General features: G+C 47.7%; 2 protein-coding genes across 16 annotated transcripts; one reads left to right on the top strand and one right to left on the bottom strand.

Moving 5' to 3' along the window:
- Positions 1-41,015: 41,015 nt before the first annotated feature.
- Positions 41,016-93,595, top strand: RIC3 (RIC3 acetylcholine receptor chaperone). Of its 11 annotated transcripts, XR_012333446.1 has the most exons (8): positions 41,029-41,329; positions 70,087-70,313; positions 71,540-71,615; positions 73,475-73,568; positions 82,660-82,808; positions 88,662-90,321; positions 92,474-92,532; positions 93,442-93,595. XR_012333446.1 is itself a non-coding variant. In XM_033862490.2 (7 exons), coding segments are annotated over exons 1-7 (1,122 nt in total). In that variant the 5' UTR covers positions 41,029-41,205; the 3' UTR covers positions 89,390-91,422. The 11 variants fall into 11 exon arrangements, 9 of the variants coding, with proteins under 9 accessions (XP_073664671.1, XP_033718384.1, XP_073664672.1 ...); XR_012333447.1 differs by lacking the exons at positions 92,474-92,532; positions 93,442-93,595 and having other exon boundaries at positions 41,017-41,329; positions 89,389-89,543; positions 90,089-91,422; XM_033862490.2 differs by lacking the exons at positions 92,474-92,532; positions 93,442-93,595 and having other exon boundaries at positions 88,662-89,112; positions 89,389-91,422.
- An 84-nt stretch (positions 93,596-93,679) lies between these two features.
- Positions 93,680-118,415, bottom strand: TUB (TUB bipartite transcription factor). Of its 5 annotated transcripts, none has more exons than XM_073808569.1 (11): positions 118,127-118,415; positions 109,151-109,202; positions 108,518-108,680; positions 105,112-105,255; positions 102,726-102,847; positions 102,087-102,284; positions 101,701-101,813; positions 100,729-100,843; positions 99,096-99,194; positions 98,700-98,808; positions 93,680-94,154 (listed from the first exon to the last, which is right to left on the bottom strand). In XM_073808569.1, exons 1-11 carry the CDS (start codon positions 118,162-118,164, stop codon positions 94,090-94,092), a joined length of 1,218 nt encoding a protein of 405 aa, XP_073664670.1. In that variant the 5' UTR covers positions 118,165-118,415; the 3' UTR covers positions 93,680-94,089. The 5 variants fall into 5 exon arrangements, with proteins under 5 accessions (XP_073664670.1, XP_073664669.1, XP_073664668.1 ...); XM_073808568.1 differs by having other exon boundaries at positions 98,700-98,871; positions 118,127-118,412; XM_073808567.1 differs by having other exon boundaries at positions 93,680-98,220; positions 118,127-118,412.
- Between the last annotated feature and the right edge of the window lie 24,474 nt (positions 118,416-142,889).

Raw genomic sequence — 142,889 nt, 5'->3', positions numbered from 1 at the left:
TCACACTGTAGGTTGCACAACAATTAATTCACTCACAATGAGATCGACTCAAAGTCAGGCAGCCGGGCTTTGAAAGCCCCCAGGAGCAGAGCTGGCCTTCTAAGATGACCTCAGCCCCACTCTGCTTGCCCCATACCTGGACAGGGTGCTTCCTCAGCCTAACATGGAACGTTCCAAGTTCAGCATCAGGGCTCCACTTACTGCTGCCTCACCATCCTTATCCAGGAAATGGGGATGATCTGTGTCCTGGGACAGCCGCAAGGCTGAGATCTACACTGTGAAGTGCTGTGCTTACGTGAGCTGGGGACAGCCGCAAGGCTGAGATCTACACTGTGAAGTGCTGTGCTTACGTGAGCTGGGGTCACCATCCTGGATATCGTGAGGTCCTGAGTAGGAAACCCTTTGCACAGGAAGACCCATAGCAGTCCACAGCTGCCCCCAGGAAGAGGCCACACAGGCGTTGCCTCGGCAGGTGTAGAACCAATGGTAGCGGGGAGGGGAGAGGCCAGAGAGGAGACCAATCTCTCTCTGTAGCAGGGCAACCAAGCTGGGGCTGGAATGGCTACTGGGGGCCGGGGATTATGCACCTGGAGAGGATTTGCAACCCCCAGAGGAAACCCAGGAAAAGCCTGACCTCCCCAGCCACTGTGTATGAGAAACTTGTTTAAGTGTAGGGCATGAATGGTCCTGACCTGGCTCTCCTTGAGGCCGTAGCTCACCACAGAGGATTGATGTTGAGGACGCCAGGGAGCATTGAACGTGAACCATTAGAGGCTATAGCAGCTCGAGCCTCAGCCTGGGGCTTGTGGGTAGTGGGGATGTGGAAAGCCTTGCACTAGCTATGCACAAATCCCCTCCATCCCCAGCCGGCCCCGGACCCCATCTCCCCACCTGCTTTCCTTAGTGCCCTGGTGTCAGAGATACTCTAACAAGGGGCCTGGGACCCATGGAACATGACACCTGCTTATGCCCCCGCTCCTTGGTCTGAAGCTGGACCACATCGTCTGTGTTTGGAAAGGAGTGGGATTCTAACCTTGACACTGCTGCAGGGCCCATCATGGAATCTCGTATGGGTCCTCTTCTCCTGGGCCTGGTCCCAGAAACCATGCCCCATATCATGAGACACGTAGGAGCCACAGGTGGAATCCACGTGAAATTCCTGCCTGGGAAATCTCACCTCTACATGGAGGTAACTGCTCTCACCCTTAAAGCTGTCAGAGATAGTCAAGGCCAGACTAAACCTGGCACTGAATGATCTCCAGCACCACCCATCTGCGGGTGCTGCCACCAGGTGAGGGTAGGTGAAGGGAAGATGCTTTGTAGCTGTGACTGTGCATCACTCTTGATGAAAGTTCCAGCGAGAGAATTCTGTCAGTCTGCAAGTCAATATTTAGCTCTATGTTACCTCCCAAACTATAATTAGCTAAAAATGAATGAATAAAGATGAGCTGATACGAAGGTAAGTTGGTCCAGAAAAATACTTGATCAAGATTGGTTTATCATGAAAAAATGATCCGATGACCCAAACACACACACACACACACACACACACATACGTGCACACGCCCCCACACACACATACACACGTGTGCGCGCGTGTGCACGCATGCACACACACAGCTAAAATCCAGAAAAGAGTGCGGGTTCATCAGCACCTCATGAGCAAACCTCATCTCTGCTCCTGGCCCCTGGGGAAGACTCTCATACTGCTTTAACCCAGCAAAGGTAGCAACCTCCTACCCCCAGACACGAGGTTGAAGGGTGTCCAGATCTCTTCAGACTCTTGGTACCTCCAGAGTAGATTGTTCCTGAGCTCCCTCCTGTTGGGGCCATTTTCCGTCACCCAGCAATAGCCCCTTCAACCAGTGGGTCTGCCCACAACCTAGCGACACCTCCCTGTTTCTGCTGCCATGTTGAGCCCTGAGGCTCCAGTGAGGCCACACTCACCCACTCTCCCCTCGGGGCTGGGTCCAATGCTCACATGATAAGTTTCACATCAAACTTCTTTCCACCATGTGGTTTTTCCCTTTCACCACCTTCACCCCCTTCTTGGATCAGGGGACATCCCTTGCTGGGGCTCCTTCCACCTGGGTTAGACCCTCATGACCCTCGCTAGGGGCTCAGGGCCGCACCTAGGAAGGGGAACGCCATTGCTGCTCAAGGCATTCATCAGGGGTGCAGGGCAGAGGTGAGAGGCACTTTACTATGAAACTGCGGTAGCAGGAAGAGGGAGAAGCTGGGCCAGGCCTCAGAAAGGAGGGAGAGAAATTAGCTTTTAAAACCTATTTCCAGTGGGGGGAAAAAGACCTGGATTCAAATATTCTGGACTCTACAAAATGGTTTTTATTCTGGGTCAGCATCCGTCTTTCTGAGAATTGATGGAAACCCTCTGTGCTGCTGGGTTCCCCAAAACACTGGTTTCTCCCTCTCTCCAGACCCCAGGCTGCACACCTACCCAAGGCTTCCAGTAGGTGCTGCCTAGACCCCGATTCTCTGAACTCACATGCTCGGAGCCCAAGACAAGCAGCCCAGTCCCAAGTCTATCCCACTGGCACTGGGTTTGGCAGAGATTATGGCCTTTGAAGGGAAAGCGTGAGTCCCTCGGGGGCTCAGGTGCCCTTTGGCTGCCTGTGGCACCCAGGTTGGAGGTCTGCATCCCCCCATTCCCCTGCCTTCTTTGCAGGCACAACCAGATTCCAGAGGAGAGCTGGGCCAGGGGCTCTTCCCTCAGCTTGACTTACAGACTCACACCTCCTGGGTCTGCTCTGTGAGCAGTGGGAAGCCCTGTGGTGGCCAGAGTTCCCTATAGTTCTGGACGGCAGGTACACTGTTGTCTTCCAGAGTCTGAGGTACTAAAGGGACTGAGGCAGTTCCCAGGCCACACCTCTCGTTCTGCCTGGTCTCCTGCTGCACTTGGGGACCACGGGGGCTCTCCCCACAGGGGGCCAAAGGCTTCCCCCAAATGACCCAGGTTCCCCTTCTCCCACCTCCCTCCCCATCTGCCAGCACAGATCAGGGACCACTTACCTGAGACAGAGGAACACAGAGACAGGGAGAGGTGAGGGAGGGAATGAGAGGCGGGGAAGGGAGGGAGGAAAGGAGAGAGTGAGGAAAGGGAGGAGAAAGGGGACGTGGGAGAGATGAGACAGAGGGCAGGAGAGAAGGGAGAGAGAGTGGGCAAAGAGTCTGGGAAGAATCTTCTAACTGCAGGGAAGGCGTGGGGTGAGGGCAACCATGGTGGCAAAGGGCAGTGTGGCATGGTGGTGGCATGTGGCTCAGGGGCCAGATTACGTGGGTTCTGATCATAGCTCCTCTGCGTGGCAGCTGTACAGACTTGGGCAGCTTACCTACTCCCATCTTACAGATGAGGAGTTTTCTTGTCCTTACAAGCGGCGTGTTGATGGTACCTACTTCTCAGGGCTGCCTTGAACATTAGCTGAGTCGTCACATGGACAGCACATACTCACAACTGCAACTGGCTCATGGTAAACAACAGAACATGTAGTTACTGCTGGAACATTCACTATATACAGCCAGGTCTAGGTCCACTTGTTCTGAGGCCTGGGACCCTCCCACAGGAGGCCTGGGCTCCCCACAGCAGCCTCTAACTGCACCCCACAGGCTGTTCCTGGGCATCGGTGTGTGCTTTCTGGAAAGGGCACTGCACCCTGGGACCAGTGTGGGACAAACTCCGTGGGCTTTCATAAGTAAAAACATGCCTAACCCACTTGAGCCACTTGTAACTCTATTAGGGAAGTGCTATTTTTATCACCCCCGTTGCTATGGGTGCTATTATTATCATCATCCCCATTTCACCGTTGAAGAAACTGAGGCTCAAAGAGCCATTCTACTTAGTAATAGAACCTCGATCTGAATTCAGACCTGTTCTAACTCCAGATTCCATACAGGTAATTCTCATGTGAAATGGACACCTAGAGGCAGCCCTGTGCAGTGGAAGGATCTAGGAGTGCACAGTAGCTTTTACCCATGACAGAGCCCCTGGACCCCCTGCCCCACCACTGTTTCTCACTACAAACCATCCCCCAACTGAGAGCTTGTTTCTTGGGTAAGGAGGGCCCTTGGGCACTTCTGTCCCTTATTGCACATCCTAACTGAGCCTGTCACTGGCCCTGGCCTAAGCTGGGTGCTGAGTGGGATGAGCAATTCCAGATGATGGAGTCAGAGGCAGTGCAAGGTTGGAGCGGTGGTGGGACTCCAGGCAGCTCATCCAGTCCCCGGGCTGGAGGTTTCTCAGTCATCCAATCGCTGGGCTGGAGGTTTCTCAGTCATCCAATCGCTGGGCTGGAGTTTTCTCAGTCATCCAATCCCTGAGCTGGAGGTTTCTCAGTCATCCAATCCCTGAGCTGGAGGTTTCTCAGTCATCCAATCCCTGAGCTGGAGATTTCTCAGTCATCCAATCCCTGAGCTGGAGGTTTCTCAGGGAGGCAGTCCCCAGTACATCATCATTCATTCAGTCAGGGAACCAGCCTGCCAGCCAGTGAGCAGACATGAATCAAGTGTCTGCTACATGCCAGGCATGGTGCTGGGTGCAGAGGAATGGAAATGCCAGTGGAGAAGGCAGACAGGGTCCTTCTCTGTGTGTAGTTTACAGCCAGCCTAGTGGGGGAGACAGATGATAAACAAATAGATCAATAACAAGCTAAATATAGTTCTGAAGAGCTAGAGGGCGGCCTACTTTAGACAGAGTGGGAAGGAATGACCTTTTCTAGCCCATTCTTATGGACCATCTTAATCAAAGGGCTCACTTTGGGGGAATTGAGGACCAGAGAGGAAGCAACGGCTAGGGCACACTGTAGGCAGCCTGGTCTGGAAGTCTGACCTCCTGGCCCTCAGCCTGGCCCAGGGCTCTGTCTCCTGCATCCTGAGACCTGCGTTCCAGCCAAGGATCCTACTTGGGCACCCAGTGCATGGAGGAGAGAAAGCATCACTCAGCCCTGACGCCTGCTCGCTGCTTCTCTTCCTTTGTTTTCCAGGTTAACAAGAAATAGTTTTCCTTAAAATACCAAGAAACTGGGCTTGGGATCTTGGCTGCCATCACAGGTCTCCCTGCCCCATAATACCACTAACTTGGGATGTGTCGACTGGACCCATGGCTTCTGGGGGATTCTAGCCTGCTTGTTCTGAACACCTGGAATTACTACCCTCCACAGAGGAGGCATCAAGAAAGTAGGTTTCTCTGCAGACTCTGCAGGACCAGTTTTCCAGGGAAAAAGAAGATTTGCTGTAAAAGCAGGAATTGGCAATGCACAGAGGGCCACGGGACAATGGGACTAGCATGACCAATCCTCCTTTTTCTCTTCTCCAGACCTCACCGCCCTCAGCCTGGCTGGTCTCTTCTGAGGGGCGGAGGTCCAGGTTGAGGCTCAGCCTCAGGGTTTCTAATGGACTGTCCTGGCCCAGAGAGGGACCAAGGCAGGTGGGTTTCTCTTAGCTGTGCATCACAGAGCTGAGGCTGGGGACTCCTGTGGCTGCCAACAGTGCACCCCATCAGGTGCCCCCCGGAGGAAGGGTTGTTTTGTCTGGCTCCTGTGGACACCCCCTCCTGCTTCATCCTGGCCTTTCATGCAGGGCCATGGATTTCCAGAACCCAGCTAACACCAGAGCCACTTGCTTCTAGGCTGGGGACGCCAGGCGACCATCCACGCCTACCCTCTCACAGTGAAGAACTGAGGGGGACTTGGCATGAAGTAGGGCTGGAGTTGACACTGGCTCCGTGAGGCTCAGGAGACCCTGGACCCCCTTCTCCAAGTTCCCACAGGCTGGCTGCCCCTCAGCCTGGGGCCCAGCTGGCCTGGCCTGGCCTTCATGCCCTCCCCTGCACCTGTCTTCTTATTTAGGGCCTGTTTGGAAGCTAATCCCTGTGTTCATTAAGTGACCCCTCCTCCCACCCCTCTGCTTTCATTAGAAACAAGAGAGCTAATTACTAACTGCTCTGAGACCTCACCACAGGCCATTTTAGAGCTGATGTGGCCGGCCCTTAAAATGGGATTTAAAAATCTCATTTCCCTGTAATGAAGCGGGCTGCCCTTCCCTCCCTGTTAAGGCTAATTACTACCACTTCCCATCTGCAGAGGGATCCTGTACCTTGTCCTCCCACCCAGCCTCAGGCTGTGGCTTTTTACAGAAGCCTCCCGGCTGTTGGGCAGTGGAAGCATCAGGAAGCATCATCAGAGGATCCTCTCCCTCCAGGCACATGCCCCGGTGAGTTCAGGAAGGCTGAGCTTGGAGGAGACTGGGCAGGATGGGCCCGAACTGGTAGGGTTGGATGAAGAGAGAGTGTTGAGGAGAAGGGGTAAAGGGAAAACCAGTGCTGAACTGTGGGCATCGTCCCCTCCGGAGCTTCAAAATTTCCCTGCTTAAAGGCGAGACTTGAACAGGCCCTGTAGAAGGGAGAATGGGATTAGGGCTGTGGAGCTCCCTGGAGCTCTCCATGGTCCTGAACTTTTTGAGGCCGAGCTCTTTGGTCCTCAATCAGCCGCAGAGCGGAAAGCGTGGTGGAAAGCACCTCCAAGTATTACGATGTGGGCTTCGCCTGGAAGACAGGAGCTCACTGCCTCCAGAAGCAGCTGGATTCTAAGGGAGGCCCCTGTTTAGGCGCCTCTACCTCCAGGAAATGATGCCAACAGCGCCCGTCATTGTGACCTGTCTTCTTCCCCTCTGCCTCCTGTCTGGGACATGCAAGGTGGAAAAACCAAACTAAAAAAGGGCAATCTTTTTTTTTTTTTTTTTTGGCCATACTACGTGGCTTGCGGGATTAGTTCCTCGACCAGGGATTAAACCCGGCCCCCCTGCAGTCAAAGCACAGAGTCCTAACCACTGGACCGCCAGAGAATTCCCAAGGGGCAGTCTTCATTTTGTCATATGTGTAAGTTTGTTTCATTTCAAAACTACAATTTTCTTTTGCACTTTAGATATTGTATTTATTTTAAGCATATAGGGTGATGCCCTAACATGTTTCCTTAATTTAGGGCCTCTAACTTGGGCTCCCAACTCCATCTGGCTCTGCTCCCCTGTGTTCACTGGGGGATTTGCTACGTAATCCTAGAGGTCCCTCCCCTCCTACATTCTGGGAGCCCTTGAGTCCCCTGTCAAAGGACATGTGGTGGTAGGCTGTTACTGCATGCTGTCTTCCCAGCCCCACCAGCAGTAGATGTCCACCAGTGTTTAGCCCATAACCTGTTAGAGTGGGAATATAAGAAGAAAAGTGGCATGGCCTGTCCTGCTGGGGACCCCCAAGCCTCCACAGTGCAAGCCCTACCTCAGGCCAAGCAGGAGTCAGACTGGCTTTTCTCTTGTGACCCTCACCACCAGCAGCACTTTGAAGAGTGAAGCATCGTATTCCTAACCCCCCATCCTCTGCTCTACCAGTCCTGTACACCTTCAAGCTTCACCTTCTGATTTTTGCAGGAAAACAGGCAAGGCTAAAAGCTCCACACAGAGGAAGGGGCGCAGATCCCAGAGTCCCGCAGTACATGTAAATTCCGGGCTCCTGACCCCGCCTGGGTGATGAGTGGATCCCCGTTACACTTCTGGTTGCCTTTATTCCCTAAAGGAATGCTCACATTTCTACCTACCCCCGCTGCTCATCAGTATCCCCTTTGTCCAGCAAAATAATGCCCTTAGGCCTGAAGAGACTTTAGAGGCAGGATATCAAGAGCCCCTTGTTCCCTGTGGACCGTCTACATTCCTGAGGTCACAGACCTGTACCCTCTGGGAACTTATCCACCCAACAGCGCAAATGACAACTCCCCATAATGGAAATGTCTCTGCTTATTAAAGCCATGTCCCCTCCATTGCTGTATTTGTCTCACAACCTCCCTGGGAGAGCACAGGTTCATATGCCCATTTTACAGGTGAGGAAATAAAAGACATTGTAATGTGGCCAAGTGGTGCAGAGGAGGGAATAGAAGTCAGCTCTTCTGTATCTTGGGGCAGGACGCCTGCTCTGTGGTTCCTCAGGCATGCGTCATCAATATAAGCCATCCACAGTGAGGATGAATGAATGAGTATCATGTTGTGAGAGCTCTGAAGAGGAGGTGTGGTAAAAAAAATACCTGAGAGGAGGTGGATCCAGAGTTGCTTCTTACAGAAAGAATAGCTAGAAATATTAGGGAAGCCCTTACAGGTACAGGGGGAAGTTGACTGGTTGAGACAGAAGACGGGACATGGGGAGGTAGAATGTGTTTGGAGTTGACATGGGAGACAAGAAATTAAGAAGAGTTTAAGCCTTTATGTACAAGGCAATAGAGAGCCATGATAGGTTCCTGAGCAGGACACATGGCGCATAGGGAAGTAGGCTAGAAGTAGAGAGCAGTTCACAGAGATACTGGATGGTCTCTGGCTTGTGGAACAAGGCACATGATCCGGGGCAGGGGGTGCCCTTGACTGGGGAGGACTCTGAGGTCTGATAGACCAGAAGTGTTCAACAGGTGGCAGAGTTCAGCACCGTGGGGTGATATTTTTAAACACTGCCTCTCCCGAGGGGTAATAATGCTAAGTGCAAGCAGAGATGATCTATCTCTTGGCTAAAAATTGGGCATGACATGGCCTAGGACAGAGTTCTGTGGCCGGTCACCAGGCACCTCCTATCAGGCTCCCATTGTTTGGTCCTCTTTGGGGGCAGTTCTTCAAAGAGCTGAGTAGTACCATGTCACACAATTTTCCATCACAGGCACGGATGAGGTTGTGAAAGAATTTATCTGAAGTACAGACATCGCAAATCATCCCCGATAGCTGTCTAGTGACATAGGCAGAAAAGAGTGAGGTTAGTTTAACTCCTCCATCCATCCCTCCCTCTTTCCATTCCTCCTTCCATCCACTTTTCTATCTATCCAAGGCATGTTGAGCATCTAATATAGGCTAAGGCAAGAGAGATACAAAAGAAATGGAGCAAAGTCCCTGCCCTCAGGAACTCTCACAGAAAGGAAGGGCGTCGCGAGCCAGCCAGTGACAAAGTCATAACTCAGAGTTGTTGGTGTCATGATAGAGCTTCAGAAAGAAGGGAGAGAAGGTGACTAACTCAGCCTGGCAAACAGGAGAGTTTCTGAGGAAAGGACACTTGAACCATCAAACAAGGGAGGATGAGCATAGCAGGCAGTGGGTAAAGGCCCAGAAGTGGGAGAGAGTGGGCTTGGGTGGAGGGTGTCCAGGAGCTCGGTGTGCCTGCAACACAGAACACAGAGGCCCCAGGGGAGAGTGGCCAGGCTGCTTGCAGGGGCCCTCGTGTCAGGCAGGGGAGATGGCCCTTTATCCTCGAAGCAACAGGGAAATGTCACAGCTTTGTAAATGGAACAAGGACATGACCAGATTTGTACTCTTTGAAAGATCACTCTGGGGTGATGTAAAGGGTGAAACAGAGGGAGCAGACACCAGGGGTGGGGACACCTGCACTTCCAATTGCCCAGGTGAGAAGTGAGTTTTGCATAACTTGCTCCTCATGGGCCCCTGCTGGGATTTTTTATTTTTATACCCATTCAAAAACCATATACTAGAACCCTCCTGGGGATGCAGAGGTGAAATGCTCTACCTGCCATAGCCTCTCAGGTCTGCTTTTTTCCCTTTTCAGAAAACCCATCCTCCCGTATCTCCTCCCAAAGACTTTTACCCATGTTCTGCTCCTAGGGCTTCTGCAAGCACAGAGAATAAAATAGCCAAAGGAACGGTGTTCATATTGGGTAAACAATTTTTTATGAGTTGAGATGGACTGTGGCCACCTCCTCAGTACAACCCCCTGTTACCAGGGAAGACATTTGGGGCTTACAGAGAAAGGAATTGAGAATGGTGCCAATATCCCAAATGACTCAGGGGGGAGCATTTTCTGTGAATGGAGGAGCCTGTGAAAGCAGGATCGGAAATGAGTCAAAGACTTCCTTAGTACAATAATTCCAGGTCATAATTATTGGAGAGAAATAAAAATCAGGTTATTAGGAGGAATATGCATTCCTCTGGTGAGAATCAGCTTTGTTGCAGTGGTGAGTTTCTCTTAGGTAAATCCAGGAAGAAGCAGTGTATGTCTGGTTGAGAGACTGAAGTAGAGTCAAAGCTTGAACATCTTTTTCTCTCCCACAGGGACTAGGGAGCAGCTCCCTGAGACACCCTATATGGTGGACATTTGGTTGACTCCCAACCTCCATCCCACAGATGATCAGTCTTAATCAAAAGAGTACACCTGGCCCCTATTATTGGCCCAGAGTGAGTAGGTATACAAGTTGTCTTGAGGAAGCTCTGTTTGCCACTGGAAGCATCTTATGACCGCAAAGGAAACCAGCCTTAGAATGAAGCTGACACGCAGGAAGGCAGAATGGAGGAATCGAAACCCCTTTGTCCCTGACGGCTTCATTAAGCTGCTGGAAGTACATACTTGGGTCCCACCCTATCTCTGGTGTCTTTATTCTTTGTGGCTCCTTTTCAAAACAATGAATCTGAACCTTGGAGGATAGGAGGTGTTGGGAGGAGTGGGACCCCTTGCTAAGAACCTATTGCCAGCTAGGCTGCATTAACACAATATAGTGTCTAAAATGTGGAAGGTGATGGGTTCACACTGCCGTCTCCTGGCCAGACCACCTCTGTGCTTTGGACATCGGAAAGGAGGTCCAGGACGGCAGGGAGAAGGGAGACCTTGCTAGATGAGGAGTTTGTTTGTTTGTTTGTTTTGTTTTTGTGGGTTTGTTTGTTTGTTTGTTTGCTGCACCAAGCGGCTTGCAGGATCTCAGTTCCACGACCAGGTATCGAACCTGAGCCCCTGCGGTGGAAGCACAGAGTCCTAACCACTGGACCGCCTGGGAATTCCCAGCAACTGAGCTTGTTAACTACAGAAGAACAGCCTCCGGGCCATGGTGTTCCTGTCTGGAGAGTAGAGTTGTCAAAAGTGGTGTCTGGCAAAGTGGGGTTTGGTGTCTGGTGCTGTTACTTTCATCAGTGACCTTGCTTAGGTTACGTCACATGTCTGTGCCTCAAAATCTCACTTATCTCACAGGGATATTAGGAAGAATAAATGAGGTGGTGCATAATAGGCCCCTAGTACTGTGTGTGGCACATAGTAGTTCCTCAATTAACGTTAGATATGATTATGATTATTGCTGTTATTAGCTGAATGGTTGTCATGCGGACAGGGAGATTTGGGGTGGGGTGTTAGAGGAGCATGCAGACTCCATACAAGGATGACTCTTTTTTTTTTTTTTTTTTGCGGTACGCAGGCCTCTCACTGCTGTGGCCTCTCCCATTGCGGAGCACAGGCTCTGGACGCGCAGGCTCAGCAGCCATGGCTCACGGGCCCAGACGCTCCACAGCATGTGGGATCTTTCCGGACCGGGGCACGAACCCGTGTCCCAGGCATCAGCAGGCGGACCCTCAACCACTGCGCCACCAGGGAAGCCCAAGGATGACTCTTATTATTAAAGCTTCCCTTCCCTGGAGGTCTTCAAACAGAGACTGAATGACCCCCCTCCCCAACTCTAAGAGCCACCTCCAGTTCTTGGACAGACTTTTGGGGTCCCTTCCACAACTTTTGCACTTGGTGGGGATGCCCATGACATCTGTCAGGCTGTCTGCTGTGACTTTATTCCAGCCCAGAGGAAAGGAAATGGGCAGATGGCATGATCCCAGCCAGTGTCTGCACAGGCGGATGCAAGACCTTCTTCCTGACTCATCTCTCTGCTCAGAAAGCCCTCAGAATCCCCCTTTCTGAACACAAGCAGCAGGATAGGGACAGGGACGAGGGCAGGAAGAGGTGGCTTAATAAAAAATCCCAATAAAACTCTGCAGCCCCTGGTGGCCAGGGGCAGATCCTGGGTATAAGCCTTCCTTAGACCCACCCACGGGGGGACCCTGACTAATATTCCTGGAGCCTCTGTCTGCCCCCGGCTTCATTAATGATTCTGAAGGGGGCTGAGATGTCCAGCGGGGCTCCGCAGTGCTGCCTGACGATATTGCTGAGCCCTCCATGTAAGCCCCACTCCAGCACACATACCCCGCCCCCCATTCCAGACCCTCTGCTGAGGAATGGGTTTGATTCAATCAACCATTGGCCTGTGGGACCGCCTGAGTCAACTTATGGGCAGATGCCGGCTCCAGGGAGTCACACAGCCCTGGTGTGGAATTTGGAGAAGGCTTATTAAAGAACAGCAGAGAGATGCTGGGATGGGGTTCTGTTCCCTCAGAGCAACCAGACCCAGGTAGGCTCCAGCTAGGGAAGGGCAGGTGGGAGCCGAGGTAGAGCCCACAAGGGATGCTGCTCTGCTCGTCAGAGCTGGCCTCCCTGCTGGGAGTTCTGGGTGGGACAAGCTTGGATCTTGTCCCCTCTACCTACCCCTAATACAAAGCGCAATGCTTTAAGGAGTCTGGGCTGCAAAAAGCAAAGTCTGGCCAGTCTGAAGACAGCTAGACAAAGGCCTGGTGCGGGACCGCACAGAGTACCTCGGCCCTCAGCTGCCTATAAAAGGGAGGAAAGGAGTGCGGACGTTGCAGTTCAGCTTAAAAAACAAACCTGTGAAACAGAACCAGCAGCCCCTCCCCTTCCCCCTCTCTGCAGCATTAGCAGGAGGGGCTGAAAACATTTGTTCAGAGAGAGAGAGAGGCGGGAGGTGGGTGGGGGGGACCCTAAGTGCTTCTGCTTCCTTTTTTTTGCCAAATCATGCAGAAGATGCTGGCAGCTGCGAAGATTCAATTATGCACAATGTGAAAAATCATTTACAAAAATAATGGCACTCGAAAAAAATGGCCTCTCCAGAAATGGCGTGGAACAATAAATCCGTTAATTAGCTAATTAATATTCAATTGGGGTCAGTGGGCTTAATAGAACCTTTCTTGGAGACCCAAGAAATTCTAAACTGCCGCGAGGCGCCTGCCCACTGCCATTATCTCGGACGAGCAGGCCCTTATCGAGCCGCCAGCTGTCCCTGAACAATGCGGGCCCTTATCAGCTGGGGCAGCAGCCCTGGCCGCTTGCTCCGGCTCCCTCCGCCCAGAGGAGCGCGCAGCCTCTTGGTAATTGATATACGGCGCAGCTTTGTCTGAGGCTGTTTGCTCTGCTGGTATTTAAGGCAGTGCGGGGGGCAAGGGGGGAGCCCTGATTGATTGCCATTGGCCAAGTTTCTGCCGTCAATGACAACCCGTCAATGAGGGACCAGCCAATGGCAGCGGCTGACACTCGATGCGCCGGCCATCTGGGCCAGGCCAGTGGCTTAACACGTGGCCCAATTGGGTCTGGCTTGAGTTTTGTTGCCCTCCTCAAATGGGAACTCGAACCCTCAGACGGGTATTTGAATGGCTGGCCAGCATCCCCTGCCCTGTTTTGCTGGCCAGAGGTTGGATGAGACCCTTGCGACTCTTAAGTGTGGTCCATGTACCTGCAGCGTCCACCATCCAGGAGCTTGTTAGAAACACAGATTCCTGGTGCCGCCTCAGATCTCCTGAATCTGAATATCAGGGGATGGGGCCCGGGAATCTAGGCTTTAATCAGCTCTCTAGATGTCTCTGATACTTGTTAAAGTTTGAGAAGCAGTTAACAAGATCAGAGTTCCCGCCGCTAGCTGTCTTAGAATCACCTGCAGTGGGGGAGAATTAAATACACAAATTCCCACTGAAGTGTGTGCCTTGAGCACTGGTAGGTACAAGGTACTCTGGGAACACTAGGGCTGGCCAGTAGAGAGGCAGGGAAACAGGCTGCCATGGTCACGGCCCTCCAGGGGGCAGGGTGGGGTTCTTGTCCAGTGTGGAACAAGGCTGCGTATGTCTAGTGTGGAACAAAGCTGCAACAGTGTAGGCAAGCTCTGGCTATACAGGATTTGGGCTCCAGGAACCCACTTGGGAGCCATTAGGTATTCAGAACGCACTCTCTACAGAAATGATGTTCCACATAGGAGAATGGGTCCCCGGGCTAGTCCCCAGACACCATGAGACCCATAGCGAAGCTGTCTCAGCACATCTCCTTAACGGGAGGGGCCGTGGGATGGGGAAAGGAAGAGAAGGAAGTAGAGAAAGAGAAGAAAAGGATGGAAAAGGAGCTTGTCAATTCTCTTCCCAGGGTTCACAACACAGAGTCGGGCCTTGGCCGCTCTCTGAGTGGGCAGTTGCCTCTGTGTCCTACATTCCCATCCTGCCCCATCTTCTCTCTTCACCCCATCCTCTGTCACTGCACCCTCTCCAGCCTGCCCTCACGTGTAGGCTGCCCTGCCTTCTCCCAGACCAGACCCACGTGTCCAGAGTTACAATACACAGGGGACAGCTTGCTCACGTCTCTACGTGTGAAGGAGTCTGAGTCACAGGGGTAGAAGGGCTTTAGGGAGACCTGGACTTGCAGCCCTCCTAGGATGAGGAGTTTGGGAGAGACCTCACCCTGATCACACCCCATCTTCTCTCTGGGGCTGAGTGAGAATTAGTCAAGCAATAGGAACCAGGAGGCCACAGGGAGAGCCAATCACCAGGCATAACCCAGCTCCAGCTCAATGCCTGATCCCACACAGAGCAGAAGTGAGCTGCAGATCGCGGAGCCTGGTGATAGGTATTCACAGCCAGGGCCAGGTGCAAGGAGGGCTGGGCATCTGCAGGCCACAGGGGCCATGGGCAGGGCTGGTGGGCAAAGCTGCTCTAAGCAATGAGCAGGTGACCCGGTGGGGCCTCGAGCCTCATAACAAGTTAGAGTGAAGGGATCAGCCCTGGGGCCTGAGGCAGGGACCAGGCGCGATGCGAAGTGAGACCAGAGTGTGGGCCCCACTGAGGCCACAGGTGGGGTCGAATGGCTGATGAGAGAGGGAGGGAAGCAGCAAGCAGCCAATCCGAGCCGTCTCTCTGCCTTAAATGAGGCTCAGCAGCGAGGGCTCAAGGGCTGCTCCTCCCAGGTCATTTCCGCCTTGAGAACCCGGGGCCTTCTGGGCCTTGACCTCTGTGTGGGAGGGTCAACAGGCATTTCTAGAGCCACCCCGGGCCTTGGGGAGGCTCGGACGTGCTCCGTCTGCGTGGGAGTCACCGGCACGCAGCAAGGGAAGGAGCGCAGCTGATACTCAAGTTTTCAACCGAATGATCCCTTCGTCGGCGACTTCTCTGCGGCTCTTGGTGGCATCGAAAGGCTGTCGAAGAATATCGAAGGCAAGTACCCGTCGTCCATCACTCTGCTAGGTTAAATGGCTGCCAGTTTGATGTGTGAACAAACCCTAATAAGAAAAATAACTTTCTGTTAAGTAAGCAAACCACTAACTTGAGAACCCATGGATTAACCCAGGCCCTAACCTACCAAGTGAGCAGTTAGCTTCTGAAGCTGCCCAAAACACCAAAAACAGTCCCTCCCTTCTCTGAACATACGTGCACACACATGACCTTTGCCCTCACGGTGCCCCTTGATCCCTCACAGAGCAAGTCTGCTCTTTTGGGCAACTCAGGTTCCACCCATGTCGTCGGATCTTGGGATTGGAGGCCAAAGGTGGTGTGGAGTCTTGGCCTCATCCCCTTTGGGGAGTGAACGTGTGATCCCAGGTCGGGGGGTGCTGCCCTGCACAAGCTGGTGCAAGAGCAAGATACCCCAGTCTTCCTTTCCCAGATCATATCTGCTCTGGTTTCAAGAGTTCCCACCGCTAGCTGTCTTAGAATCACCTGCGGTGGGGGAGAATTAAATGCACAAATTCCCACTGAAGTGTGTGCCTTGAGCACTGGTAGGTACAAGGTACTCTGGGAACACTAGACCTTTCGAGAGGTCACTGAATGCTGGCCCCCTTTGGAGAGCCCTCCATAGCGAGTTGTTGGTGGGAGAGAGACAGAGACTCAGAGACAGACTTGGGCGGGGCAGAGAGGGCTGGTTGGTTTGTGTGAGAGTTGGGGGGAGCGCTAATCATTGGTTAAATTATCCGGACTCTTCTTTGGCTGCCACACAGACTTCCTATGTCTACGATGACAGTTGCCAGGATGTGAGTTATAGCAGGCTGGGACCCTGCAGGTTTTCCTGACTCCAAATCCTTCTTCTGATCTTGAATCTCTGGCTTCCTGCAAGCCCAAAGTGAGTTCTTCCTAGAGCAGGAAAAAGGCTGAGCTTACTCGCAATCCCCTTTGCCACTTTTCCTTGAAACACTAGGCTACTGGGAACCTCAGGCCAGCGTTCACCCCAAGTTACAGATGAAGAAACTGAGGCGGCCCAAGTACACACTACACACATGAAGTCAGGTGCCGGGCTGGGATGGCACTCCAGAAGCTCCCTTTCTCTTTACCCATCTACCTGCTGCCCACCCTCTCACACCCCTCACCGGTCTCCATGGCGGGGGAGTCCAGGGCCCACCACCAGCGGAAAGAAAGTCCAGCTCACCTGAAAATGAGCCAGAGAAGCAGGAGCCCTGAGTGCCCCTACAGAGTTTGGAGCTCCCTCAACTTTGCAGACTAATTGCAGAGAGGCGTGGGCAGGCTCTTGGCAAGCGATTAGCTGTCCCACTGCATGAATAATTTGCATAGAAAATGCTTTATTTTGGCAATCTATTAAAGGGCCCACAGTGCTGTGGCTTATCTCGGTCTCACAGCAAGGGGAAGGCTTGGCTATCTCGTTAAGTTCTGTTGATGCATAACAATTTAAAATGGGCACAAGCTAGTATGACATTTAAAGATGCCTTCACTTAATTATATTACACAAACATGGGGTTGTTTATCCTTGGGAATAAAGTCTTTTTGAAGTCAAAGTTGGCATGTGCATAAAGGAAGGCATTTTAACTGATTTTTCAAGAGGGGGCCTCCTCACTTCAAACTTGGGGGGTTGCGTTTCCCTAGGGCCTCGTAACACAGAGGGCTCTATGGCCGAGATGCAGGCTTTGAGACTGGTTCTCTTCTTCTTCTTCTCTGGGGGTGGCCTACAGTTTGGCACTTAATACAGAACTGTGGAAAGAAAAGCTTATTAGAGCAAGGGAAAGAGACTCACTGTGTGACCTTGGACGAGCCCCTCCCCTTCTCTGAGCCTCCATTGCCTCACGTGCAACATGTGGGGTGGGACTTTCCAGCTCCAAGGCAATGACTGGCAAACCGCAGTGTATTTTTGCTTTCTGTTTGCCACTCAGCTGTAAATTAAAATATAGCCTCTTTGGTAAAAGCCAAAGGGAATTCAGGGTCCCAGTCATACTCTAAGGACAGGAAACATGCTGGAGGAGGGAGGTGAGGAAAAATAGGCAGGGGCCTGCAGCTGCAGCAGGTACCAGTATGTCTTTGCTGTTCCAAGCCGGAAAGCCCCAGGGGACTACAGAGCTAGCAGCCTTGCCTCGCTTCCGAGACAACTAGGAATTGGGCCCTGGTCGGAGGAAATGCAGGGAGAGCCCTAGGGCGTTGAGGAAACCCAAGAAGCCCTGAGAAGGCTGCCTTGCAGACAAGGTGTTCTGCATCAGAGCGGAGACCAGCACTGCTGTAGGAGGAGGCCCGCACGAGGTTAGGCGGGCTGGTTTCTGGCACGGTAGGGTCTTTGATGCTTCCAGTGACAGTGTTGCCTGAGTAGCTCACTCAAGAGAAAAAAATGCAGAGAAAGGAGGGCTTTGCCCATGGCCGTGGTGCCGGGCTCTGTGTTCCTCCTGGATTCAAGCTTTCTGGAAAGCTGACTCTCATTCCACCTCCCACTCCCCTTTTTGCCCCTCTAGGACTGAGACCTGCATTCTTCTCTGCCCACAGTGAACTTGCTCCTGCTACTGCCTCTTCCTGACTCTTGAAAAAAATATCCTTGTGATTAATGGACATGTTATCTGTGGTTAAGCATAGAGACAATTCCCATTCCATTATGATTTCCTAGAACGGCAACTCTGTTAAAATAATTGAGGGTATTAATTAGCATTAGTGGTTAACTTCATATTTAACTGATGTGTTCCACTTTGAATAAGACCTAAAGAAATGCCAACTTCTAGGCACAATTAGGTAGCTCCTTGGCTAGTTTTTAACTGTGGCAATCACTGCCTGCTCTATCGCGATTGTCCCTAGTCGTAATTAAAACTAATCCACCGAGTGTGTAAACCTTGAGTCAAAACCTTCCTGGTGGTGCTAGAAAGACCTTCGTCTCCAAATATCAGCTCTAGACAAATAGTCGAGGTAAGGGGACTCACCATGAGGCTTGTACATTCTGGATAAGAAGAAGCAAAGGTACTACTTACTAAGCAGCTGCTCTGCACCAGGTCTTGTGCTAAGCACTTGGGTTAAAACCATATGACATGAGTGTTTTTGTAGTTCAGAAGCAGCCAGCTGGTGGCAATTTCATATTGTTCAACCTCAGATCTCATTTAACTCTTACCACGCCCTTACCATTGTTGTTACTCTCTCCATATTACACATTAGGAAAATGAGGCACAGAGAAATTAAATAATTTACCCAAATTACGGAGCAAGTAGGTGGGGCCAGGTGCCATCTTTGGACGACCAAGAGCTCTGATTCCATAGGCATCCAATTCTGATGCTGTACCTCTTATCCAAATGTTCCCACAAGTATTTCATGTTTCAATCAACAAAAATGGTCAAAATGGGGGGCTTCCCTGGTGGCGCAGTGGTTGAGAGTCCGCCTGCCGATGCAGGGGACGCGGGTTCATGCCCCGGTCCGGGAAGATCCCGCATGCCGTGGAGCAGCTGGGTCCATGAGCCATGGCTGCTGGGCCTGCACGTCCAGAGCCTGTTGCTCCGCAACGGGAGAGGCCACAACAGTGAGAGGCCCGCGTACCGCAAAAAAAAAAGTCAAAATGAACCTGGTATATATTGTGTGCTCAGGTAATGCTTATTAAATAAATGGATGAATACATCCAGAACCGATTGCAGGGATGTCTGAGGCTCCAGTATCAGAAAGGTGTGCAGGAACAGGCTGGTTGGCTACTGCTAAGCCACCGAACACGTGGCCGAGGCTCCTCACGTTCTCTTCTCCGAATCTGACCACCCACACCAGGTTCATTTCCAGAGTCAAATATGGGCCAGACATGGCTGGAGGGGTGGGATGGGGGGCAGATAGACCCAGAAGCTACATGACTATCAAGGCAGAGCACTAGGACTAGAGGTCATTTTGGAGGCACAGAGAAAGGGAGAAGAGGGTGAAAAGAACCATGAGCCACGTGCTTCAGCTGGGAGAAGTAGAGCCTCCCTGGATCTGGGTTCCCTCTCCGGACGATCTGCAAAAGGCTGTAAAGTGTCCATGAACACTAGAGAGTCCTTGTGCTGCATCCTTCCCTCTCTGGGGACTGGGCGTCCTTCCTCTCTGAGCCCCGTGTCTGTTCTCTGGGCTTGCGTTAAATCTGCCCTCTCACAGCCACCTACACCTCAGCTGCTTCTCTTACCATTGCCCTGTGGCAGTGCCCAGGGGACTGAGGTTGAGCATCCTCAGTGGTCAGCTGTGGAGGGAGGCAAAGCCACGTGGGCATTGATACAGCAGGTCCAGAGGCTGCCCCGTAGTCCCATGCGTGGCATGAATCAGTGGGGTTGGACTGTGATTTATGTATTTATCAATTTTTGGTCAAACATAGCTAAGAAATTGCAAACTGTAAAATGACACATAATTATATGCAATTGAATAGCTTTGAATAACAAGAAATGTTGCTTTTGGTTCCGCACTAAGTAGTGTTTCAAAAGGGAGAGATTGATTAGCAGATGCTGGTGTTGCCCGTCGCCTTCCCTTTGTGTTGCCAGGCACATTTGCACACAGTGATGACAGTAGAAGTCCATGATGACAGGAGTCCAGGGGAGGCAGTTGGTGAAGAGGGAGGCTTCAGATTCTAGGCTGTTGCCTTGAGGCCCAGACGGATGAGTAGATGGGTGCCAAAGCTGGAAGAGCTAATCCCTGGAGAATAGCAGGATGGAGAGCCTTGCCTTCTTTGGGTCTAAAACCTCTAGATCTAGGTCACTACTAGGGGTCTTCTGAAGAAAGAAATTCAGTTCCGTTCAATGACCTACTCGGCATCCATGTACTGCTCTTACGGGGTCCTGGGAGATGTGAGAGGAGAATCACCCACATGCCCTGCCCTCAGAGAGCTTGTATATTTTGCCTGGCTAAGACCCTGACTTATCTTGGATGTCACACTCAGTATCATTACCATCACATTCCTGCCCCCATGCACCATGTTTTATGATCTGTAAAGCTCTTTAATTCATTAGCTTGTTTAATTTTGCAATGACCCTATAAAGGGAGAAATAATTATTCCCAGGGGAAACTGAGGCCCCAAGAGTAGGTGACCTTTTCAAGCTTATTCAACAAGTCAGTGACAATGAAAGGACCACAACACCAGTGTTTAGTTCCGAGACCAGAACTCCTCCCATCAAAGCACACGGCCTCCTGGGAAGGGGTGGTACAGAGGAGGAGAACTCTGCTATGCCTGGATTGATCCAGTGTGGTATGAACAGGGTAGAACCCATCTGGCCTCTGGGACCCACACAGAAAGCATGAGTCTTCATGAAACCACGGTGTAAACAACCTTATATGGGTGGAAGAAAGCAACAAAGGGACAAATCATCTTCCAGACGTTCTCACACATGCATGAGTGTCCTGAGTCATTTATCATCCATTCAACAAATATTAACTGAGAGCCTACTATGTGCCACATGCTGTCCTGAAAGGCGTTTGGGGTCTGGAAGACATCTGTCACAATCCCCAGACTCTGCCGTCTCCCTCCTTCCCACTTTCAGTCTGGCTGTCACACTAGCAGACATTGGTACCACGACAGCTCAGTGACAGGGATAGGCCGGGAAGGAAGGCAGAAGGCGCCACCCACCTCCTGTCTTTTCAGGAACATCCTCACTTCCTCTGGGAGAATCCAGGGAAAGCCTGACCTCACCCTGCATCTCCCGCACATTAAAGTCAACCTATACCCCATCCCTTTGGCATATGGCACCCAAAGGCCAGGAAAGATTATCATCTGGATGTTCCGAGGCTGCTCAGACAAGTCACCCAGATCTGTTCTTATTCCTTATTCCTTCCTCATCTGCTTTACTTTGTGACACTATTTTACGTGACTCTGAACTCTTGCTCCACAACCCAAACTCTGATCCTGCCACTGTCCTTTTGGACTTCAAGTGTATTCTGGGTGTTTCTAGTGCGTGAGCTTTGATTTTTCCTAAAATGGGATCTGATTTAGCTTTCCTCTGCCTTGCCTCGAATAGGAGCTCCCACATGGCACCCAGACCCACAGGTTAGCCATATTCTGTGTCCGCTCTAGACTAAACCTAAAGAGACAATCGGTGTGGGCATATCTTCAAAGTGGCTCACTAGGAGAGGAAGGAAAAGCTGGAGTTTAAAAATAGAGGGAAAGCCAATAGACAGGAGAGGTTGCAATTTGTTATTGATAGAGAAGGGCATGAAAGGAGTTTCCATATGAAGTTTTCTATTCTTTAGAGTTTTCTGATATGAGTGAGGGGAGGTTAAAGGAGAGGGAATAAATTCTGAAATAGTTTCTGCAGAAAGCCAGAGATAGACATACTGGGGACCAATAGAGGGATGGATGGGTAGTGTTGAGGGTGTGGCAGAAAAGAGCCTATAGTTTATAGGATTCTGGTCCTTGTGTTTGGTTGATTGTCCCCAGTAGCACTCAGCTCCTTGCATGCAGAGAAGGAATGATAAATGCTTGGATTGACCCACGATTAGGGCAGTGGGAAAACAGAGGTCAGTGGGGTTGAGTGTGTTGACAAGACAGTGGTTAAAGTGATGGATCGCTGGAAAGATCAAGAGGAACTAAAGCCAGGAGAAGGCTGAAAGACTTCTAGGAAAAGAAGGACTTGAAGAGCTGCCAGGCACAATAAGGACCAAAAGAGTAGAAGGAGGGGCAAGGAAGTGTGAATACCCCGAAAGTATCAGGTCGTGGTCACAGGGGAATACTAGAGAATAAGGCTTCAACAGATAAAGCAGTTTGGGTAAGGACAAGGTCAGGAGTGCGCCTATAGAGAAGGAGCATGGAGGTGAGGGATGGAGTGATGTGCAGATAGAAGAAGGAGGTGGAAACACTGAAAGGCCAGGGTATTGAGTGGGTCCCCATAGATATCAGAGCCTCTCCCCCCACCCCTGTGATGGCTAAGAGTGTGTTCTAAGGGGCATAAGTTTCAGGGAGCCATTGACAGCTATGAGAATTTCATTTATAAGAATTGTGAGAGCAAAGTTGAGGCACTTAGTGAAAAGAAACTCCATGGTTTCCTTCCCTGCCATCAACACCCAGTTAAGCCTACATCTAAAAACACTGGGTCAATATACAAGACTTAGGAGGAGTCCCATTGTTATGTCTCTTATGCTCTGCCCATAAGAACTCCCTTGAGCTATGCTTAGGTCCTCTCTGGTCACGATTTCTCAGCCTGCAAAGGAACATCGTGGTCAGAGTTGGGGACATGTGGTAGGTTGCAAAAATGGCTGCAAATTATTCTTCCTCTATTTCCTCTATTTTGAAATGTGACTTGCAGCATCTCCCATCAAAAGTCTTTTTCTTAACCCTTGAATCTCAGACAGTTTTGTGACTTGTTGGCCAAAAGGACACGGCAGAAGAGACATCGTACGAATTCTGAACCTAGAACAAAAGAGGCCTTGCATGCTTCTTTCCAACTTGAGCAGCCACGTGGGCAAGTCCAGAGTACCTTGCTAGTTGATGAGAGACATATAGCCCATTGCCACCGTTCCCCCAACTGACAGTCAGCCAACGTCCAGAAGCAGAACTATCAGCTCTATGAGTGATGCCATCCTGGGTCATCCAGCCCATAGCTAAGCCTCTAGCTGAAGGCAGACACATGAAGAAGCTTAGCCTAGATCAGTGAAACCAGGTGCAAATCAGCGGAACCACCCAGCCAGTCCAGGGACTCATGAGCAATAATAAGTGGTTGCTATTTTAAGTCACTAATTTGGAGGAGTGTCTTAGTCAGCTTGAGCTGCTATAACAAAAGACCATAGACTGGGTGGCTCAAACAACAAACTCCTATTTCTCAGAGTTCTAGAAGCTGGGAAGTCCAAAATCCAAGTGCTGGCTGATTTGGTTACTGATGAGAAATCTCTTTCTGGTTTGTACATGGCTGCCTTCTTGTTGTAACCTCACACGTGGGAGAGATAGAGAGATCATCTCTTTTGTGACTCTTCTTATTAGGGCACTAATCTCTCATGAGGGCTCCACTCTCATGACCTCATTATCTCCCAAAGGTGTTACCTCCAAATGCCATGACACTGGGCACATTGCGCTTCAATATGTGAATTTGGAGGAGACACAAACATTCAGTCCATTGCAGGGAGAGTTGGTTTGTTATGCAGCAAAGGCTAGCTGATACAGGGTGGCATGGAGAATAGATAAGAGGTGCATTGTCCTAAGTAATAAAAAGATTATGTGATGATCACAGTATCTGACTCATCACAGGGCTACTTCTCTTCAGCTAGAGGTACCCTCTTCTCCCTTCCTCCAGGTCGGTGCAGCCCCACACAAAGCTGTGTGGCTTGCTAAAGAGTGTGGATGGAACGTTAAACCCCACTTGCCCCCTCAGCCAGACACCCTTGTACAGGCCACCCCTCACCCAACTGTAAGCAGCCCCCTTGCACGCCATCCCAGTGTCTGATATCACCCCCACTAGGCAGCAAGTGCTGTGCTATGTAAATCCCCCAACACAGGCAACTGGACAAGACTTTGGTATCTGACCAGGAGCTGGCAAATCAGATTCTTGTGTTTGGAAATCTGGATTATAAAATATGGAGAAAATCACTTAGTAGCAGGAGCAAGAAAGTAAAAAAGATGCATCCAGAAATGACTTGCAGTTGAGCGTGTGGTCAGGAGTCCTGAAGGGCCATTGAGGGTTAAGGCAAGCGGAAATCGACAAAGTATGAGTTAAAAGGAGCTGGAAACTCAACAGGCCTACAGAGGGTGTGTGGGAGAGGAGGGGCAGACTCGCAGGGTTAGTGATGGAGCATGGCAGTGAGGAATATGAAGACCAGCCACAAAAGATCTGGAACCTTCCAGCCCAGGCTCATGACACCTTGCATCGTTAGGGTCCTGTCCCTGAGTTGCTGGAAAATGCAGATTCCCTGTTTTTTTGCCTCCCTTCCGTGGGATGCTCTGTTCCTTGCCCACCAAAGACCCCTGAGTAAGACAGAAAGTTATCCTCCACCACCTGAGGCCTCAGAGCCAAAGTCAAGTGGCCCCCCACCACCACCACTATTCATCTATTACCTTCTTTCTGGTCCTGGCTTGGGAGCCAGTGTGGGGTTCCAGGGGTGGGATGACAAGAGCCGGTTATCTGCTTCTCTGGGCCCCATTCTTCAGGGTACCATGGGGGATATATAGGGTTGTGCCTAGGGAAGGGGCCCCTGAGGACAGGCTCAGGGCCCACGACCCAATCGTGTTGCAGGGCTAGGAGATGGGGTGGAATGGATGGACGGGGGAAAGCTGCCTGAAGCAGCTTTAACCTGATAGCTGGGGCCGAGCTATGGCCGCAGAGCTAGCTACACAGGGGTGGCTGCCCCCATGTGGGGGTGTCCTGAGGGCCTGTGGCGAATCCTGACCCCACCCAGGCCCACAGTAGCCTAAGCGCCTGGCGGGGCAGGTAGGTCCGACCCCTGGGAAAGAGAGAAGGGACATGCCATCATCGGGTCCAGCACCCCTGGACAAGCTTCCCCTTAGCAGCTCACCAGGGGGGTTGGTGACTCTTCAGCAAGAGAGAGGACCCCTTATCTGGTCATCCAGCTCTTTGACAAGAGGGACAGTGGTCCTCTTCCTGCTTTCTAGCCTGCAAAGTTGTCAGCTGGTGATCCCAGAAACTGTTGCTTTGGTTCCCATACTCACAGTGCCATCTGCTGGGAGGATGGAGGAGTGATCCGGGGTCTGCCCTGCATTTGGGCCCAAGCCAGAAGTCCCGTCCAAGGAAAGCCCCTCTCTCCTGCTAGTCCCAGCCAGAAGGTCCCAGTCTCCTTCTCTTCCTCTGACCTCCCAAACCCTCTCTCATACCCGCTCTGGGTACCCATCCCTCTCTGTCTTGGGTTCCTCGCCTCCAACTCCCTACCTTACCCTGAGGATGGATTCAGTCCCGAGCATGGAGGTACAGGCACAGAGCAGGAGATTTGGGGCACGTGGCCCCTCCAGCAGAAGATGATGCCTGTCCCCTCTGGTATGCCAGACGAGGTCAGGCAAGGGAGAGAGGGCCACAGGGCTCAACCTGTCATAGGTCTGGCGGGGAGGCTACATGGATATGCTGCTTCCAGTCAGCCCAAGGGCTGCCAGCCCACAGGTCCAGGCCCATTCCAGAGCTAGTTGCACATGAAGCCTGGAGGGGAGGGGAGGGGCAGGGTGGGGTGTGCCCCTGCTTGTAAACTCTGCAAGGAAGTCAGGGGAGTCAGAGCCACGTAGCAGAGCAGGGAAGAGAGGGAAGAGACCTCTGAGACCTCCCACCACAACCCCACTTTATGGATGGGAAAACTGAGGCCCAGAAATAGGGTGCATCACACTGAGCTTTCAGATAAGAGGAACTACGAAAGCACATTCTTGAAGGACTCAGAGGACATCTAGTCTCATCCTTTCGCTTATGGATGGGGAAAGCAAGACCTGGAGGGTAGCAGGAGGGAGAGATGCTGACATGCTCCAGGTCGTGATGCTAGTTAGTATCTGTCCTGTGCTTTTTCTGTGCACCAGCCTGCCCCAGTTTGAAGAGGTCAGCTCCTAATGTAGGATCTGCTTGAAGGCAGGAGGGCTCTGGGAGAGGAGATGGGCAGGGAGGCCGCCTAGCCTTCTGGTGAGGAAGAATGCTGAGGCAGCAGTCACTGACTGCCCTGTCCTGCTGTGAGTTCTTACCGTTCCCCTTGCTGCCCAGAGCAAGGCCAAGGTAGGAGGCTTACTTTTTCCTGCATTTTTATTTATTCATCTTTTATTCATTCCCATCATGTCAGTGTATATTGTTTATATTGTAAATCATATGTATTCCCACACTCCCTCTTAACGAAAAGGCCCAAGAGTACAGATTGTTGAAAAGCTGTAAAAAAAAGGTGGCAGCTGCTGCACATCTCCATCCCCCTTGGGGGCTCCCAGCGGGGCTGCAGAAAGTCCTCGTTCTACCAAGCTGAGGGCTGAGACCACCTAGACCTCCCCAAGCACCCACTCAGGGCAGCATGCTCCCAATAGAGAGAGCATGAGAAGGAGGAGGAATGAGAGTGCATGGGGGTCTGCAGGGAAACCTGAGGATGGCATTTTCCCCAAGCCTCCTTCCTGAGCTGACCAGGTAGGGCTGGACTGGGGTACCAGCTGCCTGAAGCCATCTGAAGGAGTGAGCCAAATCCAACGTAGTCTGCAGGAAAGCCTCAGGTCAACATAGAGATGGATTGGAAATGCCAAAACCAAAGGAGAAGAAGCAGATTTGTGAAGAAGTGATGGAGACAAGAATTGGTAACCTACCAGGGCATGGCATTCGAGCAGAAGCAAGTCAGGAACAGAAGCAGCAAGCCCAGGAGGGGCTTGGTGGGCAATCGCAGTTTGCATTTATAAACTGACTGAAGTGGAGGGAGGGCCTAGAGCTCTGGCCAGACTGGGATTTGAAGAACTAGGCTGAGCAGATGTATCCTGCAGCTGTGAGACTGAGCAAGTGGAAACTGCTACATATATCTCTGAGTAGTAAAAAAAAGAATCATTATTTTTTTTAACATCTTTATTGGAGTATAATTGCTTTACAGTGTTGTGTTAGTCTCTGCTGTATAACAAAGTGAATCAGCTATATGCATACGTATATCCCCATCTCCCCTCCCTCTTGCATCTCCCTCCCACCCTCTTTATCCCACCCCTCTAGGTGGTCTCAAAGCACTGGGCTGATCTCCCTGTGCTATGCGGCTGCTTCCCACTAGCTATCTATTTTATATTTGGTAGTGTATATATGTCCATGCCACTCTCTCACTTCATCCCAGCTTACCCTTCCCCCTCCCCTTGTCCTCAATTCCATTCTCTATGTCTGTGTCTTTATTCTTGTCCTGCCCCTAGGTTCATCAGAACCATTCTTTTTTATTCCATATATATGTGTTAGCATACGGCATTTGTTTTTCTCTTTCTGACTGACTTCACTCTGTATGACAGACTCTAGGTCCATCCACCTCACTACAAATAACTCAGTTTTGTTTCCTTTTATGGCTAATACTCCATTGTATATATGTGCAACATCTTCTTTATCCATTCATCTGTCGATGGACACTTAGGTTGCTTCCATGTCCTGGCTCCTGTACATAGAGCTGCAATGAACACTGTGGTACATTTTTGAATTATGGTTATCTCAGGGTATATGCCCAGTAGTGGGATTGCTGGGTCATATGGTAGTTCTATTTGTAGTTTTTTTTTTTTTTTTTTTTTCCCGGTACGCGGGCCTCTCACTGTTGTGGCCTCTCCCGTTGCAGAGCACAGGCTCCGGACGCGCAGGCTCAGCGGCCATGGTTCACGGGCCCAGCCGCTCCGCGGCATGTGGGATCTTCCCGGATCAGGGCACGAACCCGTGTCCCCTGCATCGGCAGGCAGGCTCTCAACCACTGTGCCACCAGGGAAGCCCTATTTGTAGTTTTTTAAGGAACCTCCATACTGTTCCCCCTAGTGGCTGTATCAATTTATATTCCCACCAACAGTGCAAGAGGGTTCCCTTTTCTCCACACCCTCTCCAGCATTTATTGTTTGTAGATTTTTTGATGATGGCCACTCTGACTGGTGTGAGGTGATACCTCATTGTAGTTTTGATTTGCATTTCTCTAAATATTAGTGATGTTGAGCATCTTTTCATGTGTTTGTTGGCAATCTGCATATCTTCTTTGGAGAAATGTCTATTAAGGTCTTCTGCCCATTTTTGGAGTGGGTTGTTTGTTTTTTTGATATTGAGCTGCATGAGCTACTTGTATATTTTGGAGATTAATCCTCTGTCAGTTGCTTCGTTTGCAAATATTTTCTCCCATTCTAAGGGTTGTCTTTTCGTCTTGTTTATGGTTTCCTTTGCTGTGCAAAAGCTTTTAAGTTTCATTAGATCTCATTTGCTTATTTTTGTTTTTATTTCCATTTCTCTAGGAGGTGGGTCAAAAAGGATCTTGCTGTGATGTCATAGAGTATTCTGCCTATGTTTTCCTCTTAAGAGTTTTATAGTGTCTGGCCTTACATTTAGGTCTTTAATCCATTTTGAGTTTATTTTTGTGTATGGTGTTAGGGTGTGTTCTAATTTCATTCTTTTACATGTAGCTGTCCAGTTTTCCCAGCACCACTTATTGAAGAGGCTGTCTTTTCTCCATTGTATACTCTTGCCTCCTTTATCAAAGATGACCATATGTGCGTGGGTTTATCTCTGGGCTTTCTATCCTGTTCCATTGATCTATATTTTTGTTTTTGTGCCAGTGCAATACTGTCTTGATGACTGTAGCTTTGTAGTATAGTCTGAAGTCAGGGAGCCTGATTCCTCCAGCTCCGTTTTTCTTTCTCAAGATTGCTTTGGCTCTTCGGGGTCTTTTGTGTTCATGCAAATTGTGAAATTTTTTGTTCTAGTGCCGTGAAAAATGCCATTGGTAGTTGATAGGGATTGCATTGAATCTGTAGATTGCTTTGGGTAGTATAGTCATTTTCACAAGGTTGATTCTTCCAATCCAAGAACATGGTATATCTCTCCATCTGTTTGTATCATCTTTAATTTCTTTCATCAGTGTCTGATAGTTTTATGCATACAGGTCTTTTGTCTCCTTAGGTAGGTTTATTCCTAGGTATGTTATTCTTTTGTTGCAATGGTACATGGAAGTGTTTCCTTGATTTCTCTTTCAGATTTTTCATCATTAGTGTATAGGAATGCAAGAGATTTCTGTGCATTAATTTTGCATCCTGCTACTCTACCAAATTCATTGATTAGCTCTAGTAGTTTTCTGGTAGCATCTTTAGGATTCTCTATGAATAGTATCATGTCATATGCAAACATTGACAGTTCTACTTTTTCTTTTCTGATTTGGATTCCTTTTATTTCTTTATCTTCTCTGATTGCTGTGGCTAAAACTTCCAAAACTATGTTGAATAATAGCACTGAGAGGGGGCAACCTTGTCTTGTTCCTGATCTTAGAGGAAATGGTTTCTGTTTTTCACCATTGAGAACGATGTTGGCTGTGGGTTTGTCATATATGGCCTTTATTATGTTGAAGTAGGTTCCCTCTTTGCCTACTTTCTAGAGAGTTTTTATCATAAATGGGTGTTGAATTTTGTCAAAAGCTTTTTCTGCATCTATTGAGATGATCATATGATCATATGGTTTTTATCCTTCAATTCATTAATATGGTGTATTACATTGATTTACTTGCATATATTGAAGAATCCTTGCATTCCTGGGATAAACCCCACTTGATCATGGTGTATGATCCTTTTAATGTGCTGTTGGATTCTGTTTGCTAGTATTTTGTTGAGGATTTTTGCATCTATGTTCATCACAGATATTGGCCTGTAGTTTTCTTTTTTTGTGACATCTTTTTCTGGTTTTCATATCAGGGTGATGGTGGTCTCGTAGAATGAGTTTGGGATTTTTCCTCCCTCTGCTATATTTTGGAAGAGTTTGAGAAAGATGGGTGTTAGCTCTTCTCTAAATGTTTGATAGAATTCGCCTGTGAAGCCATCTGGTCCTGGGCTTTTGTTTGTTGGAAGATTTTTAATCACAGTCTCAGTTTCAGTGCTTGTGATTGGTCTGTTTATATTTTCTACTTCTTCCTGGTTCAGTCTTGGAAGGTTGTGTTTTTCTAAGAATTTGTCCATTTCTTCCAGGTTGTCCATTTTATTGGCATATAGTTGCTTGTAGTAATCTCTCATGATCCTTTGTATTTCTGCAGTGTCAGTTGTTACTTCTCCTTTTTCATTTCTAGTTCTGTTGGTTTAAGTCTTCTCCCTTTTTTTCTTGATGAGTCTGGCTAATGGTTTATCAATTTTGTTTATTTTCTCAAAGAAGCAGCTTTTAGTTTTATTGATCTTTGCTATTGTTTCCTTCATTTCTTTTTCATTTATTTCTGATCTGATCTTTATGATTTCTTTCCTTCTGCTAGCTCTGATTTTTTTGTTGTTTTTCTTTCTCTAATTGCTTTAAGTGTAAGGTTAGGTTGTTTATTTGAGATATTTCTTGTTTCTTGAGGTAGGATTGTATTGCTATAAACTTCCCTCTTAGAACGGCTTTTGCTGCATCCCATAGGTTTTGGGTCATTGTGTTTTCATTGTCATATGTTTCTAGGTATTTTTTAATTTCCTCTTTGATCTCTTCAGTGATCTCTTGGTTATTTAATAGCATATTGTTTAAAGTAAGGAAAAATAAGGCTTAAAGTAAGGAAAGCTTTCTTAAGCATACAACCCCAAAGCCTTATAGGAAAGGCTAATAAATCAGGCTATAAACAAGGCAAAATCTCCTCTTTGACAAAATCTAGTTACTTCCAGGTAGCAGAGTGGATATTAGCTTTCTTGTTTGTATCTGTATTGTTTCTTATAATAGACATGTTTGTTTTATAAAAACAAAATCACTATCTTTAAAAAAGGAAATCAAATAATTAAAACAACCAATTATTTTGAAATGTCAAGAATTAAAAGCAACCATATAAAAAATTAACTCAAAATTGGTAATACACCTAAATGAAGAAATGTAGAAATGTAGAAACAGAAGAAAATGTAGGAAAAAATCTTCTTGACCTTGGGTTAGGCAAAGTGTTCCCAGATATGACATCAAAAACACAATCCAAAAGAGGAAATATTGATAAATTGGACCTTATCAAAATTAGAAACTTTTGCTCTTTGAAGGATACTCTTAAAAGAAAAATATCAGCCACAGATTGGCAGAAAATATTTGCAAATCATATACCAGATAAATGGCTTGTACCCAGAATATGAAAAAAATTCTGAAACTCAACAAAAAGAAAACAGCCCAATTGTTTAAATGGCAAAAGTTTTAAATAGACACTTTACCAAATAAGCACATGAAAAATGCTCAACAACACTAGTCATTAGATAAATATAAGTTAAAAATATTGGGACATTCTGGTATACATAGATTGGAATGGATAAAATTAAAAAACAAAAACTGACAATATCAAGTGCTGATGAGGATGTGGAGCAACTGGAACTCTCAGACAGTCCTGGTAGAAAAGCAAAATAATACAGCCTTCTGGAAAACATAGTGTGGCAGTTTCTTTAAAAGTGAAACACACAGTTACCTACGTCCCCAGAATCCCATTTCTTTGTATTTATCTTAGAGAAGTGAAAGCCATTTCTCTACGTACAGAACATTTGTGTACAAAAACCTGTACACAAATGTTTATAGCAACATTTCTTAATTGGTAAAAACTGAAAACAACTCAAATATTCTTCAGCAGATGAATAAACTCTGCTGTATCCACACAATAGAATACCACTCAGCAACAAAAAGCAATGAACTACTGATACACACACCAACTTGGATGAATCTCAAATGCATTTTGCTAAGTGAGAGAACTCGGTCTCAAAATATCGCATACTATATTTTTCCATTTATAAGACATTCTGAAAAAGGCAAAAACATAGAAACAGAAAACAGATAAGTAGTTTCCAGGAGAAGGTGTAGGGGGAGGATCTGAAGACAAAGATGCAGCACATGGGAATTCTCTGGGATGTTGGAATTGTTCTGTATCCTGAGGTGGTGGTTATAAGAATCTACGTACCTATAAAACTCATAGGAAAAAAAGTGAATTTTACATTTGTCAGTTTTAAAATTTAAAAAAAAAATCCCCAGTGATTCAACTTTCCACATTCAAAATGCTATGTGAATGAACAGCTGTATCAACCCAGAAAGTGAGGGAGAGTGTAAAGATCTATAAGGTGCCAAAACTTTATGAAAACATGCGACTGTATCCTTGTGGTGACACTATTTATTCACATAGCTGCATCAGTTTCGTAAGAAAAACAAAATTAAAAGAAGACCACCCAAATAATTACCATTTCAAAAAATATTGAAAACAAGGGCTATTGAGGAGAGTTTCTGCTACTTACCAGTTTTGCCACCCAATTTATTTCTGCCTTTTGTTTTGATCGCATAGTAGTGAGAATATTCTGATGCCAGAGAAATGTAGTGAAGACAGCAACATACTTTACGTTTGCCTTTCAACCTCAGGATAATCTTCAATTAACCTGTTTCAGAAGCCTGAAAGTAAACAGTAGAAAACTTATTTTCCAATAGAGAATCACCAGTTATCTGTTTGCATTCCTTATTGAATAAAGTGTCACAAATGAAGAACTCCAAACTTATCACCTTTTATGAACACAATTTATAAGAAATCCAAATATATTTATATAAATGGCAGAAGAATGAAGAATCTTTATCCTTAGGCTGTAGTTTTTTTTAAATGAGTTAACCTGACAGTGCTCGTTAATACAACAGAAATTGTCAATATATTCAAATTTAATATATACTGCATTCAAGTACGTGTTCTATTCTCAAAATAGTTAAAAATATATTTGAAAATAAAATTAAGAACAAACATCAAAGGAAGCCCTGCAGCACCTGAATTTCTACAGAACACCATTTAAAAACCACCCAGCCACAGCATGGTAAACACCATCTAAGCCAAACATAAGAATGTGGATGATCAATCATTCACTGTAAACCTGTTCCCACTTTATTTACCCAACTGTGGTTTTCAGCTGTTATATAATAGGCATGTAAACTGATTTCCAATCAGTTTAGTTTTTCCAAAGCACTTTGTCTGTAGAATCTAGACATTATCATCTTCATTCATTCATCCAAATATTATTGAAATTTACCATGTACCAGGCACTGCTCTAGGCACTGGGTATGCAAAAACAAGCAAACTCCTTGCCCTCATGCAGCTTATAGTCTAGAGGAGAGGGGCAGGAGAGAAATGAAAGTAATAAGCAGCAGAAGGTGATAAGTTGCTGCTGTAGACTTAATGTTTGCATCCCCCTGAAACCTAACCCCCAATGTGATGGTACTTGGAGGTGGAGACTTTGGGAGGTGATTAAGTCATAATCTCATTAGTGAGATTAGTGCCTTTATAAAAGAGACCCCAAAGAGCTCCCTTGCCTCTTCCACCCTGTGAGAACACAGAGAAGACGGTCATCCATGAACCAGGAAGCAGGCTTTCACTAGACACGAAATCTGCCAACACCCTGATCTCAGACTTACAGTCTCCAGAGCTCTGAGAAATACAGATCTGCTGTCTCTAAGTCCGTGGAACTTTCTTACAGCAGCCCGAGCAGACTAAGACAAGTGCCATGGAAGAAAATAAAGCAGAACAGGGGGGCTAAGGGGTGTTTTACCTTAAAAACGTTGGCCAAGGAAGATCTCACTGAGAAAAGTGACATTTGAGCAAAGACTTAAAGGAGGTGAGGGGTCAAGCCATGCAGATGGTTGGGGTAAGACCATCCCAACAGAGAGCACAGTGTAAGGGCTCAGGGTGGCACTGCCCAGGCACGTGTGAGTGACAGCAAGGAGGCCAGTGTGGCTGGAGCTGGAAGAGACATCCCGGGAGATGTACTCAGAGAGGTGAGGATATTTACGAACCCTGGCTGCCTGGGACCCCCTAACTTCATAGCAGGATCCAACCCCTGTCTCTGCCCCTTTCGCTTGAAGGATCACTGTCTTCCAGTACATTTGGGAGAAACAGCCTTTGCCTCAGGTGCATTCTTGACCGGATACACTGCAGCCTACTTCTCTGCATTCACCAGGCCAACCCACAGCCCTCCATTCACCTTGGCTGTTGGGATTAGCATTCTCTACTGCTTCAATGCTGCTGCCTCCGCCCTGGCCTTACAAGATGACAGTTCCTTGCTCCGAGTGGAGAACAGTCCCCTCCCTTATTCCCTAGCACCAATGACACATGTTGTGTCAGACTTTTCTAAAGGTTTGAAGAAATCATAAGAGGAATCAGTGCAAGAGGAAAATCTGGATATCATTGCATTAAATTCATAGGCCACCAGGCATTGCCCATCCCAGGGAGCTCTTTCCTGGCTGACTCTCTATTAGCCCAAGCTCCTCCACAAATCACCAGCCTTCAAACCCTGCCTTCTCTTCCCCAGACCCAAATTCCTGTCTCTGGGCCACCAAAAGTAGCCCCAGATTTTGCAATATAACAATATCTCATTGAAGGAAAACATCACTTGAATTTATTCTGAGAAGCCCCTTTGTCTTGTCTCAACTCAGTCCAGATGACCCTCTGGACCTTGCCTTTGCCTAACCAGAAGATTTCTGGACGCATTTTCCCTCTGCCAAGATCAAGTCTTTCATCTTGCCTAGAATACAAACACGTCTGCTGGCAACTTTTCTAAAAATGACAACATTTTACTTATATGATGCTTGATACAATTAAAAACTGTTATGTGTCATGGAAAACAGAAAGCAGCAGCCACATTACTAAAATGCTTTAATTTCTCTTAAAGTCAGAAGGAAAGAAGGATTTTTAGGTAGAAAGTGTCTTAATATATAATATTAACATACATGTCTTTATAGCAGTGCATTCATAAAATATAATTTTAAATATGTTTTTTGGAGGATGGGGCTCATGACATTCCTACTGTGACCCTGCAGCCAGTCAGAGCTGCCATGACTTGAACCTGACTGGGCATTGATGCTGAGCAGTAGTGTCTATGCCACTCAGATTTGGTAACAAAATTACAGCAAAACCAATGTGGCCCTTAAACAAAATAGAATGATATTTAATTGCTCGTTGTTAGTGATCAATAAGAAGACAGTAAAGCTATAGTTACTGATTGCATAAATATCTCCCAGTGAGAGAGAAAGTGGGCATCAATCCAATCAAGTTATGAAAAAAACCCAAAGGGAGGAAATTAGCTAGAATTAAACTGACTTCTTTATGACTCTTCTCTAGGCTCTAGGTCCTTGATCCCTAGTCCTTTCTGGAAGCAGGTTAGACATTGACAAATAACTATGTGCACTTAATAATAATAGTAGTGATGGTAGCAGCATTTAATCTGAGGCAAGCTCTATTCTGAATGCTTTGTGTGCAAATTCACTTATTTGTTGCAAGAGTCATGATACTTTCAGTTGCAAGCGATAGAAGTCCAACTCAAGTAAGCTTAATGCACACCCCAAAAATGGGAGGAATGTATTGGCTCATGTAGCTGGGGTAGATTCAGGGAAGCTCAAGGAATCAAGGAAGCAACAGGAGCAAGGAGAGTCTTGGGGGTGGAACCAGGATTCAACACCACCAGGCTCGCTCTCCATCCGCCTCTTTTCTGCTTGTTTCTTCTGGCTTCGCTCTCCTCCTTCAGACAGGCCTATTCCACATGGTGGAGAAAACAGTTATCTGGAATCCCCAACTGTGTATCTGTCTTAGTTTGGGCTCCCTGAAAGCAGACTCCAAGGCAAGAGTTTGGGTGCACTGCTCTATTTGGGAGATGAGCTAAAGAAGCATGATGAGGGAGTGGGGAAGTGAGACAAGGGAGGGGAAGAAGCCCCACAATGGGCGTGTGGATGAGCAGTCACAGCTGGAGCAGGTAGAGCCCAGTTCCACTGGGATGCCTCAGAAGGAATGTGCAGAGAATCCCTCCGGTTGTCCACCTGGAGCAAGGAAGCTGAGGTATTTATCTCCCAGCTCCCCTGTCTCATTGTTTGAGAGTTGCTCTGGGGATGGGAGCTCTCCAGCAGGCCTACCTTGCTCCCCCAGCCAGAGAATGGCCTTATGCAGAGAGACACAAGACCCCAAATTCTGTGTAGGAACTGTCAGCAGGTGACCTCAAGGGTGGACCAATGGGATACACGGGAGCACCTATAACATCCACAACAACTCCTTCCAGCCCCAAGGCCCCCAAAGCAATGTGGAGCTGCTGCTTTTCCAGCTCCAGTTCCAGCAAGCCCTGTGAGGAACCCTGATCTAGCAGGCTTAGGTCACATGCCCAATCATGAGTGGACCAATCATTAGTCCAGGGGAGCAGAGGGCTGCTTCCTAGGAAGGGGAGTAGCTTCAACTGTTGGAATGGGAAAGATTCCCTCGGTCCTTTCCTCTACCCTCTTTAGTTACCCAAACCCATATTCACTACAGAAGGACTTGAGTCGTAAGGAAAAAGGCACTGACAGACACAAAACTGCCTGGTTCTCCAGTTTTCACCAACTTGCTCTCCCTGCAGAAAGAAAACAGTCATTATCAAAAGGCCAATTGTCATTCAGCCTCTTTAGAAAAATTCCCATTAAAGATAAAGCAAATTTTAATTAGATTAAGTATCCAATTACTGTAATTACATTTTTTAAAAATTCACATCATGAAGATGACCCTTTTTAAAAGGGTTACAGGAATAATTAGTGTATTCATATTAACTAAAATGTATTGGATAATATTTATACCCAGAAGACAAAGTACATTACACACATTTCACCTTTGGGGGAAGCTTGCAAATGTTTTGGCAGTGGCATGAATATTTATAGGCAGGAGTGTGCTTTAGCAAGATTATGTGAGCAAGCATTTAAATGCTCACCATTCTTTACCCAGGGGCAAAGTATACAGAAAATGTAGTGCAGAGATTATGGATATGCAAAGTGTGACTTAAGCAGGGAATTTCTATCAGTTTGCTTAATTATTTGGAGCCAAAGACTATTCTCATTGAAGGCAGAAAGGCCCAAGGTATCCAACTGTGACTTCTCTCTGTTCTGTGTCACCAGGGGCAGGGGCCAGCGAGGAATGTTGGTAGCAAAGCAGTAAGGGTATTCTCACCTCGCCACCAGGAAATCTGGGTCCTCATGCCATTCACCTTTACCCACACAGTCCCAGTTGGGTAGAGCTTTAGGGTGAGGAATATGGGCCTTCTAGAGGTTTCCTCCCTGTAGGTTTTCCTCTGAAACCATCTTCCCTTTTCGGATTCCAATTTCCTTTCATTGGACATGCTTTGAGCTGCAGCTCCGGCTGCTGTTTTGGTCTCACACACAATTGCCTTCCAGGCTCCATCACATTTGCTAGCTCACGGAGGGAGGGAGGGAGGGGAAGCGGGTGGTATAATCTCCATTTCACAGGTGAGAAAGCTGGGGCTGCGGAGCTTGGAATAGCCCCCAGAACTACCTTGGGAAAACTCCACAGAACTAGCCTAGTAAGGGAACTCTGCCACCACTGACCCCAGACCTGCGTGGCCTCTGCTCTGCCTTTAGGAAGCTACTGGTGGCCGCCACCAACCGCGGGAGCTTCCGCTTCTGCTACCACCTATGGCGGTCAAAAAAGGCAGCCCAGGCATCGATGTTTCCTCTCACAGATAACTTCCAAACCGAAATCAGGCATGGGTACATCTGACTGGGGAAACAGAGTTATGTATCTGCACCCCAGTGGCCAGGGGAAATATAGTTTGTTGGATTCTACATTGAGAAAGTGAGGTTCTCTCTCAGATGTGTCTAACATCTGACAAAGAAAGGCTATTTAAAAGATTGTGGACAACCACAACCGGCAGATGTTTATCACATCCCCCTTATCCCTGATAGAAATCCCATCCAGCTCTCAAGGCCCTGGTCCAACGTACCGTCTTGGGTGTATCCTGTCCCATCTCCTGCTCGCCTCCTTTAGCTTTTTCATTCTGGGCTTTGAAGTTACAGGCCTTGCTCAGTTTTCTGGATATTTGGGTCTCACTTCCCTGCTCACCACCCTGATTCCTGCCTTTAATAAGGGTCCGTGACTCTACAGTGGAGCTGCTATGCTTCCTTATAGGCTCTTTAAAATTGTTTTCAGAGGCCAAGGTACATCCTCTGGGATGCAGAAGCCTCAATAACAGGAGGAAATACATTTTCGGAAATAGCTAAAGTCACTGTGTTAGAGTTCCCCAGAGAAACAGAAACAACTGGATACTGCTCAGTACGTATTTTACTCTGACTCTATCTCCTCCCCTTGACGTCCCAAGCCTTCTGCTTACCGTGCTTTCTGGATTCAAGATCTGTCATCAGAAAAATGTCAAGTTTGAAAATCACTAATACAAGTCATAGAAGTAAGTAAACAGCCTGTTTGACAGAGGGCTAAAGGTTAGACTATGATCAATGACTATGAATATGACAACTTTACACTGAGTGACTTTCCAGTGTCTCTCATGGACGGACAGTTCGGGGCCCCTAGGCAGTGTCAGTTGGAAGCAGCTGCAGTTAAGTTGCTCTAGCTGCAGTGCCTCGAGGGCCTCATATCAGGGAGCCCCGCCGGTCATCACAAGGCAGAATGGAAATAGATTCCAAGGAGAAGGAGGCAAACAGAGGTCCCCTCTCTTTGGGCCTAAGGCGGAGAGAGCCCCTCTCGACCGCTTACTGCACATCAGAGGAAGGTAGGTTCTCTTCCTTGGATCTTGTGGCCCATGAGCAGTTTGCTTCTGTGCTGAAATTGGGTGTTAAGAAAGCAGAAAGGAGCTAAATCAGGAGAATTGGGAAGGCGATTATCACAGGGATAAGAATGCCAGCAACACAGGAGAAGCTGCTAGGGAGTAATTTACAAGTTCCATGACAGTGGGACTGCAAGTGAAAGGAAAAGAGGTTTGTTCTGAGTGTAGAACCATACAAAATAGAATTAGACCAAATAGTTACTAGTAAGAGCTGGCATTTATTCAGGAAGTTTTGTATAATCATCAAAGGATTTATGTATGTAAAACACTTAGAAGTATGCCTCCGAGTGACTGCTGCTGCCACTGCTACAACTACTCTGAAAACAAACTACAACTCTTAGAAGAGCGTGTCATCTGAGTGCTTATTACACCCTCTGTTCCTGTCACCTTTCATCCTTCCAGTAACTCCTCATGCATTCAAGATTTTAGCACCTGGATCAGTATCTTCTTTTCCACTGCATTTCTGTCCTCATACTTGGGAATTTCAACATAAGGGTGTACCCTAAGTTTCCACTGTGGCCTCTTATCATTTACATGAGCATTCTTGCTAATGTTATCTTCTCCCAGACTTCATTTACTATTGGTGGGCTGATCACTTCCATATTTGTTTCCAGCCCAAATGTCTCTTCTGAGCTTCGGACCCGTATACCCAACTGGACAGCTCTGCATGGACATTCCATGGAACCTCAAACTCAACTCATCAAAATCTGAACTCATCTTTCTCACAGATCTGATTCTTCTGTTCTCAAAATCTTGTTATATGGAATCAATGTCTATCCAGTCACCCGAGTGAGAATTTGGGGGGTGATCTGGGATTCCTCTGCACCTCTTAGACTATCCCATCAGTCTTCACCTTCCTAAGCTGCACCTGCTGTCTGTGAGTCCAGAGCATCTCTGGTTCCAGAAAGTAAAACTGGTGGTTAAGAGAGCAAGTCTTGGAGTAAGCATGCCTGGATTCAAACAATAACTTCCAATGTATATTGTGTAGTTGTTGTCAAGTTACTTAGGCTTTCTGTTCCTTAGTTCTCTCATTTGTAAAGTGGGTACATCATATTTCTTACTTCATAAAGTTGTTAGGAGAATCAATTGTTATGATACGGAAAACACCTGGAACATAGGACGTGCTCAATAACTTTCAGTGCTGTTGATGATACCAATGATGATGATGCCTGAGTGATGCCAGTAGGGGCAACCACCTGGCTGCAGTAATTGAGGAGCCAGATTTGGAGGATATCAACTGCTTCTTGACAGACTTTCAACCAATCCTTCTTTATTCAGTCCCACTCCACATTTCTGCCCTTAAAGGAACTCAGTGCTTCCAACTCCTAGTACTTTATAGGTCCTGAAGGCCGAATTTGTTTGCTGCTTAGAGTCTTTCTTTCTGTAGGCACTTCACTTTTTATGCTCTAAACCTGCACGGCCGGATATGGTAGCCACTAGGCACATGGTTATTAAGCCATTGAAATGTGACTGGTGCTACACATGTGGAAGTGATAATACTTGGGGTGTTTGGGGTTAAATAAGTATATTATTAACTTCACCTGTTTATTTTCACTTTTTAAACGAGGCTACTAGAAAATTTTAAATTCATATGTGACTGGCCTTATATTTCTATTGGATAGCGTTGCATCTTATAAAATTTTGACATTTGTTGTCTGCTGTCATGTTTTCTCCCATTCTCTCTAGTCTTTTAGTTGATACACTCTATCTTTTTATTTTCATTATCGTGAGGTGTCTGGGGAAAGCAAAGATAAGTGGGTGTGCTCCGTCTGCCATGTTTAACTGGAAATTATATCCAAGTTTCTCATAACCTAGTTCCTGCTTACATTGCCTTATCACTTTATGTCCTGTCACCAATCCCATGGCCCAGCTAAAACGAATTACTAATAGTTTTCAGAGCACGTAAGGAAGCTTCGAGTTTACGCCTTTGCTTTCTTGCACCCTTTCCCTGGTATACCCTTCTAACTCCTCCCACCTGTCTGCCTACTCATTCTTCAAATACTCAGATTTCACCCACTCTCGGGAGTTTTCTCCTCATTCCTCCTCCTTCCAGTTGAGCTGCCTGCTCCAGAGTCCATCATTTTTCCTGCATTTTCTTGTTTCTGTAACTATCTACCCCATACGGAAGCCACCTTATTCATCAGATTCTGTAGTGCCATTTCAGGGTCTGATACATAGTAAGAACCGAAAGAATGTTTGTTAAATAAAGCCATAAAGACAGTAACGAAGAACTGTGGGGCTACAGAGGAAGGAGAGGCTGACTAAAACAGTTTCATGAGGGTAGTACTTTTCAGCTGTTCTTCAGAGAAGTTTTTAACAGGTGGAGATGCGTTAGTAATTTTCCAGGCAGAGGTAACACGATAAGCAGAGATTCCCTGAAGGCAAGAAATATGCTGGGGAAATAGCAAATGATCTAGTTTGCACGGAGCGTTGGTAAGACCGGACCACGCAGGGCCTTGAGGTCATAGCAGTTTGACCTTTCTATGAGGATAAAGAGGAGTTTTTGAAAGATCTGAAGCTATGGAAAGCTTAAAACGCATTACAGCTGCGTCGTAGTATCATCACCTTGGTATGCAGATGGACAATGGAGGTGCGGGGCCTGGGTGGGGCCTTAACGAGGAAATTAATGGGCGGTCTGGGGCGGGGAGTGAGCAGTGTGGTGAGCTGGATGGAGAGGAGGGACGACCATTGGTTGTTTCGACGGCAGAACGCCGAGGTGGGCGTGGGGCGTGGAAGGCGTGTCTAGTCGGTACAAATGAGAGGGCGCGGGTACCACTCATTGCACCAGGTGACTGCGCGGGGGGAGCAGGTCAGCCCTCCGCCGCGGAGCCGGAGGCGCCTGGTCACTTGTCCCTCGCGCGGCGCCGTCTGCGCAGCTCTCGGTGGGGTCGAAGGAGGCCGCGGGCTTTGCGGTTCCACTTCTGGTTCCGGTTCCGGTTGGAGCTCACCTGCGGCGAGGGCGGGTGGCCATGGCGTACTCCACCGTGCAGAGGGTGGCCCTGGCCTCGGGGCTCGTCTTGGCTGTGTCGTTGCTTCTGCCCAAGGCCTTTTTGTCCCGCGGAAAGCGGCAGGAGCCACCGCCGCTCACCGAAGGTAAGCGATGCTACAGGGAGGGCGGCTCCGGGGATCTCCGTCCCCGCTAGAGAAGGCGGACCCGGCGGCGTGTGGGAGGTGCCAAGCCCCTGGGTTCTTTTGACACCAGCGGGCAGCTGCCCGAGCGGGTCCCTCCTGACCTTCCACCGCAGGCAGGACCAGGAGCGCACGCAGACAAGCCTGGGCACACTCCCTGGTTGCTGGCAGCCCCTTCCCCTCACTGGCCTAACGCAACTAGTCACCGTCTGCTCAGGTGCTCTGAGTCAGGAGGGCTCCCTCTTGGATTCGCCTCTTCAGGGCTTCCGTACGCTTTCTGTCGTGCATTTGAATGAAATAGTTGGAATTGGTACTGTTAACCTTAATTCATTGTGTACTTTCAGTTTGGTGTTGGGTGCTCACTGCTTCAGGCTTTTTTTGTGCTTTTGTAAATATAACTTGAAGATTTTAATAGTAAGAATTTAAATTGCTGAGATGAACAAAGCTCTGCGTTGCCCTTACCTGCACAAGTATTTGTTAATCTTTTGTTAGTGGCGTGATGTATGTGGTGGTTAAAAATCCACTCTTTGGTTTGCATTCTGGGGCATTATGGGTGAGTGTAACACGACAGGGATGCCAAGGCTGGGAGAAAGAACTGGAACAGTTCTTTGTTGGTCATGAAGTTACTCTAACTCGAGTCATGGTTTTACAGTCTCCACACTTACACTAATATTCAACCTGTTGATTGTTGGACAGCTGCTTTTGAACTGAAACTCGTTTCCCTCTAATTTGTATACACTGGCTGTAACTCCACCCTCTTGTACCTCACAGATAGTAAATACTAGAAATGCAAAGCACCAAGCTCTAGGGATGGAGAGCAGATCGAACTCATAATTGTTTATAGAGTTTGCTTAATAATCTTTGTTTGTGAAACTCTACCTGGGAGAGACTTCTTAAAAACAAAAAAGTACATGGTGTTTTTTTTTCTTCATTCTGTTTTATTACAAAACCCCAAAGGTTTTACTCACTTTGTCTAATGATATTGTCTGCATTGAAGAAGAGTAAATTTGTGATGACCCTAAGCAGTAAAGATTTGTCTAGAATAGTCTCATCACAGTGAATTTTCATTATGCTGAATTATCTTGAATAAGTTCTATTCACTGTGAGTGGGAGACACTCTTCTGAATGTTGTATAGAGAGGCGTTTAGACATGGCTTTTTCTCTTAACGCAGGTGGTAATAATCAATGTTCTCATCTTAGAATCTATGCACTTTCTGTTCTCTTCATTCTTGAAGTGTTCTTTCCTCAGCTTCCTTCTCATTGCTCATGTTTCAGCTCAAATGTGATCTCCTCAGAGAGACTTTCCCTGATGACCCTAGCTAAAATAACTTTTTTTTTTTTTTTTTTTTTTTTTGGCCACACTGCGTGGCTTGCGGGATCTTAGTTCCCAGACCAGGGGAACCTGGGATTGAACCCCAGGCCACTGCAGTGAAAGCACTGAGTCCTATCCACTGGACCATTAAGGAACTTCTGACACTACTGTTTCTTTTCACTGTTCCTCCCTTGTCTCCGCATCCCCTCCCTTCCCTAATTAGCAACTGTTTGAACCTGCTAGTTGGAACTCTGGGAAGGTCATGGAGGCTGAATGAAGCCGATTTTCTGTAATCGAGTAATGAGGGACACAGAATTTTATGCCCAGGAGCCCCACAGTGTCCTGCTCAGTATCAAGTCTTTCCAGGTATTTCAGTAGTTCAAAGAAACTAAGAAGCCAAGCTTAGAGAAGATTTAGTTTGGCAGATGCAGAAGAAAACTTGAATACGAAAAGTGCCTAGAAGTGGGGAGGATAATGAGGGGCTTTAAAAATAATTACATTTTCTAGAGGTTAATGCCAAAGCGAAGGAAATAAAAGGTTAGAAGCCGGACACAATAACATGCAATTAACCAAGTTCACATTCTATTTATGAATTCATCTAGTTTATGCCTCTTTGTTATTCCTGTGCTAGAAAACCCCAAGTTCCATCTTCACCACACCCCACATGACTTACACAACATTTCAGGTCTGAAGACAAAATATACCTCCTCTGGGAAGTCGTTCCTGGCCACCTCCTGACCCCAGGTGCCCCACACATGTGCTGCACTTAACTGCATCCTATCATATACAAGGCCCTAGACTGTAAATGTTGGTGACTGAGAGACCCTTGAGGGTAAGGACAGTACAGGAAGAGAGGAGGGAGAAGGGAGAGATTAAGAGATGATTCTTAGAAAGAACCGCTGGGTGAACATAGGAGATGAAGGAGTCACTGCAAAGTTGCACCGTCTGTCGTTTGAACAGGCACAAATATTAATGCAAGTTCATGTGCCCGACGAAGCGTCGGCGTTTGGGGCAGAGAAAGGTTTATCGCGAGGCCATGCAAGGAGACAAGGTGGCTCATGTCCTAAAAAGCCTCCTGCTCCTGAAATAACTCTTCACACTCCCCTCATTCCCTATTTCATCATGTTTTATTTTCTCTGTTGAAGGCATTACTCTATGATACGACATCTTCTTAATTATTTACTCTTTTTTTTGTCTCCACCTTCTAGAATGTAAGCTCCTGAGGGCAGGCACTTTGTCTTGTTTACTATTATTTCTTCAGCAGTTGGCATATAATGGACAATCAATAAATACTTTTAAATGAATAAGATTATGAAGATACTAATATTGTGAGTTCTCTTTTTGCATTAATTAACCAAAGTAGTATAATCTAGGCAAAAACCTACCTTGAATGATGTATTCCAGTAACTGAAATTTGCTAACTAAAATCCCTGCCCTGGTACACTGACATTTTAAAAACAGTGAATCCTAACCATTATTGGGTTATATACCCCTTTGAGAATCTGATGAAAGTTATGGATTTTTTTCCCAGGAAGAATGCACATGCTTTTTATACATACATTCAGAATTTGAGAATCAACTCAGAGAATCCACAGAACCCAGACACCCCTGTTTTGAATAAAGGGACAGCCCTGATTATTTGAAAATTCCTAAAATTCGTGCCATTATATCAGTAGCTTCCATTTCTGCCCATTGGCATATATGTGGAACAAGCACAGTCCCTTTTCCATGTAACAACTGTTAGGATAGTCTTTTAGCAAATATTTATGATGTACACTTTTACATAGTTTACACACAACGTATAAATATTGTTAATTCCGTGAAAAAATGAGCCAAATCCCTGCCTTGAATCCACAGTTTAGTAGAGGGAAACAGACATTAAATAAGTGCAAAAAAGTGTCAATTACAGGTACTCAAATCCTTGCAGGGAAGTGGGGAGACACATGTTAGAATGGTCAGTTTTTTTGTATTCTTTTTTTTTTTTTTTGCGGTACACGGGCCTCTCACTGTTGTGGCCTCTCCCGTTGCGGAGCACAGGCTCTGGACACTCAGGCTCAGTGGCCACGGCTCACGGGCCCAGCCGCTCCGCGGCATGTGGGATCTTCCCAGACCAGGGCACGAACCCGTGTCCCCTGCATCAGCAGGCGGACTCTCAACCACTGCGCCACCAGGGAAGCCCAGAATGGTCAGTTTTATTGGTGGCTCAAGAAAGGTGTCATGGAGAAGGAGAGCCTTTTTTTTTTTTTTTTTGGTAATAGCTTTCTTAAGATATAAATCACATACTGTGCAATTCATCCATTTAAAGTGTGTAGCTGAATGGTTTTTAGCATGGTCACAGAGTTGTGCAACCATTAGCACAATCAATTTTTAGAACATTTCATTATTTTCACCCCCCCAAAACCCATACTATTTAGCCATCACCCTTCAACACTCCCCAACCCCTTCAGCCCTAGGCAACCATTAATCTACTGTCTGTCTTTGTAGATTTGCCTGTTATGGGCATTTCATATAAATGGAATCATACAATATGTGATCTTTTGTGACTGGTTTCTTTCACATAGCATGTTTTCAGGGTTCATCCATGTTGTAGCATTTATCAGTACTTCATTCCTTTTTTTTTTTTTTTTTTTTTTTAGCGGTACACGGGCCTCTCACTGTTGTGGCCTCTCCCGTTGCGGAGCACAGGCTCCGGACGCGCAGGCTCAGCGGCCATGGCTCACGGGCCCAGCCGCTCCGCGGCATGTGGGATCTTCCCGGACCGGGGCACGAACCCGCGTCCCCTGCATCGGCAGGCGGGCTCTCAACCACTGCGCCACCAGGGAAGCCCGAGTACTTCATTACTTTTTATGGCTGAATAATATTCCATTGTGTGGAATATTCCATCCACATTTTATTCATTCATCAGTTGAAGGGCATTTTGGGTTTTGATTATTAAGAATAACACTGCTGTTAACATCTGTGTACAGATTTCTGTATGGATACATGCTTTGGTTTCTCTTGGGTATATGCATTTGGGAAATGTAAGCATTTTAGTGTAGCTGGAACTAAGAGTGGAATCTCTGGCTCATATGATTACTCTATGAGCAGTTTTGAGGAACTGCTAGATTGTTTTCCAAAGTGGCTGCATCATTTTACATTCCCACCATTAGTGTGAGGGTTCCACTTTCTCCATATCCTCACCGACATTTGTTATTGCTTGCCTTTTTGATTATAGCCATCCTAATGGGTGTGAAGTGGTATCTTACTGTGATTTTTTTTTTTGTATTTCCATGATGACTAACAACACTGACATCTTTTATAGACTATTTGTGTATCTTCTTTGGAGAAGTGTGTATTCAGACTTTTGCACATCTTTAAATTGGGTTTCTTATTGTTGTAAGAGTTCTTTATGTATTTTAGGTACAAGTTCATTATCAGATACATGATTTGCAAATATTTTCTTCCACTTAGTAAGTTGTCTTCACTTTCTCGATGGTGTCCTTTTAAGAAAAGTTTTAATTTTGATGAAGTCTGACTTATTTTCTTCTCTTCTGCTCTTGGTGTCATATCTAAAAACATAATTGCCAGATCCAAGGTCATAAAGATTTATGCCCATGTTTCAAGTTTTATAGTATTTAGTCTTATATTTAAGTCTTTGATCCATTTTGAGTTAATTTTTATACATGGTGTGAGGTAGAAGTCCAACTTCATGTGGATATACATTTATCCCAGCATTATTTTTGAAAACACTATTCTGTTTACATTGAATTGTTTTGACACCCTTGTTGAAATTCAATTGACTGTAAGTGTGAGAGTTTATTTCTGGACTCTCAATTCTGTTCCATTGATACAAATATCATATACACCCACCCTTATGCCAGTACCACACTGTCTTGATTACTGTAACTTTGTAGTTTTGAGGTCATGAAGCATTAAATCTTCCAACTGTGTTCTTTTTTCAAGATTAATTTCTGAGTCTTGTGGCCCAGCATTTCCATACACATTTTAGGATCAGCTTATCAGTTTCTGCAGAAGCTAGCTGGGATTTTTGATTGTGTGGAATCTGTAGACCAATTTGGAGAGTATTGCCATCTTAACAATATTAAGTCTTTCAATCTATGAACATAGGATTTCTTTTTATTTATTTAGGTCTTTAATTGATTTCAAAGAACTTTGTAGTTTTCGGTATACAAGTCTTATTTTGTTAAATATATTCCTTAGTATTTTATTCTTTTTGATGTTATTGTAAATTGAATTATTTTATTAATTTTATTTTCAAATTGTTCACTATTTTTTAGAAACACAGTTTTTGTGTATTAATATTGTATTCTGCAAACTTGCTGAATTGTTTATTAGCTCCAATACATGATCTTGTTCTCTGCGAACAGAGATTGTTTTACTTCTTTCCAATCTACATGCCTTTTCTTTCTTTCTTTCTTTTTTGCCTAACTGCCTGGGCTAGAACCTCTAGTACAATGTTGAATAGAAGCAGTGAAGAGGGAACATCCTTGATTGTTCCTTAATCTTAAGAAAGCTTTCATACTATTAAGGGTAATGCTAGCTGTGGATTTTTTTAAAGATGCCCTTTGAGGGAGTTCCCTTCTATTCCTAGTTTGTTGAGTATTTTTGTTATGAAGGGGTGTTGAATTTTGTCAAATGCTTTTTCTGTGTCTAGTGAAGCGATAATGGGATTTTTGTCCTACATTCTGTGGATATGATGCATTACATAATTGATTCTGGGGTGTTAAACCAACCTTGCATTCCTTGGCTAAATTGAGGAGGTAATTCTAAAGTGTTTTTATTAGCCAGATTAAGAAGAACATTCCAGGCAGAGGGAACACAGAGCAAAAACAACACCCAGAGCCTTGAAATAGCTTTAGAGTTGTAAGAGATGAGACTTGGGGCCAAATTGTAAAGATTTTTTTTTCTGCCATGCTTAAGGAGTTTGGATAGTATTCTAAAGGTAGAGGAGGCCATTGTAAGTTTATGAGTAGAAGAGAAACATACAGTCTGAAAGGACACCTTGGCAACAGTATTAAGTCTGTATCGTGAGGATTTTTTCAGGGACAATATTGTTGCTGTAGTCCAGTTGAGACATGAGCATCATTAAGCGAGTGTCTTTGGGCTCATCAGTTAGGATTCTCATGATAAGTCACAGGAAATTCAGCTGAACTGTCTTAAGTCAAAAAGAGAATGTATTGATTAGTCCAAATGAAAAGACCCTGTGTTAGAATTGGCCTCCTGTGTGGTTTGATCTAGAGATTCACAATCTGATTTTCTGTGTCCTTTTCACTTCTGGGTTCCTTCTCAAGTTGACTCTGTCTGTTGACTTCTCAGGGTAGCAAAAATAGTTGCAACAGTTCCAGATATCACCTCCTCACACTTAATTGTCCAGAGAAAGAATGTTTCTGTTCTTTTGAACTCTTCCTTCACTCCCATCTTACTCTTATCCCCTCCCCCTCCTCCCACACCTATTCTTTCCCAATAGTTCCAGCTAACACATCCTCCCATCTTACTAGCTTGAGTTAAGCTATTTGCAGTGCTGTGGGTAGAAAGAATATGCTGATTGACCACTGTGGAGTTGAGAGTGATTCCCAAAGGGAAATAGGGGTACAGGAAGAAGAAGGAGTAAATGGAGCAGGGGAGGCATCAACGTTGGATAGGAGGGAAGAAAACAATTTTAAGAGACATTTTTAAATAGACGTGGAGCGTGAGAGAGAGGGAGGCATCTTGAATTATTCTCAGTTTATTGGCTTAGGTGAATACATAGATGGTAACACCCTTTACCAAAATAGTAATGAAGCAAAGTAGATTAAAGGGGAAAGATGATGAGTTCAGGAATTTGCAGACTAGTGTCACGTCCCCTTCTTCCATCTTTTTTCCTAAGTTGACATCCCTAGCTGCCTCATCCATTCCTCATATGACATAGTTGCAAGTATCTAAACATAGCCCTCTTAGATAGCAAACAATAGCAAGTGTAAGCCAGTTAGCTCATGGAAGAGCAACCCCCCCACCCCCCTTTTTAAAATTCTTTACTTCTATTAATGCATCTTGGGGATTGCTTTAGATTTTTGGCATTTTACTTGCTGACCTTGCTGTATATTAGAATCTTAAATTTTTTTTTTTTAAATAGGAGCTACTCGTCTAGGTTTTGTCCATTTTGTACATTCACTTGATGTTTTGGAACCAAATATAGCAGTTTCTAGCCTTTCCTGTTGCATTTTATCTATTGGTCCAGAATTCTAGCCTCTTGACATTTTTTCAGAATATTTATCGTTCCATTCAGTGTATTTGTTTTACCATCGCTCTCAGCTATATGCCATTCTTGATTTTTTTAAAAAAACTTCTTTGTTAGACATTTTCAAACATAAGCAAAAGTCGAGAGAGTAGTAAGATGAATGCACATCACCCTGCTTCATCATCTTGTATCATGTATATCCCCACTTACTTTTCCCCCCATAACACTCAATTATTTTGAAGCAAATCCCGGGCATTGGGTCATTTCATCCGTAAATAATTTTGTATACATCTCTAAAAAATAAGAATTCTTCTTAAAATAGCCGCAATATCATTATCACACCTAAAAAATCAATAATTCCTTAATGTCATTAAATATCCAGTCGGCATTCAGATGTCTCTGACTGCCTCATAATTTCTTTTCACAATTTCACCCTTGCTTTTAATTAGCGTGTCTTCTTGATCATTCAAATTATTTTTTTAAATCTATCAGTCATTTGAAACTGCTCTTCAGGTCACCCCAGTCTATTCATTGAAACCGTTTGTGTAGAGTCATTAAACCAGTTGGTCATTTGATTGCTTTACTCCATCTTATTCTGTCTGTTTTAGGCTGTGGTCCACCTTCTTCCTCCCTTCTCCCTTCAGTCTGTTCTCAACATAGCATCCATACTGATCCTTTTAAAGCATAAGTTTCTCCCTCCATAAAACCCTCCAGTGGCTTCCTGACTCAGATGAAAAGACAAAGTCTGTACATGACCTACTTAATCCTCTTCCCCATTTCCTTCTCCTTTTCCTTTCTTTCTCATTTTGCTTTGACCATGCTGGCCTCTCACTGTTGCTTGAACATGCCAGGTGTGCTCCCACCTCAGGGCCTTTGCATTTGTTGTTTCCCCTGCCTAAAATGCTCTCCCTTGGATAGCCATGTGCCTTTCCTTTATCTTCTTTAGGTCTTCATCTCCTGAGCCTTCTCTGGATACTCCAGCTAAAATCTTTATTTCCCCCCAACACATCCTATCCTCTTTGCCTGCTTCACTTTTTCTCTTTAGTATTTATCATTACCTTGTGTATTATCTTTTCCCATTTAGAAAGGAGGTTCCATGAGGGTAAGGATTTTTGTTTGTTTTGTTCACTGCTGTATCTCCAACTTTAGACCAGGCCTGCACATTGTAGAAAATCAATATTCATGAATAAAGGAATTAGTGAATTGGGCAAATTAATGAATGCTGGCTCCCAGGGATCATGGTTTCCTCTATTAGCATTTATAAGCCATTACTTTATTATTACTATTATTATTACTGTTATTTATGGTTACATAAATTATTGTGCATCCATATGATAGACTATTATGAATCTAGTAAATTATATTCATGAGGGGTTGGAGTTTTTTTTGTTTTTTGTCTGTTTTGGTGGGCAGTTTTCTTTTTCTTTGAAATCAAAGGGGAAAAAATACCAGTTTGTCTGGGATCACTGTGGATTTATAAACAGGGTAGACAATACAAATACAGTATTAATTATACCTAAACTTGAAATCTGATACTGTGTACCATACCTATTTTTTTTGAGGGACTTTCTTTTTTTTAATTGTAGTTGGTTTACAATGCTGTGTTAATTTCTGCTGTATAGCAAAGTGATTCAGTTATACATACATATACATTCTTTTTCGTATTCTTTTCCGTTATGGTGTATCACAGGAGATTGAATATAGTTCCCTGTACTATACAGTAGGACCTTGTTGTTTATCCATTCTGTATATACTAGTTTGCATCTGCTAACCCCACACTCCCACTCCATCGCTCCCGCAACACGCCCCCCCAACAACCACAAGTCTGTTCTCTCTATCTGTGAGTCTATTTCTGTTTTGTAGATAAGTTCATTTGTGTCCTATTTTTTAGATTCCACATATAAGTGATATCATTGGTATTTGTCTTTCTTTCTGACTTACTTCACTCAGTATGACAATCTCTAGGTCCATCCATGTTGCTACAAATGGCACTATTTCATTCTGTTTTATGGCTGGGTAATATTCCATTCTATATATGTACCACATCTTTTTTTTTTTTTTTTTCTTTTTTGTGGTGTACCACATCTTCTTTATCCATTCATCCGTTGATGGACATTTAGGTTGTTTCCATGTCTTGGCTACTGTGAATAGTGCTGCTATGAACATAGGGGTGCATGTATCTTTTTTGGATTATAATTTTGTCTGGATATGTGCCCAGGAGTGGGATTTCTGGATCATATGGTAATTGTATTTTTAGTTTTCTGAGGAACTTCCATACTGTTTTCCATAGTGGCTACACCAACTTACATTCCCACCAACAGTGTAGGAGGGTTCCCTTTTCTCCACATCCTCTCCAGCATTTATTTGTATACTTTTTTTTTTTTTTTTTTTTGCGTTATGTGGGCCTCTCACTGTCGTGGCCTCTCTCGTTGCGGAGCACAGGCTCCGGACATGCTGGCTCAGCGGCCATGGCTTATGGGCCTAGCCGCTCTGCGGCATGTGGGATCTTCCTGGACCAGGGCACGAACCCGTGTCCCCTGCATCGGCAGGTGGACTCTCAACCACTGCGCCACCAGGGAAGCCCTATTTGTATACTTTTTAATGACGGCCATTCTGACCAGTGTGAGGTGGTACCTCATTGTACTTTTGATTTGCATTTCTCTAATAATTAGCGATGTTAAGTATCTTTTCATGTGCCTGTTGGCCATTTGTATGTCTTCTTTGGAGAAATGTCTAGGTCTTTGCCCATTTTTCAGTTGGGTTGTTTGCTTTTTTGTTTAAGTTGTATGAGCTGTTTGTATATTTTGGAAATTAAGCCTTTGTCAGTAGAATCATTTGCAGATATTTTCTCCCATTCTGTAGGTTGTCTTTTTGTTTTGTTTATGGTTTCCTTTGATGTGCAAAAGCTTGTAAATTTGATTAGGTCCCATTTGTTTATTTTTGTTTTTATTTATATTGCCTTAGGAGACTGACCTAAGAAAACAATGGTACTATTTATGTCAGAGAATGTTTTGCCTGTGATCTTTTTTAGGAGCTTTATGGTGTCATGTCTTATGTTTAAGTCTTTAGCCATTTTGAGTTTATTTTTGTGTATGGTGAAAGCTGTCCAACTTTCCCAACACCACTTGCTGAAGAAACTGTCTTTTCCCTGTTGTATATTCTTGCCTCCTTTATCGAAGATTAATTGACCATATGTGTATGGGTTTATTTCTGGGCTCTCTGTTCTGTTCCATTGATCCATATGTCTGTTTTTGTGCCGGTATCATGCTGTTTTGATTACTTTAGCTTTGTAGTATTGTCTGAAGTCTGGGAGGCATATGCCTCCTTCTTTGTTCTTTTTCTTTGAGATTGCTTTGGCAATTCTGGGTCCTTTATGGACCCAGGATTTAGGATTATTTATAAATAAATAAATTTTAGGATTATTCTAGTTCTGTGAAAAATGTCATGGATAATTTGATAGGGATAGCGTTAAATCTGTAGATTGCTTTGGGTAGTGTGCTCATTTTAACAATATTCTTCCAATCCAAGAGCATGGGATATCTTTCTATTTCTTTGAGTCTTCTTCAATTTCTTTTATTAATGTTTTATAATTTTTAGCATACAACTCTCACCTCATTGGTTCGGTTTGTTCTTAAGTATTTTATTTTGGGGCGTGTGATTTTGAAAGGTATTGTTTTTTTACATTCCCTTTCTGATATTTCATTGTTAGTGTAAAGAAATGCAACCAATTTCTGTATGTTAATCTTATATCCTGCTACCTTGATGAATTCATTTATCAGTTCTAGTAGTTTTTGTGTGGAGTCCTTAGGGTTTTCTATGTATATAGTATCATGTCATCTGCATATAATGACAATTTTACCTCTTCCCTTCATTTGGATACCTTTTATTTCTTTTTCTTGTCTGAATTGATGTGGGTAGAACTTCCAATATCATGTTGAATAGAAGTGGTAAGAGTGGGCATCCTTGTCTTGTTCCAGAATTTAGTGGGAAGGCTTTCAGCTTTTCACCATTGAGTATTACATTGGCTGTGGGTTTGTCATAAATAGCTTTTATGTTGAGATATGTTCTCTCTATACCCACTTTGGTAAGAGCTTTTATCATGAATGGATGTTAAATTTTGTGAAATGCTTCTTTTGCATCTACAGAGATGACCATGTGGTTTTTTGTGTTTTCTTGTTTATGTGGTGTACCACATTGATTGATTTGCGTGTGTTGAACAATCCTTGTGAACTTGGGATGTATCCCACTTGGTTGTGGCATATGATTTTTTTTATGTGTTGTTGAATTTGGCTTGCTAATATTTTGTTGAGAATTTTTGCATCTATATTTATCAAAGATATTGGCCTGTAATTTTCTTTTTTGGTGGTGTCTTTGTTTGGTTTGGGTATCAGGGTGATGGTGGCTTCATAGAATGTCTTTGGGAATGTTCCTTCCTCTTCAGTTTTTTGGAAGGGTTTGAGAAGGATCAGTATAAGTTCCTCTTTGTATGTTTGGTAAAATTCGCCTGTGAAGCCATCTGGTCCTATAATTTTGTTTGTAGGGAGTTTTAAGATTACAAATTCTATTTCACTTCTAGTGATTGGTCTGTTCAAATTAGCTGTTTCTTCTTGATTCAGTTTTGGTGGGCTATATGTTTCTAGAAACTTGTCCATTTCTTCTAGGTTATCAAATTTGTTGGCATATAATTGTTCATAGTATTCCCTTTGGTTTCCTGTATTTCTGCAGGTATCGGTTGTTAGGTCTCCTTTTTCAATTCTTATTTTGTTTATTTTGTTCTTGGTGAGCCTGGCCAGAGGTTTGTCAATTTGTTTACCCTTTCAAAGAACCAGCTCTTGATTTTATTGATTTTTCTTTCTGTTGTTTTTTTTTTAATTTAGTTTATTTTCGGCTGCGTTGGGTCTTCGTGCTGCACGTGGGCTTTCTCTAGTTGCAGCGAGTGGGGGCTACTCTTTGTTGCAGTGCACGGGCTTCTCATTGTGGTGGCTTCTCTTGTTGTGGATCATGGGCTCTAGGCACACGGACTTCAGTAGTTGTGGCTCATGAGCTCAGTAGTTGTGGCTTACGGGCTCTGGAGCACAGGCTCAGTAGTTGTGGTACACAGGCTTAGTTGTTCTGCTGCATGTGGGATCTTCCCAGACCAGCGCTCAAACCCTGGTGTCCCCTGCATTGGCAGGCTGATTCTTAACCACCTTGCCACCAGGGAAGCCCTCTATTGTTTTTTAGTCTCTATTTTATTAATTTCCTCTCTGATCTTTATTGTTTTCTTCCTTCTGCTGACTCTAGGGTTTTTTTGTTTTTTTTTTGACTCTAGGTTTTGTTTGTTCTTTTTCTGATTCTCTTAAGTGGTAGGTTAGGTTGTTTATTTGAAGTTTTTATTGCTTTTCGAGGAAGGCTTGTATCACTATGAACTTCCCTCTAAGAACTGCTTTTGCTGCATTGCATAAATTTTGTATGGTTGTGTTTTCATTGTCATTTGTCTCAAGGTATTTTTAAATTTCCTGTTTGATTTCATCATTGACCCATTGTTTGGTTTTTTAGTAGCGTGTTGTTTAGCCTCCATGTAATTGCTTTTTTCTCATTTCTTTTTTCTGTGGTTGATTTCTAGTTTCATGCCATTGTGGTCAGAAAAGATGCTTTTGATAATTTCTATACTCTTAAATTTGTTGAGGCTTGTTTTGTGTCCTAGTATGTGATCAGTCCTAAAGAATGTTCCATGTGCACTTGAAAAGAATGTGTATTCTGGTTCTTTGGATGTAATTTCCTGAAAATGTGAACTGTTCTATTGTATCATCTAGGATCTCTGTTGCCTTATTGATTTTTCTGTCTAGAAGATCTGTCCAGAGAAGATCTGTCCATTGATGTGAGTGGGGTGTTAAAGTCTCATACTATTATTGTATTCCTGTCATTTTCTCCCTTTATGTCTGTTAGTATTTGTTTTATGTATTTGGATGCTCCTATATTAGGTGCATATATGTTGATGAGCATAAAATCCTCTTCTTGTATTGATCCTTTTATCATTATATAGTGTTCTTTATCTTTCTTTATGGCCTTTGTTTTAAGTCTATTTTGTCTGATATGAGTATTGTGACCCCCGCTTTCTTGTCATTTCCATTTATGTGAAATATCTTTTTCTGTCCCCTCACTTTCAGTCTGTGTGTGTCCTTTGCCCTAAAGTGGGTCTCTTGTAGGCAGCATCTTGTAGGCTTTTGTTTTTTAATCTAATCTGCCACTCTGTCTTTTTATTGGAGTATTTAGTCCATTGACGTTTAAGGTAATTATTGATAGATATGTATTTATTGCCATTTTAAACATTATTTTCCTGTTGATTTTATATTTCTTCTTTGTCCCTTTTTCTTGTTGTTTTTCCTTTTGTGGTTTGATGATTTTCTTTTGTATTATACTTATGTTCTTTTTGGTTTTTGTGAGTCTATTTTATGTTTTTGATTTGTGGTAACCCTGTTTTTCAAGTATGTTAACCCCATTGCATATCTACTTGCCTTAGACTAGTAGTCACATAGGCTCAAACACATTCAAGGAAATTTTAAAAATCTATGTTTGCTTACTCTTCTCCATCACATTTTATGATTTTGGTGTCCTCTTTTACATCTTCATGTTCATTGTTTTGCTGTTCATTGTGGTTATCATCACTTTCACAGAAATTTTTTGATTTTTTTTTTTTAAACTGTGTACTGGTTTATTTAGGTGATTTGCTTTCCAATTGTGATTTTCTCTTTTCTATATATTCTTCTATTTAGAGAAGATCTTTCAATATTTCCTTTTAGGGGATAGTTTTAGTATTGCTGTATTCTTTTAGTTTTGGCTTGTCTGAAAAATTCTTTGTCTCTCCTTCTATTCTAAATGATAATCTTGCTTAGTAGAGTACCTTAGGTTGCAGATTTTTCCCTTTCAGGACTTTGACTATATCTTGCCACTCCCTTCTGGCCTGCAGCATTTCTGTAGAGAAATCAGCTGATGGCCTTATGGGGGAACCTATGTAATTAACTCTTTGTTTTTCTCTTGCTGCCTTTAGAATCCTCTCTTTAACTTTTGCCATTTTTATTATAATATGTCTTGGTGTAGGTCTGTTTGGGTTTACCTGTTTGGGACCCTCTGTGCTTTCTGTATCTGGATATCTGTTTCCTTCTTTAGGTTTGGGAATTTTTCAGCCATAATCTCTTTTAATACATTTTGGATCTCCTTTTCTCTTTCTTCTCCTCATGAAGAGTTCCAAATAATATGGGAAAATTGTATACTATAAATGAAAAGTAAAGATGTATTCACTGTATGTATTCACTAGGAAGAAGTAGGTCAACATCTTAACAGTGGTTATTTCTGGGTCATGGAAACATGGGTGGTTGTTATTTATACTTTTCTCTACTTTCTCAATTTTCTATAGGTATGCGGGTTTTTTTTCTTATATAACCAGAAAAAAAGTTTCTTCCCTTCCATGTCCACTCCATCAAAAAAAAAAAAAAAGGAAGAATCCTTTTTAGAATTGAGTCCAAGAAGCGTTCACTTCTCTATAGTTGAAAAGTCCACTATCCACCTTTTGCTTTTTGCAAACTGGAACAATAATTATGTCTCCATTCGTTCAAGATTTCTCTTTTTATCAATATAATTTCTTAAAACTTTCTTCAGTTCAGTGACCTTATGTGCAAGTTTTACCAGTTTTCCTGGTAGAAATTACTTAGTGAACAGACTTGATCTTACCCTCCTCACCCATCTGGAACTTTTTTTCCCTCTAGGATTGTTAATTCTCTCCCATTTAACCCCAAATTGATACCCTTTGATAGAGAATATGGAAGCAAAATAGAGGTTGAGAAATTCTGCTTTCTCAGCATTACATTTTATCATCAAGCAAATTGCCTTTTCACTCTAAAAATACCCTTTTTGCTTTTGCTAGTCTTTTTTTTTTTTTTTTTTTTTTTCGGTACGCGGGCCTCTCACTGCCGTGGCCTCTCCCGTTGCGGAGCACAGGCTCCAAACGCACAGGCCCAGTGGCCATGGCTCACGGGCCCAGCCGCCCCACGGCATGTGGGATCCTCCCGGACCGGGGCACAAACCCTTGTCCCCTGCATCTGCAGGCGGACTCTCAACCACTGCGCCACCAGGGAAGCCCTTGCTAGCCTTTTTGTAAACCTTAATTTGTTTTGGACCTTGGCCTCCTCATGTGGTCCTTCCAAGTCTTGCTACTCTTTCATGCTGATTGCTGATGTGCTCTTCTGTTCATTTTTTGTCTGTTCTTTTAGAATAGCTACCAGTACATCTGCTGTTTTCCTTTGCCTTCCCCACCTGCTTAAGAATTTTTTCAATGCCCAAGCAAAAATGCACTTTAAGAGCTTTCTTCTTAGAGTCTCATGAAATGGAACCACGTGTCTCTGTTCTCAGGACTTCTTAATTCTGCCTTCCTAGAGCCTGTGCCACACACCCCCTACATTTTTGCCACAAATTCTAAGATGGCATGATCTCTTTCTCCTATGGTTCTTGTTTGATTTCACCAACAGGTTTCTTCTTTAGCCAGAGTAACCATTCCCTCACTCACCTTATGTACCTGTGGAACGTGAAGATGTCAGCATACTAGGTCAGGAACTTGTCAGTTGTTCCTGGTTAGCTGACTGGGACTTTGAACAGGTTCCAGAGTAGTTGAAGCCCTCCAAGGTGACAGTGTGCTGCTTCTATGCTAGAATTGGCTTCAAGAGAGTCCTACCTTCCATCTCCGTTGGCTGGGGCCTGGGGGACTCCTACCGTAATGTTAACGTTTGGCATCTCTCCTGCTGACCCTGCCCACCTGTGTTTTCCGTTGAGCGTCTCACTTTGAATGCCTATAAACAGGATTCCTTACCAGCCCCTCCCCAGTAACCCTGTTCCTCTGGAATAGTTCAGACTCTTTTTGTCACCATATTCTCCTCAAGTGAGTCCTGCTCACTGAGTCTGAAGCTCTCCAAGATGTGAAAATACATACACACGCATATGTGTATATGTGTGTATACGTATTTATACGTGCATAGGTAACACGCACATATACGTAATTCTTTGTTATCTTAAATTAGCTCTTTATGTGTTGGTATGTAGGTGCCTGAGACAAATGGATTATTTGGGTCCTTTACCTTTTCTCTTAATGAAACATCAGACATCTACTCTGAAAGTGTGCAAAGAGGAGCAGAGACAATTTGAGAGTCTGTGAATGAATGTAAATTAGACACATTTTCAATTTCAGAAACTCAGAGGTGGGTGGGTGTGGGGCACCTCGATCAGTCTGACTGCCATTTTCTGTTCTCAAAACTGTGAAATTGAAAACACTCAGGATAATGAAGTAAAAAACTATTTTTAGCTCTGAGAGTGACTGGGCTGGGTCTTCAGATTACAGCAAGGCCAACAGGCCTAGTGTAAGTCATTCAGATCAGTTCAACAAAGTGTATAGCATGCAAGACCCAGAGCATGCTCTGTAAGCATAAAGAAAATACTAGACTTCTATTAAAGAAGTTCATAGTTTGTCCTTCAGCCACAGAGCACCAGGAATGCACCTACAGTTGAATAAATTGGGTTTATTGCTTGTTGCAGCAAAGGAGGATGCACACCACGAGGAAGCACGCAGCATCTCAGTAAGAGTGTTGGAAAAGTCTTACTATAGGATTTAGGCTTGTGTTAGGTGTGTTTGGTTTTTTTTTTGCGGTACGCGGGCCTCTCACTGCTGTGGCCTCTCCCGTTGCGGAGCACAGGCTCCGGACGCGCAGGCCCAGCGGCCACGGCCCACGGGCCCAGCCGCTCTGCGGCACGTGGGATCCTCCCAGTCCAGGGCACGAACCCGTGTCCCCTGCATCGGCAGGCAGACCCTCAACCACTGCGCCACCAGGGAAGCCCCATGTTAGGTGATTTTGAGGAAGGTTTAAGGATGTCGGGCTTTGCTGTGGATCGGGTGCTGTCAGAAAGTGGGGCACATTCTATGACTGGGTATCTTAGTAGAGTTTATGTCAAGAGAGAGCAGTCTAAAGAAAAGCTATAGCTATAATTGGCAAAGAAGCAGCAGTCACTCATCATCCAGGAATAGGGGCTATTTGATATTTTTTTGGTTTGGGCAGTGTTCATGTTTTGTGTGTGCTCAGACAGATTACACAATGTTCTTATTTCTTTTGTCTTGATCCATCATGGTCACAGAATGGTCTTGCCTGATGTTCATGTCTGAAATTGCTTATGTGTAAGAAGAGAACACCAAGACCTAACTGTGAGTGCCAGGCTAGCTCACAGCAATACCAGACCAGCTCCTGGGTATCAGAGGCTGCTTTTCTTATTCTCAGGTATGCTTTGTAGGTTTTAATCAGCACTAGCTAAAATTGGGTAAAAATGGTACTTAGTGGAAGATGTTACCCATTTCTGTTCCAATCCATTCAAATAGAGGATGTAAGACACATAAATAGAACTCTTGAATAAGGCCAGGTGCGATAAGTGCAATTAAAGAGGTTCAGACAGTGTATTCTAAGCAATGGGGATGATAAGAGAAAATGCTTCAGGGACAAGGGCAGTATTTGGCCTGGGCTCAGGACAGACTGGATTTAGATATGTGGAGTTGGAGGGAAAAGCAAAACCATTGGAGTAAGCAAAGGCTGAGAGGTAAGAAATCACAAGGCAGGCTCAAAGCATGGTGAGAAGTCTAGTTTGGCTGAATCAGGAGTATGTAATGAGAAAGAAGCATGAAGAGGTACTTTTGGGCTAGATTGTGGAATTCAGTTGTTTAGGAGTTCACTTTGTAGGGAGGGAAAAATCAGAATTTGCTAAATACCTACTGTGTGTGCTGGGAGCTTTGTATATGTTATTTAATCTGTAACCCTTGTAACAACCCTGAGAAGTAGATCTCATGATAGTCATTTTATAGATGATGAAAATGAGCTCTAGTAAGGTTAATTTAACCTCCACTTAAATAGTTGGACACACAGCGAGGATCTTAATAACTCTGACTGGAAAGGTGGTACTCACTTTATTGATACTTCCCTCTGCTCTCTCCTGTGTGATGCAGTCTCTTGTCATTATGGGAACCGTTGAAAGCTTTTGATCAAAGGAATGGCAAGACCAGTTAGAATTATGCTTTAGGAAGATTACTCTGGTAACAAACAGTAATAGTTAACATGTGTTGAATATATGGACTAGGCCCCGTGCTAAGCAACTTAGACACACAAATATCTCTTTTAATAATATGTAGGGGGCTTCCCTGGTGGCGCAGTGGTTGAGAGTCCGCCTGCCGATGCAGGGGACACGGGTTCGTGCCCCGGTCCGGGAAGATCCCACATGCCGCGGAGCGGCTGGGCCCGTGAGCTATGGCCGCTGAGCCTGCGCGTCCGGAGCCTGTGCTCCGCAACGGGAGAGGCCACAGCAGTGAGAGGCCCGTGTACCGCAAAAAAAAAAAAAATAATAATATGTAGGGTGAGTTGGGAGTGGGGAGGTTGGTAAAAGATGAAGGAAAAAATCTGATTAGACAAGCAGAAAACATTAAAGCAGTGGTCAGCAAAGTAGAGTTAGGTGGGAGGGGAATGCGGTAAGATGGGCCCTTGGGGGAGACGAGCTGGTGAGGAGGAGACAGTCAGCTGTTGTTGGAGACTCCACTTTAAGTAATACTGAATCAAATATGACCTCAAGAACGCCCTCAGTATTTAGGGAGACGCTTTCGTATCTTAAAGGACTGGCTACGTTAAGACCTTTCTTGTTCTGTGGTAATCTTGTTCTTTATTGATTTATTTGCCCTAAGAATGAAATGCTGCAAATGGTTTAATGTTGCTCTCAGAAAGCTCTTTTGTTAACAGTGCTAGAGTTTCTGTTTTTGTTTTTAGCAATAGGGATGGTTATTAACAAGGGAAAGTAGAACTGCACTCTGTAAAATCCATTAAGCTTTTAGTCAAGCTTAAATGATTTGCTAAGTGAACTTTTAATAATTAAGTAAACCTAAATATGGGGAAAGCTTTCAATAAACAATTGGGATTTAGTCAAGTCCATTTAATAGAATACTTAAGTACATATAGAGATAGGGAACACAGCTGTTTTCTATTTTGGAAGGTCTGCAGTTTTAATGTTCTAATATCTTTAATGTTCTGATCTCTTTAGTTGTTTGTCTTAAAGCAATTAAAAAACAAAATCACAAATCCTAACCTCCTAATTTATCCCACCCCTCCCCGCTTTCTCCTTTGGTAACCATAAATTTTTCTATGTCTGTGAGTTTCTGTTTTGTAAATAAGTTCATTTGTATCTTTTTTTAAAATTCTACATATAAGTGATATCCTATGATATTTGTCTTTCTCTGTCTAGCTTACTTCACTTAGTATGATAATCTCTAGGGCTGTCCATGTTGCTGCAGATGGCATTATTTTATTCTTTTTTATGGCTGAGTAATATTTCATTGTGTATATATTACCATATGTATGGGATTAACATATACACACTACTATATAGAAAACAGATTAACCAACAAGGACCTACTGTGTAGCACAGAGACCTATACTCAATATTTTGTAATAACCTCTAAGGGCAAAGAATCTGAAAAAGTGTGTGTATGTATGTATACATATAAAACTGAATCACTTGGGACTTCGCTTGGTGGTGCAGTGGTTAAGAATCCGCCTACCAGTGCAGGGGACACGGGTTTGAGCCCTGGTCCAGGAAGATCCCACATGCCGCAGAGCAACTAAGCCTGTGTGCTACAACTACTGAGCCTGCGCTCTAGAGCCCACAAGCCACAACTGCTGAGCTCACGAGCCACAACTACTGAAGCCCGTGTGCCTAGAGCCCCTGCTCTGCAACAAAAGAAGCCACCACAGTGAGAAGCCTGCGCACCACAACAAAGAGTAGCTGCTGCGTGCAGCAACAAAGACCCAACGCAGCCAAAAAAAAAAACAAACTGAGTCACTGTGCTGTACATCTGAAACTAACATGACATTGTAAACCAACTATACTTCAATTAAAACCCCAGAAATCCTTTTTGTAATGTAGCTATAAAGTAGAACATTTGTAATAGTGAAAAATTGTGATATAGGTATACAAGGAGATGTTATATAGCAGTTTGAGTGAATGAACTGGAGTTGCATGTATTAACTGTATACATTTTGCCAGAAAAAGGCAAAAAGGAAGTTGCAGAAGCATCAGTACAGTGTGATACTGTAATATAAAGGTTTTTTCAATTGTGGTTAAAATATACATAACACTTATCATTTCAACTATTAGATCTACAGTTCAGAGGCATTAAGTACATTCACACTGGTATACAACCATCACCACCATCCATTCATAATATAAAGTTTTAAAATACTCAGTCAATATTGTATATTGTTCATGGATGTATACTTACATAGTAAAGTCTGAAAGCACATATTCTAATAATAACCAAATTCGGAGTTGTGGCTATTTCAGTGAGGGTGGGAGGAAGAGACATAAGGGGCTCCAGTTATATCTGTGTGGTAGGTAGGTATACAGGTGCTCATGTATTATCATCTGTAGTTTTTTGTACCCTTGGAGTATTTTCTTTAAAATTTTTTTCTTAAAAAATCATTTCAGCTAGACATCTCCAGGTGTTCGCTAGCCGTTGACTTTTTAGGCATTCTGGGCTGTTCAGTTCTAAGAAACATGGTGATACCAAGATCCAAGAGGTGAGGTTGCTCCCTATTGAGAACAGTTAACTTTATGAAGAGAAAAATCTGTTCCAAATTCAGCAGTCTGACCCTAGCCTGCCATCTCAAGTGTACCCTTGGTCACAGGTGGCAGAGGTTATAGGTCTGAAGCCTAAAGGTCTGAGAGAGTGACTCTACAAAGAAGAAATACAGGAGGAGAGCAGGTTTTGGAAGGTGAAAATTAGCTTCACTTTTAGGTTTGAGTTGATAGACACACAAAAGGACATATATATTAATGGGATTTAGAGATAAGAGCTTAGAGGACAGGTCAGAACTAGAGCTATACATTTTGGACATTACAGTGTGTGCCTTGAGAATGAATGAGTTTACCAAAGGAAGAATAAGGAAAGAACAAAGGTTGAAACAAAACGTTGGGGAGAGAGGATTAAAGAAGAACCAGTAAAAGCGACAGGAAGAAATAGGTTGAAGGACTAGTCAGTGGGGAAAGAAGAAATCAGGAGAGTGATATGCCACAGATATTAAGGCAGGAAAGTTTGACAAGAATTTGTTCAGATTAATCCAATATTTATTGAATGGCTTGTGGTAATCACTTTCTTGTGTAGTAGAGGAGTCTTAAGAGTGAGAGCTGAGTAAAAGCCATTGGATTTGATGGTTACAGTACCGTTACCATGTTGTAACTATACTTCTTATTCATAAACTCTTTAAATACAGGAATTGTTCTATTTATCATTTTAATTTCAGTGTCTGACACAGTACCTGGCATGTTGTTAAGTGTTCAGTAGTAAATATGTGAACTATTACATTGAATATAAAATGCACAGATTTCTCCTAGGATATAAAACTTATTTTTACCATCTAGCCTGTCTCTTCCATTGCTCTCAGTTCCCCCTCCTACCTTTGAAAATAGTATTCTCTACTATTTCAGTGCTTCTTTGATTCTAGTGTACAATCTCTTTATCAATAATCTCTTTTAAAATCAATTTTAATGTTTCTCTACTTCTTGCCACATCACCATTCATTTAGTATTGCTTTTTGAAACCCTATATCACACTTCCTTTCTTACTCCCATTGCTCACCCCTTAACTCAATATAAAGAAGACAGTTCTAACAATCAGAGCTGTACAGACGTGGCATGGGCTTCCTGTGGGGAGAAATACTGAGTTTCCTGTTTGATGGTATTCAGCAGAGTCAAGACCACCACTAGATGACTCTTCTAAAAAATTTCCAATTTATTGAGAGATAAATAACATATCGTGCAATTTACCTGTTTAAAGTGCACAGTCAGTGGCTTTTAATATAGTCACGAAGTTGTACAACCATCATCAGAATCGTCACCCCTCAAGAAAAAAAAACCATACCCATTAGCAGTCACTCTCCTCTGCCCCCTCTCCACCCTCCCTCCCTCCCCCCAGCAAGCAACCACAAAGCTACTCTCTGTCTCTATGGACTTGCCTATTCTGAACACTTCATATTAATGGAATCATATAATATGTAGTCTTGCATGACTGGCTTTTCTTAGGATTATGATTTCGAAGTTCATCCATACTGTAGCATGTGTCTGCACTTCCTTCCTCTTTTATGGCCAAATACTGTTCCATTGTATGGATACAGCACATTTTTATTTGTCAGCTGATGAACATCTGGCCATTAGGAATAATGCTGCTTTAAACATTTGTACAAGTTTTTTTTTTTTTTAATTGGGGTATAGTTGCTTTACAATGTTGTGTTGCTTTCTGCTGTATAACAAAGTGGATCAGCTGTATGTATACATATATCCCCTCCCTCTTGGACCTCTCTCCCACCCCACCCCCCATCGCATCCATCTAGATCACCGCAGAGCACCGAGCTGAGCTCCCTGCGCTATACCGCAGGTTCCCACTAGCTATCTGTTTTACACATGGCAATGCACAGACGTCAATCCCAGTCTCCCAGTTCATCCCACCCTCCCTCCCCAACCCCCACCATGTCCACACGTCTGTTCCCTATATCTGCATCTCTATTCCTGCCCTGTAAATAGGTCATCTGTACCATTTTTCTAGATTCCACATACGTGCGTGTATATATATAACACCATACACAAAAACTTATAATGGATTAAAGACCTAAACGTAGGGGGCTTCCCTGGTGGCGCAGCGGTTGAGAGTCCGCCTGCCGATGCAGGGCACACGGGTTCGTGCCCCGGTCCGGGAAGATCCCACATGCCGCGGAGCGGCTAGGCCCGTGAGCCATGGCCGCTGAGCCTGCGCGTCCGGAGCCTGTGCTCCGCAACAGGAGAGGCCACAACAGTGAGAGGCCCTTGTACGGCAAAAAAAAAAAAAAAGACCTAAATGTAAGACCGAACACTATAAAACTCTTACAGGAAAACATAGGAAGAACACTCTTTGACATAAATCACAGCAAGATCTTTTTTGTACATAGTTTTTGTGTGAACATATTCTTCTTGGGTATATACCTAAGGGCAGAATTGCTGGGTCATATGGAAACTTTGTTTACCTTTTTGAGGAACTGCCAGACTGTTTTTCAAAGCAAGTGCACTATTTTACATTCCCACCCAGCAGAGTACAGTAGTTCCATTTTCTCCACATCCTCACCAACACTTTAGATTATGTCTTTTTTTTTATTAATTTATTTTTTGGCTGTGTTGGGTCTTCATTGCTGCACACGGGCTTTCTCTAGTTGTGGCAAGCGGGGGCTACTCTTTGTTGCAGTGCGCGGGCTTCTCTTTTTGGTGACTTCTCTTGTTGCGGAGCATGGTCTCTAGGCACTTGGGCTTCAGTAGTTGTGGCATGCGGGCTCGGTAGTTGTGGCTCATGGTCGTAGTTGCTCTGCAGCATGTGGGATCTTCCCGGGCAAGGGCTTGAACTCGTGTCCCCTGCATTGGCAGGCAGATTCTTAACCACTGCGCCACCAGGGATGGCCCATCAATTATGTCTTTTTGATTATAGCATCCTATGGGTGTAAAGTTCTATCTCATTGTGGGTTTAATTTACATTTCTTTGATTGCTAGTGATGTTGAACATCTTTTCATGTGCATGTTGGCCATTATATATCTTCTTTGGAAAAATGTCTATTAAGATATTTTGTTCATTTTTAATTGGATTGTCTTTTTGTTAAGTGGTAAGATTCTTTATATATTTTGGATACTCAACCTTTATCAGATATATGATATTTTCTTTCATTCAGTGGGTTGTCTTCACTTTCTTGATGGTGTCTTTGCAGCACAAAAGTTTTAAAATTTGATGAAGTCCACTTATTTTTCCTTTGGTTGCTTGTGCTTTTGGTGTCATATCTAAGAAAACAGTGCCTAATCTAAGGTCACAAGGATTTATGTTTTTGGTTTTTTTTTGTAGGATTTATGTTTATTATTTTTCTAAGACTTTTATGGTTTTGGTTCTTATATTTAGGTCTCCAATCTATTTTCAGTTAGTTTTTAGAAATTTAATATGGTGTGAGGTAGGGGTCTAACTTCATTCTTTTGCATGTGAATGTCTTGTCCCCATAGCATTTGTTGAGAGGCTGGATGACTTTTAAGGCTCCTTCTGACTCTGAAGATTCTATGATGCTTTGTAGTATATTGGTTTCTGTTATTGTCCAAATAGGTGGACAGTCAAGATTACATGTGATGGCCATCTTTTCCTAAGAATACATTGTGTCTAAAAACAGGGATAGCCATTAGTCTTTTATCAGTTCTAGATTTCTCAGTTGCTTTAAAGTCTATCCTCCTTTGACTTTTATGATACTGGTTTGCTTCTGGTCTTCTTTGACCAGCGCAGTTTTCTTTTCTTCCTATTTTTGCACATAAGTACACATACCCCTCCATTTTTTTTGGTACGGGAACTGTTCATGCAATTTTAATTAGCTTTGTCATTTAGGTAGCTCGGAGTTTCTTCTCAAGCCTAACTACAGTCTAATAAAAGTTTCCTCTGAATATGCCAACAACGCCTAGAATTTAACATGTGAAAAATAGGTGTTCAGTCTTCCCCTAACCATAAGCCCTCCCAGTTTTCCTCATTGTCTTCTCTTAGTATCTTAAACCAACCTTCGAGTTTTCCAACCCCCCACTCCCCTTCATTATTAAATGTTGCTGATCATTACATGGTAAAAGCCCTTGGACCCATCCTTTCCTTTCTATAGCTATAGCTGTCTTCTGGCTGATTTCCCAGACCCTAGTTTCTCTCTTTTAGGTCCTTACTCAACTGCTGGAATAATCCTCCTCAGACACCCTTCTGATTAAATCATTTCCCTGATCCTAGATCCACAGTATTAAATTTATATGACACAAGTTAACATTTAACCCACCGCTAATTTCCTCTCCTTATCTCTTGTTACTTCCCTTATTGGATTTGGTAGTTAACCTTATTTATTCTTTGTTCTTATTTCTTTGTTCTCATCTTTTTTCTCATTGCACACAGTCCTCTTTTCTCCTAGTGTGCCTTTGCTTCTCTTCTATTCTGAATCTCACTCCCTTCAATGATTGATCCCATCTGATTCCTCTCCCTTTTTTTTTGCATTCTTTGAATACTTAGACATTTAGTTTGTCTAGTAATAAGATCCGTAGTACCCTGTTCCTTTTTTGCTGTTTGTTTTGGAGATGCTACTTTTAAAAGCATTGTTTCATGTGGGAACCATTGTTTCCGTTTCATTTATGGTTCTCTTCCTACCTACAGCACAGAGTCCTGAACATAATAGTGGTCCAATAAATCTTCTTGGCTGACAGATCTATAAAAGTTTTGGGGGCAGATGTGTGATGTTTAGCATCATCATTTTTCAGTTTTAGAAATGCAAAATAATGCCTTTTGTGCCGTTATTTGGTTTTAATTTTTTATATTTTATTTTATGCCAAGTTTTGAGAACAGTCTTCTCAGTACAGTTAAATGAAGTTCAACAACGTATTACTACAGATATTAAATCTAGTTTATTGAGCAGCAACCACCCGATATATCAGATTCTCTCAAGGGAAAGGTTAGCTTCTTACATGCTGGCTAGGCATTTGTTCAAAGTGCATTATAGCCTTAAAGCTAGGACCATTTAAGATATTAAGATCCTTGACAGTTTAGTAGCAAAATAGTCACCAGTACCCGGAATAAGGAGTAGTGACCTGCTAGCTTGCTTCTACCGTCTGAAGTTGTGCTTCTGTTGCTGGCCTCCTCTTAAAAAGAAGCATTTCTTCTAACTTCCATGTCACCCGAAGTCAGTATCAAGAGGGAAAAAAGGATTGTTGGGGTGGAGCCCGGCTGAGAGAGGATACAGGCAGAGGGCAGCCCCCAGGCCCAGTGGCTGCCTGTCTCACTCCTTGCCTGCCCACCCACCATCTCTCTCACCTCAGGAGCAGAGAGTTGACTTGAAGATAGTCCTCAGTTCATAGCCCCCGATTAACATCACCAGTGCAAGGTTGCTTTCTTATTTCGTTACTTTCTTTTTAACCCTTTACCTTCACTCCACATGCCCATTCCTTTCTCCGTTCATGTGCACCCACTCTAATGTGTTTGTTTTATGTCCTTATACCTACATATTTGCTTGAAAGATATGTAGTATAATTATAGTGTGTCTTTAGCTTACATGTGGTATTTGCTTATTTTTCTCAATGCTGTGCTTTTTAAGATATGTTCATATTGCTGTAGGTGTATCTAAAGTGTTTTCTAAAAGCTGCGTGGAATTTCATGTTTGTATCTACTCCATTTTGATTCTGCATTCTAACAGTTACAGAGATCCAAGTTACTTCAGGCTCCCTGCTACAACATCGTCACAGTGAACATTCTCACACAGGTCTATAGAGTCTATAGTTTGAATTCGGATACAGACAGCCTTATTTGAGAATTTCTCTGGAATTTATCCACCAGTATAGGATCACTGGATAATAGGGCGTAGCTTTAATGTCACTCAGTGCAGCCAGATCACTTAGCAGAATGGCTGTATCCGTTTACACTCTTACCCATAATACACGAGAGTTCTTGCCTCCCCACATCTTTGACAGTACCTACTATTACCCACCATTCTAATTTTTGCCCTTCTTATAGGTATAAGTGCTAGCTCATTGTTTTAATTAGCATTTTTCTTGTTGGTTTTATTTTGATCATCTATGTACTTGTTAACCATTTGAACTTCTCTTTCTGTGAGTTTCCTACTCATATCTTTTGGCCATTTTTCTGTTGGGTTTCCTCTGATGTTCGTATCAAATTGTAGGAATTCCTTGTCTATGCTAGAGATTTAATCCGTTGTCAATTTTAGACGTTGCAGAAGCTTTTCCTTGCCTGTCATCTATCTTAACCCTGTTATGGTATTCTTTATTGAACAGAAATCCATAATTTTATTGAAGTCAAATCCAACAGTTTTTACTGTGTAGTTTGTATTTTTAGAGCCTGAGTCGGGAAGTCTTTCTGCTCCTTAGTGTTTTCTGTCAATGGATTATCCACACAAGCCTGTTTACGTGGCCTTTTGAAGAGAAGTCTTTCCTTTCTTTGTCACCTGTGACTTGGAGGAGGCTTGACGCTGTTAATGTTTGGCTGCCCCTGATGGAAGAAAAAAATGTGAGAAAACTGATGCACGCTCCTTTCTCTAAGCCCTGCACTTCCACTCACAGGACTGAGCCCCTGTGACCGTTTGTACTACATGAATCCTGTCTGCTCAGCTACAGCTGATTAGAAAGTGCTGCATACCTACCCAAGCTGAGAAGGTATGCAGGGAATTTGGAATTATGACCAGTCTCTGCTGGCCCCTTGAAGGACATGCAGATTGAGGTGTTTTGGGAGTGAACATCTTCCTTTATGTTCACAGAGAAGCTAGAGAAATGCTGGCGGAGAAATGAGAATGAGGAAGATATGCACAGAGGAACAGAGAAAAAAGCCCTCTGGCCCCACAGAGAGGGAGAACGATTGAAGTAGAATGTGAGAGTAGCTGTCTGGTATCCTGATGGCTTTCCAGTTTCTGATTGTGTTCTCTTCTGAGATCAGATTGCATTTCCTTATGTGTATTAGTTAGGGATGGCTAACTACTCTAACAGATAAACTCCAAAGTGTATACTGGCCCTAGCACAACAGAAGTTTATTTCTCACTCACATAAACAGGTCCAGATGGTTCTAAGTTGGTGAGGTGGTGGCAGTGGACGGCTCTGTGCCACACAGTTACTCAGGAACTCGGGTTGATGGAAGCTCTGCCATTTTCAACACATGACTTCCAATGTCTCTGTAGGTGTTAGCATCCAGCCTGCAGAAAGGAAATGAACATGGAGTTCAATACATGGGACGTTGTATAGGCCAGGCCTTGAACTAGCACCTGTCATTCACATTGCTTTGTCTGGAACTCAGTCACACGGCCACATTTAAGTGTATGGGAAGCTGAACAATGTTATCCACCTGTGGACCCAAAAGGAAGAGAAAATGGGTTTGGTGAACAGCTAGAGATTGCCACATCATATTTATTATACGTGTGATACTCTTGTGATGCCTCTATATCCTTATAATCAAGTTGCCGTTTTTTCTTAAACTTTTGAGTTGACTTGTTATGTATCTCAGTGCGTGAGGTGTTTTCCTAATAGCCATATGTAAAATAGTAGAAGTAATAAAGACTGATTAATTTATTTTCTCAGGGAAGTTGGGTCGATTTCCACCTGTGATGCATCATCACCAGGCCCCCTCAGATGGCCAGACCTCTGGGGCTCGCTTCCAGAGGTCTCACCTTGCGGAGGCCTTTGCAAAGGCTAAAGGACCAGGTGGAGGCACTGGAGGAGGAGGTAGTGGAAGAGGCCTGATGGGGCAGATTATTCCAATCTACGGTTTTGGGATTTTTTTATATATACTATACATTTTATTTAAGGTAAGTGGAGTCATCCTGATCATATTGCATCAATGAAAATCCAGTATCATCATAATAAAAATCATTGTCAGCATTAAAACCCTTTATAGTTCATAACCCTTTTTCAAATCTATCATCTCTTTAAATCTTGCCTCCTCTTTATGAGGTACCTAGGATAGCTGTCACGTATCTCAGTTTTACAGATGAGAAAATCTTCACTCAGAACCTGAACAATTTGCCCCAGAATTCACAACTAAAAATGCAGAACCAACACTTGAACCTGAATCTTCTAGTTCCTAATCCGCTGAGCAATAAAGTTCAAAGCCTACCCTCCCCCGACCCTGCCCCAATTTTTTCTTGATTGGGCATCTTTGCAAACTGTAAAGGCATAAAGGTGTTCTAAGAAGAACTTTATCATGAGGACTGGCATAATGATTTCGAGGTAGCCACTGTGAGGCCAAATAATGACGGTACCAACACCACTTTTTCTTCCTTTTACCCGCAGGAGCATGAGGTGCTGTTTTTAACATCAGTTGTAGTAATTCTCCTGAAACAGAACTGCCGCGTCCTGAAACTAAGCCTGATATTTCCCAGCTCTGGGGAGATATGATTTGGGTCCTTTTATTTTATTTTTTTGCGGTATGCGGGCCTCTCACTGTTGTGGCCTCTCCCGTTGCGGAGCACAGGCTCCGGACGCGCAGGCTCAGCGGCCATGGCTCATGGGCCCAGCTGCTCCGCGGCATGTGGGATCTTCCCGGACCGGGGTACGAACCCGTGTCGCCTGCACCGGCAGGCGGACTCTCAACCACTGCGCCACCAGGGAAGCCCAATTTGGGTCCTTTTAAAAGTAGACTCCCAGTTAAGTTCTACCTCCAGGCGGGCTTTGGCCAGCCATGAGCCTGGGCCTGGGCACTGTAAGTAGAAGCAGGAGGCTGCCCTCCTAGCTAGAGTAAGAGGTGACTTCATTCTTGCCTAGGAATTCTGCAGGCAGCCCAGGTTGAGTCTTGGATGAGCCTGGGCAAGGCAGATGGCTTGTGAAGAGATTTTTTTCTTGTGCCTTGACCTTGATAATTTTTTACTTGGAAACCTTCTGTTGGCTTTTTTTTTTTTTTTTTGAGATGTTTCTCTAATGTTGCTATTTGATTTGATTTTCTCCCAACCTTTTTTTTTTCCATTTAATATGAGGGGTTCCATGACTTTGAGGTTCTGAGCTGCTGTTGATGTACTGTACCTCCTTCAATTCTCAGCTCTCAAAGGGGAAAAGTACTGCAGAGGATCGGAAGTGCTCTACTGCCACACCTGGAAGCACCCACAGGAAAATTAGTAAGTGCCCCTTTCAGTATATTTATAAGTTTTATTGAGTCAGACAGCTGTAATACAGCCAGAGGGACAATCTGTGGATATGTCTTAAAAGCATGTCTCAAAAGTTGTCCCAGATTAATCTGATGCCGATTTTTACCTTAGCTCTGGGAATTCTCAAGTTTCCATATTGATGTTGGGCTTTTAAGGGAAAGATAGTTATAAAAAACAACCACCAGTTCACTTTTTTTATATATTAGCAGCTTAATATTTTACACTCGGAATGGGTTACTTCTCATTTCTAGACTTCAGAATATTGGTAGCAAATTTCTTTACTTCACATAGAGGAAAACTGAGGCAGTGAGATCAAGTCATTGTCAAAGTCAGTTATTAGATCTAGGGACAGAGTTTAACACTTCTGACTCTTGAAACATGATCATCCAATATTTACCGACCAATTAGAATATTCTGTGCTCTCTGGAAAAATGAAATATATATGGCATGCCTCTTCCCTCTGAGAATTTATAGTCTAGGATGAATGTCAGGGAAAAATAACTTGTGAAAAGTTTACCACCTAGAAGGAAGGGACTTGGCGAAAGCCTTCTGGGAAATCGCACCTAGCTGTGTATGAAGGAGGACCTATTAGATAGGGTGCTTGAGTAAGACGCAGTCTGACAGAGGGCAGCTGTGGGAAAGAAGGCATGAAGAGTAGGCAGGATAAGCTGTGTTGTTGAAGGCCAACTATCCTGTGGATACTGAAGCCTCATCGGAGTTTTTAAAAGAAAGGCATCAGCAAAATGACTGTGATCCCTGCTGTATTCTTTTTTTTTTTTTGAATTTTTGTATTCTTAATTGAAATAGTGTCTTACCAAAAGTGATTGTAAATGCATCATGAAATTGTTTTTAAAGACTTGTGAACTAAAGAGTAGCAAATTCTGTATCGTGTCACATAATGCATTTAAAACAAAGATAATGTAGTAGCAATTATATCAACTTTTTATGCTTCAATTTTGAATCATACAGAAAATAAAAATAACCTAAGCATTTGTGTGGCACAGATGTTAATTGCATGCATAAGAATTTGTTGTACAAGTACTAAAAAGCCTTTGAAATATTACATTTTATAGTGACCCTCTGAATATATCTGTGTACAATGATACTCGGATGTGAAACAGAATAACTAGATTATCTACATAATGAGCAACATTTTATTTTCCTGTTACCTTAAAGTTCATTTCGTGTACTGATTGAGTGATTGATTTTTTATGTTCTACTTCTAGGGTCTTAACATTACTTTTAGTAGTTGTGGTCCTGTCTGACCCTTGTTGAGAAAGCTGCTTCTGGGAGATAGGGTTATACCACTCACCCCAGATGACTGAAGTAGAAAACCTTGGGCAGGAAGGTCTCAGCCCTAGTTCAAGACTTCTTCTGTTGAAGAAGAGTAACTTTTATACTGTTATATTCCATATAAGTTTTCAGATCCTAGGGACAGGTGAAATATTGTTCATTTCAGGGTCTTAACACCTTTTCTGAAGTCCTTTAGCAGATTTGGTACTTTATCCTCAAGTATCATTTGAATTAGAAAGGAGTTATCTTCATTCCTTCTTGGCTGACTGTGTAGGGCTATGTTTTTCACTCCTAGGTATTTTCTTTGGCTGGTCCTGCTATATTTCTGTGTGTGAGAGAGTGATTTATTCATCACTTTCTAAACGTGTATCCTTTAGATCTTGGTGTCTAGACCTCAGTACCCTTTGTGTCCTGATTGGATTAGCTGACTCTCAGGACCAGCCTGGATTATTGTAGAGCGTCACAGCCAGCCGTGTTTCAGAAAAGGGCTTAGGGAGTTGTACATGATGGTTCTTAGATTGATGCTTATTTTTCAGCCAATTTTGAGCTTGTTCAACTACAAGAAAAACTGAAGGAGACAGAGGAAGCCATGGAAAAACTAATCAACAGAGTGGGGCCTAATGGTGAGAGGTACGTTTTCGCATAACAGAGATCAGACTGTTTCCCATTTAGAGAGTCAATTCAAATTTTTGTTTTTCTGGCCCACTTGCTTTCATTGTTGTCATATTTGTCACTTACATATTATTTTTCCCTGAACATTTCCATTTTCACACTCTCAAGCAGTTTCATTTTCAAGAGTATATGTTCCATGTTGTGCAACATTATTGTGAGAGTGAGTAAATTTGTGAGCAGATACTACAGGCTAAAATAACTGGGTTTTAAGGAAGACAATATCCTAGCTGTCTAAAGAAAGGCAGAATTTTAAGTAAAACCAGATTATTAAATATTGTGGTTTCTGTTTGAGGCAGAATGAGAGAAGAGAGCAAGTACGATCAGAGTACACGCTTGTTTTGTGTTGACTATTCCAGAGCAGAACTAGACGTGTAAAGTAGGTGTCAGGAGCCATACTAGCCCTTGAGGATGCTCTGCAGCGAAAACACGCTCCTCTTGCTACAGGGCTGGCTGAGGATCCGAAAAGGTGGCTTCAGGGGGTTGATGGAGGTGGGCATCAACTAAGAAAACGTGGGTGTAGGAAGGCCAGGGAGGAGAAACCAGAATGTGAGGTTGAGAACAAAGAGGGATTTGGTCCGCGCTAGGCCTTCTGACAAGAATGGAGGAAGCACTGGGGGTGAGCGGCAAAATCCCGTGCAGGAGGATGTACTGAAAGGTCCCTACTATAGCCCCGTGGGCTCAGTGTGGCGTCTTTGCCCCAGAAGACTGCTCTACCTTAGCCTCTTCTGTTGGCCATCCTTGTGCTGCTAGTGCCCCACACTGCTTCCCCTGCTTCCTGGCTCCTGCCTTGCCCATCTTTGGCCAGATAGCAGAAGAGTAAACATCCTCGAATTGAAGTCCCTTGGCTTGGCTTTTCCCTGCAAAGTCTACATTGCTGCTGAAATGACATTCATGAGGGTGAACCTTGCCTATCTGGGCCCATGACCATTGACCTTCTTTTGGTCCAGAAAGCAGAGTGACTATCGGGACTTCTCCAGAGTGGTAGAGATAGGTGTACATATCTATACGTGAGTGTATCTCTGTGAGTGGATCATACTATTTGGCATTACTGAGCACTTACTATGAACAAAGCTCTAAGCTAATGCTTTATATACATTATCTAATGTTTGACTGTTTTGTATGAGTGTGACTAAACCAATTTGTGCAGCTATACTTTTCTGGCATTTTCTGCCCTTATCCTGTGCCATTCACAGTCTGGGTGGGGAAGTACCAGACTTCTATAGACCCTTGTGCCTCAGAAAATATCTGTACCCTAGCCCTGGTCTATTTGAAGCACTAGGCCACACCTAAGTGTCAGGAAAACTATAGGTGAGTATCTGTGGGCAGGGCCTCCCACCTGGGAGATCCAACCCTGGGCTTTGGGCTAAGAAACCATGTGAAGATATTTTCTCACTATTCTTCACTGCTATTCAGACTCCCTTAGCTCAAACCAGATGACCCCACCACGCATACCATTTGTCCATTGCCGAAGCCAGGGGTGCAGTACTGTGACCCCTAACTGCTGTCTGTCCTCCTTGTGCCAGCTAGGGTTGCTGCTCCACGTTTTATGTGCGAAGGCAGAGGAGTTGCGTGCCACCACCGCCGCTGGAGCTGCGCCATCTCATTGTTTCTGGGACAGCGGGTCCTAGCTCAGGTTATATATTCCTAGTAAGTTGCTGGAGCATGGGCTCTTTGAGAACATGCTGAGGCCACTGCCACATGGCAATGATTGTGTAGAATATTTTCCACAGTACCTCTCAGGAACCAGGGAGCAGCTCTCCTTCCCCTCAAGAGAGCATAGCTTGTGTCTCTCTTTCCCAGATGTCTCATTTTCCAGTCTGTAAGGAGGTGACCTTCTCTCTGAAACTCCTTAATCTAAAACCTTTTATCCTTACAGGTAGGCCCTATGGGACTTCCACCTTCAAAACTGCAAGGGCTAGGTAGCTGCATGTTTTACATTCTTTTCCTTTTTATACTTAAAGCCTTTAACCTTAGTTTCTGTGGCATTTGTTCCTTTACAAGTCTGTGCTTCTAGGATTATTAGAAGAGCCCAAAATACCCCAGTATTTTTTCTGTCAGATAAGATTTCATCACATTGCCAGGCTTCTGGAGGTCAAGGAGAGGATTTAAGACAAAGAAGGCTTGTTCCTTTGCAGCCTTCTAAGTCCTTTTATATAATATCACTCCATAACTGTAAGATTTTGCTTAAAATTCCCAAAATATGCTCTTTCTGATACTTCATCTTAATGCTTATGTAAGCATCAAGATATGGGAAAGGTTTTTAATACTAACAAAACTTTTCAGACAGCTTTCACCTGTGAGCGATATAAGTCTGCACACATTTTTAAATAATTAAGCCTCCCGGAAGGTTGGTATTGTGCCATGTTATGTCTGACATTAAGCAGACTCTCTAGCCCAAGGACACAAAGACTAAGGAAAGGATCTAGGAATCCGCATCAAGGTGTCCTCATTTTTGTCCTTGTGATCAGTGAAAGTTCCTTCCTGGAGCAGCACGTCCCACTGTAACTATTTACCTAGAAGCATGGAATGGCCCAAGAGGAGAAGTGAGGGTACAGCCTCGGGCAGCAAACACCTTGGCAGGCACGTTGAGCATCATGTGGGATCACAGATTTCTGGCAGGCGTTGTGGGGGTGTAAAGTCTGAGGACAGGCTTAGTCTCTCTTGTTCACTGTGTTCACATAGTAGGTACTAAGTAAATACCATTGGAAAAGAGTAGATATTCACTTTTGGTGCAAGCATCTGTACTTATTACCATGATAGAAGAGTGAATCATGGCCATTCCCTGTTGAGATCCTTCTCTTCATTTGCTGACCTCTATATTCAGGGTCCTACTGGCCATGTCTCATAGATAGCTACTCTTATCCTCATCAAACAGTAAATGTCCCCTGAGTGAATGAACATCCAAAGTGGAACTCATCATCTACCCCCAGATGAACCTATTCTACCTTTAATGTTCCCCATCTCAGCAAATGGCTCCTCCATCTACTTAGTTGCCCAAAGCAGAAATTAGATGTCATCTTTGATTCACCTTTTCCTTCACTTCCCATATCTCATTAATCACCATGTCTTGTCATTTCTTCCTAATTAATAAGTCTGTCTCCCTGTAAAACACTCTAAACTCTACTAGGGCAGGGATTATCCTTCTTATTCCCAGAGCCTAGCACAAGCCAGTAGTAGGCTTTAGAAAAGTATTAATTGAAATGGAAGAATGAGTAAGTGAGTGAGTAGAGAATGCCTTTATTTTTGACATAGGTCAGAACTGTCTCATGTGGTTTCTTTTCCTCTAATTTGCCTCCTTTCAATTCACTTTCTGCTTTCCAAACCAGTGGATTACGTCTTTTGTTTTAACCCTTCAGTAGGTCCCTGTTGCTCTTGATAAAGAGTAGAATCTTTAACATAACTTACATGGTCCTAGGTGACGTGGCTCTGCATACCTCAATTGCTTTATCTTTCTCCGTTACTCTCTCTCTCTGTGTCTGTGGTCCAGCTGCACTGCTTGCTGTTCCTCTGAAGTACCTGGGCACTTCCACTTCTAAGATTTTGCATATACTTTTTTCCTTTGCTTGGATGTTGCCCCCGACCGCCTCCCCACACACACTTGTTTTAACTCTTGCTTGTCTTAGAGGTCTCAACTTAGACATCATTTCCTCTGAGAGTCTTTCCCTGAACCCACAACTTGGTTAGGTGTTCCTCCCATATCCTCCCTTGGCTACCTCTGTTTGCTGGATAATGTAAGCATCGTATTACTTCCTTATCTTCTGTTAACTTTTCTGTCTTCCCTAATGCCCTGTAACCTTATTGAGGACAGGGAATTTTCATTGTTCAAACTTGCATTCCTAGAGCTGGCTCATTGTTCAAATTTCGTTCCTAGTGCTGGCACATCGACAGTGTCTGTACATGTTGAAAGAATGAATGAGGTAGATGTAAAGAAAGTAGTTTAAAGCAGGCATTTTCAGCAATAATAAGAATATCTTTGGTACCTATTTTGATTCGTTCTGCACAGCCCTCTATGGTTGTCAGTAGCAATTATTTTCTCTTTAAGGAACTGCATCTCAGAGAGAAAAAGTGTGCTCTGGGAACGTGTATTAGTTTTCTGTGGCTGCTATAACAAATTATCCCGAACTTAATGTCTTAAAACAATACACGTTGTTATCTTATAGGTCTGTATGTTAGAAGTCCTACACTGGGCTAAAATCAAGGTGTTTGCCAGACTGCGTTCCCTTCTGGAGGCTCCAGGGTAAAATCTGTTTCCTTGCCTTTTTCAGATTTTAGAAGCTGCCCACATTCCTTGGCTCATGGACCCTTTCCTCCACTTTCAAAGCCAGCAACAGTGGGTTGAGACTTTCATACGTTACATTATTACTTTGGCCTCTTCCGCCTCCCTCTTCTACTTTTAAGGACCCTCATAAATACATTGTGTCCTCCCAGATAATCCAGGATAATCTGTTTTAAGGCCAGCTGATTTGCAACCTTTATTCCATTTGCAACCTGAAGTCCCCTTATGTATAAGGTAACATCATTATAGGTTCCAGGGACTAGGATGTGGACATATTTGGGGGGTGGTGAGGAGACATTATTCTGCCTACCACAGAAGGTCTCAAGAAAAAGAGAGAATTTAAATAAGCCTTACAGGATGGAAGGATTCCCTCTGGCAGAGTTGGGGGAAGAATGTTCCAGAGGGAGAGGGTGGCACAAGCAGCAAACAAGGTGAGAGGTCAGGCACGTTTTTTGGAATAGCAAGTAGTTCGAAGTAACGGGAGTAGGGTACACCAGGGCTGTGGTAAATGGTTAGGGAGGTAACTCATGGGAGAAAGAACTAGAAAAGTAAACTGGGGGCAGACTGGAAGGCCCTGGACGGTAGGCTGAGAAGTTGGCATTTATTGTCTTTACAGTGGAGGGCCTCTGGCGGCTTTTGAAAAGAAATGGCATTATCTGCTGTGCTTTAGAAAAATAACTCATGTCTAGGGTGGCTGTATGCTAGGACATTGAAAAGGGTCTAGTCTAGGGTGGCTGTATGCTAGGACATTGAAAAGGGTCTAGTCTAGGGTGGCTGTATGCTAGGGTATTGAAAAGGTTCTAGTCTAGGGTGGCTGTATGCTAGGACATTGAAAAGGGTCTAGTCTAGGGTGGCTGTATGCTAGGGTATTGAAAAGGTTCTAGTCTAGGGTGGCTGTATGCTAGGACATTGAAAAGGGTCTAGTCTAGGGTGGCTGTATGCTAGGATATTGAAAAGGTTCTAGCAAAAGTGATGCATAGGCCAGTGAGAGGAGAAAAGAGGTGGGGGGCAGATTAAGGGGACTTCAAGGAGGAAAAGAGAATCGCAGGCTGTATCAGGATTCCTTGGTTTCAGGCAGACAACTCTGGGTAGCAAAAATTTGTTTTTTGGGGGGTGCGGCCGAATTTATTGGAAGAGTATGGGGTCGCTTACAGTATCAAAAGAATAGCTGAAGATCTAAGTTTCAGGAAGAATGGGAACCAGAGCACCTGTCGGGATTTAGGAGCAGGAGCAAATAGACAGTCTCTTCAAGGACTGCTGCCGGGATGAATTAACATGAAAAATTTTCAGTTCAGGCTTCGCTGTGTTCAAGATCCAGTTTTAGGAGAAAGTGTAGTTGGCCCAACTGTATATATCACTGAATCAGTCACTGCAGCCAAGGGGATGGAGTGTGATGATAGGCCGTGGGCCGCGTGGCCACTGTAGAAGGAGAAGTGAGGGGATGGGTGGCTTCAGCCTCTGCACTGTGAGCAGAAGAGGGATTGGTTTTCCAAAGGCAGACTGACTAGATAAGAGAAATGAAGGAGAGGAGATGGACGATTTGGAGACTTAACAGCCCAAACTGGGAGGAAGATTACGGCATCAACCAAAATAAAAACACAGAAGAATGAAGATAAGCCTTTGGAATAGGGATCATGAGTTCAGCTTTGAGTATGGTCGAAGTGCCACCAGGACACCCACGTATGATAAGCAGCAACAATAGGAAATTTGGGTATTGAGGTCAGAACAGAGGACACAAGTCCGGAAGTCACTTGGCTGGGAGCAAGAGGTAAGGGCCATGCGGGAAGGATGAGATCCCCAAATCCTTGAGGCATATAATTACTGTGTGGCAGTCGCCAGCATTCTTTTGCTGGTCTGGTTTCCGTCCTCATCACGAATGGTGTTGGAAGACACTGTTTCATTCTTCTCTCTGTGTTTAACTCTTGGACTCAGAACTTGATGCTTCCTCTGGATTTACAGCAGTAGCATTCAGAAGTCTGAGTTATCTCCCAGCTTGACTTTTTATTTTTCTAGCATCTTGGAATCGGCCATAGCCAACCTCACCTAGCTTACCTGTTCACGCAGCTGCTCACGATCCTGGGCCAACTAGGACGTGGTTTTGAAGCGTGAATTTAAGTTTAACTTTATTATAGTGACAAGGCCTCCAAGTAGAAATGCCCAGGAGGTAACTGGAGTTATGAGACTGGCCTTTGTGTGAAAAGTCAAGATTAGAGGTAGAGATTGGGCGTCGTCTGTGTAGAGGTGATGGTTTAATCTGTGTAATTGGGTCCGCTTCCTGAGGGCATGCCTGTAGGAGTGGAGAAACAAGAGTCCTAGGATTGAGCCTTCAGGAAAACCATGTTTTAGGATGTGGGAGTAGGAAAGTGAGCCAAGATCAAAGATACAACGAATGGTTAAATAAGTGGGAGGAATACAAATGCCGAGGGAGGAGGACGTTTCAAGGAGAGGACGGTCCTTAGTACAGAAAAGTCAAGAAGAATGAAATGTGACAAAAAAGACTTTTGGACTTTAAAGTGGTCATTGGGGAATTCCCTGGGCAGTCCAATGGTTACGACTCTGTGCTTCCACTGCAGGGGGTATGGGTTCAATCCCTGGTCGGTGAACTAAGATCCCACATGCTGCACAGAAAAAAAAAAAAAGTAAAGTGGTCACTGGTCATTGATTTTCACAAGTTTTGGTAAAATGGGAGTGGAAGCCAGATTTCAGGGAGGTAGAAGACATGGGGACCAATCAAACCAACACATTCATTGAGCACTTAAAATGTTCATGGCACTGTGCCTGTACACTGTGCCTGTTGTGAGCTTATCACTGCCCTCCAGGAGTATCAAACCAAGTTGAGACAATGAGAAATCCATGAAAGTCTTCATTGCAATAAATTCAGAAGATGTAAGGTGGACCACGATTAATTGCCTAATGTATGATATGGGCACTGAATACCCCTGAAGACACTCTAGTTTGGAATGCTCTAAGAAAGCTTCTCTTGTCTGTTTCTGCTTCTCTTAGCCTACCCGTCCCCCTTTTGTTTAAAGGTTCCGATTTTCCATGAGTTAGGAAACAAAGTTAAGACTGTTTCCTTTAGTAAAAATCAGAATGTACTAAGTACAGTCCAGAGAAGTAACGTGTGCAGCATGTTGTGATAATCACATAGGCTCTTTCAGCTAGGGGTGACCTAGCTGCCCCAGAAGCCTCCCACAAAGTGAGTTGTTGTAACAGTAAGAATTAGGGATTATAGAATACATGAGTAGTTAGGGTGAGTCAGCACTCCTGTACTGATGGGAAGGAGTAAAGCAGCTGTTCAGCTGCAGGTAGAACAGACAGGCTTCTTCAGTTCGTGGCTTTGAGGCCATTTATTGTAGAAAAAGTGGAGCTCATGGGGCTTTTGTTTTCCTCCCACTGAGGTCTGTAGAAATGTTGCATCTCCATTTTCCTTAGTTGCCATCTTAATGTTGGCGGGAGAAGCAGTTTTTCCTTCTTCCCTATTAGTCATTAAGGGTAACGTAATGTAGGTTAAATGTAAAAAGAAACGTAGGCTCGGGGCTGGACTATTAGAAAGACTGGTGGCACTTCCATGAGGCTGGTACAGAGTGTATCATTTCTTCTTCATGAGTGTTATCTTGACTTCGGGTGCTTTGGGTTTTTAAGAGGAGCATAAGTAGCCTCTGTTAAATCCTGCCACTAGGTAAAACTGGTCCCAAAGCAGACAGTTCTCAGTCTTCTGAGTAGGGCCTTGCTTGCCTGCCAGTTCGATGCAGCGCTTCCCTCTCAAAGAGTCACACCATTATCCTTGAGCCTCATCTTACTTGTGTAGACGTTTCCCCAGAGCCACACAGCTAAGTTAGGGGTCACACCCAGGTTTTCTGAACTGTGCAGCTTGAGCACTGTGCGTCAAGAATTGCACCAGGGGCTTCCCTGGTGGCGCAGTGGTTGAGAGTCCGCCTGCAGATGCAGGGGACACGGGTTCGTGCCCCAGTCCGGGAAGATCCCACATGCCGTGGAGCGGCTGGGCCCGTGAGCCATGGCTGCTGAGCCTGCGCATCCGGAGCCTGTGCTCCGCAACGGGAGAGGCCACAGCAGTGAGAGGCCCGCGTACCGCAAAAAAAAAAAAAAGAATTGCACCAGAATGCTGTCAGAAGTCAGGAGACTTTACTTTTAGAACTGACATTAACTAACAGTGTGATGATGTATAGTTTCCCCTCCATGGGCCTCAGTTTTCCCAATTTCTCTGGTTTCGGTGATTTGTCAGAATGAGCCAGCTCTGAAATTTTAGGATATATCTTTATTTCTGCACAAACAGATTCAGCCCGGTAATTCCAGGGTTGGCCTAGTAGCATATTTTTCCCTAGTTGAGGCAAATGGTCCAGCACATTTTCTTTTGATGACATTACTTCAGAGAAAAGTGGCTTGTTTGTAAATGGAATAATATAAGTAATGGTGAAATTGCTTGAGATTAGAGAATCAGGGCAGTGAGGTGTAATGAAAGAACACTGAACTGAAGGCTCAGACAGCTGGGGTCTTGTCTCAGTATTGACATTAAATCATTCTGGGACCTTGGACAGTCACTTGATCTATTCTGGGCCTTAGTTTCCCCATTTATAAAATCAAAACATTGAACTGACATCTCTAGTTCCCAGCTATGCAGTTCCAGGATCAGTTCCCAGAGTAATTATCTGTTGCTGTTAAACTTCCTGGAGTCCAGACAGATCACAGTGATGTTTATGTTCCTTGCCTAGGAGTATTTACCACTAACTGGCCGGATTGTCTGCTGTTTCTAAGCAGAGCACAGGCCGTGACTTCTGACCAAGAAAAACGATTGCTGCATCAGCTCCGAGAAATCACCAGGGTCATGAAAGAAGGAAAATTCATTGACAGACCCACTCCAGAGAAAGAAGCTGAGGAGGCCCCTTACATGGAGGACTGGGAAGGTAAACAGTGTCTTCTTATCTCTTTGTTAACCATCAGGCCAGAAAAGAGATCTTAAAAATTTTTAAAAGTCAGCTTTATTACGGAGGTATAATGTAGATACAATACAGTTCACCAGTTTTAAGTGTGTAGTTGGATAAGTTTTGACAAATGTGTAGTTATATAATCATACCATAGTGATGATTTAGTCATGCTATTTCCATCATCTCAGAACGTTCCCACCCACTTTGCTGCTAATCCCCTCCCGCTCTGGCAACAGCTGAACTGCTTTCTGTCCCTAGAGTTTTACCTTTTCTATATAAATGGATCAACCTGCACGTGCTCTTTTGTTTCTGGCTTTGTTGATTTAGTATAACGCTTTTGAGCTTCATGTGTTGAGTGTATTAGTAGTTCTCGCTCTCTTTTAATTGCTGAGTAGCGTTCTGTTGTCTGGATATAGTTTGTTTCTCCATTCACCAGTTCAGGAACATTTGGGTGCCAGCTTTGAGCTATTATGAAGCAATCTACTATGAACTTTTGTGTACGTGTTTTTGTTGGAACATATATTTGTGTATATATCTAGGAATGATGTTTTGGCGTTTTATACATGTATGTTCAACTTTGTTAGAAACTGTCAATCTGCTTTCCAGAGTGGCTCTGCCATTTTGCCTTCCCACTGGAAGTGTATGAGAATCACAGTCCTCCACATCCCTGGTAACACTTGGAATCATCAGTCTTTTTAATTTTAGCTATTCAAGTGAGTGTATAATGGTATCTAGCTTGTGACTTTAGTATGCATTTCCCCAGTGACTAATGATGTTGAACATTTTTTCACACACTTATTTGCCATCTGTATATCTTTGGTGAAGTTTGTTCACATTGTTTGCCACTTTCTTTATTGAGCTGGTTGTGTTCTAGTTGCAAGGGTTCCTTCTATAGTCTGGATATAAGTTGTCAGTTATGAATTTTGCAAATATTTTCTCCTAGTCTGTGGCTTGCCTTTTTATTTTCTTAGTGACATCTTTTCAAAGAAGAGAAGTTTTTTTCATTTTGATGAAGTCCAGTTTATCATTTTCTCTTTTATGACTCACTTTCATTGTGTGCGTTTAAGAAATCTTTGCCTAACTCAAAGTTTGCCTAACTCCTCTGTTTTCTTCTAGAAATTGTATGGTTTTAGCTCTTACATTTAGGCCTGTGATCTATTTTTAGTTATTTATATATGGTGTGAGGTATCAGGACTGAGGTTAATATTTTTCCATATTGATATCCTATTGTTCCAGTTTATTTTGTTACATTTAATTACCTTGGTGTGTTGGTTGGAAATCAACCAACACTTCCCCTTTTGGAAAATGGAAAATCATTTGCCCATGTATGTGTGAGTGTATTCTGGACTTACTATTTTTTTTTTATAAATTTATTTATTTATTTTTGGCTGCATTGGGTCTTCGTTGCTGCGCGCGGGCTTTCTCTAGTTGTGGCGAGCAGGAGCCACTCTTCATTGCAGTGCATGGGCTTCTCATTGCGGTGGCTTCCCCTGTTGCGGAACATGGGCTCTAGGCGCGCGGGCTTCAGTAGTTGTGGCACACGGGCTCAGTAGTTGTGGCTCACAGGCTCTAGAGCGCAGGCTCAGCAGTTGTGGCACATGGGCTTAGTTGCTCCACAGCATGTGGGATCTTCCCGGGCCAGGGCTTGAACCCATGTCCCCTGCATTGGCAGGCGGATTCTTAACCACTGCGCCACCAGGGAAGCCCCTGGACTTACTGTTTCACTGATCTATGTGTCTATACTTAACACCAGTGCCATAATGTCTTTATCACTGTGTCTTTATATTGTCTTGAAGTCAGGTAGCCCAAGTTCTTCAACTATGTTTTTTTCCAAAATTATTTTGGTAATTCTAGGCACTTCACATTTTCATATAAATTTAGAATCAGTGTGTCACTTTCTACAAAAAAAAAAAGCCTGATGGGATTTTAATTGGCAAGAAGTTGGATTCACTCTTACGCTGCTGGTGGGGATGTAAAATACACCCACACTGGAAAAAAGTTTGGCAGTTTCCTAAAAAACTAAATACGTAGCTACTACACAGCCTTGCAGTTGTACCTCTGGACAGTTATCCCAGGGAAATGGAAAGTTTTATGTTTAGATAAAGCTTGTACGTAAATATTTATAGCAGCTTTATTTGTCATAGCCCCAAACTGCAAACAACCCAAACGTCCTTCAACAGGTGAAGTTGAAGTTAAACACTGTGTTGGTACGTACATACTGTGAAGTACTACTCAGCAGTAAAAAGGAATGGACTGTTGATACATGCAGCAACTTGCATGAATTTCCAGATGACTATGCTGAATGAAAAAAAGCTAATTCCAAAAGGTTATATAATGTGTTTCTATTTATATAACATTCTTGAAATGGCAAAATGATAGAAATGGAGAACAAACTAGTAGGTGCCAGAGGTTAAGGAGGGAGTGGGAGCAGGAGGGAATGGGTGTGGCCAGAAAAGGGCGACATAAGGGATCCTTGTGGTGATAGAAAACCTCTGTATATTGACTGTATCAGTATTAATATCCTTGTTGTGATATTGTAGCATATAGTTTTGCAAGGTGTTACCATTAGAAGAAACTAGGTAAAGGGTACATGGGATTTCTGTATTATTTCTTATAACCAGATGTGAATCTACGATTAACACAAAATAAAAAATTAGTTTAGAAAAGCAATGCAAGAAATTATAAGGGAAAGGATAGTGTTTTACATAGTGCACATAAACCTTTTCTGTAGATCAGAGAATGTCATAAAGTTTTCAAAGCCAGCACTAAACTGGAAAAAGATTCGTAACAAATATGATTGATATCAGCAAAGAAGCTGATATCTTTAATATACAAAAAAGTTCTACAACTAATTTAGAAAACACTGATATCTGCCTAGATATGCAGTGCACAAAAGAAAACAGTGCAACTGGCTACAAAACAGAAGAAAAATTATTCCATTCTCACTAGTAATCAATGAAATGAAAATTGGAATTCCTTTTTTTCTTGCAAATTGCAAATCTTCATTATATAACCTTGTTCCCAAATAAGGTAAAAAGTTTTTATCATATTTATTTTCTACCTACTGCTTAGGTTTTGTTGAAATTAGGTAGAATTTTAGCTATAAGTGATGTTAGCTTTTACAGCCTTTTCTCTTTTAAGTATTTAACAATGGCATTAAATTTCTAACCACATTATCAATGATTATTTTACATTGATAATTCTTATTGATTTCATTTTTTACCACTTGCGTACAGTATCTTCTTTCTTGAATTTAAATTTTTGATTAATTTTTGTATCTGTCAGAATACTTCCTTAAGTCCCTCCCTCCACAAAAAAATTGAATTTGTACAGATTCATCAGCATATGTCTCCGTATGGATTTTTCAAGGTATTTTTACCTAGCATTTATCCATCTGAAGACTTGAGTTATTTTTTCAAGTAAAGAATATTTTCTTGTAATTTTATTGCTTCCATTTAACCTGTTCTGCCCTCTCATTGTAGAATTCTAGTAATTCTGAGATTCGATCTTGGATGGGTCTTCTGTGCAGCTTATCTTTTTTCTCATGATTTCCATTTCTTTGCCATATTTATCTTTGTCCTGGGAGAATTCCTCACCTTGAACTTCTACTATATTAATTTGGTTCTCAGTCATGTTTATTTCAACCTACTCTTTTCTTCCTCTATTAAGTTTAAATTTTTTTTTGTAATGATGAGTTTCTCACAGCTCTCTATTACATTGTGTTTGCTCCCTTTTTTATATTGAAGCCTGGTTGGTTTTATACATTCAATAACCTGTTGAATATTACCGGGAACATCAATTATAAGCTGATTGACATTAACTCTTTGTTTCCTGCATTGACTTTTTTCAGGGGCTATTTACATAGTTTGCTTAGTTTGGTTCCTGTTGTGAGCTGCTGATTTCCTCGTAGGACCAGTGAGTTTTTGTTGCTTGCTCATGTTTCTAATGAAGTTTTGGGTAACCAGTGCCTTGGCTGATACGGGCTACCTAAGTAGTTATGTGAGTCACTATTTGATTCTCCTCAGCAGGCTTCCCCCTCGTAAACCAAAGCAGATAGTCATGGAATTCCAACGGCAAGCTTTGTTCCTGGTGGGGACAAGGCAGGAACATGCCAGAGGATGGACTTCTCTTAGGCATGCAGTGGCTAGGAGCTAACTAGCAAATGGACTTCCCCAGCCTCTGCCTTTGACCAAGGAGACTGTGAGGGCCTTGGGTAGCAAAGCTCCAGTTTACCTATGAGCCTGGGAACTAAGACTGCATTGGCCAGATTCTTGACATACTACTGTTAGTGCTGGTGAGGATGTGATAAGATGGACAGTTTTTTACATCACTGGTAGGACTAAAATTTATACCATTCTTCTGGAAAGTAATTTGGCAGAGTGTAAAAAAAGGCTTTTAAAATGTCCATTCCCTTTGGTCTAGTTTTCATATTTCTAAAAGTCTATCTTAAAGAAATAGGGAAGTGGACATAGATTTATATTCAGGGATCTTAACTAATATGAAACTTATAATGGAAAATTGGAAAGAATCTAAATGTCTTATAGAAGAGGCATGGTAAATCATGTCAGTTACGTAGCTGTATGATGGAATACTTTGCAGCCAACTTTAAAATGCCTAATAACATGGAGAAGGGCTCACGATACAATGTTGAATGAAAAAAATCTGGGTACAACATTTTATATACAGTATGATCCCTCTTTGTTAAAAAAAAGAGAAAGATATATGTTTATATGTGATAAAAAGGCCACAGGTAACACAACACATTGTTGTCAGTGGTGGGATTCTAGGTGATTTGTGTTTTCTTTTTAAAACTTGTCTGTGGTTTTCATATTTTCTACAACTGAGTCTGTGTGACTGTTTTTTCCTCCTAATTATAAACGTTGTAAAAATGTCTCTCCACACTCTACATGGCACCAAAAAAGACCCCTGCTTTTCAGAATTTGTAGGCAAAAAGATGGTTTATGTCAGGGTTCAATTTGCCAATTATCATAATGTGCAAATGGATTTCAAATCCTCCAGCTTTCCCATTGTGCGCCGAGCATGGCTGCTGTTGCCAGCACTGGCATATGAGCTCCAGCACAGCCCATCTGCTGCTCAGGCGCGGCTTGGCTGACACAGATGTATTTCATTTTGTTCTTCAATTTGGCAACATTTTCTCTTTTCTCATTATCATTGCTGGGATTCATTTTGTTTACCAGTTTGTTGTTTTCTTTTGTTCCCTTTTGTGAAGAGGAAGAAGCCAACAATGGAAATTCTGCCTTCTGAAAATGCAGTCCTTGTCCTTCGGGATCTTGGACATATATTGCTAAAATGCTCTCTCTTTCTGACACTTGCAAGCCATTTCAATTGTTTTGATTAGCAGAAGGCTTTGTCGTGTATTTTTCAAAGAGCTCAGCATTCCTTTCCTCCTCCCTCCTCCCCCCCCTCCCGGGAAGATTTGGAAATGGTTCCAAGTAGAAATTATAAACATTAGCCTTGAGCTATGCTCTCTCCATCTGGTGTTTGGTACATTTTTTTTAAACTGAGGCTCATGTTGTTTGTTTAATCTTCATCACTACTGCAGAAGCTTGAGGAGTGAGACTTAACACTCTGCCCCAAGCACCCTGCACTTAAGAAGGGATTTTCAACTGAATTGATTTGTATTTCAAAGAGCTGGGGGACAGTCAGCCAGATCGCCAAGAATTTGCTCAAGTGAAACTTGAGAACCGTTAGAATCTTCTTAGAGACTTCTTGAATGGATTTGTTGGGATAGGATGGCTGCTGCTTGAGAAGCCTGACACTTTATTTGGAAGAGACATTCTTTGTAAGACTTTGTACTGCTTTTTTCTCTAGGTTACCCGGAAGAGACCTATCCAATTTATGACCTTTCAGATTGCATCAAGCGTAGGCAAGAAACAATCCTGGTGGATTACCCTGACCCAGAAGAGCCCTCTGCCGAGGAAATAGCTGAAAGAATGGGAGTGATAGAAGAAGAAGGATCAGGCCATTTGGGGTGGGAAATGCCTACTGACCCCAGAGCTCAGGAAGATAATTCTGTTACCTCATGTGACCCAGAGGCAGAAACATGTTCCCACTGTTTTCATGAAGAAGAGGATCCCGCTGTCGTGGCAGAGAATGCTGGATTTGGTGCAGACAGTTACCGTGAGCAAGAGGAGACCACCGAAGAAATGTGGCCCCGCGACTTGAGAGATGAAGGGCCAGGCGTCAGTGCTGATAGAGCAGAGGCAGGGGGCATGCTGAGGAAGCGGGACCCCCACCGTTTAGAGTACAGACAGCCAGTTTGGTGAGGTGCCCATTACTCTAGTCCCAAGGTGACCTTTCTCTCCTCTCTGATTTCAACCTTGGCCCTGTGCCCTGTGTTTCATTCTCTGTGTTTAAATATCATAGACAGGCCACTGCCATGGATATCATGTGTCCTTCCTGGTGCTTACACACCTGTCACCTGTAAAACATCACAGTAATCAGTATGAACACAAGACAGCTTCCCTCTCTCTCTTCCTGCCTTTCCTCCATCAGAGAGTTGATCCACTGAGTAATTTTCTATATATTGTGATTACAGATGGGACCACTCAGGGCAGAGGTCTGACTCTTCGTGTTAGGAGTAACAGATGGTTTACCTGTGAACAAACATCAGATTATACATGATGAGGACTTAAGGTTGTAAGAGTGAAGATTTCAGAGTCCAAAATACCTTATTCTGTGGGCCTTGAGCAGGTTAGTAGTCCGCTGAGCTCAAGAAGAAAACCTTCTGTTAGTGGGGATGGTGGGGCCAGAGCAGGGTAAGACTCTGCTGTCTGAACTGAAGCCCCTTTCTCGCAGCAAGGCCCTTTTTAGGGGCACCCAGGCTGCCTCAGATCTCCACTTTTCTCCAGAGTACAAGACTCCCACTGACCTGAGAATGAACCTAGAGGCTTATTGGGGGATGGTTTTGCTCTACTATTGCCTGGATCTCTAGCTTCCTTTATCCCTGTTCTGCTTAACAGAACTGCCAAATGCATAAGTACCTTTGTACCTCTGGTCTTCAGTGGCCAGAGGAAACTTGAGTTAGAGACTTTAGTCCTTGCCCTGCAGAGCCAAGGTTTGAGGCTTCAGGAAAGCCTGCCGAAGGGTGGTGGTCCTGCCGTGAGATGCTCAGAAGGCCAGGGAGCCGGTGATGGGGAGAGAACCCATGCGCTTATAGGCAGTCCTTGCTTAGATGCTGTTTCTGAATGTTGTACCCTCTGGGAAGTTTGTTCTCACAACAAATTCAATTGAAACAGAAGCGAGGAGGACTGAGCCTATAGACCAAGTGCCAGCCCAGCAGGGAAGCTGCAGGGACCCAATGCAGCAGTGCCCGGGAAGAGACCATTTGGAAGAGACCATTTGTTCCATATGTGGATGTCTGAGTCTGTTGAGAAAGCTGGGCAAAGTAGGAGGTCGGTTAGGACTGGGAGGACTGTGACCAAACCAAAAGCCTATCTCTGAGCTGCGATCTGTCACGCGTCTCCTTGAGGTAAGATGTATTCTGTCTAGTGAGGATGAGTGAATTCAGTTTACAGGTAAGACCTAAGAGTTTAAAGAGGACACATTCCTGAGGATATTCCCAGTCATGAAATGCAGAAGACTTGAAAATTAAGAAATCATGTAAAGGTAGACTTGGCTTTTAGAGTTCCATTGTGCCTGGCATGAGCAAGCGGCCAGGAAGATAGTTTAATCACTGTTAAATCACATAAGCATACACACTGCTGTCACAGGTACAGGATTGTATTAAGATAACGTATCAGCTACTGCTGTGAATTTGTTAGTTAATGACTACAGAGAAAAGTCACTGAAGACTGAGTCTATAGAAAGCATATTGTCTCTATCTCTGTGTGGAACATTTGATTCACTTGTAAAGAATACAGTTTAAAATGTTCTGAAAACAGTCTAGATGTAACGTAATGCTGAAGGTAAAAAATAATGTAGGTGCTCTTTACTGTTTCGATAAATTAGTTTTCGTGTTGTTTCTCTTCATTCACAATGAGGGGTTGATTTATGAGAAGAGTTCTGGGAGCCTGTTTCGAGTTTCTTTTTTGCCTTAGGATATGATTCCCTTATTAGAGGTATGTATTTGTTTCCTTCTAGCTTATTCACTCATTTATTCATTCAGCAGACACTGCTCAGAGCTAGGCAGTGGGAACAGAAGGCTCAATTCCTACCTTTAAAAAAACTCAGTTGAATGTGGGAGCCATATCCAATTTATTTTTAAAAATGAACTGTGAACTATAAAAGGGCTCAAGATCGAGAATTCTGCAGGCAGAGAAATGTTGGTCACAATTCCATCCTTGTCTATTCTAGTTGTAGAATCTGGCCAGTTCCTTAACCCCAAGAACCTTGGCTTTCTCACTCTAAAGCTGGCAGGTCAAAGTCCAGGTCTCACAGGGTAGTTATGAGGATTAAATGAAATCATCAGTGCCTATAAAACAGCACTATCCTATCTCATACAGGATAACCACTCAATAAGCGGTAGCCACTTTACTTTTATTGTACAAGGTTTTATGCTGTATTTGAGATACGGACCCAAATCTATAGGAGCACCAAAAAAGATCATTTTTGCTAAAGTACTTCAAGAAACTTCACAGAGGAGGTGGGTCTTGAGGGATGCTAAGGACTCCAGCTGTGCAAGGAAGAGAAAGGACATTCTTGGCAGAAAGGGTGGTGTTAGAGCAGTGGGGTGTGAAAGTAAAAGGACGAAGTTCAGGTATTTTGATGAGGCTGGTATGTAAGGTGTCACATAACCAACTCTTTTTTGGAATGTTAATCTTTGGGGGAAATTGGCTTACAGAAATAGTTCCTGCTGGAAGTACTAAGACCTCATGATAGCTCTTGCTGCCATGGTTCTTGGTGGGTTTGTATAGCAGGAATATATTTATGTATTTATATTTCAAAAATTTTAATGTACTTCTCAATAATTTCAGATTAGGCAGTCCTTTTTGGATTTTTCAGAATTATGTTATTCTTCAGGGATGACAATTATATTTGTATATACAATCCAGGAGGACCAGAAGCATGGGACTGGCTTTTGTTGTCATGCCTGCTGTCTCTTTCCTCCTGGTCTTCATTTCTCCAGAACTGATCTGGGCTGAGTCCCCTGGCACTAGGTCTGCAGTGACTTTTAGGCACCGTGGCAGAGCACAGTCATACCTCTGGGGGCAGATAGTTGGCCCAGGAAACAACTGCATCACCTGGGACCATGCTTGGTAAATCAGGTGGGTGATCCGGCCAGGAGATCCCCTTTCCTGGTCAGAATAAGAGCACAAGGAGAGTACATCCTTAGTTCCAGGACTAGTGCTATGTGAGCTCAGGAGCCAGGCCCAGAGAGCTGCATAGAGGAGTGCGGGCACGTTTGGCCTCTAGAAGAGATGCCTTGTGAGGACCCCACTCTCTGCACCCTCTATGGCCTGGATGATCCAATGACTTATGGTCCAGTCTGGGACACTTTGGGAAAAGGGAGCTTTAATTATGCCAGGATAATAGCTGTAAACTAGGACTTGGGAAAAGGGAGCTTTAATTACGCCAGGATAATAGCTGTAAACTAGGACTCTCCATGGACCCTGTCCAGGGCTAATTTACGAGGTTTGTCTTTAACCTGACCACTAAACAACGAAAATCTCTTTCCTTTTTAGTAGTTCCCTGCAAATGTTATTTCCCAGAGGCAGAGCCAAGGAGAGAGGCCACAGTTAAGGTAGGAAATGCTGTTGACCACAAAAAACTCCAAATCTGGGGTAATAAATAAACCAACCCTACTTATTACCACACTCTTAAGATTCCCTCAACCCAGACTATTTAGGTACCAAAGGAAAATCTAATACTTCAGCTACCCAGCAATGAGAAAAACGTGAAGTATCACAGACTTTGCCTTGACCATTTTCACACAAGTGTTTCTAAAATGTACCTAACCTTGTTTTTCCTTTCCCATTTTCTTATACAAAGTAAATAGGCCAAATTTCTCCTTTTTCTTGATTACTCCTTAACTTCTCTAAGCACCAGTTTCCTCACTGATGCACTGGGAATAATCCCCCCTCGCAATGCTGTGTGTAGTGTCTGTCCAGGGTGTAGCCTGTGCTAGGTGCTCACGCCAGTGCCATCAGCAGCGTCACACTCTGTCATCAGGTCCTGTGCTGCTGGGCTGTCGCCCTTGACACCCTCCAAGGCTACCCTGACTGCTGGGAATGGCCCAGAGCACAGGTCCTGCAATCTCTGGGTGACTTCAGTTTTGACCTCCTCCCTCAGGATCAGACCCATAGCCTTCCTGTCTGCTTCCAGCCACAACTACAGCCTCCCTTGCTGTTGGCTTCAGATCTGCCATAGGCCGAAAAGAAAATTCCCAAGTGTGTAGTGTGTCCAAGTCCTGTTTAAACAGGTTAGGCTGCTCTGCATAGGGCTAGAGGAACCCAGTGGCTGGGTCTTCATGTTATTTCTACCACTTGGGCCTTTCTCACCTTTTTTCAGCTCTGTGGCCCTGTTTTTGTTTGTACGGGGCAGGCCCACAGGGGTTTACTTAGGAAGCAGCAGCCCATTCTTCCAGCTGGCACAGCTGACCCTGCAGAGGATGCTCTAACTTAAGTACCTTCTGTCCTTACCCTTCTTCTAGCCCATCCAGCCTCTGCGTGTGTGGTTCTGACCATCCTTAAACTTGACGAGCACGGCCAGAGGGAAGACAGTTTCCACCCATATGTGATGGTTTCTAAACAAGCTATGATCCCCTTGTTACCACCACCTCCTGCCCACCCCTGAGGCTCTTAGGACAGAAGGAATGAATGATGTAGAAAAAAACTTTTAGGTAAGAAACATGTCTTTTTCTTTTATAGGGGGAAAAAAGTGCACAGCAGTGTTGAAACAGGTCAAGTTTAATTTGTTGATATATGGTTTGTGGTCTGTACTTAGACAAACACTAAGTTCTACAACATACATAATGTCAACATGGGAAAATACCAACTTTGTCATTGCACATACCAGTAAATAAATACATTTGCTCCAGAATACCAAAGAGTTTATTCAAAAAGTCACTTAATAAAAGCACAGTTTTGCAAGTTTGTCTAAAACTTGATGATTTTGAACAAAAATAAAATGTCTGACCACTCCAAAATAGGAAAAGACAATCTTGTGCAAATAGACATACACATTCTAGGCATTATGAAAACTGGCTAAATGTATGCTCCCAACAAGGGAAGTGTCACCATCCTAAGTCCCCTTAGTCACCAAATGCAGGATTAAAGAGGCCAGAGTCGGGCTTCCCTTTCTAAGCCACTCTGTTACTCTCTAGGAAATTCTGGATCTTGGCCTCATCTCCAGCTCTGCCTGGACCTTGATAGAGAAGGAGAGAGGGACAACAGAAGAGAAGAGGAAAGGGGTGTGATGTCTTTCTTAGGAAAGAAAAAAGGCACGGTGATGAGCTAGAAAGTGATGAGAGCAAGGATCAACTTTCATTCACCCTGAATCCTACTGCAAACTGTTGACAGTCCAACCTCCTTATTTCGTAGGTGAGAAAACAGACCTAGAGAAATCACGTGGTTTGCTCAAAACCACATGGTTACTAAGTGCAGTAGTGCTTTCTGTAAGACCAACTTGCCTCTCAACTTGGTTGGAATTCAAAACCCAAACCCGTCCCAAATACTTCTGCTGTACCTTTCCCCCCATATCCTGAGATGACAGAAAATTACAAACAGGAGGTATGGAAGGACAGGTGACCACTAAACTCAAACAAGAGAGCCCATCCTTTGGCCTGTTCCTGGGGCTGCTAAAGTTCTACAAGCCAGGGCCCAGGGCAGTGTAGGGTCCCAACGCCGGGCCCTGAGTGCAGGGGAGTCAGGCCCCACTCAGTGCTGGGCACCAAACTCATTCAGCTATCTGGAAAAATGTGCCCTGAGGGCCACCTGGCATCCTGAGGTCACAGGGGCATCTCAGCTGGGGTGAAGAATTGTAGAGAGGGGCAAGCTGGTGTTCCCGCAGGAAGGGAAAGCCAGGGACTCCATCTAGGAGATGGAATTTGTGCTTGCATAGCAAAGCCGTGGACACAGCCAGCCCAGCCTCTCCCCCCACTGTAAGGAAAGCACATCACTGTGGCTTGCTAAATTCAGAACTGCCTCTAAATATATAGTAAATTCATTTAGAAGTAAATGCCCCACCATTTCCAGAGCAAAGAACGATGTCTGCGTCTACAATTTTGTTGCCCTTGTCAGTGAAGGAGGTGGGCCCCAAATGTTGTCTTCTAGCCTGTGATTGTCACACTCCCTGGCTTTTAACACCTGTCCTCAGCATGGGTCTGGACCTTACATGCTCGTTCTGAATTAGTGTCATGATTTTTAAGGCACATTCAACTAGAATAAGTTCAAATTCATCCAAAAGCACACATGCAACACACCAATTTCTTCAGGTAATGCAAAGTGGGAACTGAAGAGCTAAACTTTTGGGGATGGTGTCTTCCTAATCAGAACCTTGGGAGAAAGAGTTGGTACTTTCCCAAGTATACTTTCTGATCAAAGAGCACGAAATGAACAAAATCCACCGGTGATCATAACTACATCCTTATTCCTTTCCTATTCATCTGTAGAAATATGATTGTAATAGGAAACCTCAATTGATTGTTCACAGATTGCCCTTTGCCCCAAATACACACAGAGACACACAGACAGACACAGAGCACCTTGGAGCCAGAAGGAAAGAAAAGCCAGAATTGGGGAAGAGTTAAGGAAGTGAACTTCACTGCTCTGTAGAACTGTTTGGGGGTGTGGCCCCAGGAGGAGGGAGTTAGAGCTAGGAGCAGTTACAGAGGAGCTGCCTAAGGTCCCAGCTACCCAACACCCTTAGGGACTGCTCATTCCATCACCAAGTTCCCTGCCCAACCAAGGACCATCTGGTTAGAGGGTATGAAGGGCAAGAACTCTTCCTGTGGGAGAGGCTGAGCCCAGGTGGCCTCCAGGGGCCCTGGCAGCTTTATGAGTCTTTGGGCCCATGGCTATGAGGCCAGTGGTCAAGGAGAACCAGCATCACCAGGAATGGGGTCTTCAGAACAGACCTCCTTGCGAGGCTGGGGTCTTAAGCAGGTGACTCGAGTACTCTTGCTGGTCACTCAGTGCCCAACAGAGGGTTTTGTTGCTGAGCTACCCTTGTCCATGCCCAGGCTGGGACTCTCAGGCCACATTCCTGACCCTACGAAAACACCTATCAACCCCCTCCCCTGTGTACTAGAGGAAAAAGCAGGGGACTAGTTTTCCATTGTGCTTCTGATGAATTTTCCACTCTGCCCCAGGATCCCCTCTCTCATGAGGATCCAGAACCAACCTGTTCTACCTTAAAATCACTGACCCAGAGAAACAGCTTGACTAGACTTTAGAGATCATCTACTTTCCATCATTCTAAATGTCAGCAGGTCTCTCTTTTCAAAGTCAAGAAAGGAAGAGCCAAACTGGGACTATGGACAGGAGGACGGCGCGACAGTATTTCATTGGCAAGTGGACCAGCTCCGGTATAGAAGGTTCTAGTGCCCTAAAGATGGCCCCAAGTCAAGAGCTGTCCAGAAACTAGACCATGTTAACAAAACCTGGATCATTGGAGGGGCCTCTCACAGAGACATATGCCCCAGGTGTGGGCAGATCCCTGCTAGAACAAGAATGTCTTGCTTTAAGCACTCAACGTAGGAAAACCCAGATTACCAGGAAATGAGAGCGTACTACTCCCACTGAAGTCAGAACAACTTCACCTCAGAGCCTTGCTAACATGTTTACTTTTTAAAAAACCGACTTCTATGTAGTCTTTCCAAGCACATCTGCTCTGAAGTGGGGAACAACCCTTGCTTGCTTCCCACTGATTTCCGATCTCCATCTGGGTGAGTAGCCTCTGTCAGGGTAAATGACAAATATGCAAGACTTCCCAAGTTGTCAGAGTAGATGGTACCATCCACGGAGGAGGGCGGCGGAGGGAGAGGTCAGGCGCAGCCCTGAACACCCACAACCCACCCGTCACACCTAGGTAGCAAAATGGACAGCAGCCTTGCTGAGGCCTGCCCTCGGGGAGGAGCCAGGCACAGGCCAGTCACTATCAGACGGACATGCAAAAATCCAGGCAGCTTTCGGCAGGGAACTGCCCAGTTTCCCACTGAACATCCCTAAGTCTCCGGAATCAGGTGCACGGGCATGCGGACTGTGCCCCAGGAAGGTCAGAGAGAGCAGTTTCTTGGGGGATGGTGGGGACAAGGGAGCTGAAACTCCGAACTCTGCCCCTAACCAGCCAGGTGACCCAGGGCAAGTCCTACTTTCTAGATGATCTCTCAGCTCTTTTGTGGTTCTGAAACATTTCCTGCTCTCCTTACCCTGTCCCATTCCCAGCTAAGAAGAACCACATACAGTCCCTCAGCAACCACAGCCCAGGCTGACTGCAGTGGGAGCTGAAGCACAGGCGGGAGCTCCAGGCACGCCTACCTGTGTGCAGTCTGGGGCTGGTGTCCTGGGGTTCATGGGGTTTGTGCAGGGACTGCTCAGCAGGGAGCTCCTGGGGAACAGCCCTGTCCCACGTGCCGCCTGTATGCTGAGCCTGCGTCCTACAGGCCCCATCCTCTATAAGAGATCTGACCTTGGGGGCTGGCCTCCTGCCGCCTCTGTGCACACAGAGAAATCAAATGAGCTCAAACCCTAGCCACCAGCCAATTCCCACAGCCACAGCCGGGCCCCTGCAACCCTGGCAAGGTCCTGCCACTCACCTTTCCCCATGCCCGTAACTCTTCCCAGGCCCAGCTGAGGCCTTCTGAAGCTGGAGAACTTTGTGTAGTTGTAAGGGCCAGGCTCGGCTCCCCAGCCCTCTGCTCTGTAAAGTAGGTGTGCCCTAACACTTACACACACACACTCACTGTGCCCCTCACAGTTGGGCTGAGTGCACGGCCGGGCCCCCGCAGCCCTGCACTGTGCTTCCTCTCCCTCTACACCTCTTCCTGCCTCCCCGGCTGAAGAGGCTGCTCAGCTTGGCAAACGTGACTGCAGCAGGATACCAACCCAAGGGTCGGGGGTGGGGGCGTTGATCTTGGGGCGCAGAAAGAATTCACGCTGGTCCCTTCATATCCCCCACTCCTCTGCCTCAGCAGTGGAGGCGCAGGAGCCAGTACCTGGATGGCTGGGCCCAGGAGCCCACTGAGAGCCAAAGGGTCACCTGGCACGAGGCCTATGTACAGGGGGTCGGCAAGGCTGTCTCCGCAGGCAGGCAGCTCCACTCCAGGCTGGGCAACCCCAGAGGGCACGAGGTGGCCTCTACTCGCAGGCCAGCTTGCTGTCGAAGCTGGACAGGGCAATGGCAAAGGCCTGCAGCGCACACAATGGGTAGTTGTAATCCATGGTGAACACGTCCTCTGCTACACGGCCAAACTGCATCACAATGTAGTCCGCTGGAGCCAGGCACAAGTGTGGACAGAGACAGAAGGGCAGAGCAGGGATGGCGGAGATGGGGAAGGACAGACACCCAAATCACAAGAGGGAAGAGAAAGCGAGAAGCAGAGAAGCCAAGAGAATCCCAGAGGTAAAACACAGACCAATTGGGAGAAGTGGCAGGAGAGATGGAACAGGTGGCAGAGGAGAAAGATGCATACAAACACCAGGAGACAGGGAAGAAGAGAGGAAGTCCATTCAAAGGGTGTTCCCACGCCTGAGACTCTGCTGAGTGCACAGAATCTAGGGTCAGGGCTCCAGAGAAGGTTCCTCCACGGCCTCCCAGTCATTATGGTTAGAAAGTTCTTTACACCTAATCTAAGCCGTATAATCCATGTCCTTAAACTCTGACCTCTACGGGCAGGGCTAGGTGAGCTGAACCCTGAGCTAAGGGCCCCGGGTATCACGTGGACAGTAAAGTCAGGGCAGAAACACTCACGGTCATTGCCGTGGATGATCTGGAAGTTCTTCACGGAGGCCTGAGTGACGCGCCCATGGAAGTTGAGTACGTAGGACTGCGTGTCGTCATTCCAGACAGGCGTCTTGTTCTGCAGCTCAATGATAGTCTCCGTGTTCTTATTTTGCCAGCGTGATAGCAGCGTCTCATGCTCCTGGGAGGGCAGCCTCAGCTGAGCCAGGCCCAGGCCTTGGCACCATGACCCCCCCCAAAGAGGGATCTGCCCCAGGGGTGGGAGTCCTTAGATTTCCCTAGACCTCCAGGGCTTCTCACACTGTGTCTCCTCCACACATACACACCAGCTGGAGTTCTGCCCTTAGACGCTCATGCAGACGCTGGGATAATGGGGAAGGCGGGTGGGATGGGGTAGAGACTCACGTTGCGGGGCCGGATACAGACTCTCTCGTGAACCATGGTCATGCCTGGGACAATCACACTCATCTTCCGCGGCCCCTTGAAACCTAAAACATTTGTTTCCTAGGAAATAGCGACAGAGAACTCAACACTGGCCCTGTGAGGACTCAACTTACCTACTGGAGAGACTGGGGGGAGGGAATAAAGTTGAGCTGAGCTAGCTTCCACCACTCACATGTCTAACAGGCATCTCTAAACTTACCATGTCCGGAAGTGCGCTCCTGAATCTCCACTCTGCCCAAATGAGCTGCTCTTACAGTCCTCCTCGCTCCCCTTAAGAGCATCTCAATTCTTCCATCTGCTCAAACTACTTGGAGTCATACTTGACTCCCCCCTCTCCCTCACACCCCACTTCTAATCCATCAGCAAATGCTGTCGGCTCTCCCTTCAAATTATATTCAGAATTCAACCACTTTTCACCACCACCATCCCTCACCAAGATCACAGTACCGGCCTTTAGCTGGAATCCTTGTTTCCTCACCACCACCACCCCCCCCCCCCCGCCCCCGCGCCTTCCTCCCCGTCATCTGTTCTCCACACAGCGGTGAGTGGTCCTGGTCAGTCAGATCATTTTCCTCTTCAGTTCAGAGTAAAAGCTGACGGTCCTCCCTCGACCTGCAAGGCCTCACGTCATACGGCCCCATTACCCCCTCTCTTCACCACTCCCCTGCATTCTCTGACCTCCTTGCTATTCCCGCTGCATGCCAGGCATCCAGGATTTTGGCACTCGCTGTGTTCTCCCCGACACCTGCACAGCTGGCTCTCACTTCCTTCTGGCCTTTACCTAAGCACTACTTTGGTGGGGCCCTCCCTGCCATCCTTCCTAAAAGGACATTCATAGGCCTCGTCCCTGCTTTATTTTTTCCTTCTTACCATTTATCAGAACATATTTATTTTGCTTATATGACTGTCTTATAGCTTATCTCCCCACTAAGGGTTCACATCCCATAAGGGTCTGTATTTGTCTCTCTCTTCACTACTATCTCTTCAGAGCCTCCAATAGCACCTGGGGCTCAGTATCTGAAGAGTCAGACTGCCTCCCCAAAGCCGACCAGCAGGTGGCACCACTGGATCATACAAAACAGCTATGCATTCCCAGGCTGATGGTACCAGGTCCTCATTCTGAAATGAGATGGAGAAACCCTTTGTGTTTATATTCATTCCAATTTGGTCATCTGTGAGCTGTGTGACATTGGCAAGTGACTCAACCTCTGATCCTAGGTTTCCTCATCTATACAATCAAGAAGATAGGATGGAGCTCTTAGGTTGAATATTCAATGAGATGATAATGCAAAGGGCCTTACAGTCCATTCAGGACCTGAACACGGGAGGGAGGACTGGAAGCTTGCACCAACAGGAACCCAGGCCTTCTGCCTCCTCCTTTCCAGGAGGCATCCAGGCTGGGCTTCAGAGAGCCAGGCCTAGTCCCCAGAACTCGCCAAGCAGATGGCCAGCTGTGTCCTGTCCCAGGCAGGGGCCACTCCACTGCGCCTCCGTGTCTGCCCGTAAAGGTAGATGGGATAGGCCACAGACAGGTAGCAAGTCCTGAGGGTCACGTCTAACTTGGAGACCAGAGACCCGGGAGCCCACGACTCACGTAGCATACAGCAGCCAGCTCCTGACGTAAGGTTCCACTTTCCAAAGGAGATGATGCCTTCTGAGGGTTGACTCCATTGTCATAAACGGTGAACTTTGTGCCCATGAGGTTGGACCTGAAGGACAGGCACGATCAGCATAGGGTCATGCACCCTGTGCCCCAAGGCTGTCCTGTGGCGAGCCTGCGAAGCATTCTGGGCCGGGCCAGGAGCGGACCTGGGGGCACAGGCACACTGCGCATGGAGTCCCCGCCTCTGGAGGTGCTTCTTGGACAGAAGGCCTCAACTTGCTCTGAGTTTAATCAAAGAGCATCTCGGTTCAGTTCAGGGAAATCTGAGTTCCACAGAAAGTCTCCCTGGAGGAACAGGAGTGGCTCCCCACACGGGAGGTGAGCCACCAGAGTAGCATCTGACAAGACTGCAGAGGGGACTCAGCGCCCCAAGGAGGGTGGAGATGTTCTACTACTCTGTCCCAGCCTGTGAGCTTTGGTCCAGCCCCATCTCCAGCTTTAGCTCCTGACTGCTAAGCTTGACTTATGCTCCCAAACCGGGCACTCTTCCTCAGCACACCTTCCCTCACCTGAGGCCTAGCTCAGAGCCTTTCCCCCACCCTAAGGCTGCTTTCTCTTCCCTCAAGGGCTCACTCTCAGCCACGCCCCTTGGCACTGACCATGGGGCTAAGGCGGCTCTTCCACGGTGGCCTACGTCGTCACTGACATCCTAGGGCTTGATCCAACCCTCTTTGCGGGCCTGCATCCCCTCTGCCTAGGAGCAGCTTAGGGTAGGGCATGTGAGGCCCATCTTCAGATCGGCTCTAGGCTGGCACAGACCGGGCCTATGGTTGATCTGATAGAAACGACTTTGGGAGAGGATCGACCCCTGGCCTGGATCTCCCTCAGGGACAGGAGATGTCCTCTACAGAGCCTGCCCCTGCCTGCCCCACCCCTGCCGGCCTCCTGGGGGAGTGCTCGTACCGCAGTTTCCCGATGTAGCTGTCCCCTCCTCGAGACAAGTCTGTTGGGTCCACAGAGATGAGGTAATTGGAAGTTTTACTCTTCTTTCTCTTCCTTCCCGCCAGGAGGAACACCTTGGGAGTGGAGCAGGGTCATGTTCCAGGCCCGGCTTCCGGTCCACACACAATCACGGGTGCCACTCACACACCTGCACTCACGAGTGACTCCCTTGCTTCAGCTCTGGAACATACGTGTGTGCACACACACACACACTGACCAGGCATGGAGGCTTCTGTCTCTTTGGGGGAACTGGCAGGTCAGTGCTGGAGCTGAGGCTTCCAGTCCCATTCCAGCCCCCAGGACTTCAAGCCCACAGGGTGAAAACTGTGTGTCCAAGCCAACCTCACCTTCTTCCCATCCTCACGGTCCAGGTGCAGAAAGTAGGTGGGGTACATGCCCCGGTCCATGCCCTTCTTGTCCCGTGTGATGCGGCACTTGATGGTGATCCCCTGTGGGGCCGGCCTCAGGACGAACTCCTCAAGATCCTGGACCTCAACATCCACCGACGGCTCTGGGGCTGGGGGGCTGGGGGCTGAGGCTGCCTCCTACGGAGGAGAGAGGAGAAGCCTGAGCCCCAGGGACCCTGAACAGCTGAAACTGGTGGTCTGGTATCCAAAGCTGCCCCCAACGTGGTAATGGTGGGAGACAGGGCAGGCCCCCTGGGATGTGGACCCAGCTATCCTGGCCCTGGGACCAGCAGCTAGCTTCCTAGCCCTTCCCTCACCTCAGCAGCCCTGGGGGTGGGGAAGGAGGAAATGGGCAGGTTCTCAGGGGCCATCCTGTCCAACTCCAGCTCCCCCCAGCCCCCAGCCCGGCTGAAGAGACTGGGAGGACAGAAGAGCCCAGGCCGGAGAAGCTCCTGATAGGCACCTGGGCCCAGCCCCTGGCCCAGAAAAGCCAGCTCCCCGTCACTTCACACTCATTCCCCTCCCAGCTGGGTGACACTGCCGTCTGCCCCTCTGCTGAGCAGGAAGCTCCGTACTCACCCTGATGGACTTCCTGCTCGTCGCAGAGCTGGGGCGGGTGTTGCTGTTCAGCTGGGAGGAGCTGGAGCTGTTCTCGTCCTCATCCTCCTCCTCCTCTTCGAAGCTCATGCTGCTGGAGACGCCTGGGCCACAGAGGAGCGGGAAGGGACGAGCGGTCACACAGGCACGCCCGGTCACCGGTTCCCAGGCTCTGAGTCACCCACACGTGCAGAGCTGCATGTACACATGTGCATCCACACACTCCCACACACAACCAGATGCACACAAGGACGCTTTCTCTCTGGTGCGTACGAGAGCTGGGGCTGGTCGCTATCCCCAGGTGCAGCCCCCCTCCCAGCTTCGGCCATCAGACCCTCCCTCTCTAGCGGTCAGGGTGCCCTGTCTCCGTGTAGCAAGTCCTGAGTTGAGCTGACCCCGCACTGGGAGCCTCCACTTCTGGCCTCAGGCCTACAGAGGCCTTGGCTAGCACAGGCCATGAAATCTCGGGGAAGGCCCGACTCCTTACTCAGCCTGATGCGTGGGGCCCACCAACTCCTCTCCAAAGCCTGCCTGGGCCCCCTGGCTACATGCTTCTCCACACCTGGGATGCCATCTCCAGCCCTCTCTCCAGGAAGCTGTCCCGTGGTCGGGAAACGATGTGGGCAGCAGGTTTCCTGGGAGGATCTGCCTTGCCTCTCAGCCTCCTGGCCCCGCTCCCCCTAGCTCAGCAGACAGGGTGCACGTTTCGCAAGCAGGAGCTTTTTCAAAGGAACCAAAGGGAAAGGAAACCTGTCCCCAAACCTGGGCCTCCCTGGGGGCAGATGGGGATGGGGAGAGACAGGGCTGGGCTGCGAGCTGGTTGGTTATCTTAGTTCACACTTCCCTTAACTCAGCCTTATCAGGGGCCCCTCCCTGCCCGTTTCTCTTTGCTCTCCAAGTGTGCCCCACACCAGGGCCTGGGAGGGGCTGGAACAGACACAGGAGAGTCATGCTCCCCAAGAAGGGTGCATCTGAGAACCTGGGGCTGGGCTTGGGGGGCATCACTGGACCCCCACGGGGCTCACCCTTCCTCTGCATCGTGGCACGGACGTCCTACCCACTGGGCCGTGTGCCCCCACCAGCGGCTGTCTCCCCCTCGTCCCGGGCGTGGTCTGACTGGCCCACAGTCAGGATCCGCATGGGGCCTCGGGCCTCAGACCTGTCTTCTGCCAGTGCTGCTGGCCCGCTGGTGCCTGCAGGCCACGGACACTCCTGAGTCCCATCCAGGGGTGGGGAGGGCGGGGGGGAGAGCCTGGATTCTCAGATGTCCAGGAAGAGGGTGAGGGAAGAATGGGGGGACCTCTGAAAACTTCATTGGCAAAACCGAGTTTTTAAAAAGGAATGACAGCTGTCTGTCAGCCGAGTTTTTAAAAAGGAATGACAGCTGTCTGTCAGCCTCTTAACGATCAGTGAGCTAGGAAGGGGCATGGGCTCCGTTTCTTCTGCCGTTCCCCTACATCTGTGGCCGAGGGTAGGACTGAGATGCCTCACATCCCAGGCAGACAGCAGACAGCTCCAAAACCAACTGCACGGTGGAAAGGACGAGAGGGAGAACGAGGCCGGATCCGACACGGCAAGGCCACCACTCGGCACAGACGCGGCCAGCTCCACGTCGTCCAACCTGATCTCTCTCCCTCACACACGCAGACTCACACACGTCGTAAAAACACACAGGCCCCTCAAAAAAGCCAGGTCGGCATACACTTGCTTTCCCGAATGGAGGGGCTCCCCTCCCCCGTCAACCTTCCTGCCCAAGTTGCCACAGCTTCAGGCAGAAGCAAGGCTCTACCCAGAATGCTGCGGTCAGTCAGCTCCACAAGCCCACAGACCCCAACGCACCACTGTCCAGCCACGACCCAGAGGCCCGGAAGCCACTCCGTGTAAAGGCTTGAGGAGACAGGGTGTCTAGCCAGCAGACAGGGCTCGGGGCAGGGCCCCGTAACCGTCCTGGATCTCCAGGGATCTTCTCTGGAGAGGCAGGAGCAGAGGGCACAGACTGGTCTGTGGGGCCCAGAGGGTGGAACTGGGAGTAGGGAAGAGTCGAGGAAGCTGCCCAAGGTGGGGACGGGCTGCCGGGAGGCAGTGAGCCCCCCGGAGGGCGTGTCCCGGGCAGGGCGGAGGTAGAGGCGCTCAGGCCCCCCGGTGGGGAGCTGGACGTCACGTCCCGGCAGCCCGCGAGGCCTGCCCGGTGCCGCAGGAGCGAGGAGGCCTGCGAGCCAGCTGGGACGCGGGGCCCGGAGCGCCACGCAGGGCCCTCGCCAAGGCCTCCCACCCGGTCCCGCACCCCGAAGTCTGGAGGATAAGCCTCCCGCCAACCCCGCAGAGGGGCTGGGCTTCCTGAGGACGCCGGCAGTGAGGGCAAGCCAACCTTTGTGCCTCCCCTTCTTCTCCTTCCCAGAGGCCGCGCCCTGGCCCCCCGCCGCGGCGGCTGCCTTGGTCCTCTTGGCTGAGGCTGGCGCTGTGGGGCGGGCAGCTCCCAGGGGCACACTGGCAAGCGAGTCGGCCTCCTGAACTGCTCAGGAGAGAGCGAGGGACAGAGCGAGAGAGAGAGAGAGAGAGAGCGCAAGAGAGCGCGAGAGACAGCGAGAGAGACAGAGCAAGAGAGCGAGAGAGCGAGCGAGAGAGAGAGCGAGAGAGAGAGAGAGAGAGAGAGAGAGAGAGAGAGAGAGAGAGCAAGAGAGCGAGAGCGCGAGAGAGCGAGAGACAGAGCGAGAGACAGAGCGAGAGAGAGAGAGCGCGAGAGAGACAGAGAGAGACAGAGCAAGAGAGCGAGAGCGCGAGAGAGCGAGAGACAGAGCGAGAGAGCGCGAGAGACAGAGAGAGAGAGAGAGCAAGAGAGCGAGAGCGAGAGAGTGCGAGAGAGAGAGAGAGTGAGAGAGAGAGAGAGAGAGAGAGAGAGAGGGAGAGAGAGAGAGAGAGAGCGAGAGAGCGCGAGAGCGAGCGAGAGCGAGAGACAGAGCGAGAGACAGAGAGACAGAGAGAGAGAGAGACACGGGCGCAAGGTGAGGCCAGAGCTCCAGCACAACACTTCCCAGTTCCCCCACCACTGGCCAAGCCCCGCCAGGGCCTCCACATGCCGTCTCTGCCAGGCAGGCCAAGCGGGAAGGAGGCGGCACCACCCCAGCCCCCGCGGGGTGCTAAGTCAACAGCCTGGCCCGCACCACGGCCAACCCAGAAGCAGAGCAGTCTGGGAGGGGGTGGGAGAGCGTCTGGGAGAATGTGGGCCATCGAAATGGTGGGTGAAAGACAGAGAAGCTGCAGCCCCTGGGAGAGACCACAGCGAGGGCCAGCACCCCAGGGAGCTGCACTGGCCGTATGGGATGAGCCCGAGGCAGGACAGTAAGGGACAGGAGCCGCACGCCAACAGAGAGGTCTCGGAAGGGCCACTGCTGGGCGTCTCCACGCTCTCCACACTTCAGAACCCCAATCTGCTCAGGGTCCTTGGGTGGTTTCCTAGTGCTCACAAGATGACCACCGACATCCTTCTGCAAGTCTGGCCTTCCCCTTGGTCTAACTGCGCACTCCTCAGCTCCCGGGCACCCCAAGTCCCAGGCACACCAGGCTCTTCCGGTGCCTTGTACGTCCTGGACTCCCTTCCTGCCACGGGGCCTTGCTCTTGCGGTCTCACCGCCTGAACCGCCCTCATTGCTCCCGCCCACGCTCCCACCAACTCCCATTCATCCCGCAGATTCCAGCTCAGACATCATCTCCTCAGGGAAGCCCTTCTCTGGCCGCTAGCCTGGGAGCAGGCTCTCTGCCATTCACTCACTGGGCCCGGCTTCTTTCTGCAAAGCACACCTATAACAATCTACTTCATTCTCTCTCTCCTCCTAGACCTTAGGGTCCATAAGAGAACAGAGACCACATCCGTTTGTGCTCACCCTGGACCCGCAGCCTCTAATCCAGAGCCTGACACGAATAGACCCTCAATAAACATTTAAGCAATGGGTAAATATACAACATGAATGAGCATGGCCAGTAGGTCAGAAACTCATTACTGGGATAAACTGTCCGTTCTGATTTATGTCAAACTCCCTCATCTTCTTCTGAGAATGATCCCCTTGTATATAACACCAAGAGCCAGCAGAGGGCAGAGCAGGAGGCAGCAGAGGCTACAGGGGGCAGGGCGGGCGGGGCTCCTGGAAACCGGAATCCCACGTCAGCCAGCTGGGTGAGGGGCCTCCTCAGAGCTGGGGAAGCCGGGGCCGTGGAGAAGACCCAGCCCGGTCTGGAGTGGCAGCGGGGGACAGCATTCAGCTGAGTGGCTCTTGGAACACACCACGGCTGCTTCAACTTTCAAAGCCCTGAGACACAATTTTCCTCACTTTACAGGGCAGGAAACAGACCCAGAGAAGGTAAGTGACTCGCTCATGGGGACCAGCGAGCAGATGACAAGTGAGCAAGCTGTCTTCTGACTTGGGCCGTTCGCTCTGTCTCAGAGGGGCTGCAGTCTTTCTGAGGGGCTGGCCCCACCCGGCACACAGTCGGTGCTCAAGAAACACCTGCCAAAGTGACCGCACAGCTGTGACCTGCCAGACTCTCTCAAAGCCTCTAGACGTTGGCCCTGGCGCCAACTGGCAGGGCCCGAGGTCCCAGGAGCAGGCTCCCCTCCCACGGGCAGCCTCGGATGGCCAGGTGCCAGGCTCCACTGGATGCAGAACGGCGGGGGCCTTCTCTGCAAGGCACTTCTGCCACCCTTGCGCCGGCACCCACAGACGAAGCACGCGGAGAAGGCTGCCAGGTTAGGGTGGGGCCGGAGGCCAGTTCCATGTGGAGCAGAGCTGGGACTGCCTCCCAGAGACTGACCCTCCCCTGAAGGGCCTCTCAGGTGGAGCACAGACACGCCAGCTGTGGCCCGAGCTGCTGAACTGAAGCACACAGGGGCGTTACTGTGAAGGGGCCCCGAGGCGAGGCAACGACCAGTAAACTGAAGGGGCTGGAGGCAGCACGCCCTGAGGAAGCCGCAGAAGGAGGGGAACACCGTGGCTCCCTCCAGCTGCAAAAGCCAGATGCCTGCAACCTTCTTAGAGTCACTGGCTGATGGAGAAGCCCCCGTGGTTGCCGGCACCAGCAGGGGGCAGCGGGGACTGAGTCTGAGTCCTCCTTTCAGGCTCAGAGAGACCAACCCTCTGCTCAGCGCAGGGTCCGGAGCAGGAAGGAGGGAGCCGAGCACTGGGATGCAGTGGAGCCACCCGGTCCCCGGGCCCAGGATGAGCTGCCGCGAGTCCCCTGGCGAGACCCAGGGTGTACAAACACAGACGGGGGCTGCAGGCTGCTGGCTAGCACGGCTCCGTGCCCGCACCCGCAGGCCAGAAGCCAGGACACTGAGGGTGTGGGGAGGCCAGGGCGGGGAGGCCACAGGTGTCTGCCATAAGAGGCACTGGGCAGGCGGGAAGCTGAGATGGATTCCTCTCAGGAGGCAGCATGCTGGCGGGGAGCAGACTGTTCTGCTCCTGGGAGCTGCCTCCTGCTCTCAGGGAAATGTTTCAGATCAGAAGCCTGGACTTTTGAACTCCGGGGTCCATAAAGCTGGACCTTCTGGCCCCGGCACCGGACTCAGCAGCCCAAGGCTCCAGGTCCCAGCCTCCCTCCGCCTGCCCCACTCAGCTGCCCACCTGGGCCGGGAGTCATACTCGGCCTGGGCACCCCTGACAGGATGAGCCCCCCGCCTACTCAGGGCAGCAGGAAGTCCCGGACGGGCTCCCCAAAGCCGTGCTGGGGTCTGAAGCTGCAGCGCAGGGGCCTCCCCAGGCTGTCCCAAGGGCGGGGTTTACCTTGGTAGCTGGCACTGCCGCTGCTGCTGAGGTAGGACTCCACCAGGGGGGCCTGCTCCTCCGACTGCCGGGCCCGCCGGCTCCGGGGCCGCCCGTCGGCATTGGCCTGCACCATCAGGGGCTCCTGGCGCTTCTTCTTTTGCTTCTGCTCCAGCAGGGCCCGCTACAGAGGCAGCGGACAAGCACAGGGGTCGGCGGGCCCTGAGAGGGCCGACCGCCTCGCCCAAGGGAAGGTGCCCAGCCTGGGACCGGAGAGGACCTGCTCTCTCGGCTCGGTTCCAGAGGTCACAGTGCGGTCCACAGCCCACCCTGGCCTCATGTCCTTGGTGCCCCAAGACGTGGGGTCCAGCGGAAGCTGGCAAGTGTCAGCCCAGGCAGCTGCCCTGGCAGGATCACGGCACAGACGTCCAACTGCGGTCACCCAAGCTGCCCGCCGGCAGAAGCCCCAGATGCCGGGGCAGTGCTAATGCCGAGCTGGTAAAGGAGAGAGCTTGCCTCTCTTCTCCTGGGAGGGGCCCCTCTCCCCACCAGACAGGATCACCCCAGGAAGGAGGACAGCCCTCCCCCCGGCCCAGACTCTGGCCGGGATAGCCAGCGCTGACCACCCTTCCGCCCGGCTCCAGCCTCACTCACCTGCCGATCGAGCTTCTGCTGCCGCAGGTTGCTGCCCTCATCATCTAAGACACTGCGGACGGAGAGACGAGTATTCAGGGCCTGCCCACAAGGAGCCAGGACAGCCCAGAGGCCAGCCCCAGCCATGTCTGCTCTCTTTAAACCCCTCCCGTCATGGCTGCTGGGCATGGGAGGGGGAGGAAGGGTGAAGCTACTATCTGGGAACCAGCTTGAGACATGAAGCCATGAGCCATCTTTCTGCCACTTTGGGGACTTATCTCCTGCTGGGATGCCTGCTCCCCAAGGACTTCCCAGTCCGCCCTGCCCCAGTAAATACAGAGGAGACATTCCCCTTGGGTCCATGAGAAGGGCCAGGCCTGACTGAGATCCAGAGGCATCAGGCACAAGCCAGGCCCGAGGCTGGGCTTCAGACCCAAGGGCCTGTCCCTCCAGCTCCATCTTTCCGTCCTTTCTGGTGGAGGTTGGGTCTTCTGAAGCAGACTCTCTCCCCACCCGTTTAAGGCAAACTCCTGGCTCTCCAGGTGGTAAAGTGGAAATGCTGACACTGCCCACCCCCCCACCTCCCCCCACTTAAAGAGGACTGAAGGTCCCCTCATTTGGGAGAGTGAAACTATGACACCAACCAGTCCCTCGGGAAATGGCTAGGGCTAGGTGCAGATGTGCGCAGGGCAGACACAGCACAACAACGCACAGCCCGTCAACCGGCCACCAGGCCCTTTCCCTGGCCACAGACACAGCGTGGGCGGCTGCAGGGCATCAAATCCTTGAGTCCCTACCTGCGGTGTTGGGACGGGCAGCATCATCTCGCACAGACCAGCTCTGCTGCCAAGTGAGGCAGAGCACAAGTAGGGATCCCCAACCACTTAACTTTGTTTCTAGTCTAAGACACATGCATGAGACCTAGGCCCAAACCTATAAAGCCAAGGTCAGGACAGCTGCGTGGGGTGGGGTTGGAGCCTGAGGATCTGAGCTCTGGGAACTCCAGGCTGCCCTGGCCCAGTTATTCCAGAGCCTGACCCTGAATCAGACCTTGTGGGGATGCCTGCACAGGTATGTCCAAGTGTGTTGGGTCTGTGTGTGAGGCTGCAGGAATATCTCATGCGTGTGCACTGGGAGATGTGTGAGGGCATCTACATGTGTAAGCACATACCTGAACATAAATGCATGCAGACACCCGTTTAAGAGGTGGGTGTGCTTGTGTGTAGCTGAGTACAGTACACACGTAAGGGGGAAAGATGAGGTCACATCACCCTGAAGACAAGGTGAAGCATTTCCACCTACTTCTGACAGCAGTAGCCCTTTCCAACTGGAACAATCGACCTGAAACGTCGTCTCAGCTCAGGCAAACTACTTGTGCTGCGGAAGCCAGCCAAAGGGTGGCAGCAAGTCCACGGATTGCAGACAGCCCACCACCCACCTCTGGCTTCACCTCCCTGGCCACAACCTGTGAAGACTGCATATTTTGAACTAGCAGCTGTCCGACCTACTTGCCATCAGGGAAGGACTTTCCTGATGCCCATGGGCTGCTCTACACGCAAGAGGAGCCCCAGCTGTGATCTGGGGCCCTGCACAGAATCTCAGCCTCATTCACCAAACCCTCAGCTGCCAGAGCACAGGAGAACACACTACTCAACAGACACGCTTCTAGTCAAGGCCTCAGTCTACCTAAAGTAGCCCCCCTGCCTAAGAGCGCACAGCTGCACATGGCCTCCCTGAGGGCAATGCCAGGCCCAGAGGACAGGAATAGCTCTGAAAAACCCCAGCTGGCTGGGGTGGTGAGTATCCCATCACAGAAGGCCACACCACAGGCTGGAGGGGGGCACCAGGGTGAGCAGGGTGCCTGGGAGCCCTGTCAGGTAGCCTCTGGGACCTGAGGCTGACTAGAGAACGCAAGGGCGAAACGTCTTCAAAGGGTGAGTGTGCAACACCACTGTCCGCTGTGGTCTGTGGCTTCCAGGATATGGGTGACAACTACAGTCTGGCTCTGTGTGCCACCTGGCCGAGAGGAGCAACGGGGCCTGAAATCCAACTGTGCCCTGCTTGCCTAGCTCTGTGCCTGGCCCACACAGGGAGGCCCACCAGCTCAGGCCTGTCCTGGTGGTTGGGCCACAGGAGGCCATGTCACCCCCCACAAGGCAGTGCTGGCTCCTCCCCTTCCTGCCAGCAGGAGAGGCCATTCCCTGGCTCACCGGGATGACGCGAGCCACTGCGCTCTCACAGGACAGGCCCGGGGGCAGTCCCCTGGGTCGTCCCCAGCCCTGGGCTTGGCTGAGCAGGACACAGACGATTATTCCCACGGTGCTGACACCATGAAAGGCGCTGACCCCTAACATGGAGGGGCGACATCCCGCTGAGAGGTAAGCTCGCGTTAGCAATGCCACCTCCAAACTGCCGGTCACGGTGGCTGCTCGACTCAGCCATGAGGGGAGGACGTCTTCCTACCACAGGCCACCGTCCCACTCCCATGGAGTTTCCACGCAGTTCCACGAAAGCATCACTTCCTCTTCCTCTGTCCCCACCCCATTCCCTGACGGGGGAGAATGACAAAGAGCCTTAGGCTTTAGTAACACTGGTCAGCAGGTACGGTTATAGGTAGGATGGACTTAAGTCACTGGCCTTCAAAGAAAGACAGATGAACACAAGGGTGAGGCTTCTGAAGAGATTCCAAAAACTCAAGACACCCCAGAAGCGCCTGGAGAGCCACCCACCTCCTCTTCCCTCAGCACCAGGCGCGCTGCAGGAGTGGACGATGCAAGGCTGGGAGAAGCCACACGTGCTCGGTGAATAAGGACACGCCTGGCTGAGCAAGACCCATCCAGGAGGGCCGGCGATCCAGCCGAATGAGGAGGCTCCGAGAGCGGGCAGCGCCACGCACAGGACAGCAGGCTCCTGGTACGGCACGGCGTTTCCAGGAGAGCCGCAGAGGCACCAGGTGGACCACATCACCCAGCAGGGGCAAGCCTGTACCGGGTGGTGTTTCTGCCTGACAACAACGTATCCGGAGCACACTACATCTGTCCCTGGTGAAGGACAAAGACTCCCCTGGGACAGCAGAACGGAAGCTCCTCTCTCCTCCGCAGCAGGCCCAGGCCCCCTCCCCTCCCCGTCCACCAGATGTCCCTGCCTTCCCATCTCCTGTGATGGAATCTCTCCTAGGCATCTTCCTTCCTCAGGACACACCCAGGCCTGCCTCTTTCTGACGGCACTGTTCTAGACAGCACTAAACGATAACCCTGAGAGCAGACGGTAATGGCTTTTTAATGACTCAGGCTCCTATAATGGAACCACTGCCCAGCCCAGGCTGCCAGCTGCAGCCCCGCCAGGAGACTCAGACAGGAGACAGGGCACTGACGGATGGGTCTTCCAGCTGACCCTGGCGGCTCCTTCACGACGGTCACCTCTTGCTGAGGGGCAGACCAGGGAGGCCCAGGGAAACACCGGTCACTGGCTCATGAAGGCCAGAGAAACCTGGTCTGCTGTGTCCACCCGTCCATTTGCTCTGCCCAAGGCCAACCAAGTGGCCCCCTCACCTCCCAGGAGACAGCCCCTCCACATCCCCTTGCTTCTTCTGAGGCGCCAGACAGGTATCCAAAGAGTGAACCGTGTGTGACAACAGAAGAGTCAGGGACATTTCCCCCACGGCTGGAACAGCCACACTTGGCCAACACAGTTAGGAAGCGGGTGCCCCCTCTCTTAGACCCCACCTCCATGCTGCAGCTCATCCACCAGAGCTGACCAGAGGCCTGGTGGCCAGGCCAACCTCAGGCCAGGCCAACTCTCCACGCCCATTCCCCGCCCTCTGCCCTCCTTCCTTCCCCTCAGTCACAGTGGAACCTGCCCCTGCTGGATTCAGGCAATCAGGGAAGTGGGCTGTCAGGGGAGGAAAGACCACCCAATGTGCCTGGCTGCAAACTCTGTGGTGCATGCCAGACCCCACCCGCCCACCCAGCATGTCTAGATCTGTGGCTTCTGCTGCCGAGTGGCTAACTGGAACATTGCGGGAAAGACACACGGTGAGGCAGCTCCAGAAGGGAGAGGACCACGCTGCTCGCAAGAGTTCCAGCCTCACAAGATGAGGCGTCTCCATTCCAGCCACTGGCTCCCAAACTCACCAGGTGAATCCAAACTGCTGGGGGCACTCAGCCTCACCTGATAATTCAGACCTGCTGGGGAAGATGCCCCACAATGAATCCTCCACCTTACACTTCCTTTTTTAAAGCAAGTGACTCAGGTGATTCTACTGCTCAGCCATGCAAACAGAGACCAGGAGCCAGAGCTGGGGATCTCTAAAGAACAAAAAAGAAACTGAGGAGCTGCCCTAAGGCTGGAAGCATGCAAACACAGCCTTCTGTTCAGATGGGGGAAGAAATTACAGTGTGCAGATCAGTGTGGCCCCAGGTAAGACCGTGTGGAAGGGGTCGACTGAACAGCTAGAAGGGACGTGACCGTTAGGGTCAGGCCAAGTGTGCAAGTCAGGGCACACGTCCGCGGACCTATCAGAAAAGACAGGAGGACAGTACAGCCAGGCTTCCGCGTGGAGCTGGAGGGACCGGCAGCGATACCATGCGGGGGAGACAAAGCCACGTAAGCGGTGTGCCAGGCCAGTCAGACGGACAAAGGTTCTGGCAACAGTGCGTCATGCCATCATCAAAGGAGGTTTCTAGCATCATGCTTCTCTTGGTTAACGAGTTTATCGATGACCTGACACAAGGCAGCCCTCTCAGCAGACTTACAGGTGACACAAAGTAGAAGAGATACTAACTGTTCACTAAGAGAGTAGGAACTCAGAAGACCCTGGAAACCTAACAGGAAGTGGCCAAGCCTTACAGGTGGGCCCCCAAACCCAGGTCTTCCCACGCAGGCACAATGGAGGAGACAGGGCTTGACAAGCAGCCCGATGAAAGACTTTGCGGTTTTGTTTACAGAGGCCTTGAGGTGACTGATCAGTATCAAAGCCATCCCACGGGGGTACCGAGGCCTGGAGGACAGCGACAGGAGCAGGGGTCCAGAGAGAGGGAGTAAAAGCCTCACTCTGCTCGGTGCTGGACAGCTGGACAGGCCACACCCAGGCCCCCGCCGGCGGCTCCAGGATCCGCGCTGGAGGAGGGCAGAGACCAATCTGAGGGCATCACAGGATCCCTGCTCCCTGAATCATCTGCCAACCTTGTGCGTCCTCCTTCCACCCCAGGCAGCAGCAGGAAGACTTCCCAAAGACGCTCAGGGTGGGAGAGGAGACAGACTCCCTGCGGAACTGGGAGCGGAGATTCTGCTCTTCCTTCCCGTTGCCAGAAGTGAAGCAGTGGGCCAGAGTCTGGGCACCTCTGAGGCTCCGCCCAGAGGGAGAACTGAGAGTCAGAGTCTTGTTTAATAAGTAGTCATTCCATTCCCCGGTAAGCAGAGTGAGAGGAGGGGGATCCAGGAGGATCTTAACGAGGACCAAGAGGAGGGGAAACCCAGAGACGGGCTTAGGCTCACCACCGCAAGGGAGGATTTTCTAACGTTCTCGTCCACCTGAATGGAGGTTGTTCGCACGGATGCTACACAGGGAGCATTCACACAGAGGACCGGACAGCCTGTGAGGGCCACTCCTGCCTGAGGTTCTCATTCTCTGACCTAGAGCTGTGCTTTTCCAGCAGCACTCAGAAAGCCCCATTGTGAGGGGAGAGTACTGCAGCCCTTAGGTGTGCTGAGAACACAGGTGTGGCACCAGGAAAGCCAGGAAGTCCTAAAATCCACCTGGGGATGCCACTTTGATTCAAAGTAGTGGGCATCACATCCATGCTGGGTCATGCCAGGCAAACAGGCTGCTCTCCAGATGCAGTTCCTGGTCTCCAGTTCACGGCCCAGTGAGGGAGAGAGCGGGCAACGGCCGCAGGACTGTGCAGACAGAGCACTGAGGACAGGGCTGGCCATCACGCCCACGCTCCAATACACCTGTGGGCAGCAGGCTTTCCTGACTCTCAGCGCTCCACCTACAACCCATAAAAAGTTGTAAAATCATGAAGCAGGGACAGTTAATGCTCCTCAAGAACACAGGTGAAGACAGAATGGCAGAAATAGAAATCAGCAGTAGTAACAATAGAAAAAAAGGCAAAAAGCTATTCCAACTGCTACACTTTATCAACTAAATGGCTCGCTTCTAAGTCAACGTGAGATTAATCTGTGATCATTATAAACTGAGTCACAATTACCCTTAAGATGATTATCACCAGCTGTCACTGCTTCAAAGAAAAGGAGCCGGGCCCAGGGGACGCAGGTGCAACCACCAAAGAGAGAACAGAGCCCTCACCAGGAGAGCTAACGAGATATCGACCGACCTGTGGTCCCCAAGCCAAATGACACATTCCGGTCTGACATGAGGGAAACCCCACACGAAAACACGTGCACACGTACCCATCCCCCTCATCTGCAAGTGCACTGCCTTGCCGCCTTCCGTCCCACTTTTCTCTGTAATCAGGCAGGCATGTGGCTTTGACTGCAATCAGCAGCCCTGCTAGTGCAAAAGGCCATTTGCATCTCCTCTCAGCCGGATCTCCCCATTCTGGAAGTCTACACCCAAGTCCAGCGCTTTCCCAGGCACAGTACAGGCTCAGAAAGGCCCCAGCAAGGCAGGAGAGAGTCTGGCAACTTCTGACTACAGCCCGTCCCCAGCTAGACACCTACCCTCCCTGCCACAGAGCAAGAAGGCAGGGTGGCAGAGCACTGGGACAGTGCCCAGGGCAGGGCCACAAGGGTGCCAAGCTGCTCCCTGGGGCTGGGCTTCGGGGCGGCAGGATTCTGTGCTCCAGATGGAGTGTGTGGGCTCAAGAAAGGAATGAGGGGATGGCATTGCTGGGCCTAGGCTGGGGCAAGTGCCAATTCACTCTCTGCAGGATGCCAGTGCCTGGGCACTCGCCGCCGGAGGACAGAGCCCTTTTCCAGAGACGACCCGACCTCCCTAGGGCCCTCTTTCCCAGAGGCAGGCTTACGCCTCCCCAGTTTGAGGCAGACTTTCTCTAAGACCTGTGTACTCACTCTACAAGTTGCTTTGGTCCTTGGCTCCTGGGAGAGGCTTCCTTGAACCACGACCTGGCCTGGCCCCCAGCTTGCCATGATCTAAACACGCCGTCATATCCCAGCCCCATGTGCTGCCCCTGTCCTCCCTGCCTCCTGAGTTAGTCTGTGGCCACCACCCTGCCATCAGCACCCCCGTTCAGGTACTTCCCCAGCACTAGAGGCCTCTGAGCCCACAGGCACTGTCCAGGCACCTCTGCTGGGTGATTAGAAAAGGTTAATGATACTCTTTGTGGCGGCACTGTCTTCTGGAAGGACCTTAGCCCACATGTTGTCAAGAAGGCCAGGATGCTCCGGAAACGACTTGTGCCCCCAGCCGGGATGCCCTGTGCAGGGTGACAGCCCTCCTAAGTCAGCACAGCCCCGGTCCCCTGATGGGAGAATCTCCTGGTCTATGCGAGACTCTGAGGTGTGACTGTATACGTCCACCGGAAACCCTGGGTTGACCCGTGTGTGTGTTGGTGGGAGGGGCACCCACAAATTCTAACTTGGGAAGCCCTGAAGCCCCCAAAGGTGCTGAGATTAGAGACAACAATTCTCAAGAGAAACTCTGAATCCCCAGGCCAGTGACAGGCGCTTCTTTGTAGAAGGATCTGCTCTTAACAAGCCTCAGGCAGTTTCAGCTGGTTTCCATTTTGGATGCTGTCTGGACAGACTCATAGAAGAGCTCTGTCAGAATTACTTTCTATCAGTGACTGGAATCAGTTCACTTTGAGGGTAGGCTGTGATACAAGGCAGGTCTGGAGAGTCTGTGCCTACCAGCCACAAGCATGTGCACCTGGGCCAGGCAAGAACACAGTGGACCTTAGCAGTGGGCACCCCTTTTACACACATGCCTCTCAGGGGAGGCCTGGAGATAGCCCCGTAGCCCATGGCAACCAAGGAGCCAATGGGTGGCCAAGGATCTGGTGCTGCCATGGCAATGAGCTCTTTTCCAGTGGTAATGAAGAGAATGGAGTAGAGTGGATGTAGAAAGGCCTGCACCTGTGCAAGCCCCAGGGACCCCTCCCCCACCCCGACCTCCACACAGGCAGGAAAGCCCAGCTGTCCTTGGGGCAGACCACAGCATCAGGGAACACAGGGTGGCCATGCTTCCCTGAGTGTGCCTGGGTTCCTAGGTGCTCTTGTGCACGTGAAGGCAGTTCTCACATATTGTGAGTTGGCGTGTGTCCAGGTGTAAACCAGTTAGCAAGTGGATTTCTGACTCTCTGAAAGATATGAGTAGTCTTGTGTGTGGGTAGTGGGAGGCAGGTATTCCCAATATAGGATGTGTATGTGCACGGATAGGCAGGAGTACACCTGTGTGAGCCCGAGAATCTGTGTGTGTGTGTGTTTGTGTAGCAATACATGGTGCTTCTATATAAAAGCAGTCTGTGCTTTAGGTTCGGAATGACTGTCTCCAGGAATTCATGCCCTGAGTGTGTGAACTGACCAGCAGGAGAGTTTTGGTCCTGTAGATGCATGCCTGCAGATGTATGGGTGTGTGTACGCCGCTATACTGGCGTAAGACCGGTGTGCTAGGCCTAGGAGGGGGCTCAGCACCGTTCACTCCCTCCCCAGGCGGCCACATGGCACTGACTGCCCCAAGGCCCACACAGGCCCAGAGCACTGGCCTCTTCCAGCAACCCCGGCGGATAAGTGGGGGAGCGGAGCACGCTAGTTCAGTCCACTGGGGCCCCCAAAGTTGGGACAGGAAGGCCCAGAGCCTCCAACCCGCGCCCCCGGGGCTGGGCCAGATGAAGAGGGTACAGCTGCCCTGCGCCCCAGTCCAGTGTCCCCAGCCAGCCCTGCGCTCCGAGTTCGGGGTGGTGGGCACCTTGGCCCGGCACCCCCGACCCTGCCCCAAGCCCTCAGCGTTGGAGGGTGGTGGGCCAGGCCCGAGCCCCCGAGTCGAAGAGAAGGTGGGGGCCGGCGCCCGCGTACCTGTAGGGAATCCAGTCGGAATGCGGCTTGGAAGTCATGTCTCTCGGGCGCGGGGTGGCAGCTGCGGCTCCGGAGGCCGGGGCCAGCGGGGGCCGGCGCGGGGGCCCTGCTCAGCTCCCGGGCCGCCCAGGGCCGCATCCTCCCGGGCCGGAGCGCTGGGCCCCGCCGAGGCCCGCGCTGCACGCCAGGGCCCCGGCCGCGGGCTCGGCGAGCGACTGCCTGCGCGGCGCGATGGGCGAAGCGGCGGAGTGCGCGGGGCCGCCGCCGCCGCCGCCGCCGCGGGCGGGCGGGCGGGCGTGCGCGCGCGTGGAGGCGGGAGAGGCCGTCCGCACCGCCCGACGCCGCCAGAGGGGCTGGGTTCCGCGCCCAGCGCCCGAGCTCTGCTTGGTAGCAGCGGCGGCCCGCCCCCTTCTCCCTCGCCCCGCCCCCGGCGGAGACCCCACCCCCAGACCGGCTTCGGCGTCCCAAACGCCCCCATCCCCCTCACCGAAAGCCCGGGTCCCCAGGCTCCGCACACGTGACGGCGCCTGAGCCCACTTTGGGTGAACAGGTGCTGTCACTGGGCGGGTCTCCGACCTCAAGCCTCACTTTCTCCTTCTGTGGAACGGGGATAATTCTAACACCTGCCTACCTGGCCTACCTATCTCCACTAAGGAATGGGAAACCTATGCTCAAATGGAGGGGGAGGGGAGAAGTAGGGGGTGGGATCCAGTTGTATAGGAAGGGAATGATGCCAAAAAGGACCGAAAGAGGTCCTGGGGAACGTTCAGGTCCGAAGCCTGGAGGCTGAGCTTCCCCCCTCCATGCCGCCTCCAGTTCTCACATGCCGCCCGGGGGACCTTCTTTCTTTGGTTTTAGTAAAGGAGTTGTTTCCTCATTGCGGAGGAGTGCTTCCCCTCGAAGCAGTCAAGGCAAGGATACATGTACCGTCTATTGCATCCCCAGCCGTTGTAAATTTATATTACTTAATCTCCACAGAAGCCTTGAGAGGCAAGTAGTTATTCCTGTTTCCAAGAGAATAAAGCCTCAGGAAGGCCAAGATGCCCAAGGACATAAAGCTTGGCCGCCATGGAGCTGAAAAGGAACCAGGGTCTCTGTCCTCCAAAGCCCTTTCTAAGGGCCACACTTAAACGGAGGCAAAAACCTCTCAACAAAGATAATCTTAAAGTCTCTGAGCACTGAGGAGGTCCTGGCTGTGACGAGCACCAACTTTAAAGCAAACTGTGGAAATGTTGAGGTGAAGGATAGCAAGTCCACAGCAGGGCTGGCAGAAGCAGGGAGAAGAGACCAGGTGATCTTGGAGGGGTCTGCTGAGGGGCACCATCTCCACACTGCAGGTGGGTGTCCTCCTGTGTACCCTGGATTCAGCAGTGCCATCCCCCAACCATGGCAGAAGAGTGTCCATGTGGGATCCTTTGACTGCCTGACTGGTGGGGAGAGAGTGTAAGGACAGCCAAATGGGCTGAGGGAGGGCCCCATCCTACTGCCCTGGGTCCACAGCCGGGACTCCCCACCCCAGGACTTTGCCAGCCTTGCAGCCTGACACATTTGCTATAAAAACAATAACCAGGACATTTGGAGCATTTGCTGAGCATCAGGTGCTAGCTATATACTGTAACTCGTAATCCTCAGAACCACCCTAGGAGGTAGGTGCTATTATCATACCCATTTTATAGCAGAAGAAACTAAGGCACAGAGAAGGCAAAGATCTTGCCCAAAGTCACACAGCTGGTCAATGGTGAAGCCAGGATTCACACACAGCCCTTGTCCTTAGCTTCCTCCTGCCTATCACAGTTCTTGCAGTGCACATGCATGCACGCACCCACACCCAGCCTCCCTCTTCAGGCTTCTGGAGTGGACAGGTCATATCCATCTCCAACTGGCACAGCATTGACGCTTGCCAAAGGCTGTGACCTCTGATTATTTATCAATCTCCAAGAGCTATCACTGTCAATGGGGACAGAGAGCAGACAAAAAAATTCACCCCAGAGCAGGGTGCAGGGGGCAAAAAGTAGGGCTGTTTCCTTGCCTGCTGGGATACTTGGCCTGGGCCTCCGTTTTCACCCCTGTCGGGCTCCCAGGAAGGGCAGCAGAAAGGGACTGGTCCCTGCCTTGGAGACCAAGGTAGCATAGCAAATCACTACCTGAGGGCCTCTGTCTGTCAGGACCTATGGACAGAACCCTGCATGGAAGCAAGAGGTCAGCCCCACCCTCCAGACCATCAGCAGCTACCACTTCAGAGATGAACTTAGACGACTTCCTCTTCAAGAACCTAAGGCTGCTTCTCCCCTTTATTCCCAAATTATCTGACACCTTAAAGCAATCAGAATCAAGTTGGAAGGTCTCGGGAGCCTGGAGTAATTGAATCTATTAAATAGACACTTTAAGTTCTGTCCTAAGGGAGCAAAATCTGGAGTCAGAGTGAGGTGCAGAAATAAGACGGCTCTCCATGTCTCTTCCTGCCAAGGCTGTGTGTGCACGTGGGATATGGGGGAGCCAGTGGGGCTGTGTGCCATGTGTGTGTGTGTGTGTGTGTGTGTGTGTGTGTGTGTGTGTGTGTGTGTGTAAGGTGTCCCTGCAGTCAGAATGGGTCTGCACAAGAACATTTGTTAGTTGGTATGTTGATGTATGTGCATGGGAGAATCTAAGCATATGCTTCTGTGAGTTCTACAGGGATGTGTGAGTGTTCACACTCAACTCAGAACTGGTGGTGGGTTTTGCTGCTCAGATGACTTCCCTGGTTGACATCTTAAGCCTAGGCCCTTGGCTTCTACCAAAAAGCCACTCCAGAAAGCAATGTGAAGAATATTGTACTAAGCTGTGGTTAAAATACAGCTCTGCTGTACACTGACCCTTGAAGAAGTACCTAAGCTTTCTAAATTTAGCCCAGGAACAAGGTTACCTCTACTGAAACATAGCAAACCCACACGGCCTCCTCACCACCTGTCCAATTCCTCAAGGATGAGGTATTTGCTGTGAATTTAAATTCTCCTCGTTGCACCTTAGGCATTTTCAAACATAGTCATGGTTTGTGAGTGGAGTGAAAGAATGCATGGGAACAGAAACAACCCGAAGGAGACCCTCACATCTGCCATCCCAGCTGGAGAGGACCCCAGTGCAAGCTCCCCTCAGCAAGGCTAGTTCATCCAAGGAAGAAGGTTAGCATTTTGGCACCGTGCTACTTCCATGTGGAGTCTTAAATGTTCTATTTCTAATTTAACTGTTTTATTGAGTGTGGGCCACCTCTCATCAATTTTGGAAGCAAAAGGATATAAATAATAAAAGAATATCTATTCTGATTGGGTACCAAGTCCCAAGGTGTCCTGCCTCCTAGCTTGGCATCGTACCCTTGCATTCTGAGGAAAGCAATGTAATCAACCAAACGGCAGCTCAACCCGACTGGGCTCAAGGGTCCATGAAGCACTTTGGCAGGCATCAGGCTCAACCCTGCTCTCAGGGAGCTTTCAGTTTGGCAGGAGAGACAGAAAGCACCAAGGTTCTGGAGTCACAATCTAGGTGTACAAAGTGTTGGGAGCAGCCAATTGTACTGAAGGAAGGGGAGTCAGGTTAGGACAAGCATTTCCTGAGAATAAGAAAGGATGACAGTTGAATTGGACCTTGAAGGATGAGGAGGGTTTGTTTGTTTGTTTTTTTTGGCCTCACTGCAAGGCATGCGGGATCTTAGTTCCCTGACCAGGGATCGAACCCACACCCCCCCCTGCAGTGGAAGCGCAGAGTCTTAACCACTGGACCGCCAGGGAAGTCTCGAGGAGAGTTTTGATAGACAGATGAGAAAGGAAGTCGGGGGGGAAGTTTAACAGTTCCTGAGATTCTACGGCTGGCCAGGCGTGGTCCTGGGCTCTTTTACCAAAGGGCATTCTGGACAAAGAGGATGACATGAACAAAGGCAGGGGATGTGAGAGTCTGTGACCAATGCACTTGAAAACCTAGTACAAATCACCTAATGTGGTGGCATGTAGGTGAGTGGTTCAGTATGGCACAAGGGTCAGGTCACATGGTCCCCTGAGCACCCAGCTGGGGGGCTTGGATTTTATCCTGCAGCCAGTGGGGAACCACTAAAGGGTTTTAAGCCAAGGGTAACCTGTCCAGATGTACCTTTTAGAAAGAGAGAATTGGGAGCAAAATGGAGGATAAAGGGAGACAAGACCAGAGGTACTGAAAACTGTTAGATGGTGAATGGGAAAGTCCAGGGCAGAGATGAAACTCCCTACACCAGAGCCCAGTGCCTTGCAAAGCTGTTGGGCAGATGTCATGGCAAGATGGTGGCTCATACGTGCACAGCCAGAGAGTGCCCTCTGAAATTCCCCTTCAAACTGCAGAATATACAAAGACCACTGCCCCATCACACATGATTAAAGTGAGATAAATAGGGGCTTCCCTGGTGGCGCAGTGGTTGAGAGTCCGCCTGCCGATGCAGGGGACACGGGTTCATGCCCCGGTCCGGGAAGATCCCACGTGCCGCGGAGCGGCTGGGCCCGTGAGCCACAGCCCCTGAGCCTGCGCGTCCGGAGCCTGTGCTCCGCAACGAGAGAGGCCACGACAGTGAGAGGCCCGCGTACCGCAAAAAAAAAAAAAAAAGTGAGATAAATAGGCTTACTGATGTCTGTGGAAAAATGTAGAGTAACCACTAGCAGAATTAAAAACAATATGTCTATTTTGTCTCACTGCCTAAGAGAATAGCAAATAAAAATCTCCACAACAACAACAAAAGTGACCCTAGTCTAGGGACTTCCCTGGCAGTCCAGCGGTTGAGACTCCGTGCTGCCAATGCGGGGGATGCAGGTTCGATCCCCGGTTGGGGAACTAGGATCTCACACGCCACAGCACGCAGCCAGATTTTAAAAAAAGAAAGGAAAAAAGAAAAAAAATGATCATAGTCTAAAGGAAACATAAGACTCAGAGAGCATAAAACAAAGTAATAGGAAGGAAACCAAATATAATGGTGATGAAGTCGATGTAAACGGAGAGCCTGTGAGATTGAATCAGACGTGACCATCATCTGCAGAGCACATACTCTATGCTGGGCACCCTCTACATGTTTCATAAAAGCAATATGGGCAATAGGGGGATGAGACGGAACTCTTCAGTGAGGCTCCGAGGCAACAGGTATCACATTCGAGAGTGAGGTGGGATAGCACCAAATGTGACATGGAGAAGAGGCTGTACCATCAGCTGGCACATTTCTGGTACGTACAAAATATAGGAGGCTGAGAAAAGGGTTGTTGGAGGTTGAAAAGGAGTTTTAGAGAAAGCCCCCAGGGTCCAGTGAGCCCTGAGTGGGGGGGGGGAGGGGTTATGGCTTTCACCCCCAATCCGGAGAGAGGGCTTGAGGAGAGCTCAGTATGTGGCCACAGTAGTCTTGGGACCACAGTGCTGGGGCATCTGAGTCACGCCTGTCCTGATGGCTGAGAAGGTGCTGCTGCTTCAGGGTCAGCCTGTGCTCTCAGGTTTGTGGGGTGATGGATACAGGAGTATTTCCTGTGGACCAGTGTGGACCCCAGCATGAACAACAGGTGTGACTGTCTTAGATCCCAGCCCAGAGGGCCCCCTTGTCGGGGGGAGGTCACAGTGCGGGAGGGCATGAGCTCAGCTTTCCCAGGGCCTGAGAATGGGTCCACAGGATGAGCCATGGTGAGAAGCATCACCCGCATCAAGGGAGCTTCGCCTGGGGAGACATCCCAGTGATGGCATGGTTCCTAAGAACCCACAAAACACCCCAGCGATAGCGACGGCCCAGAGAGTGTGACACCAGCTCATCAGCATATCAGTCAGGGGGGACTTCCCTGGTGGCGCAGTGGTTGGGAATCCACCTGCCAATGCAGGCGACACGGGTTCGAGCCCTGGTCTGGGAGGATCCCACATGCCGCGGAGCAACTGAGCCCATGTGCCACAACTGCTGAGCCTGCGCTCTGGAGCCCACGAGCCACAACTACTGAGCCACAACTAGAGAAGCCCGCACACCGCAACGAAGAGTAGTTCCTGCTCACTGCAACTAGAGAAAGCCCACGTGCAGCAACAAAGACCCAACACAGCCAAATAAATAAATTAATTTAAAAAAAAAAAAAAGAATATCCGTCAGGGAAGAACTTTCCTGCCCTTCTCTCCTCTCCTGCTTTGTGCCTTCACCTTGGACCCCGGAGAGGGTCAGAACTGCAGGATGGACCCTCTCCCACAAGCAGCTGGCCTGCAGTAGACTGGGATGGGCAAGAGAAGCTGGTGTAACTCTGAAGTTTAAAGTTTGTTTTTTTTATCACAATAGATAGGACATATTAATTACTGACAGGACAACCTTTGGTTACTTGGAAACAGCCAGAAAAGTCATGGGACTTACCCTCACTTTCATCTAGGTTTAGGGGGAAAAAACAACCTCTAAGAATAAAATGAAAGAGACCACAGGACACAAAAATAAGGTTGACTTTATGATTCCATCTCATGAGTCAACCCAACAGCTACACATGGCTTCTCTCATCTAATCCTCACAACAACACTATGAGGTAGGTACTCTTACTATCCCCATTTTGCAGATGAAGAAGCAGGAGGTTACATAACCTGCTCAAAGTCCCACAGAAAATAAGTGAAAGAGTTCAAATCAAACTCAGGCAGCCGAGAGTTCTAGAGCCTACAGTGTAATGGCTATCCTCTAGAGAAAACCCAATGATGATGGCCTTAGACCTTCGACTCATTAATTCCTGTCCTAGAAATCTAGCCAAGGGAAACATGCACTGGAGTCAAAAGTTTATGCACAGAAATAGTCATCCCAGCTTTATTTCTAATGGGGGAGATTGGCAGGAGCTGGGGTTTACAAAACGGCTATCAGTTGGGACTTGGTTAAGTAAATAATTCTACGTTCACAGGATGGACCACTGAGCATCCTTTATGAGGAATTTAATGACAGAGGAACAGGTTCATGAGATACAAGACTGTAGGAAAGTCTAATGTCCTATAAAGAAGGTCCATACGCCGGCACACGCACAAATGGTCTCAGGAAAAGTTGCCCAGGGTGAGAAAGACGCAGTCTAGTCCATCAGTGAGGCCACCCTAGGACCACATCCTCCTTTTCAGGTGGTTCCTCCTTCCAGGTGCTGGCTTCCTCTTAACTCCAGGTTTCGGCTCCTTAGATCTCCTGGGGACCCCTCCACAGCACAGACAACGCCCCACCACCGTGGCCGTGGGGAGACAGACAGTAGACAAACACTCAGTGCACAAGGGGTTTGGTAAATTAATAAATACTATTTTAAAAGCTGTGCAATTGAAATATCCTTAGTCACCTCACGTAGTATGATATATTACCGAGGTGGCACCCAGGTGGCCACACTCCAATGCACGGAGGCATTAAAAACGTCGGCAATTTTGAGCCGGGAAATTTATCAATATCTTGGAGGGGGGTTGGGAAGTGCGAGAAGTATACTTAATAAACTGGGCTCTTTGCCCAGTTTACCAGCTCCACTTTGAGGATCTGCTGAGTTTCCTCTGCTCAGAGGACCCAGACCGGGGTGGAGTTGTGGCTGGGAGACCCCGAGCTGAAGCACAGCATCCTTGCCTGCTTCCCCACAGGGCATCTAAGCCCAGCCTTCCAAGGAGCAGGCGCTGAGGTTATAAATAGGAAAAGGTTTCTGAGGAGAAGTGCCCAGGCCCCTGTCCTCAGCCTGCAGGAGGGGTTTGTTTTACCAGCGTTATTGGATTTGCAGATAAGCAACAATGAATTAAGCTGATCAGGAAGGGAGGGAGGGAGTTCTCATTTGTTCATAATGCAAGATTTATCTAGCAGAGCCCTCTCCTTTGTCAAACAGAGAGCTACTGCCTTTATATCCTCCAGCAAAGAACATTTGATTTTGTAACCTTTCAGAAAAGCCTATGAGTTTGCGGTTTTGACCAGTTTTTTTCCCCTCATCTAAGAAAACCACGGTTATTTAAAATGTGAAATACATTTTAAACAACCCTACTCTGAATTCGCAAACGCATCTCTCTAGCAAGAGGAATAAGACCCTGAAATGCAATTTAAACTATCTGCAGAGTTTATTACCCCTAACACATCATCTTTTCGCTCCACAGCCCTTCCCTTTTGCTGATAATGGTTCATAAATATAAGATTCTAATCAGATTCTAAAGCCATCAGCCATTCTAAGGTCACTGAAGAAGCGATGTCCTCTAAGGCAGAGCTAGCGGATTAGATTGGATTTTCTCATCTCTGAAATGGGGAGAAAAGTCGCTAAGACCTACAGAGGCAGCAGGTATAGACAAAAGAACACCAGACCCAGATTCCGGTCCTGGCTTTGTTGCTGATATGCTATATGACCTTGAGTGAGTATGTGGCCTCTCTGTGCCTCATGAAATTCAGGGGGTGGGATGTTCTCGAAGCCTACCTTCCAGCACTACATTTCTCTGATATTTTAACTCTTTACAGCAGGGCTGTTAGGAGACAAAGGAAGGCGATTAGAGTCTGCTCAACTCTGAAATAAGGATGAAAGTCTTGCATTTTATAGAAGAAACACACAGCAGTGAAAACACACTAGACTTAGAACTGAATTCTTGTCCTCTCTGTGCTGCTAACTCATTGGGTGGCCAGGGAACCACTTGCCTGGGCTCGTCTCAGTTTCCTCATCTATTAAGTGGGGACAATGCACATCTTGCCTACTGCAGAGGGTGTGTGAAGCTGAACGCAGAGAAGGAATGTGAACCTGTGATCGCTGTGTCGAAAGTCCAAATCACCACGGAGATGTGACAACATGTAGTAATTAGAGCTTCCACTTATTGAGCCCTGGTGTGGAGCCAGCACTGTGCTGAGTGTTGCCTGTATTATCTCACTGATTGCTCACAGCAGCCCTGAGGAGCTATTATACGAAAGGAAGCACAAGCGCTGTGGGTGGTCACAACAGCAAGGGTTTACTCGCCTTGGCCAAAGCCTGTGCTTCAGGGCCTGGGCCCATCTCAGGCAGTGAGAGAGAACAGGCAGTGCCGGCGGCTGCTGCCCTACCTGGGCTCTGGGGGCGAGGGGAGGGCCCTCCGCCTCAGCATCTCTGAGCTCTGGGCAGCCCCTTCTAGACGTCCTCGGGTGAGACAGTGCCCAGGGCTGGTGGGGCTGGGAGGGGAGGTACCCACCTCTGCCTTTCTCCAACTCCAGGCTGCTTTGGACCTCTTTCTGCATCTCTCTCCCTGATCCCTGGCCCTCATCACAGCCCACCCTCTCTCACGTTTCCTCTGCAGGTACCACCCTCCCTGCTGCCGCAGACCCTGCCCCTTCCTGACCCCACCACCCTGAGGCTGACATGGGGCAGGTGGCAGGAGTGAAGGGCTCTGCTCAGTGGGATGAGGCCCTGGAGTTTGGCTGGATCCGCTTAGGCCATTTGGCCCCGTCCAGGCCCTCACACTCGTCGAGACTTCTGCGGTCTCCCTGGAGGTGGGCAGGCTGGGCTGGCCCTCAGAAGGGACTTCAAAGGTCTCCCCTCCCCATCAGGCGGGGCCCTGGGGGGTGCTGTGTGTCCCTCTAGCTCAAGCCACCCTCCACTCTGCCCCAGCCTCCTGGACATCCGCTCCAAAATTGCCCACGTCCCTCTGCTAGGTCCCAGCTCCCCTACTCACACTTCAGCCCATCTGGCTTTCCTGAGTGATTAGAACCCATTTCTCTGGCTCAACCCAACCTATTTTCTACTTTGCCCCATCCCACCTATTGGCTCTGATACACTGTCGCTGGACCCCGACCAGGGCAGGTGACCAGACACTTGCTAATACTGTTGGCCAATGTCCTCACTTGATCCAAAGATGCCTTTAGTGTCTTGGATGTTGGGAGACCTAAATTCCAGGTTTGACTAAGTCCCTGGCCTCCTACATGACCATCGACAAATCTCTTCCCAGTTCTCTTGGCCTTGGTGTACCCATCTATAAGATGATGCGGTTGGATTAGATAGTGTCTAAGGCCTCCAATATCACTAGAGTTCCAGTATCCAGGGCCCCATCTGACAATTTACATTAAAAAGACGCACATTTCCCACCTCCCCCTCCAGAGGCCCTGGGAGAGCTGAGTAGGGAACACTCAGACCAGGCTCACCTTGCTCTCATACCCCCCTAAGCAAAAGTATGGTGAGCAGAGAGCATCCCTCACCCAGCCATACACCCAGAAGACACATGGGAGATGCAGAATGCACCCTGGCAATGGGTCTGAATTCTTTCCTCCCCCAGGAAAAAGAGTGGAGGTGATAAGCGCACGTGAACAACCCAATGGAAAAGTAAATAGACAAGTCCTAGAAAAACTCCAAATGGTCACAAATATGTGGGAAAACTGGTACCTTGGTATTTCCTCCCCCCACCACCCCACATCCAATCCATCACCAGGTCCTGCTTATATTAAACCCGAAGTATCTCTTCAGTTGGTCCCCTTCTTCAATCTTCTCACCATTTCCAATGCCACCATCCTCGTCCATACTACTTCATCTGTGGGATCACCTGTGTGCTTCAGGTGTCCACTCTGGAGCCATACCTGCTGGCTTCAAGTAAGCTCTGCCACAAACTCCCTGTGCACCTGGAGACTTAAGAGTTAATATACAGAAACCACTTCAAACAGCGCCTGACACATCGTAAGGAGATGTATGAACTGCTGTTACATAATGAGCTGCACCCGCTTTCCCTCCGGCTCCCCTGCAGTCTATTCTCACATGGCAGTGAGAGTGATCTTTTCATAATGCAAATCTACCATTGCATCTGCTGCTTTAAATCCTTCACTGACTTCCCTTGCTCACAGACCCAAAAAAATTTTAAATATCCACGAAACCGATCAAGTTTCCATTCTCCAGCCATACTGGTCTGCTTTCAGACAAGTCAGGCTCATGTTCTCCCAACCTCAGCAGAGGCCGTCTCCTTGGTCTGGAATTTACCTCCCACCCTCACCGCTTCCAGTCCCAGGCCTCACTGCTGAGCCCCAGGGTGGTGGTTCAGTGGGGATGAAGCCAAACAAACTACCCCAATTTTTTAAAAGTTCCTGAGGGTGACATTGATGCACACTCATTAGTCTACTGTATTAGGAAGCGGAGTCATAATTTATGTTATTGCAAAAGGCACACTGTACTGGGATCCTGAGAAAACTTACGTGGATCAATGAGAAAACCTCTAGAATCAGAAAGCTCAATAAAGTCACCAGATAGAAAAAGAAAATAGTCAATAACACTTCTATTACTATTATAAAATAATCGTTTACAGATCGAAAAAAAAGATCTCATTTACAGTGGCAAGATCATGTGTGAAATGTTTTAAAATAATATTAGTGAAACTTATTTGTGATCCACATGAAGAAAATTATAAAATATCATTGAGATTTATAAAAAGAACTTGAATGGAGATTCCTAATATATTCCTACATGATAAGAAGACTATTTTAAAGGTAGTAATTTTTCCTAAATTGGACTTCACTTAGTTCAAAGAAAAATTTGAAGGGGATTCTGGAACTTGATACTGTACAGGGATTTCTTAAGGATCCCTTAGGTGATGACCTGAGGACAGGAGGGCACAGGCCAAGATGGTTTGTGGACCCAGGTTCTATGACAAGAAAGGCAAAGTGTTCGCTTTGCCTTGCTGACTAGTGTCAATCAGCAGTGTTCCTAAAAATAGATAATCAACAAGGACCTATGGTACAGCACAGGGAACTCTACTCAATACTCTGTAATAAGCTATATGGGAAGAGAATCTGAAAAAGAAAAGATATATGTATAACTGAATCACTTTGCTGTACATCTGAAATTAACACAACATTGTAAATCAACTATACTCCAACATAAAAAAAAAAAGTGTTCCTAAATTCTGTCTCACAAAGCAGTTGGGTTACTGATATAATTAGGTGCCCATTCTGTACCTCAGGTGAGTGTTTTTAGGGGTAAATGGCTAATAGGAGGTGAGGTGTTGTTCTTGAGGTAACAACTTTGGGAGAGTGGGCAGTGAGAGGCAAACTCTTGCACCAAAGCAAAGAGACCTAAGGGTGGAGACAGACTCTGCGGGAGGCTTGCGCCCTTGCCAGGGAGGCAGGAAGGCTGCAGGGCTGGTGGTGCACGTCAGAGGATGCGTGGGCCAGGCCTGCTCCCCAGGCTCCCCACCCCACATAGGCAGCTGTCGAGAGGCTCCCAGTTTCAGGCAAACTCACAGTCACTGAGTGATCACCGGCACCAACTACATCCATCCCGAGGCAGCACGCCTACCACTGTGCAGGCATCCTGCCCTGCCTCCCAGGATGGCAGGTTAGAGGGCAGTGGCAAGGGAGTGCGTGGTCAGGGAGTTGGGGCCACCACTTCCTTTTCCTGTTTCACCCAATCAATGGGCCTCTTTTCCATTTTCAGAACCACGAGTTAAGAGTACCCAATTCAATTGAGCCGTATCGATGCCCAAGATTAGGGCAGCCTGGGATAAACTATTTCCCTGCCCTTGATTCCTCTAGATAACCCAGGTAAAAATTATCTGGAGGAAAAGAAAACTAAGAAAAGCAAAGAAAATTCTGATAATGATGGCTAATGACAGGAGGACTGGCCCCACTAGATATTAAAATATAAAGCGGCAACAACTAAAACGGTGTGTTGATGGATACGAATCTCACATGAAGCTTCAATGGACAAAAATAAGCAACCCAGAAATATACCCCATTCTCTATAAGAACTTAATTTAAGGATTACAGAAAAGTACTAAATAAGAAAATGGGAATGCAAAGTTGTGATGACAACAGTGTCAAATGAAGCGAGCATGTGGTTATCTGGAAGGGGAGAGGGGAACGTTCCAGAGCCTTGAGATGTGGGCTGATTTTCAGTGGAAGTAATTGGGATTACTATAGTAGGCGTATAGTTTATGTACAGAAAGAGCAAAGAAAAGATTGAACAGTTCAGCAAAGCAGAAAGTATGCTGGCGTCTCAATTCTAGTCACAACTTCTCCCTGCTGAGTGACCTTGGACTAGGTCTTCCCCTTTCAGGCCTCAGTCCAACAATTCAAAGATAAAGGATTAACCCAGATGACCTCTACTGGCCCATCCAGCTCAGCCATCCTTCTGGGATTTGACAATCGGGAAATCATCCCCCATTTCTGGTTTCTACAGCAGGACTTGATGGGAAAACAGAAAGACACTTGGACCTTTCCTGCCCTGAATCACCGAGTGACAGTGAAAGCCAGCTCTGTTCATCTCAGTGTTGAGGTTTCCTCTGCACCTGGCCCTGGGAGTCCCTGAGACCCAGAGATCGCAGGGCAGTGGAGGACACAGGTGGACACAAACGACAAACGATAGTCCCAAGCAGAGTGAAGTCAGCCAGCGATGGTCTGGACCAGTGGGGTCCAGTGCTGTGAGGGCACAGGGGAGAGCAGTGGAGTCTGGCGGAGGGTCAGGCAGGGCTTTGCAGTAGACGCACCCCTCGGGGCTGGATGAAGATTTAATGAAGAGGGAGTGACGGCGGGAGATGGGAGAGCGCTGGGGTGGGTGGCGTGGAATACGGAATCAATGGGGAGGTTATTTGGGGCCGGGCTCCGAATGGTTTGCTGTTTGGTCTTGAATCTCTTAGCAACAACAGGAAATGAACGGTCCCGCCTTGGGAGGGAGAAGATCACAGGCAGCCCTTGGAACAGGGCCTGGGGTGAAGCGAGAGGGAAGCAGAGATACAGATGAGTGGGCTCTTCAACAGCCCAGACCAGAGGGGCTTGGCCTGTGGGCGAGAAGGGGACCCAGGTGAGTGGCACGGCTGAGGTGAGGCCGCGGGCCCGGGGCAGGGTGCACAGCCTTAGGGAAAGCACAGCCTTTGCAGACAGCTTCTGAGGCCAGGCTACCTTGAGATTTTATGTTTTAGGTGGTTTTTTTTTGCTAATAATCCTGGCTCTGCCATTTATGAGTCGTGGGACCTTGGTCTCTTCATTTAACCACTCTGGCCTCAGTCTTCTCATACAAACAATCAGAACTATTTCTTAGGGATTTCAAGAGATTAAATGATTTAATAAATAAAAGCCTTTGGAATAGGGCCCGACATAGTAAGTGCTCCATAAGGGGTGATGATGAAGATGCAGATGGTGATGATAGAGGAATAGCTAGAGGTGGGACAGGGACCCCCGCTCAGGAAACACAGTGGGAGAAGAGGTTTGAGAGGGGGGTTGGATGTGTGGGTTCCAGTTTGGATATGCTAGGTTTGCGTGTCTAGAGGACACATTCCAGGTAAGTGAGGAGAATATACGAAGCTTAGCGAGAGGATGGGCCAAGAGATGAGATTCAGGGAGTCTTGAAGGAGGAGGCTGAGGCTGGGGGAGAAGAGGTGGAGAGACTGCCTCAGGGGAAGATGCAGAGAGGAAGGGTGGGCTGACAGCCGAGGGTGAGTTCATCGGGGTGGAAACGAACAACATATAAACTGCCCAGGGCAGGGATTTCCTCTGCTTTGCTCCCTGCTGTCTCCCCAGTACCTAGGGCAGTGCCTGGAACAAAGGAGATCAATATTTATTTGGTGGGTATATAAATGAAGATAATCCTTCCTGACTACTCCAAATATTTTCTTAGGCACGAAGAAACAGAAGCTAACATTTATTAAGCACCTACTACGTGCTAGGCACTGTGCTACAAGCTGCATCTACAGGGTCTCGCTGAATCTTTATGACGGCCCTACAGAAGGTACTATTAGTGTTCCCATTTTACAGACCAGGAAACAGGCTTCAAAGGTAAAGCAACTCGCCCGAGTTCACACAGCCAGGAAGGAGCAGAGCCAGGGTCCAAACCCAAGGTTGTATGACTCCTTGACACTGGCTGAACAGGCCAGGAAACTGGGAAAAAACAGCCCATCAACCAACCCATTGTTCTAGCTCCCAAGTGCCCAATACAGAGTGAGTGACATTTCCTAGATCTTGTTGTTGGAAGGGGAGGCAGAAGTATGATCTGGAGATGCGGCACCTAGCTAGTGTGAGACTGATGGGGTAAGGCCATTGACAAACCAATATCTCTTGCAGCCAGATGCTGGGGGGCAGTGGGGGATGGAGAGCAGATCAGGAAGCAGGAGTGGAGCCACTGGAGTGAGAGGTTCAGGATGGAGGGCAGAAACAGAGAGAGGGCGGGGACCCATCTTTCCATGGTAATGGCTGTGTGTGTGTGTGTGTGTTGTGTGCATTGCAGAGAGGTGGTGGGCTATACAGGTTGCCCAGAGGATCCTGGCAGGTCCAGACAGATCCAGGGGTGTCCCGGAGGAAGGGGACTGGGGGCCATTTGCCAAATACAGGGGCTGCACACCTGACAGGGGCGGAGCTTGTGCGGTGGCTTCACACCCCTTCAGAACGCTTTTGTAACCACTGCCGAAGTCCCCAAACACCAGCAGTAATAAACAGTCTAGTTCAAGAGCACCAGGCCCAGGGACCAGGTCTGATTCTGCCCGATGCTGCGTGGGGCCTGACGCATGAGGGCATTTTCCAGAAAGGGACACAAAGAGTCAGATAGGCTAGACATGCCCCAGGTGTCTAGCTTGCAGGTGACAGATTGGGATTCAGAACCCTGGAAACCTCTTGCCCCAGAGCTGTGGTACAGAGCAAGGTGACCCAGGGGGAATCTGAAGCAGCTTCAGCCTGACTCTCTCCAGATGTCTGGATCCTTGGCATGGTGCACAGTAATGGACCAGGCCTGGGATCAGGGCCAGGGCACAGGCAGCTGACCTGCCCAGGGACCGAACCCAGGGCCAGCTCCCTCTGGACTGCACAGAGCTGCTTGGCACCCCATCACCCCCAACTCCTGACCCATGCTGGGCCCCTCCTGACTCCCGCCACCGCTGTGCTGCCTGCCTCCGGCAATGCCCCTGCAGGGAAAAGGTCGCCCACCCCACGCCAAGCGAGACCTCAGCCCCGTCCTGAGCAAACCGGCTGGCCCCTGCCTGGGAACACCCTACGTGTGGGAGAGAACTGTTGAGTGCCCGTTCTGCCCCTGGCAGTGTCCCGGGGCCTCAGGGCAGCTTCCCCCTGCATCCTCCCTCTGCAGCCAACCCTAGGACGCCGGAGCACTAACTACCATGCATTTTCCCCGTTCTCTCTGTGACCCCAGGATCACAGAGAGAAACTCCTTACAGTGACATGATTCTGAGGTCAGAAGAGGTGTCAGCGGCCACAGCAACCATACTGTCATATACGAATGGACCTACTATGTGCACAAGTGGTGCGATGCTCTCCATGCATTATCGCTACTCCTCACACGACTCCGGACATAAGGTGTTAATAAACCCGTTTTTCAGACAAGGAAACAGAGGCTCAGAAACTTGCCAGGATCTAACCCTCCCACTTGCTACTTCCCACGTTGTGCATCCACTGGGCTAAATTCACCATGAAGTGCAAGTCAGATTAACCCAGAAGCTGAGGTTCTATTCGAGCTCTGCTCCTGGCTTTCACCAACACATATACAACCCCTCCCCCACCTTTCCCCCCCAGGTCCCGCCCCCCGCCTTCCCACTCCCCAGAAGCCCACCTGAGACACACGCGACCCTGCTCTAGGAGCTAAAAGAGGTACAAGGAGGGAAACTGGCATTTGTTGAGCAACAACCTGTGCTGAGCACTTTCATATATTTTTTTCTAATTTAATCTCTTCAACCACCCTATAGTGAATATCCCCATTTTACAGAAGAGGAAGCGGAGGCTCAGAGATGGTAAACTGAGGTCACACAGTAACGTACAGTGCCAGGATTAGACCAGGTTATCTGAACCGAAATCCACGCTTCTGCTGCACCAAACCACTCCTCAGCTCTGTCTAGCTGCCATTTGAGGGTCCTGGCGTACCTGCCACGTCTCCTCTGTCCATGACCACCTGCCCACGCCCCACCCAAGCCCTGGGTCCATGAGCAGCAGGCCAGGGATGAGAGGGAAAGGGAATTCACTTCCTGCCCAAAGGCTGGAGGACCTCGGAGCCCAGGATAGCTCCCGGCTGCCCCCTCAGCCCCACGTCCATGATCTGGGCCTGCCCTCCGCAGACCCAAGTCCAGGTGCTGGGCTGGAATGCTGATCCCTGGCCAGCTTCTGTCAGTTCCCCTCCAAGAGGCTGGTCCCTGTTTTCTGTATCACACACTGGCCCTGTGTCCTCCCCTCCCCCAGTGTCCTGCTTCCTCACGGACAGGCCCTTGGTACGGGGACTCCCAGACCCCTTTGGCTCACATACGGCTCTATGGCTCCATCCTACTCAGAATATCCTTGAACGTCCATATCTGACTCTTTGTTTTCAAATTTTCTGACTGCTTTGAAACTGTGACTGTCAACCTCACACCTTAGTTCCCTCTACCCACCAGCCATGTCTGCCTGGACTTACTCTCCTCCTTCATACGGCCTGTCTGCTCTGAGATCCCAGGATGCCCCGTGGCCCTGCCTGCAATGACCAAGGCACCCAGTTTCCATCACCGGGTTTCATGCCCCCAAACCTCACTGTCTCTGTCTTGAGTCCCTCGTATCACTGGTGAGCCCTCCCTTCATTATCTGCAGGCCACAGTCCTAGACCCTGATGTGGGTCAATGTTCCCTAAGGCCCTCCTTGTCCCAAGCTCTTCAAGCTTGGACCTCAGCCAAGACATGACAGCCCAGACCTTACAAATGTTCCTGGCCTTACCCAGATGGCCTCTCTGGCCACCGTCCAAGCCCTGGCTTGACAGGCAGTGGACAGACTCTTGGTGTAGCTCCCCAGTGGTGGTCAGGGTCAAACAACAGGCAAGTAGACTACAAAGCCCAAACAGGGTTTATCCCCATGACAACAGCCACAAGCACAGCATGGTAACATATGCACCCAGGAGGCCACAGCTGGTACAGGCGGCTGTGAGTCACTCACGGCTCAGCCTCAGAGCAGGTAGAACTGCGGTTCTGGTGTGCATGCTGCCCTACTGCTGGAGGCAGAAGGGCTAAGTCTAGAAAACCAACATTTTCCACTTCTCAGCCCTGGTCTAGCTCTTTGACTCAGGACTGGTCCCATTATAATCCCTGACCATCAGGTTCTCTGGGTCCTTCAGAGAATGCCCAACTCCACCAGTCATTATGGGAATACATATTGAAACAGCTTCACAGCACCGCCCCTGACCAATATGGCAAGACAGGAAAAAAATCAAAACAAAATAAAACGGACTTGTGGTTGCTAAGGGGGAGGGGGAGGGGGAGCGGGGAGGGATGCTTTGGGAGTTTGGGATTAGCAGATGCAAGCTATTATATATAGGATGGATACACAACAAGGTCCTACTGTACAGCACAGGGAACCATATTCAATACCCTGCAGTCAACCATAATGGAAAAGAATATGAAAAAGAACATATATATATATATATATAATAAACTGAATCACTTTGCTGTATAGCAGAAATTAACACAACATTGTAAATCAACTATACTTCAATAAAATAATTTTTTTTAAATAAAATAAAACAGCTCCAAACAAATAAAAACGATGAACCTTACTATTGGAGGGCTGTGTGGACTGGCCATACATAATTGGGGCCATGGTAAATGGGTTCAATATTTCCAGAGAACTCTCTAGTAATATGTGACAATACAGAACTGTGCACATCCTTTGACCTAGTGATCTCGCTCGGGGATTGCTTCCCAGTGAAATGTTAAGAAAGTAATTTGTACAGAGATATTCATAGCAGTGATATTTATACCAGCAAGAAATTGGAAAGGGCCCAAAGGTTCAGCACCTGGGGACTGACTCAGCAAACTGGGTCGAGTGAGCACCTCAGATGCTCTGCAGCCAGGAGGTGTGGATGTGCACAGGGTCGGGGGAATGGACATGAGTCCCTGGGCAGGCCAGACAGGAAGTGACCCAGCTCAGAGCCCCACAGACTCCAGCTCCACCACGTAAACGTTCAGTCAGTTACTTCACGTTACCTTCATGTTGATTCAGTTAAGTCAGTAAACGTCGTGTGAATTAGGAAAGCTTTAAGGTCGTTTTTCAAAAGACATTAAAAATGTTAAAAAAAAAAAGGAACTCCAATTGACAAGATTCCGTCATGATCCTTGGGCACGCTTGCCTTCCAAGATGTCCTCTCTTGAACCTCTGTTCTCTTGTGTCTGTGCAGAAGGAGCCAGGCTCACCCGCGGGACCAGATGGGGGCAGTGCAGGGGCTGGTGTGGACCTGGGGGCCCTGGGCCCTGAGATGGCTGTGAGGACCACAGGCCTGTGCGTGAGGCCCCAGACACTGTGGTGGTGCAAGAACCCCATCCTTTCAGGCTTCATCCTTCTCTTCCTGAGTCTTTCTCCCTCAAGGGACCACCCTGGGCACCATTCTTTCTCCTCTGTGTCTCAGGAAGAGGTTATTAAAAAGGCCTTCCCCTCACATGAGATTCTGGGGGACTAGAACATCTCTGAGAGTCAAAGCATGAGCGTCTATTGGTGGCATTGCAGGCAGAGGCCTGGGCTTCCACATACCTACAGTAGGACTAGCCCGGGGTATGAGTCCTCACCTAGCTACTGCGCTCCATTAGAATCACCTGAGCGGCTTGCAAAATAGAGATTATTGGGCCCCATCTTAAACTCTTTGGGGGTAGGGGCTGGGAACATGTATTTTTCAAATCTCCGGAGGTTTGCACGAGTCAAATCACTGTCCTAGAGCCTCTCCTGCCTAAGAAAGAAGCCATGGGTCTGTCTTCCTGGGTTCCCGGGTTCCGAGGGCTCTTATTTGGACCAAACGCCAGCTTGCAGTCAGCAGTCATGGCAGAGACCATAGTCCCTCACACACACACACACACACACACACACACACACACACACACGCACGCACACACACGCACACACACGCAGATACACACGTAACCCTCAAGGGAAGGCCCCAGCCCAGTAGCCTAGAGCATCGGGGAAGGTCCTCCACAGGCCCCTGAAATAGGAACCAGCCTCCTTAGGTCCCCAGAGACCTAGCTTCCCAGCCCCTGCCTTGGCCCCAGCATTGTGTGTCCCTGACACAGGCCGCCTCCCAGATGTCCGGTTCCCCCACTGCCTGCTGCAGGGTCACCAGCTGCATCTGCGCCTAGCCCACGCCCACGTCCCAGGGGGGACATCGGGGCCTGCGGCCCCTCCCGCCCAGGCCATACTTACGGAGTCATTTTATAAAGCTGCGTCCTCCTCTCAAACAGCGACCCTCCCCAGGCCCAGGGCCACACCCCGGCCACGGGCGTGGCCTGGGCAGACTCGGTCTCACTGTCTCCCCCTGTCTCCAGGACTCTCTTCAGCTTCACATTGGTGCTTGAGTCCCCCAGCCTGTTGTCAGGAAACACCGAGAGTCGTCACCCCTGCCCCCATCCAACCACCCTGCCATGTGACAACCGCTGCAGTGGCCTCTGTGGTCCTGGGGGACTGAGAGAGCAAGGGGAAGGATGGGGAGGGACTCTGGATTGGGGGCTCGTCCCAGGGGTGCTGGAGCAAGTTTCTGAGCCCTATCTAGGATGTTGAGGAGTGACAGGGCGGAGGCCACTTCTGCTGAGGTCTTCCTCCCAACTGTTCCCGAGGTAGCAAGAGACCTGGGGACCCCGGAGCTCCCCAAAGGCACAGTCTTCAAGCCTGTGTGGCCTGATTTGGGGGATCTGGATGCCTTCGGGGGTAGGGGCAGGGGCAGCACCACCTTCCCAGCAATGGCAGGGCTGTACACGCTGGGAATGAGCTTGGGCTGAAGGCGCGCGGGACAAACAGGTATGATGGCTGGCCCCACTGAGCTGACTGCCTCGCGGCAGGATCCCGGAGCGAGGGTGTGGGCAGCACCCCTCCCTAGCTCAGGGGCCCTGCCCTGAGCGAGGAAAGCCAGGCCTGGGCTTCCCGGGGACGTGAGGTCACACAGACCTGAAGGGTCCAAGTTTTCCCTGCGGGCACTGGAAGGACATTTCCGCTCGCATCTTGGGCCCCCCTCTCATCACCCTCCCGCACCCTGGTCTACGCCCAGCCTCCCTCCTGTTTGCTGATAGTGCCCAACTATGAGGGGTGTTTGGGGGCAGCTCGGTGGGGCTGGAGGAAGCCAGGGTTACCGACTGAGGCCTCGGCACTCGGTGGGCGTCGTCACGGAGGCCAGACTTTAGGAAGCACTCGAGTGCTTTGCATCCTGTTCAGAGAATCTTTGTTCTGCTTTTATAGCAACAGTGGACGGAGAACATGAAGGGACAGGGAGGCCCCTCGCTGCTTCACAGCCAACCTCACACTGTGCTGTCCCTGGGAGCCGTGGGGAAGGGCCGGTGTACACGGACCCCCATGAGGGTGCACTGATGGCTGAGGCTGGCGACCCACCAGCGAGGAGGAGGGAGCAAGTTGGGCTGCATCAACTGCTGAGATTGCCCGCAACTAGGCAGAACCAAATCCTGGGTAACCAAGGGCATGACCGTGACTGTGCTCCATGGGAAACGGGCATCGAGGCTCACACAGTATCTGCCTGAGGATAGTTCAGTTTTCTCATCGTGTTTTATTACCCTTCAGTCTCCATAGTGTCTTTGTGGACAAGGCTTCACAGACCTGGGATTCTCTGATCCAGTGGTTCTGGTTGGCAACCAACATAGAAAACATAAAAGCAAGTGGCTCTGGACGAAGCTGGGGGAGTGGGGGGGACTGGAGCACCACACCCTCAGCTTCTCCCTCCACCTCCAGTGATTCCCTGGAGTTAGTTCTGGGTGACCCTGGGGCTCCAAATGACATTTGAAAGTCACTGGTCTGGTCCAACCTTCCCATTTTCAAAAAAAGAAGCTGAGGCCCAGAGAGGGTGGTGATTTGCCAAAGGTCACACAGCAAGTTGGTAGCAAAGCCAGGACTGGAGCTAGAACTGAGGCCCCAAGACTCCTAAGCATTGTGACCTCCAGCTCCTACCGAAGGCAGCCAGCCACCCGGCCCATGGTTCTGAACTCCTCCAGCCTTCTCCCGCCCACTATCTGGCTCTCGCGAATGCAGGGACCTGGCGTCTGGGCCACTTCCTCCAGAAATGAGGCCAAGTCAGGCACCTGAGTTCCTGGCCCATCAGGACTGGATCTCGACACGTGTTCTGAAAACCTTCTCATTCTTTTCTCCCGGGGAACCTCTCCACTCCCACCCCCCAACCCCCTGCCAACCTGCTGGGACTCCCAACTCTGCTTCCTGACGGCTCCCCTGAGCTCCAAATGCCTCAGAGTCCCTCCAGAAGAACCCCAACTCCCCAGGTCCAAAACTGAACTCATCTCACTCCAGACCTGCTCCATCTCCTATGTTTTCTGGCAACATCTACCCAATCACCCCAGAAACCCAGATGCCACCCTAACTCCTCTGTCCTTCACCTAGCCCTGTGGGTTCGACCTTCAGTGCCCTCCTATCAGTCCCTCTCCTCTGTCCCCCATGGCTCTCTCTGGGTTTAGGCCTCACGTGTCTCCAGCCTCCTTCCAGTCTCCTGATCTCCAGTTCTGCCTGCTCCAAGAGCATCACACTTTCCAAGGTCAATCTGAGCACATCACCTTTCTGCTCACAAGGATTTTTCGACAGCCGCTCATTCCACAGGACAGAATCCAAACCCCTTGTGAGGCTGTGTGAGCTGCCGCCCTCTGCCTCCTGCTTCTCCCTGCCCTCCCCTCCAGGCTGGCCCACCTCTGCTTTGCTCCAGTCCCCCTTCAAGTCTCCTTCCAGATCTCCCCAAGCGACTTCAACTTTCTCATCTCTCTGCCTCTGCACACACCCTCTTCTCTCCCCAGGTCACGATTTCTCCAAGGGTGGCCTGAGGGTCGCCCACTTCGCTATCCCCAAGCACACTGCAGACTCCTGGGCAAGGCACCGCCCAGACTGACCGAAAGAGAGTCTCTGCGTGTTTAACAGAGAGCCCATGGTGCTGAGGAGCAACTGTATCAGGCCAGCTGCCCTTGTCCTGGCCTCCCTCCTTCTCCAGCTGGGCAAGGGGTCTCCTTTCTGCCCCACGCTCTCAAGGGAGTGGCTGGCTGGGACTGGGTGTTTCCTCCTCTGGGCTGTGAGCTCCATGCAGGCAGGGACCATGTCTTCCTCCTACTTGGGACTCCCCAGCACCTGACACAGAGAAGGGGCTTAGGTAGCTAGTGCTGAATGAATGGGGCCTCCAGGTGAGCCCCAAAGCCCAGGACCGGGAGGAGGTCCCAGCTGAGCTGGTGACCCACTGCAGCTTGTCTGGAAATCTGAGAAGCGGCTCCCAGTGTCTCTGAGGTTGCACCTGCCCCCTTCCCCTCACCCCATGCACAATAAAGGAGACGTGTGGTGGGGGGTAGGTAACTAGGACCTACTGAGAGCTTCACACAGCGATGCTTAATACCCAGGTCTCCAAACAACGTTTGCATGCATACATACGTAAGTTTATTATAAATTTTGCTGATGTAAAGGATGCATAGCACATAATTTACAAATAAAAATTCCATATAGCCAGTGGATTGTCCCCCAGATCAATGTGTTCATTGATTTTTGCTTTATGCTCTAGCTGGAGCCAACCTATGGCTGCAGTGACGAATGGGCGTAGTTCCAACTTGCATGTTGGTTGATATTTTCGTTTAACAAGTAAGATGAAGGTGAAACAACTGTGTCAAAACATCACTCATTCATCAGTGATTTGAGTGACTTCTTTGCTGAATCGGTTAACAGTTTTTGAACACTGGAAAAATAATTCTTTGGTAGTTTGCGCTAGTCACAAAAAAGCAGCCACAGACAGGACAAACTTGAAGGTTTAATCTTCACTCCTAAAATTGTTTTCCATCCCTTTCTTAAGTCTAGACCATCAACAAAAGAATAAATCAAGTCTTAACTTGTAGCATCTGCTGACTTCCAGGGAAGAAATACTTCGATTTTGAGACGTGACTGAATGCGGAGTCGGGAACAGATGCACGGCGGTGCCTCACAACAGACCAGCCGCCACACAGACACAAGGGACACACATCACCTCAAGGGCACAGATGCGGTCCAATGTAGTAAAAAAATTAACAAGTGGGGAGTCTGAGTATTTATCACCTTTGTTTTTAACATTATTTAATTTTACATTTATATAGTTTAAGTATTAATAACAGCTATATTTAGCAACTGGCTTACAAAACTCTTCCTTTATCGTAGAATTGATTCTCATGGGGCGATGGGACCCAGCTGCAGGACAGTAATCCTAAAGGACTGAACATGACCGGCTGTAACCCACCAGGCCACCAGAGGGGCTGGTCCTCTCCCCAACCCTCGAGAGTCTAGGTTGTGAGCTGCCAGGGATGGGATCGTGCTCGTTTCCCCACACGAGCCTCAGGTTCCTCAACTTGGAGAGGAAAGACTACGGCCACCAATGCCTGTCCCTTCTCCAAACACACTCTGCACACTCACATGCTAGTTCATTTCCATCCCTCCCCCAACACACACACACACACACGTATGCGCGCGCACACACATGACCTTGGACACACCTTGGATGCATGTAACTTCATGTAGCCCTCCCCCTCCCAAGCCACACCACATACAGCAATGTGCCCGCCCCTCCTCCAGGTGCAGACGAGCAAGCACGTGTACAGCTGCCTCCCGGACAGCACCTCAGACGCGCCACATATATATTCTTCCTGCAGCTATATCTTATCCTCACCACTATCCACATACCCTACACCACAATATACACACACGCACACGTGCCCGAAACGCCTTCACATACTCCACATGCGCATCTCCCCCACCCAATACCTGTTACCCCCGACTCAAGGCATCTCACACATCAATGGGTGCCACACCCTGCCCACCACGCACCTGCCCCACTGCAGACGCACCACACACACCGTGCACGCGTGTATCCCGTCACCCGCCTCATCCCTCCACGCTCACCTAGCACAGGCGTTCACACGT

This window comes from Tursiops truncatus, chromosome 8 (genome assembly GCF_011762595.2).
Source record: "Tursiops truncatus isolate mTurTru1 chromosome 8, mTurTru1.mat.Y, whole genome shotgun sequence".
NCBI classification, from domain to species: Eukaryota; Metazoa; Chordata; class Mammalia; order Artiodactyla; family Delphinidae; genus Tursiops; species Tursiops truncatus.
This window is presented reverse-complemented; position numbering and strand designations above follow the sequence as displayed.

Bases quoted from the DNA above. Each gene is read 5' to 3' on its own strand.
- RIC3 (XM_019948408.3), top strand. From the start codon at position 41,206: ATGGCGTACTCCACCGTGCAGAGGGTGGCCCTGGCCTCGGGGCTCGTC. The intron at 41,330-70,086 runs GTAAGCGATGCT...TTATTTTCTCAG, and splicing joins GCCACCGCCGCTCACCGAAG to GGAAGTTGGGTCGATTTCCA. The intron at 73,569-82,659 runs GTACGTTTTCGC...GCTGTTTCTAAG, and splicing joins GTGGGGCCTAATGGTGAGAG to CAGAGCACAGGCCGTGACTT.
- TUB (XM_073808566.1), bottom strand. From the start codon at position 118,164: ATGACTTCCAAGCCGCATTCCGACTGGATTCCCTACAG. The intron at 100,844-101,700 runs GTACGAGCACTC...CCTGTCCTTCAG, and splicing joins AGCTACATCGGGAAACTGCG to GTCCAACCTCATGGGCACAA. The intron at 99,195-100,728 runs GTGAGTCGTGGG...GCTATTTCCTAG, and splicing joins AGCTGGCTGCTGTATGCTAC to GAAACAAATGTTTTAGGTTT.